Below are 113,109 nucleotides of genomic sequence, written 5' to 3'. Positions count from 1 at the left end.
TACTAGCAGTTTAACCATATTTAGAAATGAAGTGATGAACATCTTTAGAACATACTCCCGCCATACCCGAAATTCTTGACGGTTATGACATGATTATGGTAACCAAGAAGTAATTAATTAGGAGTTATCTTTCCATCTTTGTCCCTATTAAATAGCGGTACAAGTGCTAACTAAACAACAAACTTTCATAGTTGGATTGGTAAAACACTGTGCGCACGAGGCCTGCAGCCCACGGTTCAAGCTCCCATAGCCAGACTTTTTTTAAAGTGCAGGTCGCGTTCGTTGGCGCTCGCGTTTGGCGGATGAGATGATTGGTCGTTGTCGACGAAAGCTGGTCGGCAGTCTACCTTGGGGTATACCCACAGTAGTAGTTTATCGGTAGACGGTGCGCAAGCTACGAACTCGATGGTGACGCAAGACACGGACAAGGTTTTTATCCAGGTTCGGCCGCCGTGTGGGCGTAATACCATGCATTCTTCGAACAACCTGCTTCTTCGATGTCAATGTTGATCAACTGTCTTTTGAGTTGGTCAAAATACCGTTGCAACTGTTTGGGCGACTTTCCTACTTATTGAAGACGTCAAGCCTCACTGATCGAAGAAGCTCAAGACGCGTGTTACATCACAATACATGGTGCTCGGGGACTAGCTGTGGGGGTATAAACCCCTATACCCTCATGGGTCTATATGGGCCGCACCATCAGAGGTGGCTCGGCCCACAGGATGAAGACGTGCGGCGCACGACTGGTCGGCGTGCACCGCAAGGCTACAAGATATTGTACCAAATAGGATACTTTGCTTGTAACTCTGTCCCTTCAGGATATATAAGGAGGGGCAGGGGTCCCCTAGAGGACAAGTCATACAGACAATGATTTCAACACAATCCAATACAATCAGACGTAGAACGTAGGTATTACGCCCACACGGCGGCCGAACCTGGATAAAAACCTTGTCCGTGTCTTGCGTCACCATCGAGCTCGTAGCTTGCGCACCGTCTACCGATAAACTACTACCGTGGGTATACCCCAAGGTAGACTGCCGACCAGCTTTCGTCGACAGTCGTGTTTGGCCGCGCGGCCACCAATGCTGCGGGCGGCCAACAATGCTGCGGGTAGTAATTTCATTGGCGACTCAGACGGACGCAACATGCTCTTAGGAGGAGCATGCTAGGAATTTTCTCAAAGTCCCCAAGAACAAAGAATAGCTCTTCATCTTTAAAAACTAGGTGCTCAGCTCCTAAATAAACTGCAAATAATAAACTTCAACTATCACTACATTATGTGAATAGAAAATAAAAGGCACAAGGCCAATACTCAAACATATATGACAGTTTGTCAAGGGCGTTAAACCCCTGACTTGTCGGACCGCGGCTACGCAGTTCGTAGCCGTCGGCCGTCTTCTCCGGCGGGGTTATGCCCCCCAGCCGCAGGCTTAGTAGAACAGGGAGAGGAGAGTAGGATAATTTCTTGCTTGATTCATTCTCTGCTGATTACAGGAATATATATAGCTCTTGGCCCAACCGATCTAAGAAAACTCCCCCTAATCTAGGGATTGCCCAGACCCCTTAATTGTAGGAGTTGCTAAAACAGCCAACGAATCAATCCCTTGATTGTAGCTACTCTATCCCCTGATTCTAGCCACTGGAAGTTGCCGCTTTGGGCCCTGTCTCTATCTCTGCTCGCCCAGCACGCTCAGCTGCGCGGCGTATGTCGCGGGCGCGCCTGTGCGTGACATATGTGCGGCCGCACATGACATCTCTCCCGCCCTCGAAATCTAGCTCGTCCTCGAGCTGAAATGTAGGAAACCGAGCGCGGAAGTCGTCGAAGACCTTCCAAGTAGCAGCAGTGGTCGGCTCGCCCTGCCATTCGACGAGCACCTGGCGCACGCCTCTGGCCAGTCGAGCCTGGGTGACCCGAGCGGGTGCAGGCACAGCAGCCCCGTGCAGAAGTGGTGGTAGCTGTGGTGGGACGGCTGGTGGGGTGCCGATAAACTTCTTGAGGACGCCGACGTGGAACACATCGTGAAGACGGGCGCTGGGTGGAAGCTGGAGCCGCACAGCCACGGAGTTGATGAGCTCCAGCACTTGGTACGGCCCAACGTAGCGAGGCTTGAGCTTCCCTTTGGACGAGCGAGGCAGGGAGGCCGCGGGTCGCTGCCTGAGGCGCAGCAGTGCCCAGTCCCCGACCTGGAAGGTCACCGGGCGATGGTGTTGGTCGTAGACACGCTTCTGGACCGCCTGTGCCTGCTCCAGGCGATAGCAGACGTCCTCAAGGAAAGCAGCGCGTTCCTCCATCTCCTGAGCCACCGCAGCAACGCGAGTCTCGCCGGGCTCATACGTGCGGATGGTCGGGGGATCCCGGCCGTAGACCACCCGAAACGGGGTGTCGCGAAGCGAAGTCTGGAAGGCGGTGTTGTAGGTGTATTCCGCCCACGGTAGCCATCGGAGCCACTAGCGGGGGCGATCGCCGGTGAAGCAGCGCAGGTACATAATGATGACGCGGTTGGCGGCCTCGGTTTGGCCGTCCGTTTGCGGGTGAAAGGCCGACGACATGAAGAGCTTCGTCCCTGTCAGCTTCATGAGCTCCTGCCAGAACGCCGAGGTGAACACGGGGTCGCGGTCCGAGACAATGGACTGCGGTACGCCATGGAGGCGCACAATCTCGGCAGAGAAGGCCTGAGCGACGGACTCCACCGTGTAGGGGTGCGCCAAGGGGATAAAATGGCAGTACTTGCTGAAGCGGTCCACGAAGGAGAGGATGACCGTCTTGCCCTGCACCTTGGGCAGCGCCTCAACGAAATCGATGCCGATGTCGGCCCAAACCGCCGATGGAATCGGCAGGGGCTGCAGCAACCCGGCTGGCCGGAGGTGGTCCGACTTGTACTGCTGGCAGGTGATGCAGGCCTTCACGAACTCCTGGACCATGTGACGCATGTTGGGGAAGTGAAAGTCCCGCCGAAGTCGGTGCAGGGTGCGGTGGATGCCCTCATGGCCGTCATTGTGGACGGCGGCCAAGACCTCCTGGAGCAGTGGCAAGGTAGGCGGAATATATAGGCGGCCATCGAAGGTGACCATGTCGTCCACCAGCGCCCATGGCGCCGCGCGGGTGCCTGCACGGAGCTCCTCGTAGATGGCGACCAGGGCCGGGTCGGTGGCCTGGGCGTGGCGGAGGCGATCGACGAGGTCGAAGAGGGGCGCGGAGATGGCCAGGACCTCCCCCTCGTCAGTGTCGCGGCGGGAGAGGGCGTCGGCGACGACGTTCGTGGCGCCTGACCGATACTCCACAGAAAAGTCTGAAGAGTCGAGATGGCGGACTAGAGGGGGGGTGAATAGTCCTTTCTAAAACTTATTGCGTCGGCTAACCGAAACAAATGCGGAATTAAAACTATCGGTCTAGCCAAGACTACACCCCTCTATCTAAGTTCTCTAGCACCTTGAAAAGATCCTAAACAAGCAAGCAAGGTGCTACCTTAGCAAGAGCTCACCTAACCAATTCTAGGAGCAAGGTCACACAAACCTATGCAACTAGTACTTTGCAAACCGGGGGAGCTCCTACTCAAACTAGTGAGGCAAAGCGCACAAAGCCTAAGCTCACTAGCAAGCTCAATAACAAGGCAACTAATGCCAAATTAGAGAGCACAACTTACTTAGCTACACAAACTAAGCAATGTGACTAACAAGGTTACACAAACCAAATTAGTCACGCAAGGGAACTACTTCTAGCTACACAAGCAAGAAGGTAACTAGCAAGCTACACAAGCTAACAAATTACAAGATCAACTACACAAGCACAAATATAAGAAAGTAAGAACAAGCTTGTGTTAGGGACTTGCAAACCAACGGGAAGAACAATGTTGACACGATGATTTTCTCCCGAGGTTCACTTGGTTGCCACCAAGCTACGTCCCCGTTGAGACAAGCTCCAAGGTTGCCGCCGGTCCTCTTGCTAGTGGTGACCCGCAAGTCACACTCTCACACGTGGAGTGCTTACCACAAGCTCTAGCACTTGACCCGGCCGAACCACTTGTTGCTCTTCACGTCTCGCTCAACTAGAGTTGCTCTTCGCGATCCCCGCGGGGTGAGCACCGTACCCCTCACAATCTCTTCTCCGGAGCACCGCACAATCTCCTTGCGTGCGTCGATGGAGTCACAAGCCACCAAGCCGTCTAGGAGGTGGCAACCTCCAAGAGTAACAAGCACCACCGGCTTGCAACACGAACACCAAGTGCCACTCGATGCAATCTCTCAATGCAACGCACTAGAATCGCTCACTCACACAATCGGATGATCACTATCAAGCATATGTGAGTTAGAGGCTTTACTAGCACTCCCCAAGCATGGACACTAAGTCCCAAGGGTGCTCAGCACCAGCCAAGGCCGGCCACCACTTCTATTTATAGCCCCAAGGGCTAAACTAGCCGTTGCCCCTTCACTGGGCAAAACACGTGGGCACCGGACGCTCACAGGGAGCCACCGGACGCTCGACCCTCAGCATCCGGTGCTCAGGCGTCAGCCACGTGTCACTAGTCGTTTGAAGTCGACCGTTGCCTCCAACGGCTACCTCGCGCTCGCGCCTGACACAGCACCACCGGACGCTCAACTAGTCCACACCGGACGCGTCCGGTGCACACCGGACTCGTGCGCAGAGAGCTCTGCAAACTCGCAAGGTCACCGGACACAGCCTGAGCGTCCGATGCTCACCGGACTCATGCGCAGAGAGGGTCGCTAAACCGCCTGCACACCGGACGCTGAGCACCGGACTCTCTCCGGTGCGTCCGGTGCACACCTGCGCCACAGACACCACACCGGACGCTCTGGACCAGCGTCCGGTGCTGCCAGCACCAGCGTCCCGCAACTTCTCCAATTTTCCCACCGGCGCAATAGAAAATATGCACTTAATTTTCTCAAAAGCGCCGAATCCCGCCTCGCAAGCTCGGCGGGAGGGAGAGAGGAACCCACACCCCTCTCAACCCTAGGAACACCACCTCCTTTGTAAAGTGTGCCAACACCAACAAGTGTACACCACCAAAGTGCAAGTGTGTTAGCATTTTCACAAACATTTTACCAAAGGAGTTAGCCTCTCAACTTGCCACGCCACTCGATCCTAACACGTATGCAAAGTTAGATCGCTCAAGTGGCACTAGATGACCGATATGCAAACAAGTTTGCCCCTCTTGATAGTACGGCCATCTATCCTAAATCCGGTCATAAACTTCTCTACACACCTATGACCGGTGAAATAGAAAAGCCCTAGGTTATACCTTTGCCTTACGCTTTCCATTCCATCTCATCCAATGTTGATGCAACACATGCACCAACCAATCACCAAAATGATATGATCCACTTCATATCATCACGTGACCGTATTGGTTCATCGATCTTGACCTCACTTGCTCTTCACCATTGCCTCGGTCCATCGGCGCCAAGTCTTGCTCAAGCTTCACCGTCACACGCGGTCCCTCGCTTCAAAGCCTCCGACTTGCCCTTCACTCTTGCAACCGGTCCATCGAGCCAAGCCTCATCTTGATCTTCTCCACCTTGGTCACATGACTCCATATCATGTCTCATATGCAATGAGCTCCTCCATCATCACATAATCACCCGTGGACTAATCTCCTGTGTATCTCATATAAATACTATTAGTCCACCTAAGTTGTCACTCAATTACCAAAACCAAACAAGAACCTTTCAAAGTCGAAGCCCAGAAGCTTGCCGACCCAGTGGTGCTGCGGGATCGTGGCGAGGCGTTGATCGAGGAGGCACTTCAGGCTGTAGTGGTCGATCTTGACGACGAAGCGCCGTCCCCACAGGTACGGGCGCCAGTGCCGTACGGCCTGAACGAGGCCGATGAGCTCGCGCTCGTAGGCGGCCAGCGCGCGTTGGCGGGGCGCCACGGGCCGGCTGAAGAAGGCGATCAGATGGCCCTCCTGGATCAGGACGGTGCCGAAGCCGACGGTAGATGCGTCACACTCGACGGTGAACAGCTTGGAGAAGTCGGGCATGGCGAGGACGGGGGCGGCCGTGACGGCGGCCTTGATAGCGGCGAACGCGGCGGCCGCTGAGTCGTCCTAGGAGAAGCCGTCCTTCTTGAGCAGCGCCGTTAATGGTGCAGCAATGGCCCCGTAGCCGTGGACGAACTTGCGGTAGTACCCGGCGAGGCCGAGGACACCGCGCACCGCCCGGGCTGAACGCGGCGCCGGCCAGTCGTGGATCGCCTGCACCTTGGCTGGATCCATGGCCACGCCCGCCACGGAGATGATATGGCCAAGGTAGGCGACGGAGGACGCTCCAAAGGAACACTTGGAGCGCTTGATGAACAGCTGGTGCCGGCGCAGCTCGTCGAGGACGGCCCGGAGATGGCGAAGGTGGTCTGCCCATGACTTGCTGTAAATAAGAAAGTCATCAAAAAAAAATACCAGGACGAAGCGGTGCAGGAACGGGCGGAGCACGTCGTTCATCAGGGCCTGGAACGTCGTCGGAGCGTTGCACAGCCCGAACGCCATCACTAGGAACTCGTAGAGGCCGTCGTGGGTGCGGAACGCCGTCTTGTGCACGTCTTCCGGCCGCATCCGCACCTGGTGGTAACCAGACCGGAGGTCCAGCTTGGTGAAGAACTTGGCGCCATGGAGCTCGTCGAGAAGCTCATTGACCACCAGGATCGGGAAGGCATCCTTGACGGTGAGGGCGCTGAGTGCCCGGTAGTCGACGCAGAAACGCCACGAGCCATCGGCCTTCTTGACGAGGAGCACGGGCGACCAGAAGGGGGAGTCGCTGCGGCGGACGATCCCCTGCTCAATCATGGCAGCGCACTGGCGTTCCAGCTCGTCTTTGTGTGCCGTGGGGTACCGGTAGGGTCGGACGGCGACGGGTTGGGCGTCCGGCTTCAGGATGATGCGATGGTCGTGCGCACGTTTGGGGGGCAGACCGACGGGGTCTGCGAAGAGCCCCCCCGAACGCGTGCAGCAAGGCGTCCAGCAGGGGACCGGCCTCCGAAGTCGCGCGCAGCGCCGGGACGGCCGGAGAGGCCACGCCAGTGCAGGAGATCGTGCGCCCGTGCCGCTGGAAAGACATGCGCTGGCTGCCCAGATCCCAAACAATGGGGCCCAACGCGCCGAGCCACCGGGTACCGAGGACAACGTCGTACCCGGCCAGGGGCATGACGAAGAGGTCGGCCAGGAACGCCTCGCTGTCGATGAGTAGGGGCGCGTCGCGGATGACGCCTTCGCAGGTGACGTGTTCGCCGTTCGCGACCAGGGCGATGAGGCGTGGCCTGTGGCAGAGAGGGAGACCCGAACGCCGTGCCGCCTCTGCCAATATGAAGTTGTGCGTGCTGCCGGAGTCGAGGAGGGCGACGAGGGCAGCGTCGCCGAGGGCCACGCGGAGCTGCATGGTGCCCGCCATGGGCACACCAGCCACGGCCTGCAGGGAGAAGCAGGGCACCTCGGTGTCGGGCTCAGCAGCCCCTGCGTCGTCCCCGGCCTCGTCGATTTTGACGCCATCCAGAAAGAAAATGCGCCGGCAAAAGCGGTTATGGCCACTGGAATATTTTTCGTTACAGTTAAAACAAAGGCCGTGACGGCGCCGTTCCGCCATTTCATCTGGAGTGAGGCGCGCGAGGATTGCCGTCTCCACGGCCCTGCTGGACGGCCGCCGGTGGTGCAGGCAGCGCCAGCTGCTGCGGAGGTGGAGGCAGAGCGGCTCGGGGAGCAGGCGTGGGCAGAAGGCCCCGTGCGGGTGCCCTGGGAGGAGGCAGTGCCAGCCGGTCAGCCTCCATCAGTTCCACCTGCCGCGCAAGACTCATGGCGGCTGCCAGCGTCGCTGGGTTGTGGATGCGGACGGCGTGGCTGAGGGGAGGAAGAAGACCGCCGGTGAAGAGTTGGACCCGCTGCGCTTCGTCCAGGCGGCCGGCACGCGGTAGGAGGGCCTGGAACCGATTAGATTATTCCTCCACGGTGCCTGTCCGCCGACATTCAGCCAACTCGAACAGCGGAGCTGACCGGAGTGGGGGGCCAAATCGCTCGTTGAGGAGGTCCTTGAAGTGCCCCCACGTCGGTGTGCCCTCGTCCTCCTGGAGCTGGACGTACCAGAACTGCGCGACGTCTTCCAGATGGTACGAGGCCATCCACACCCGCTCCTCGGCCATGGTGCGCTGTTGACGGAAGTACGAGTCGCATTTGTTGAGGAAGAGCATCGGATCGGACTTGCCGTCATAGCGGGGAAAGTCCAGTTTCTGGAACTTTGGAGGGCGATCAAGGTCGCGCGTACCCTCCAGACGACCGCCGCTGTCCGACGAGGATGCAGACTTTTCCTTCAGGGCGGCCATGTCCGCCTTCATGGTGGTCATCTCGGCGGCGAGGGACTTCCGGGACGCCAGCACGTCGGCGATGGAGGGCTCAGTCATGGCTGGTGTTGGCGCGGCTGAGCTGTCGGCAGAACGGGGCGATGGTGGTGGGCTGGTGTTGTGGGCGGCGGCTTTGGAGGACTGAGCGGAGCGAGAAGGCGAGGATCAACGTGACCGTGATACTAGGTTGTCAAGGGCGTTAAACCCCTGACTTGCCGGACCGCGGCTACGCAGTTCGTAGCCGTCGGCCGTCTTCTCCGGCGGGGTTATGCCCCCCAGCCGCAGGCTTAGTAGAAGAGGGAGAGGAGAGTAGGATAATTTCTTGCTTGATTCATTCTCGGCTGATTACAGGAATATATATAGCTCTTGGCCCAACCGATCTAAGGAAACTCCCCCTAATTTAGGGATTGCCCAGACCCCTTAATTGTAGGAGTTGTTAAAACGGCCAACTAATCAATCCCTTGATTGTAGCTACTCTATCCCCTGATTCTAGCCACTGGAAGTTGCCGCTTTGGGCCCTGTCTCTATCTCTGCGCGCCCAGCACGCTCAGCTGCGCGGCGTATGTCGCGGGCGCGCCTGCGCCTGACATATGTGCGGCCGCACATGACACAGTTGAACCAATGTTTTAGAAATCAGGATAGGGACTTGTGGGATAAAAAGAAAATTGACTAGGACTGCATGAACATGATTCAAATTCTTGAGCAAGAGAATTGGTAATCTTGGCACAAAATCGATTCTAGGACCGCATGAAAGCAATAACCACATATGGTAGTTCTTGAAAAAAATGACACAAACACAGAAACATTGGCTTTAATTTTTAGAGACTCTAATAAGCAGCATCTTGTGAACTAGACCTTGCGATTGTGAGGCACACCGTGATACAAAGCAGATCCTAGGACTGCATGAAAACAATAATCACATATGGCAGTTCTTGAAAAAATGACACAAATAAAGAAACATTGGCTTTAATTTTTAGAGACTGTAATAAGCAGCATCTTGTGTACTAGACCTTGTGATTGTGAGGCACACTGTGATACAAAGCAGTTTCTAATATTGGAATATAAAGTCAATCACATAAAGAATGCAGGTCAATCAGAACAAATGTGGCCAAGCATCGCTAATTATGTTGTCTCACCTTTGGCAATTTTATCTTCTATTCTATTGCCTTCTTCAGAGATATGGCCTGCCTCCAGTCAAGTTGAACCTTCACGAAAGAAATCATATAGACATTGGAATATCAAGGCAACAATATCCATGATAATTTGGGACTTCTGAAACCTATGTCTAATGCTACTATACTACGCAGTCGATCGAAACAAAAAGTAGATAAAGCATCCAGTGTTTTTTCCTAAAAAATACTAAAAAAGCATATGAACTCACGCAGCATTGTGTGCAGGTAAGGAGAAGTAAGAAAGCATCAAAAGCTGCTTCATCTGTTTTGTTTCACAGACTGTCATAGTGCATAGTTGATTGATGAGATGGGTACACTGCAATTAGAGTGCATTGCATCTATGTTTTTCCGTGTATAGGCCCAAGAACACTGATATATGTGCATTGCTGTCAGTGGCAACTTCAGTATAGAGCAATGCAAGCGCAGGAGTGCAGCAATTAGCCTATTTTAATTAGGTGGATCTAACATACTGAATTGAGTTCAGGTTGCACAAAGTGTCACAGATCGTTAAATCCATCGTCGCGTTCAACATCCTGGATGATGTCTTCTTCTTTTTCCCGACCTTTGATCCTACAACTCTGAACAAGTTCATTCTTGCAGAAATTGAGAGTTTGACATTTTACTCTGTCCTAAACAGGTTCTATTATCCTAGTTATGTTGCGCACTAGAGTGAAATTCCAACTTTCGCACTCTGTCTACGCTCAAATGAGTAGCATATTAAATGGGTGATGACTTGCTCACTACATAAATAAATTTATGCAGTTAGCTCTAATCCTTTGACAACTAGTACTACTACTAGATTACAGATGACATCATGGAGACGGTTGGAAGAAGAAAAGTTGAAAACAAAATCAACATGCCACTACCATCGCAACTAGCAGCTTCATCTTGGAAGGACGAGGAGGAGAGAAGAAGGGCTCACCAGATCTTGCAACAACGTTGGTCAGTCACGAAGTACTGGTGGAGCCATCGCGGTCGGGTCAGCGGGCAGCGGATGAAGAGCTGTGCGAGCATCCGCGATTCACAAGCGGATGCACGGGGTGGAGTGTGGAGCAAGTGAGGATATGATCAGAAAATCCTAGATGCGGTACAAAGAGATGTAGGTGGAAGCGACCTCACCTAGGGAGTTAGGAGACGGACGTGCAGGTGCTGCATGGTGGCGGCGACGGAGGAGAAGTCAAGATGAGGGCGGAGGGGAGGCGTCATGAGCGAGTCGAGGAATCAAAGGAAGAAGAAAGCATGGGGAATCTCTCTCAATCGAAACGTCGTGGATGTGTTCCTAGCAGAAAACACTGAGAAGTGGGCTGCCATCCTTGACTTTATGGGCTGCAAAGGGGCCACAAATTTGGTCCGAGAGAGGCTAGCATAGGTCAGATTGGCCCATGAAAAAGGCCGGGATCCCCTCGGAAAACTGGGCTGCCAAGGGAGGTCTGAGGGTGTCACGGACGTGGCGCTCTCCTCTCCAATGGTCGTCTCAGGGTTGTTGATCTTGAAGAATTTTAATTAATAAACCAAGCCACAACAAAAAAAATAATATTTTATATAAATTTTTAAATAAGATGAGTGGTCAAACTTGGTATAAAAAAACAAACGTTTTATAATTTAGGATGGATTGAGTATTAAACTATCCACAGTTCTACAATCCAGCATCCAGTACCGAAGAAAAGAGAGAGAAATTAACTAAAGTACTTTGGAGAAAACTCATAGCCCCATTCTTTTTAAAAGAATTAAAATGGGCTAACCGGATGGATATAGAGTGCATGAAAATATTGATGTAGGTCCTGTTTAATATAGAACAAAAAACAATCACCTGGAATTTATGTGAGACCATATGACGAAGACGCTGGTAATAAACAGGTCCGATGAAAATCTCAGTCCATCTCAGTGCCAAAAACTCGCTCCACTGTAAAGGACCTCTTTTCCATGATAATTAAACCCATAAGATATTAAGATGCAAGCACGGGACTCAATTCGTCCACAATCGAATTAGCCTTGCGGGGATCCTTTGTCCTGTTTGAGTGAGTTTGCAAAAGGTGTTGCATCAATGAACATTCCAACATACTTTCAGCTTGTAAGGACAAAACAATTTATCCATGAGCATAGAACTTTTAGGAGGACAACTTGTCTAGAAAGCATGTCAAAGTCCTCCAAAGGTGAAAAAGGGCAATTTTCAAAGTGAATAAAGTGCAACCATCGACCACTAGAAAATAAACAGTATTGTCCTGCAAAAAAAATTTTGGTTGACATTTATTAAACACCAAATCATTTCTTGTGAGCCAAATAACCCAACAGAGGGCTGCTACACCTGACAATAACAAGAGATTGTATTTTTGTTGACCCAATTTAGAGCAATCTCCAAACATATGGGCTATATTCCTTGGTGGTCTCAAACCAAAAACACAGCGAACCATATCCATAGCCTTAGCGACAATACAACCAAAGAATAAATGTTTTATGGTTTCCAGGCTGCTGCAGAAGCTGCAAACCTTACTACCATTCTAATTTCTTTTGACCAGATTATCCTATGTGAGTATAACTTTTTTAGGAACCACAAGAAAATCTTAATTTTCGAAGGAAGTTTCATTCACCAAATCTCTTGCTTAACCTTAACCCCATTGTTGAGAAGGTGATTGTACATTGATTGAACTGAAAAGGATCCATTTTTATAGAGCCACCAGACAAATTTGTCTGATTCCTCACCTAGGTTGATTTCTAAAAGACGTCCAACTAACTCGTGCCATTGTGACAGCTTATTCCCCGTCAAAATCCTTATAAAGGAAACATTTAGGCGAGTAAACTGTAGAGTATCGGCAATTGTTGCATGTTTTTTACGTATAATACTATAAAGACCTGGGTATTGAGTTTTAAAAGCTTAGCTGCCTAACCAAATATCCTCCCAGAAATTGATTTGGGTACCGTTATTTAATTTAAAGCAGCCCAATGTAAGGAATTGATTCTTGACATCCATAAGACTACTCCAAAAATGTGAATCCCTAGCTTTTTTTCTCAATTGGCTCAACTGTTTACCTTTTATATACTTTTCTTATCAATTGTTGGCACATGCCATCGTCATAAAAGTTTAAAAAGCCATTTACTCAAGAGCCATTTATTCTGTAAGTCTAGATTAAGCACACCTATTCCACCCTATTTTTCGGCTGACATAAAATGGGCCACTTAATCATTCTCGATCTATAAAACTCTAATTTTTTAAGTACCTCCCTCGGTATTTCAAAAAAGACATCATAAATATAGGCAAACTAGAAAGAACTGAATTACCCTCCCGAGGAGAGTAATTTTCCTTTCCAACTACTTAGTTTTTTTCTCAAATCTCTCCTCAATATGCTTCCAATCTCTATTGAAAAGTTTTTTAATGCATTAGGATACCCAGATATTTAGGCCCCGTTTGATACGGCTCCACTTCACCAATGAAGCCATTTTTTAGACTTTAACTTCATGAACAGCTCAATCGGTGAAGCTTGAGCTATTTTAGTAAATCATTTAGTAAAACAACTCCACTTTGACAGCTCCAGTGAGTATTAATAAAAAAATTGTTGGGTCCTTGTTCCGTGCTCATGCACAATTATTGAGGAGAGGTATTCCCCAAACAAATTGTAAGTACTTTTGTTTTTTTTCTAGTTACGTATCTTTTTATTAAACATATCTACATATACATTGTGTTTAAATATACAATAAAAACAATGTATTAAATAGACAGTCAAAATGGCTCGAAATTTAGAACTGAGGTAGTGTTTATGTATTTATTTCATGTGTTTTTAGGTATCTTCGATGTTCTTTTTTCTTATTATCTTGCAGCTCTACTGGGGCAATGCTCCGTCCATTTTTTTCCCTTGCGCCGCTTGAACACTGTAGAGGGCCAAGTTCCACTTTGACTTGTATTTCTTGGGTTGGTTTATTTCTTTTTTAATAAAAAAATTATATTATTTGTTTATACGTTTCTTCCTTTTTCTTTGGATTATTTTCTATTTATCACCTACTCTAGATTACTTTATCTTATATAGTCAGATCTGTCACGTTTTCTTCACCTATGGCTTGATTTTCATATTACATATTCGCTAATCTGAAAAGTCATGTACTGTTTACTGATTTATCACGAGAGAAAAATACTGGCAGAAAAAATACAGCTGATAAGATAGGCGAACGGGCTAGTCTGATAACTTTGTTGGTGTTACCATGGTCTAGTTGCTCGTCATTCAACACCTGGCAGAAAAAATAAGAATCATTATTTTTTAGATGGATTGAGTACCTTTATGACTAAGGGTGTGTTTCGTTCATCGTGGAATGCAAAATATAAAATGATAAGTACTTTGAAATGATGAAATGCAAAATATCAAATTTTTCATGGACATGTTTAATCCTACCCAAAATACCAATTTTTTTTTTTGTGTTGGTGGGGGTGAGCACGGGCTCCCAGTCGGTTTGGGTTTTTTTTTCTTTTGAGGGCAAAATCCAAAATAGAGAATAACTATTTTTTTATCAAAAGTCTTGCATGATATTTAGTTCTATGTAAAATAATGGACTAAAATCTAGAATTTTTTAAGATGACAGGAAACTAAACACCTCTTAAGATGAAGGGCCAAATCAACGGTCAGGGACGGCTTTGTCCAAATAAAAATCGACCAGGGACGGCAAATCGGCATTCGGCAACCACATCAGTCAACGCGCACGAGCTCTTGCTATCCCATTTGTCCCTCCCCTCGAGCGCCCGAGCCGACCGAGCCAATCAGCCAAGTAGCCAAACTGCGAAAGCACCGGCGACAAGACGCGCTCCGCACGTCTGAAATCCGGGAACCATCACCAGCCATGAGCCCGCACCCAATGGCCGGCTCCACCAAGGTGCTGGCCGCCGTCCTGCTCGTCGACCTCGTCGCCTTCGGCCTCGCCATCGGCGCCGTGCAGAGCCACCCCTCGGTACATTCCCCCTGCCGCCGTCTTCCTTTCCTAGCTGCGTTTTCTGTCTTCCCTTTTTTCTGACGCGGGTGCCGGCGTCGCCACCGCTCATCTCCTTGTTTGCCGTCCCGGCTCCGCAGGCGAGGCTGGAGACGGACGCGCGGCAGGAGTGGACCTACTGCGTGTACCGCACCGACGCCGCCACGGCGCTGGGTGGCGCCGCGCTCGCGCTGCTGCTCGTGGGGCAGGCGGTGTCCGCCATCGCCAGCCGCTGCTTCTGCTGCGGGTCCGCCGCGCTGCGGCCCGGCGGCGCCCGGGCCTGCGCGCTCGTCCTCTTCCTCTCCTCCTGGTACCACCGATTCTTCCCCCGCCGATCCCAATCTTCTCCTGTCCTCCGACCTCCCCCAAACTCTTCCCCTTGCTCGGCTCGCCACCTTGACTTCCCGCGTGACGCTGACGCGCGGGCCCCCACCCGCTGGTGGCCTCTCGGCCCGTATTGCGTTCTCGGTTTTTTTAGCAGAGAGTCGTGAGATTTTAGCAATTGGAATGGAATCTTCGCTGTCCATGTTGGGCTACCGTAAAGTCAAGAGCTGTGCGTGTAGGAAAGCGTGTTGGATCAATCAACGCCTGCCCAATGTCGCTCAGCAGAACTATTGACTAGTTCTGAGGCTTGCCGGAAATCAAGGGTGGTAATGTGATTTGTTCGCGTGCTAGCAATTTCGTTGGCACTTGGTGGAAAACATAATTCTGATTGCACATAGGTTGATTTCACATATAGAAAATTTGATGAAAAATTGTCGAATGTGCTTGGCAGCAACTAGTTGTTTCCTTTAATATGTTATTAGAAGAACAACTGGTTTTGCTTTTTTTCTCTCTCGTGAAAGCTGCTAAGGTATTCAGCCATTTTTTTTTCAAGGGCACCATAGTTTACTGGATTTTGGAGGTGGTCCATGTGTTCTTTCATGGTTTCATCACATTTACTAGCGACCAAGGTTAACAAATGAATTCTGTAGACAAAAGATATGATGCTTTCTTGTTGAGAATTTTAGTTTGTATATAACTCTAGGTAAAATGTTTTATGGTAGCTGGCAGGAGATCTGCTCATTAACATTTGTATTTTACATGTTGCTTTGTGGATTTGCACATGGTTCTGGAGACATAATTATTGGAATGGTAGTGTGGTGTTGGCTCCAGTGGAATCCAAAGTGCGCTGCCTGCTCAATTATAAATTAAAATGCAGAAATTGTTTAAATGATCTCTGTCTGATTGTACAGAATTGGTCAGAACAGAGAAGAGGTCATAGATTATGTCATTGACAATAAAAAGGACCATCAAACTTGGTTGCCGTCTTTTAAGTTTGCTGGTGTTGAAAAAAAGATGACCTGGTCAATGTCATATTGGTTAAGGACATACTGGGTCAATGAAGGCTTGAGTACGTATTCGCTCAGAAGACTGCATGTTTTCATCTGTGGGGTCTAGGATATCTCTTAGGAGCATTCTAAGTCTGATCTAGTAATATAATCATTTTCCTTAATTTGTCTGATAAAGATATGGAAGAGTAAAAATTCACATAATTTATGCCTGCATGAACTCCAAATTCAGCCCGTGTTTAATTTGTCTGATAAAGATGCGGAGTAGTAAGAATTCGTGTCATTTATGGTTGCATGAACTCCAAACTCCGCCCAAGTTTATTTTTTATCAACATTTGTAAATTCTTCCAGAGTTGTTTGCTTTTTCGTCTTCCACAAAGTAAAACTATTAAGTATAACTAACTAGCCAGGCATGCGGGGTTGTACTAATTCATGGCGTTCAAGCATAAATATCCCAATGTAGATGTCCGTGTCCTCAATCTTGCTCGTGACTACGTGAGGTTGCTGACTTGCTGCCACTATGCTGGTATGAAATTTATTGTAGCTGTTCAGTATTATGTACTAGGATTGCATGTATCTCATGAACGATCAGGAATGAAGAACATCACTTGTGGAAGTTCCTAATGCTGACCTTCTGATATTGTTAAGAACCTCTGACTATTTATAATTTGCCATTTTTTTTAGCTGCCATTTGCAAATGTCACTTGCCTGGGGAAGTTCGTTTTTGAACTTCTGGAATCATTAGATTACCAAAGTTAATTCTCAAAAAAAAAAGATTACCAAAGTTGATTTGTTTTTCTTTGAACTGTCTGGTTTATTATCGAAAGAAAGGGGGGTTTTATCCAAGATTTCGTGTCCCTCTGGTGTTTGAAACAGGGCATGTTTGGTTACTTTTCTGACTTTGTCTTGTTTATAGATTTGCTGGTACTAGAACCATTCAAAACCCCAGTGAATACACGTACAAGCTATCCATGACACTAACCTATTTGCTTGTCCTACACAGGGTGACATTTGTCATCGCTGAGGCGTGCTTGCTGGCTGGTCTGTTGCAATCCGCCTACCACACTGGCTACCGGAAGGTCTTTTTCCAGAACCCGCCGGACTGCGAGACCGTGCGGAGGGGCACGTTCGGAGCCGGCGCCGCGTTTGCCCTTTTCACCGGCGTGCTCACCTCGGCCTACTACTACAGCTTCTCCAAGTCGCGGATCCACTACCACCGCCCGGAAGCCGCCATCGGCATGACCCCGCTGTAACAGATTTGCCGTCTCTCTGCAGTAACAGTTTTGATAGCAACTATATATACATGTATTAGCTTTTGCATATATTGTGCTCGGCTGGTACCTCGAGTTGAACTCATTACTCATGTACAAGGATGGCTGCTGGTGCTGGACCAGGGCCAGCCTGTCCTTACTGAATGGGAATTTCCGGTGCCTGCTGCTATGTCTCCTTTTCCTAGTCTTTTTACTAGACGTGTAGATTTGTATACGCACATGGAAAATATTGTTGAAATGTATCATCATAGACAAGAATATGGTAGCTTAGAGTGTTCACTGCTTTGGATTCAAGGACTACGTAATTGGTTGATAGATCATAGATTGACCCCCAATCGACATTTCGACAAAGCATACAGTAGCATATAAAAAGGGAGGGGTGCCGGAGCAAGTGCCTGAAAAAAAAAAGACCCAATAAAATAGTACTCCCCTGTACCAAAATAAACTATCTTAGTTTGATCAATCTTATAGGAAAGTTTGGTAATTTTATTATAGAGAAGTGTAATAAGTATATATAACATATATAACACTAAAAAAATACATTATGAAAATATAGGGAAGTGTAAGTATAACATATTTTACTTAGAACAACTCTAGAAGTTATTTAATCTAGGACGGAGGGAGTGAAAAATAAGGTTACAATTTTGTAAGGTTCAAAACTCAGATCCTTTTGAATGGATTTTTTTTTTCTCTATTCCTATGTATTTCATGTGAAATTAAACTGATTCTTGTAAAATCATTGCATGATTCATGTGAAATGCCTACATTCTTAACAAGCCCTGAGCAAACAAGGTGAAACCCACCTTGGCAATAGGATGATTATATTGGACCATGGTCCAGATAGCATAGTATTGTTGGCATGCACACACAATTTTAGCTAAGAACACATAATACAATACGAGCACAAAAAGTAGAGAAAACAAAGCTGATCGTGTACTAGTATACGTACGTTTTGCAATACACGCAGACATATAAGCGTATGTAAGTAGGCAAGAACATGTACTAATACAAGCTCTACTGGTAGTCTATAGTATAGCAGTACGCACTTAGCAAGCCCCATCAAAGCCGGGCATGCCATCTTGCTGCCATTCGCTCCAGTACTGCAAGGCGACGCAGTTGGCCTCCGCCTCGGCCGCCGTCGTCCCCGCTGCTCCAAGAGTGCTGACATCGCCGCCGGTCCCCTGCGGCGGCGGCGGCGGCGCCGTGGCCGCGGACATTTGCTGCCACGCGCCCAGGTCGATGGCGTAGCCACCCCCGCCCACGGCCGCGCCTGGCTGGAACTGCAACAGCTGCTGCCGCAGGAAGTCCGGGAACGTGTCGGCGCCGCCAACACCGAGGACGTTCGTCGCAGCCGCGGCCGCCGAGGCGGACGCCTTCGCACTGCCGCCCTTGGCGCCGCGCCTGTTCTTGCGGCCGCCGCCGACGGGCACGTCGCGGAGCGTGCCGCCCTCGGTCCAGTGGCGGCGGCACGCCTTGCAGAGGTACCGCGGCTGCTCGCGGCTGTAGTTGTTGTAGTAGCAGAACTTGGTGTTGGCGGACTGGCACCGCGGGCACTGCCGCGGCGGCGGGCGCGGCAGCGGCGGGTGGCCCGCGCCGCCCGCGTTCCTGCTGGCTGATCCCTGCCTCGGAGGCGGAGGCGCCGCCGCCGCGGCATTCAGGGCGTTCGTCGTCGCCACGACGCCACCTGTTGGTACAACACTGATACCACCGGTGGCACCACCGTATCCCTGTCCCTGGCAAGAACAAGAACACACGGCGATCGAGTCATCATCTCATGTGGTCATGTGCATGTCTGAGTGCAAGATATATATATGTATCAGCCTATCAGGGTATAGGCACGTACCATGGCAAGGGGAGGCGGCGGCCTAGCACTAGCAGGGATCAGGTAAGAGAGGTGCGACGAAGCGGAAGAGGAAGGAGAGGTCAGAAAGGAGGACGGCATGGCTGGCGGGGCGTCGCGGCGACGGCCAGGGCAGCTTGTTGGCGGCGGAGAGGGCGGCGTCGTCGAACGGTGCGCGCTGCTTGCTGCGGTGGGAGTGCCACGGTGACGCTCTGCGCATGTCGGTGCCGGACCGGTGATGCGCCCCCGCCCACGACTCCTCCAGGTCGAGCTCCTCTAGCTATATAGGCAGTACTGCCTCCAAAACACACAGCTCTGCATGCAAGATTAATTAACAGTTTCTCGAAGTAATGTAATGTAATCCTAGCTAGTTCTCGATCTCAGGAGCTGGCGCGACTGTGCTATGGAATTGGTGTAACTATACCCTGATGACGATCGAAGGAGAAGGTAGCTAGCTAGCTCTAGGAACGAAGCTGAAGTGAAACACGAAGGCCACGAGCCATGGAGGCGTTTCAGTGCTCGTGCTCGAGGTGGTTATATAGGCGATGATGGAGCGAGAGAGAGAGAGAGAGAGAGAGAGAGAGAGAGAGAGAGAGAGAGAGGCCGCCACGCTTTAGTTAGGAAGGCTCGTTGCACTTGTACATTATTGGGTGACAGAGCCATGAGAAACAAAAAGACATCTTTGCTTAAGCGTTAAGGCCATAGTGGGGAGAACGGACCGGAGATGAGAGCCAGCGCGACGGGAAATAAAGCGTGGACCAGCAGGTGTATGTACGTGGACTGGCTGAATGCGCGGTTCTGTGGGCACAGTGCCGGCACCGAACACGACGGTTCTGGCCAGGTGCGCGCCGGCGGCTCGGCGGTTTTGCTGGATTTAATTTGCTCATCAACGAGCGGGCTAATAGCTTATAGCTAGCGTGCGTGTCTGGGATCAAACACGTACACGAGAGCATCGATCGACTGGCTCATCGATCTTCGCCGCCGTTGCTTCGGCCGCCAGCGCGCGTTTCCCTCCCGTTCCCCATATACGCTCAGACGACGGGCGCGCGGCGGAAGTGGGTGGCGCCGGCTCGGCAGCGCACCGATGGATATGTATCGATAGCTTTTCCTTGCGAGCGAAGAAGACGAGTGACACACTGACACTGACACAGCACTGTGATTGCAAAAGCAAGCTCTAATCTACGTAGTGTGTACATGTAACCAGGCTGTATAATTTAGTCGGGTGTTGGGCGGGCCAGCGACGACGGCGACAGGAACCGGCCGGCGAGGAGGCGCTGGTCGTCAAGATGGGGGTGGTTGCTCCATGGAGCGACATTGGAACTATCCACTGACCCATACAAGGATGAAAGGGGCACCGATGGATTCTTTTGCTGAAATAGACTAGATTAGGAGCTCCATTGGATCGTATGGTTTAACTCATGCATCACGCGCGCTCACATGTTAAAGCATTTGAACCAATAACGCACCAACTGCTCTGCGCCGTTGCATGCGCTGCTTTAGCCTCACGCTAAGGCAGCATCTGCTGCTTCAATCAATTCTTCGATGCAAGTTTTTCCATTCGCCTTATAGGGCCTTGTTTAGTAATATTTTTTTTTTACAAAATGAATACTGTAGTATCTTCGTTTATATTTGACAAATATTATCCAATCATGAAATAATTAGGTTTAAAGATTCGTCTCGTAAATTATAGGTAAACTGTACAATTAATTATTTTTTATTTATATTAAACGCTTTATGAATTTGCTGTAAGATTTAATGTGACGAAAATCTTGAAAAGTTTTTGACTTCCGCTAGAAACTAATGCAGCCTTACTGTAACTACTGTCACTACTGGAAAACAGGACTTCGCCAAGTGCCTGGCGCACTTGGCGAAGGCCACTTTACACTTGGCGAAGGCTTCGCCGAGTGCCGCACTCGGCGAAGAGCACTTGGCGAAGCCGACGGCAAGGGATGGGGATGGATGCCGTCAGGCTTCGCCAAGTGCCTTTCTTCGCCGAGTGCTTGGCACTTGGCGAAGAGGCCATTTCGCCAAGTGCGTTTCTTCGCCGAGTGCTTGGCACTTGGCGAAGCCTTCTTCGCCAAGTGCTGGCTTCGCCAAGAGCCAGGCACTTGGCGAAGCCTTTTTCACCAAGTGCCCGATTTTTGGCACTCGGCGAACTCTGGGGCACTTGACGAAGCCTGGGTTTCCTGTAGTGTGTAGCTGAGTGCCACTGCTCTAGCTGCTAACAGCTCGAGTGCCACTGCTCAGCAGCTGTGCCTGCTCGCCATTAATTGCTGTGTCCAAAAGGCATTGTTTATTTCAGAAGAAATTTTAGTTTTACCTACTATAGGACTTGTTTACTTAAAATTTTTTTTGCAAAATATGAATAGTAGCATTTTCGTTTGTATTTGACAAATATTATCTAATTATGGACTAACTAGGCTCAAAAGATTCGTCTCGTCAATTTCGACCAAACTGTGCAATTAGTTTTTATTTTCATCTATGGCCTTGTTTAGTTCCAAAATATTTTACAAAATCGACACTGTAGCTTTTTCGTTTGTATTTGACAAATATTATCCAATTATGGACTAACTAGACTCAAAAGATTCGTCTCGTTAATTTCGACCAAACTGTGCAATTAGTTTTTATTTTTGTCTATATTTAATACTTCATGCATGTGTCTAAAGATTCGATGTGACGGAGAATCTGAAATTTTTTGCAAAATTTTTTAGGAACTAAACAAGGCCTATATTTAATACTTCATACATACGTCTAAAGATTCGATGTGACGGGGAATCTGAAAAATTTTGCAAAATTTTTAGGGAACTAAACAAGGCCATAGTATTTTCGTTTATATTTATCAATTATTATTCAATTATAAACTAACTAAATTTAAAAGATATATCTCACAAATTATAAATAAAATATGTATTTAGTTATTTATTTAATTTATATTTAATGTTTTATATATGTATCGTAAATTTGATATGATAAGAAATTTTTTAAAAAAAATAGAAACTAAACAAGGCCCTACTTATAGCCTCGCTCTAGTATGGTAGCTACCTACCTAGCTAGCCTAGCTAGCTAGCACAGAAGCAGCAGCTAGCGTGCGTCATGTTGTGTGTGGCCTGTCTTTTTTAGTTTAGTATTTTTTTAAATAGATACTTATATCACTTTTGTTTGTATTGATAAATATTATTTAATCATGGATTACCTAGGTTTAAAAGATCTATCTCGCAAATTACAGACAAATTATATAATTAGTTATTTTTTATCTATATTTGATATATATATCGTAATATTCGAGGTGACGAGAAATCTGAAACTAAAAAAGGCCAAAGAGAGAAGAATGGTCACGAATTATCAGGCCGAAGAGAGAAGAATGGCCAGGGGTTGTCAGGACCTGCAAGTGCGGCTCATGTGCCTTCGCAAGCTGCAACCTCATCGGACGGCCGCCGCGACATGGACAGGAGGTAGGAGCGGGTCGAACCGCATAATCCTAAGGTTTGAGAATATCTAATTCACAGATCCTAAGTATTTTTATGGGTTGGATATGGAGCCCAATAGGATGTTTTTTTGGAACGGTTTGCTGAACCTGTGGATCGAACCGCACCACCCCCATTTTGAGCTGGTCGGCGCGCAAAGTGCGCGCTTTCTAGCTCAGCCAGTCAGCCTCCTGCTCCACGAGTGAGTAGGACAGAAAACAACAGCCGGCGCGATCGAGTTGCATGGTTTAATTTGTCTTGGTCCTGAGCTGCCTCCTCGTCGTCGCAAGTCTTCCTCCCACTACGCCACTACTTCATTGGCACTACTAGTAATACTGCTGTAGTTCTTGCACTCAACTAGTTGATGCGCACCCTGAAGCTCAGGTCCGGAGTGGAGTTGCCGCGACATGGTCGACACGTTTCGCGCCCTCTGCCCTCTCGTGCCCGTACCGCCGTACGTGTTCGGCCCTTCGCTGCTCCCGGCCGTTTCCACCGCACCCGGCCTTGCTTGCATGCTACGCAGCCCGGGGCGCGGCCCAGGTGAGCCTCCCCGACGGCCGACGCCCAGCGCGTCCAGCCCAGCCCAGTCAGTGCCCGCAGGCCGCATCCTGGCGACTCTCGTGCCGCCGCGACACGGAACAAAACCGGAAGAAACTTCAAAATTGGGTAACCATACATAGTTATGAGCGGTTTTGAAAACAGTTTTATTTTTTATTTTTATTTATTTTGGCTGAATATTTATAAAATTATAGTAAACCACATAAAATTCACAAAATAGTAAATCTGATTTTATTGCACTCTAGATAAGTAGACATACACAGTGAACATATAATATAGTATGCTTTAGTACAAAGTTTTTGTTGTAGCTCTAAATCTGTGTTTTCTATAATTAATTAGAATAATTCATAGCTATAATTTGTATAGTCTAATTGTGGTGATTTTTTTATGTTGGGCTAATTATTATATGTGTTAAACTGTGGTAAAATTTTCATACTCATTAGATCATGTACAACTTAGTTATAGATTTATTAAGATTTAACAAGCATAAACCTAAATAAATCTATAACTAAGTAATACATGATCCAATGAGTATAATTTTTTTACTACAACTCAAGCATAAAATAATTAGCCCACCATATAAATTTTATCACAATTGGACTGTAGAAACTTTAGCTATAATTAGTCTAATTAATTACATAAAAGCATAGATCTAAAGCTGCATCAAAAAAATTTGTACTAAAACATACTATATTATATATTCAATGTGTAGATCTACTCATCTAAAGTCCAACGAAATTGACTTTTCTATTTTATGATTTTTATATGACTTACTGTGATTTTTCAAAAGTTTAGCCAAAATAAATAAAAATAAAAAGACAAAACCGCTTTTAAAACCAGGTCAGAGAGATGTAATGTGTATGGTTTTAAAAAATGAGGGATGTATTTTATGCAGTTTTAGAGTTTAGGAACAAAAATCAGACTTTCGTGAAAATTGAGGGACGTAAAGTGGATTTTTTGCAACAAAACCCGCCCATCCACCAACAACTCACACGCTCCAGAACCGTCAGGTACTCGCTGGACCCTGGTCGCGGCGACGGAAGAAGGCAACAGCGACCGACCCCGTCCGTCCGTGCCAGGAGAGAGGGAAAAAAATATCAAAGCCTGCCGATTACCGAAAAGTATCCTATCCATCCCCATCCCACGAGGGGGGACCGGCGACGACGGGGGGGAAATCCAAGCCACCAGGCTCCCATTGGCCGGACCGGTGCCAGGTCGGCGCCCCGTGGCGAACCCGACCCCCCACCCTATCGCGTTATCGGCACCACCGCCTCCGGCACCAATAAACTCCCCGCCGCGCGCTTCGCTTGAGGAAGAAAAACCCAGCCAAATCCTCAGTCCTCACTCAGGCTGCTCTCTCTCAGCTCGTGCTCTCTCGATTTCTCCGCTCGACATGGCGCTCCAGGCGGCGACGTCCTTCCTCCCCTCCGCCCTCTCCGCGCGCAAGGAGGTGAGCGAGAGCGGCAGTTGGTTCTCTGCGTTTTCCAGCGAGCATTCCTGCCTTTCTGGCTGCTGCTTTCTATTGGATGGATTCGCGCTCAGCTTCGGCGTCTAAGCGATTGTTGAGTGTTTTCGGTAGTAATTGTTGTGGTTGCAATGTTGGTGCTGTGTGTGCAGGGGTCGGTCAAGGACTCGGCGTTCTTGGGTGTTCGTCTCGCGGATGGCCTCAAGCTGGAGACCACTGCTCTCGGCCTACGCACCAAGGTATGGAACTATGGATTTTGGAACTAAGGCTACTGCTTGTTTACCTTTCATCGTCTTCTGTTGCTGCGTGCCCGGTTGGCAATTGCCACAACTCCAATTGTAATCTATCTCACCATTCCCATTGTTAGGCCTTAGGGAGCTTGCAGTTGCAGGTGTCAATTTTCAGGGTCGACTTAGGTGTAGTAGACCTGTGGCAGTAGAGTTTCAGTAATGGATAGTTAGGGGGTGTAGTCTTTATCTACTGAAGCGTTGGACAGTTGGACATCATTTGGCTGGCTAGAATTTGTCAGTCTTGAGTGTCTCCAAGTTCAATGTCTTACGGACTTCCTGTTTTCTGAGTACAAGGCTTTATTAAAGCAATGGAAAGTCTGACTGAATAGTTAAGATGGCATTTTCTTTCCACCAACATATGCATAACTCGTAATTGCTACTCCTAATACTAAGCAATGGAGTACTTTGCAGTAGATCTGTAGATGACTATGTTACTGCACCAGCTCTGTTGTCAACGGGACATTGTAACACCGTTATCTTCACACTTCAGCTAAAAGTTGAATTTCTTTTTGAAGGGAAAGCTAAAAAGTTGAATTTACCATAGGTTGTGCCATGGCCGATGACTACCAGTGTTATAGGCGATCGGGCGTTCTAGGATAGTCGCTTTTACTATTTCGGCTCAAAACCAGAATTCAGAAGTGTCGTTTAATTTTCACTGGGTTTTAAACGATGTCAGCCTGGCCAGATGTTGCTTCGGAACTGCAAATCTTGCCATCTTGCTAGCCATTCTAGTTTTCTACAATGCTTGTCACTGGCTCCCCGTAGGATGACTGTAACTGAAAATGCGCATCCAAAACCTGCAGAGGGTGAGCACGTCGGTGGCCATCCGCGCGCAGACGGCAGCGGTGTCCTCCCCATCAGTGACCCCCGCGTCGCCGTCAGGCAAGAAGACCCTCCGCAAGGGCACGGCGGTCATCACCGGCGCGTCGTCCGGTCTCGGCCTGGCCACGGCGAAGGCCCTGGCGGAGACAGGCAAGTGGCACGTCATCATGGCCTGCCGCGACTTCCTCAAGGCGTCGCGCGCGGCCAAGGCGGCCGGCATGGACAAGGACAGCTTCACCATCGTGCACCTGGACCTCGCCTCTCTCGACAGCGTCCGCCAGTTCGTCAAGAACGTGCGCCAGCTGGAGATGCCCATCGACGTCGTGGTCTGCAACGCCGCCGTGTACCAGCCCACCGCCAAGGACCCGTCCTACACCGCCGACGGCTTCGAGATGAGCGTCGGCGTCAACCACCTCGGCCACTTCCTCCTCGCCCGCGAGCTCCTCAGCGACCTCCAGTCCTCCGACTACCCCTCCAAGCGCCTCATCATCGTCGGCTCCATCACCGGTATGCCTGCCACCGTGTGCCATGCTCTCGCTGTATCCTTTTGGATGCCTGTAACAGTGTCACTGAACTGATCTGTGGCTGATCGAGCGAGCAGGGAACACGAACACGCTGGCGGGGAACGTGCCGCCGAAGGCGAACCTGGGTGACCTGCGCGGCCTCGCCGGCGGCCTCAACGGCATTGGCAGCTCGGTGATGATCGACGGCGGGGAGTTCGACGGCGCCAAGGCGTACAAGGACAGCAAGGTGTGCAACATGCTGACGATGCAGGAGTTCCACCGCCGGTACCACGAGGAGACGGGCGTCACCTTCGCGTCGCTCTACCCGGGCTGCATCGCCACCACGGGCCTGTTCCGCGAGCACATCCCGCTGTTCCGGCTGCTCTTCCCGCCGTTCCAGAAGTACATCACCAAGGGGTACGTCTCCGAGGAGGAGGCCGGGAAGCGGCTGGCGCAGGTGGTGAGCGACCCCAGCCTGACCAAGTCCGGCGTGTACTGGAGCTGGAACAAGAACTCGGCGTCCTTCGAGAACCAGCTCTCCGAGGAGGCCAGCGACTCCGACAAGGCCAAGAAGCTGTGGGAGATCAGCGAGAAGCTCGTCGGCTTGGCGTGACGGCCTGATCGATGCCCACCGTGGCCGGCGCCGGCAGCCGGTGACAGTTTTTTCCTAGGGCATGTTCGTAGTTGGTCTCAGCCGACGTGTGGTGCACCCGTGTCAGAGTGCCAAGACAGAAAGTGTACACGTGTAAAATATGTGCTACTGCGCCGTGATGGTTTTTGCAGTGGCCGAGGCTGTATGTAACTCTAGCCTTTTGCTTTGCTTTGGTAATTTTAATTTACTGGTAATAAGAGGACGACAAATGCCTTTCGAGCTTCTTTGTCAGCATTCAGCAAATTCAGATTTTTCTTGAGGACATGCTGGGACATGATACTTCTTTCTGTCCATATGAGTTCTCCAATGATTTTTGTATCCAGCTAGTCAAATGTTCCCAGGTCCCAGCACACACAGGCACACCTTCAATCCATTTTCATTGTACATGAAAGTAAATTAATTCATTGCATGCACAGGAGAAATAACTGTGTACAACAGCATTTTCCATTTTAAGTGTTTGGCAGAATTCAACTAGTTCCTCTTTTCAAATTATATATTTTTTAGAATTGCACGATACAACGCAGTTGTCCAAACGCTAACCCTATCTCAAATTTTTTTAGCACATTTTTTTTAGCAAAAGATTTCATATATTGGGTATTTTTCTATGCTTATTTTATGAATCTTTGCCTTTGAACACTTTGAATCAATATTGAATTATCAATCTTAGTTATATCTATTAGATCTTGTTTAGTTCTCAAAATATTTTGCAAAATTTCTCAGATTTCCCATCACATATAATCTTGCGGCACATGTATATATGAAGCACTAGATATAGATAAACTAATTACACAGTCTACCTGTAATTTGCGAGACGAATCTTTTAAGCCTAGTTAGTCCATGATCGGACAATATTTGTCAGATACAAACAGAAATGCTACTATTCCTATTTTGCAAAAAAAATTGGAACTAAACAAGGCCTTAGTGTACTGGATTGGATTGAGTGAGAAAAAAATTTTAGCATGTATTATTTAGCCCCCCTATTGGTCCATTTCTAGATCCGCCACTGTCTCTATGAGCATCTCTGAAGAACCCTATCTCTAAGCATCTTTGAAGGATTGAGCCGGAAGATCTTGAGATTCACGAAGTCACCATAAGTGTCTCGTTGTCGACGGGGACATCGCCTACCACTGAAAACATAGCGCGATAAATCCTGGATTAAATCCAAAAAAAATATGAGCACCCGTGCCAAGTAGAGGACTTAACCCGGGTAGACGAGTTCCACCACAAGTCAAAAAAAAGAACCGAACCAACTGATCTACGATCAGTTCGCTTTTGAAATTATACATTGTTGGATGAAAGTTTCAAGTCACACAAACATCGCAAGTCGAACACAAAAAGGAGATTGTATTCATATTCTGAGTTCTTACTGTACATGTCATTGGGGGTATTTATAGGGCCCCAACCTTCGCATGTCATACTTAAATGATCAATTTGTCCTCGACACAAATGATTACAATTATATTTACAAACAAGGGTAAAGTGGTCATTTTCTACATCTAAGTCTTTAACTCTTCAGCTTCGCTCATCAAATCTCGGAGTTGCTTTTCCAAACTTGACTTAGTCGAAATTCAATCAACTCACGAAGACTACTTTTGATCTTCAACTGGTCTTGCTTTATCTGCTAACTTTTAAGAGATGAAGATGAAATATTGAGCGAAGCTGAAGTGTTATTGGCGAAGTCAAACTTTTATCTTCGTCATGTTGTCTTTCTTGTTGGCAAACTTTATGATAGAAATTAGAAAGTTAGCTTTGAAGTTTCTATCTCCAAAGTTTGGGAATACTTTCTATAACTAAGTTTAATTTCCAACATACATAGTTATGACTTTTCGAACTTTTACTATGTATCTAAACATAATATATATATATATTTAAATGCATAAAAAAACTATGTGTGCAATGAAACAACAAAAAAGGGTCCCTGATTCCTGTGTACCTCATAGTACCTAAGAAGCAAAACCTCAAACCAACAAAAGGGTCAGGGCATGTACAATGAGTCTTCAGAAGTTAATATGGGCAATAATGTTAATGTTGTATTAATCATATATTGAATTAAATTACAACCTAGACAGAAATTTTTTTATCGTGGGCACTAAAATATGTTGTGGCAAATATCCTAACTTTAGTTTTTCAAATTATCATGTGTTGGTTAAGTTAGATATCAAATTTCAATGACTTATTTTGAGAATCCATAAAATATGTAACTTTAGTACTCCCTCCTTACCAATTTATAGTTCGTTCCGACAGGTTTAGCAAAGATTCAGGTAAGCTGCACATTGCCACTTTTACCCTTCTGCCAACGAATTAAAAGAGATGCAACTTGTTGTCACGTGGATGCCAGCAAAGCGAGAATGGTCAACTGCGTCCACCCTTGGCTTGCGGCATGCGCCCTTCTCTGCTCACGTTTGACGAGCAAGATGCCAGTGATTTTGGGGGAAGACTCGATCTGTATCTAGGCAGAGGGAGCTAGGCGCGGGCGAGGAGCGCACTGAATGGAGGGTAGTTTTGGAATAGACAGACACAAGCTGACTACTGATTGGGTACGACGACTTATAATTTGGAAAAAATAAACGAGCCCAGAACGAACTATAAATTGGTACGGAGAGAGTATCTTATTAAATTTGGTATGTGTTGGTCATCAACGTGTTTAAATTTTCACATGTTAGCACTCGTCGAGAGTTGCACTGATATATACAGATAATTGAAAGATTTACATTGATATATGCAGATAACTTGGAGAAAATTTATTCTAATTAGATTAAATGAAAATTTGCTTAATATTCTAGTTTATGATTTAATTGGTTACACCATTGACTGATTCATAATATAGTAATAATTTATAATTTAAATAAAACTAATAGTTCAGTAATAGAAATATTTATTTACTAAGGGTTAGAGTTTCAAACACAATACTCTATTTGTTTTTATCTTTATCATATATTAAAAAGTATAAGAAAAAGCATAATACTTTATTAGAAGTGAAAAAGCAAAATAAAATCATGGAAGAGGCAATCATGGACATCCCATGCATGAGTCCAGTCTGTGTTTTGTCTTTATTTGTTTAGAAAAGTCTAAATACCATGATTAGTATCTTCTTGAATTATATTATTATTTCTATTTTTTGTTTGAGTTAGTCACATACTTCCTCCATTTATTTATCTCCTTCATCTAATCAAAATATTCTTATTCAAAAATCTTCTTCATATTAGCTTAGGATTTACTTGTATTTATTGTCACTTTGTTGCTGAAAGGTCAATACAGCTAGAGGGGATGAATAGCCTATTAAAAGTTCTACAAAGCACTAAAGCAAAAGATTAGTATAACAAATGGTGTAATGCAATTTTGCTCTAGCTCTACAAGGGTTGCAAGCCACTTATCTAATTGCTAAAGCTCAAATGTGCTAACCACCAAGTGTATCACCTTATGCATGTGTGTTAGCATATTTTTCACAAAATACTTTCAAGGGTTAAGTTAGCAAGCTAGGTTCTAAATGCATGCACATGAATAATAACACCTAGTGGCACTCAGTAGACCTCTTTATAGTACGCCTATTTATCCTAAATGTGATCAACAAAACCAAAATCCTATTTATACCTTAGCCTTGATTTCTATAGGATTTTGTTTCTTTCTCCTTTTTTTCTTTCTAAATTGAGCACTTGATCGCCTTGTGGTCATCACCACCATCATCATGATCATCTCTTGCTCGACCACTTGGTATGTAACAACCTTATCTAACCTATACACATTTAGCATAGAAGTTAGTACTTTGGGTTTCATCAAGTATCAAACCCAAACTAGAGCTTTCAGCTGCTCATTGGCTACCACTTGCCTGGATTTATTCACTACTACAGAACAGGGCTGAAAGGTCCAAATGGCTAGAGGAGGGTGAATAGTCTATTTAAATTTTCTACAAACTCAACTAGATAAGTTGATTAATAAAACAAATAGCGAAGCTATTCTAGCACTAGCTCAACTAAACTTTGCAAACCACCTAAAGTCTAGTACAAGGCTAAACACTAAGTCACAGCAACAAAGCACAACTAACTAACTACACTCCTAAACAAGAAGTAAACTACACAAGAAGCAAGGTATGCAATTAAGTAAGGAGTGAAGAGTGATTGTTATACCAACGTTGTAGAGTAGATATATAACCAATCAATCAATCACAATCACAAGAGAATCCTCGGCAAGAGATGACACAAGATTTTTTACCGAGGTTCACTTGCTTCCCGGTAAGCTAGTCCTCGTTGTGGTGATACACCCACCTGATGAATCACGAGCTAATTGGCAATCCAAAGCCAAACCCTCAGCGGGTGCCGCACACACACTCACAAGATGGGGATCCTCCAAGCCACAAGCAATCCACTAGAGTAGCCAATTGCGATCTCCCGTGGGGAAGGCTCAAGAACCCCTCACAAATCACTTGGCGAGGCTCGAAACAATCTCCAATCACGAGCTAATCACCTCCACTACTCCAAGCCGTTTAGGGCATCGGGAAACACCCAAGAGTAACAAGAAATCCACAGCAAACTCAAGGATCAAGTGCCACGAGATGCAACTCTCAATGCAATGCACTTGAATCTCACTCAATCTTACTAGAATCAGCAATTAAGCAAGGAGATGAGTGGAGGGAGTGTTCTCTAGCTCAATGTATGTCTCAAGTAATCAAATGTGCAAGAGAGAGCCCCCCAAAGCTGGCCACCTCCTATTTATAAGCCTCCTCAACAAATAGAGCCGTTGGCTCTATTACTAGGCAAGACTCGGGGGCACCGGACTCGCTTCAGCGAACCACCGGACGTTGCAGTCCTGTGTCCGGTGCATGGATAGCTGCCACGCATCAACGATTTGAATCTCGCACGTTGAACTCCAACGGTCACCTGCGGACCACCAGACGCGATCAAGTGAGCATCGGACGCGTCCTGTGTTCACCGGTCACATATGTAGAGTGGTTTGCAAAACGCTCACACATCGGACGCTGAGTACCGGACCCACTCCGGTGCGTCTGGTGCCCTATTAGAAAACCTCGCAGACTAGCTCGCTGACCCCAACAAGCACCGGACGCTTGAACTGCAGACCCTCTACGTCCGGTGCGCTCTGCTCACTGAGCCAGACACCGACAGTATACCAGACGCTAAATGCCAGCGTCCGGTGCCTCCACGCACAGCGTCTGGTGAGTGTTTCTGAGTGAGGAACACTCCCGTGACTTCTTTAAATTTCTCGCCGACGCAATAGAAAACATATCCAAACCTCTCTCTACCCTAACCACCACGAAAATGCATGTGTGTTAGCTTTTCACAAACATTTTTATCAAAGGAGTTAGGTTAGCACTTTACTAGATCCTAATGCATATGCTCAAGATATGAACCTAGTAGCACTTGATTTGAGAGATGACCGTGATTTTCCCTCTTGATAGTCAGCTATCTATCCTAAATCAGGTCAAACACTTCTCTACTCAACTTAGACCGGCAAAAGCAAAACCCTATATTTATACTTTTGCCTTGTTCACTTTACTCCTTGTTTATCACCATGATCTCTACTTCATGCTTCATCTCTTTGTAATCATGTGGCCACCTTTCCATGCCACCTTGCACCTTTATCACATGTGTTGCTATGTCTAACTCAAATCACTTAAACACAAAGCATTAGCAACTTGGTGTCATTAATTACCAAAACCAAACTTGGACTTTTAAGGGCTTTGGACGATGCACGAAATCTACAATTGTATTGGCTTTCTTGCGCTCTGGGGTTAAAAAAACCTTTAGTTTCGGCCCATAACACGAGCTGAGACTAAAGGATCCTGCCCAACGGCTGCCTAATGGCTACCTGGCAGAGCTGTCGGGGTAGGGACCCTTTAGTCTCGGCTCGTGTTAGGGCCGGGACTAAAGTGGTCCCTTTAGTCCGGGGCAAGCCACCAGCCGGGACTAAAGATGTAGCCCCGGTTGGTGGCTTGCCCTAAGACTAAAAGGATGTAGCCCCTGTTCTTTCTTCAGCCCGGGACTAAAGATGTAGCCCCTGTTCTTTCTTCAGCCCGGGACTAAAAGCCCACGCTATAAATCACGATCACTTCTTTCTGGTCGATACTGAGCCCATTCAAATTTCAGTGAGCTGTTTTTGCTTGTTCTTGCTCTTGCCATTGCTAGTTTTTACTTGTTCTTCATCTCCGACGCCTATTGGTGATCATCTTCGACGTCGCCATCGTTTCCCTCGATCTAGGGGTAACTAACTTCATCCTCCCTTGTCATTGTCATGTTATTTTGGTCTTTGTGATATCACCGCCATTTTTATGAGCTCAAATTCAATGGTTATAGTTTGAATCGACGTCATCGATGCCTATTGGTGATCTTCTTCGACTTCACCATCGACTTTTTGTGTTTATAGGTAACTAGCTTCATCCTCCATCGTAAAAAAGTCTCAAATAATTAATTATCACATAATATCTTTACAACTCACTATCAAGTAGGCATAACAGTGAACCACTTTTTGACATGTCATTACAATCCTTTTAATAATCATCTCACATATCCTCAATTCTAACGACATTGGTATTGTTGATGTTGAGCAACAGGAACAGCTTACTGATGTTGCCATGCAGCGCCAGCAGGAGAAACAACAAGCTCCTTTGCAGCGTCACTGTGATGGCCTTGAGGTAGGCGACAGAGGAGACCTCGTGGGTGTGCTTGTTCATGATGTGCTCGTACAGACCCACGTTCATGCCGCGGTAGCTACAGCCATCGTCGATGCCTCTAATCTACGACTCATGTCTATGAATAGCTTTCACTGGATACTCATAGCCATCGATTTTGATGAAAATAAGGTTTTAATTTATGACTCAATGCGGAAACCGCAAGAAGATTATCAAGATATGATAGACATCATCCAAGGGTATATTCGATCCATTGCATAGTAGACTAAGAAGCTTGTATACTTAACGATATCCGACTCTTATTTCTTATCATTGGTTTAGGGTCTGGGAGGTCTTCATTGCCCGAGAACATATGACTAAATGTAGAGCACCACTAAAAGTAATACATCTACCAGTAAGTTTATTAACCTTTGTCAATATACCTATATATTTATTATATCGATCATATGCCATATATCCTAGCCGTCTTTTTAACGAGATGAATCTTTTCATCCTATAGTGGATTTTGAAACAAGAACCGGGCAACAACTTATGTGGATACTACGTTTGCGAGTATATAATAGTTCAATCAAATAGAATTTCTGAAGAATAACTCAGAGTATGTAACAACATATGTCTCTTTTCATTTTCTCTTGAATTACTATATTATTGATAATCTATATATAACTAATATCTTATTTTTTATTCAAATTGAAGACTGAATGGTTGAAGCAAAAACTCATGCAACATGAACAATTCCAAGCAATACAAGAGGCACTAGCAGGATTTCTTCGGAAACAAGTCATAAGTCCAAGCGGCGAGTTCCACTATAATCCTAACAATGATGATCATTTGTATGCCGTGTAGATCTTTGGATGATGGAGTTCAAAATGTAATAGGTTTAGAGTACTAACTTTGGAGTACAACTTGTGATAGATTTGGAGAACAACTTCTATATATATAGCTTGTAATTTTATGTGCATAAAATTATATATGTATATATGTAGGTTCTATAATTTAATTATATATGCATGAAATAAGCTTATTGTCATATGCTGCTAGTATATATAATATATATTATATATATTAGCAACAAAGAATACATATTGAAAAACCTATTGTATAAATAAACAAAACTAAAAAACAGAACTGAAAAAAAAAAGAAAAAAGAAAAAACCAGGAGCCTCTTTAGTCGCGGGCGGTATTACCAGCCGGGACTAAAGGGTGCTGTTACGTGGCACCACTGGTAGCACCCTTTAGTCCCGGTTGGTAATACCGCCCGAGACTAAAGGGGGGCTTTAGCCTGGTGCATGGAGCCGGGACTAAAGGAGGGCCTTTAGTCCCGAAGGCGTAGTCTCGGCTCAGATTCTGGGGCTAAAGCCCCTTTCTGGCCGGGACTAAAACCCCTTTGTGTAGCAGTGATTGCCTCATTGTTGTTTATTGGTTGTTTCTTGCCTGTAACTTCTCGTTTACACTCAATCCGCAATTATTAAATGCAAATTGAGTGTTCTTGCTCTGCTCATTGACCACTGTGTTGAAAGCTAAAATGATGAAGATAAATGAACGGAGGGAGTAGTTTTTTTTATTATAGTCCATTATGCAGAGGAGTCCAAGTTGGACTATGCAACCGAGGGGTTTAAAGAAACTATCATTTAAAAGTTGTGCCCCAGATTTAGGATAAGTAATGAAAAAGCTATATCATATTACATAACTTGATATTGCATGATGGCTACCAAGTGTGGGTAGCTCCCTAAGGCTAAGGTTTCAATCCTAGCCATTGTTGCTGATTTTTTTTGCTCGAGTTTTTGTCATCAAACTGGATTAGACCAAGTTGTTTATGATTTGGACTGATGGTCCAAAAAAATAACCAGGAGCTGTGGAATGGGAGAGTAAAGTGTAGAGTGAGCAAGTGTGAGACAATTAGGTCAAAAGAATGGGCGGAACTACTACTACTAACCCTAAACCCTAAACCCTACTACTATTTCTGTTTCTGTTTGAATATTTATTGCTTGAACATAGAAACAGAAAAAAAATCATGAGAAATCTAAACATGAGTTTGTAAAAAAAGAGAGAAACTGACTAGAGAGGAAACATTATAGGAAAGAGAGGATAAAGACATATAAATAATAAATAAGAGAGAACATGTGCTCTCTCCTTTAATTATATGGGACTAGGGACCTGTCAGTAAATAGTAAAAAAAGAACATGCTCCTGAAAGGAAAAGAAATTGAAATGTATATAAATAGATATCTGGAGTAGACTCTGTTACGTATACATTCATGCCTCGGGAGGGAAAAAGAAGATGACCGGACCAAAAATTAGGGGATGAGAAATTTTACCTTTTTATTATTAGATATAGATATAGATATAGATATAGATATAGGTTAATACCCGTACGTTGTTACGGGTTTTAAAATCCACATACTCTATGTTTCTTCATTTTTATTTTATTTTTTCTGTCTATATTTTTCCTTTTTTATTTCTTTTCAGTTTTCGTTTTTTGATTTTATTTTATTTCCTGTTCTTTCCTTATTCTTTTCTTTTCATGTTTTAATTTTACCTTTTATTTTCTTTTTCTTATGGTTTTAGTTTCATTGTTCTTCCTTGCTTCTATTTGTTTTTCTTTTTTTTTTAGGTTTTCTACATTTCTTCATTCTTATTTTATATTTAAATTCCTTTTAATCTTCTTTTTATCCTTATTTAAATTATTTATTTATTTTATTTGCTCTATGCACTTTTTATCATTTGTTAATCATGTTTGTTTTTATATTTTCTTCTTAGTAATTTTATTTTTATTTTCTATATATATGCGATGTTTATGTAGTATATATTTAGTGTTTTATGTTGTGTTATGTCATGTTTACGTAGTATACATGTGATGTTTTATGATGTTTCTTATGGTGTTAACTTAGTATACATGTAATCTATAATAGATGTAATGTTCTATAATATATTTAATGATGTTCTATGATGTATTTAGTGTTGTTAATGTTCTATAAATATATTTACGATATTTGAAAAGTAACCCTTTGACATTATTTGAAAATTTTCTCCATTTTGTATACTAAGTTGATGGGATAGCCTATCATGACATAGTAAAAAGAGGAGTTGTGGCTTCACTATAGATGTGGTAGATGAGTCCTCTCCATAATTTTTCGTTGTATAGATATAGATATAGATATAGATATAGATATAGATATAGATATAGATATAGATATAGATATAGATATAGATATAGATATAGATTAATTAACAAGATTTAAAATTCTACTATTTTTTTGGCGGACTATCCACCATCCGATGCTAGTGTGCCCGATGCCGGTGTGCATTGTCAGATTGCGAGATCCGACGGCTATGGGGCTGATTGGTAGCCCTCCTCAGGCCATCTTGAACCTCATCTCAGCACCACTCAGTACATTTGGTCGTGTTTGGATAGCTGTCTTGTATCATTTACCTGTTCCATCTCATTCATTTCTAACCCTCATGACTTCGTCTTTCCAATTTTGGCTTCCCATACGAGCCGGAACGACACAGTGCAGCCATAGTACAGAGGCCCATATGTCATACACTCAAAACTCATATCCATATATACAACAAAAAAGATCCTAACTTATACTAGACTAACAACAAAAACAACCAAACACGACTAGGTGTATAGTTTTAGCATACATCTCACCATCCTAAGGCCTTGTTTAGTTCCCAAAATTTTTCAAGATTCTCCGTCACATCGAATCTTGCGGCACATGCATGAAGCATTAAATATAGACGAAAACAAAAACTAATTACGCAGTTTACCTGTAAATCGCGAGACGAATCTTTTGATCATAGTTAGTCTATGATTGGATAATATTTGCCACAAACAAACGAAAGTGCTACAGTAGCAAAATCCAAAATTTTTCTCAAACTAAACAAGGCCTAAACTACCAATCACCCCCTATAGGTTAACCGCCTCCGCACTGCTTGCCGTTCTGACACCTGACTCGCGTGATTGTTCCCAACAAACCCGAGGGCCGAGGCTACGGCTGAATCGGACAAACCAAACCACACCCATCTCGCGGCCCCACTCGGCAGTGACACAGCCTGATCGAGCCGAAGCCGAGCTCCCCGCTCCCCCGAACCAAATCCCCCACCCCAAGCAGCTGCCCCTCCCAACTCATTTCCCAAATCCGCCGCATCAGCCGCAACGCGAAGCAAGCCAGCGGACCCAAACCCACACCCGAATTCCTCCCTCTCTCGCCGCGCATCGACGACGGCGCGGGCGCCATGATCCTGCGCACGTACGGGCGCAGATCCCGCTCCTTCTCCGACGGCGGGGGCGGGGTTTCGTCGTCGCAGGACGCGTTCGACTTCGACGCCGACGACGACGTGCTGGGGTCGTCGGCCTCGCAGCCGCTCCCGCTCCCGCCGTCGCAGGAGTCCTCCTCGATGTGGGACTTCGACGAGGACCCGCCTCCGTCCCCGCCGCGGTCCCAGCCGGAGGGGAGGCGGCGCGGGCGGGGCGGGGCAAGAAGAGGAGGAGGAGGAGGAGGGTGGGAGCTCGCGGAAGCCCCCGCGGTGGCGCCGACGGCGACGCTGATGGAGGCCGAGGAGTACGGGGAGATGATGGAGAGCGTGGACGAAGTCACGTTCGCGCTCGACGGGCTCCGCCCCGCCGCGCAGAAGCGGACGCGGCGGGCCAGCCTGCTCGCGCTGCTCGGGATCTGCGCCTCCGCCGAGCGCCGCCGCGTGCTCCGGGCCCAAGGGTGAGTGCATCAAAGACGCCTCCTTTTCTTGCGCTCAGCCAAGAACATCAATTCGGTTCTTGCTCATCTTTCCTGGCAATCTTGGCCGGAAAATGGAGAAGCGTGATGGTGTTCTTGTGCGATTAGGGCTCAAGTTTAGGGTTTCTTTGAGAAAGGAACTACCTTTCTGCGTTTCGACCATTTGCTTCCTTTGCTTGCTTGGTTTCGCAATAGACGGCTAATTCCTTGCGCAAAACACAAGTATTGGTGGTATGGTTCAATAATTTCCCGTTTGTTGCTTGACATGGACACTAACTGGTAGTTATGTAATATTGTAGAATTGATTCTGTTGATTCCAACAAACACAAGTGCCAGTTCATTGTGTTTATAACCTAAATTTATACATGTGTTTAAGAAGTATGCATATGCATTTGAGTTGCCTAGGAACATTTCTAGCATATTGGTATATTCTTTAGACTTTAGCTGAGTGATTGTATCCTGTATGGTTCCTGAAACAGTAGTAGCATGGTTAGTGATTAGTAGTGCCTAGAAATTGGTTTATCTTGTTTGAATTATATCTTAAAGTGAAGTACAACATCACTGTTTAACTGTGAGTGTAAGAGTAAACCAATGACACATTCAAGCTCAAGTGAAACTTTCAGTTTACAAGACAATAATCATTATTGTTCAATCCCAACTGGCAGTACAGCATCAGTGTTTCCAGTTGGGATTAAACAATAATGATTATTGTCTTGTAAACTGAAAGTTTCACTTGAGCTGAAATGTGTCATTGGTTTACTCTTACACTCACAGTTCTGCTAACACTGATGCTGTACTTCGCTTTAAGTTAAAAGACATAATACCTTGGTTAGAATAATTTGAAGACTTGAAGTTGTGGGATATCTGTTTTGCTGTATGAACTGGGCTTCAATTCTTGGGGCAAGGTCAAACGGCAATTCATTTCTCTAAGTCCACAAGAATAGCTAAATTTTGAGAACTTCTCCAGCTCTAAAGATGTTAACATTTAACAAACACAGTATTAGACTTGTCACCTTTTTCCATTATATTACTTATACAAATGCCTTCCTTGTAGATTGATACAGCAAATTATCGATGCTATTTTGGTTCTGGACATTGATGATCCTCCCTGCGCTATTGCTGCAGGAGCTCTTTTATTTGTTTTGGCAAGTGACGTGAGTACCTCTTGATCTCAGTCTAAATCCTGCATGCTGTTATGCACATTAAATACCTTTTATCTCGAAGTTGCCTTCACCTATTTGTTTTGGCAAGTGATGTGAGTTCCTTTGTTATTATTCAGGTCCAAGACAATAATTCACTGGATTCAGAAACTTGTGTCCGTTTCCTTCTTAAATTATTAAACCCTCCGGTGAATGTCGTTGATGCCAAAGCGCCATCGATAGGTTCCAAACTTCTTGGAATCAGTAAATTTCAGATGCTTAACGGTTCCAATAAGGATGCGGACTCTAGTTCAGAGGACATACTTTTAAAAGTTGAAGAAATCCTCTTAAGCTGCAAAGAGATCAAGCCACTAGGCAGGGATGGTAAGAGAACAACAAGGCCAGAACTATGTTCAAAGTGGCTTGCTTTGTTGACAATGGAAAAGGCGTGCTTGTCTGCTGTTGCATTAGAGGGTAAGTTTTCTAATCAAATTATCATGATTCCCCGTCAGGTCTGATTTTATTAGTCAAAGCAATAAAATCAAATAATAAGTTAAGTAATAGCTACAGCATTACATGGATGATTTTGTGTGGTTATTGTTTCACTTGCTATTGATTGTTGTCTTATTTAGAACTTGGTATTTTTCTTACCTTTAATTTAATAAACCTTATTTAGTATCAAGGTTTGCCATCATCACTCTGAAGTGCTATAACATTTTTACAGATACATCTGACATGGTGTTGAAACTTGGAGGAAATTTCAAAGAAACATTAAGGCAGTTGGGTGGCCTTGATAATATTTTTAATGTCATGGTGAATTGCCATTCAGAGCTAGAGGTAAGACCTTATTTATGTCTATGTATGTTCTCTAACAGGTTTATACATAACTATTAAATTGGCATTATTTGTTTTGCTATGGTAAAGGATGGTTATTATTTGTTTTCCTATGGTAAAGGATGATTAACTTTTGAGCCTTGTACAATTCATGCTCCATTATACTTGAAGCTGAAATCTGAAAGAATATTATTTTGAGCAACATGAAAAACATGTTAATTTGCTGCTGGACTTGCAAAGAAGTCTGCAACTGCAGACCAATCTTCAGTCAAGGCTGCAGCTTGGTGACTAGAAATGTGAAACTAAAGACCAGCTTTGAAAGGTTGAACAGCAGTCAAGCTGTAGTGGGAACACTTGACTAGGAGTATTGAGGACACAGATTTTTGGTAGGCCATTGTGTCCTTAGCTAATAAGTATTGCAGGCTTATCCTGCAGCTAGGATAGTAGACTTTGACTGCAGTACAGCAGCCCACCTTCAGTAGCTTCAGTACACAAACTGAACCTACCCCTTTGTGTATATAAGTGCAGCCCTAGTAATGTATTTTTCAGTTCAGTTGCCACAAACCAAAGAGCAGAGCTCTGGCCAGCGCTGGTGCTTGTGCTATGTGTGTGTGTGCTTGAGCTCAACCCCTTCTTCTACCTCTAGCCATAGTGAGTGAGTGTGTGGGTGTGCTGGTAAGCTTACTGCTTACCTGTGCAGGAATTCCAGGGACTAACAAGTGGTATCAGAGCCGTATAGCTGCGTCGCCAGACTAACCGCCGGCGATGGCACCTGGCTCAGAGACTGCTGACAGCAGCAGTGCTGCTGGGGCTGCCCAGCCACGACAGGAGGTCGTGGTGCGCACCGTGCGGGAGGTCAGCGGCACAAGTTGGCCGATGCTGACTCGCACCAACTATGGCGAGTGGGCGGTGACCATGAAGGTCAAGCTCAGAGCCCGACGGCTCTGGAATGTCATTGACAAGGGCACCGACAATGAAGAAGACGACATGTCAGCGATGGAGGCTATCCTCGCTGCTGTGCCGACGGAGTACAGGGAGCCGTTGGGGGCGAAGAAGACTGCTAAGGAGGCGTGGGAGGCCATTGCTGCGATGTGCGTCGGCTCTGATCGCGCAAAGAAGGCAACGGCCCAGCTGCTGAAGCAGGAGTACGCCAACCTCAAGTTCAAGGATGGAGAGTCGGTGGAGGAGTTCTCCCTCCGCCTGTCGTCGCTCATCAGCAAGCTGGGGAGCTACGGCGTCACCATCAACGAAGAAGAGGCAGTCTCCAAGTACCTCCACTCCGTGCCACCGAAGTACATCCAAATTGCTCTCTCCATAGAGACAATGTTGGACCTGTCCACCCTCACTATTGAGGATGTGACGGGCCGTCTACGAGCGGTGGACGAGCGCATGGAGCAGGCCACAGCAACGATGGACAGCGGCAAGCTGCTGCTGACAGAGGAGGAGTGGGCTGCCCGGATGAAGGAGAAGAAGTCCGGGGAAGCCTCCTCCAGCCGCGGTGGCGATGGCAAGCGCCGTGGCAAGGCTTCTTCGGAGAGGAAGAAGAAGAAGATCGACCCCAACGCTTGCAGGCGCTGCGGGAAGACAGGCCATTGGGCAAAGGAGTGCCCAAATCGCAAGCAGGAGAAGAAGGCCGAAGCTCATTTGGCGCAGGCTGATGATGATGATGAGGCTACTCTCATGATGGCGACGTTCTGTGCACTGCACGACGTTGAGGCCAAGGAGAAGGGAGAGGTGATGGCGGTACAGGAGCACGGGAAGGCTCTGAAGGTCGTCAACCTCGACGAGCCGCGTGCCCAAGTCCACCTCGGACGTGTGGGCAGCGAGCAGGAGCAGCAGTGGTACCTGGACTCCGGCGCCAGCAACCACATGACGGGTTCCAAGGAGGCCTTCTCCGAGCTCGACGGGAACGTGACCGGCACGGTGAAGTTTGGTGACGGCTCAAGGGTGGCGATCCAAGGGCGTGGCACCATCATCTTCAGGTGCCAGAACGGCGAGCACCGCGCACTGACGGATGTGTATTACATCCCGCAGCTGCGTTCAAGCATCATCAGCATTGGCCAGCTAGATGAGCGCGGCAGCGAGGTGCTGATCAAGGACGGCGTCCTCAAGATCAGGGACCGGGAGCAGCGACTTCTTGCCAAGGTGAAGAGGTCCCGGAACCGGCTGTACCTTCTCAACTTGAAGGTGGAGCAGCCCATCTGCCTTGCTGCACAGCGCATGGAGGAGCCATGGCTGTGGCACGCCCGCTATGGCCATCTCAGCTTCGACGCCCTTGGCAAGCTGGAGAAGATGGTCCGGGGGCTGCCTCACATTGAGCACGCAGGTGAGCTGTGTGACAGCTGCCTGGCCGGGAAGCAAAGGAGGCTGCCGTTCCCGAAGATGGCGAAGTATCGCGCGGCTGAGGCCCTGGAGCTGGTCCACGGTGACCTCTGTGGGCCAATCACGCCGGCGACACATGGAGGCCGCAAGTATTTCATCTTGCTGGTAGATGACTGCAGCCGGTTCATGTGGCTGCAGCTTTTGACCAGCAAGAGCGAAGCGGCGGAAGCAATCAAGAAGTTCAAGGCACGCGCGGAGGCGGAGAGCAGCAAGAAGTTGTGCGTGTTGCGGACTGATCGTGGAGGCGAATTCACTTCTATGGAGTTCGCTGCGTACTGTGCGGAGGAAGGTGTGGTGCGCCACCACACCGCACCGTACATACCATAGCAGAATGGCGTGGTGGAGAGGCGCAACCAGACCGTGGTCGGCATGGCGAGGTCGATGATGAAGGCCAAGAAGATGCCGGCGGAGTTCTGGGGCGAGGCGGTGACCACAGCGGTGTTCATCCTCAACCGTGCGCCCACCAAGGCCTTGAAAGGCAAGACGCCGTTCGAAGCTTGGCATGGACGCAAGCCTAATGTCTCCTTCCTCAGGACATTTGGTTACATTGGCCATGTCAAGAACACAAAGCCCCACCTCGGCAAGCTGGAAGACAGAAGCACGCCCATGGTGCTGTTGGGCTACGAGGAGGGCAGCAAGGCCTATCGGCTCTATGATCCCAAGAGAGGCAAGGTGGTGATCTCTAGGGATGTGGTGTTCGATGAGATGGCTGCTTGGGATTGGGTGCAGCAAGGCGCCGGCGAAGCTGGTGGCGTCAGCAGCACCTTCACCATCGAGCACTTGGTGATGCAAGGAGGAGGTGGCGCTGGAGCGCAGGCTGCTGCTGCTACTGTTGGAGAGCAGGCTGCTGCAGATGCTGGAGAGCAGGCTGCAGCTGCTACAGAGCAGGCTGCTGCAGATGCTGGAGAGCAGGCTGCAGCTGCTACAGAGCAGGCTGCTGCTGCAGAACAGACTGCTGCTGGAGAGCAGTCTCCACCAGCAGCAGCGCATTTACCTCCACCACAGTCCCCTGCGACAGCAGGACAGGGGACACCACCATTGGAATTCGCTTCTCCACCCACCAACATCGATGAGTACGTGGATGCTTTCCACGACGGCGAGGAGGTCCGGTTCAGACGCGTGGACAACATTGTCGGCGAAGGGCGAGCTCCTGGGTTGGCTAGTCGGCTTCTAGATGACCCAGAGCTACTCCTTGTTAGCGCAGAGGAGCCGCCAACGTTCACAGTGGCTGAACGGGACGCCAATTGGCGTCTGGCAATGTTGGAGGAGATGAGGGCGATCGAGGACAATGGGACATGGGAGCTGGTGGATCCACCGGCGGGCTGCAGGCCAATTGGGCTAAAGTGGGTCTACAAGGTGAAGCGGGATGAGCGCGGTGCCATTGTCAAGTACAAGGCTCGGCTTGTTGCCCGCGGTTTTGTGCAGCGTGAGGGCATCGACTTCGAGGAAGTCTTTGCTCCGGTAGCGCGCATGGAGTCCGTTCGCTTGCTGTTGGCTATGGCAGCAGCGAAGGATTGGCGTGTCCACCACCTCGACGTCAAGTCTGCGTTCCTCAACGGCGAGCTTGCGGAGACGGTCTTCGTCAAGCAAGCTCCAGGCTTCGCCGTCAAGGGTGCTGAGCACAAGGTGCTCAAGCTGCGCAAGGCGCTCTACGGGCTGCGGCAGGCCCCTCGAGCGTGGAACGCCAAGCTTGATGCTACCTTAGGCGAGCTTGGGTTCGCTCGCTGCGCCACAGAGCACGCGCTCTACACGCGGCGACGGGGGAAGGAGGAGCTCGTCGTCGGCGTGTATGTGGACGATTTGATCGTCACTGGAGCGCGAGCGGAGGACATTGATCGTTTCAAGCGCGAGATGGCAGCTCGATTTAAGATGAGCGATCTCGGCATGCTCTCCTACTACCTCGGCATTGAGGTGAGGCAGGGGAAGGAGCACATCTCCCTGGGCCAGCATGCCTATGCGGAGAAGCTGCTGGAGCGCGGCGGCATGGCAGATTGCAAGCCGTGCGCGACTCCAATGGAGGAGCGGCTGAAGCTAAGCAAGCACAGCACCGCTGCGAAGGTTGACGCGACACGCTACCGGAGCATCGTCGGTGGGCTGCGCTACCTCACTCATACCCGGCCGGACATTGCGTTCGCGGTTGGGTACGTCAGCCGTTTCATGGAGGACCCGCGAGAAGATCATTGGATGGCGGTCAAGAGGCTGCTGCGCTACGTCAAAGGGTCGCTTGATCAAGCGATCATCTTCCCCAAGCGTGGCGGCAAAGGTGGGCTAAGGCTCACGATCTACAGCGAGACACCCCCCAAGACTGAAGGTGAGCCGGAGCTCACTGTTTTCAGCGATGCAGACATGGCAGGCGACATTGATGGTCGACGGAGCACCTCTGGTGTGCTCGTCTTCCTTGGAGCAGCACCTATTGCTTGGCAGTCACTGAAGCAAAAAATCGTGGCGCTATCGACATGTGAGGCGGAGTATGTCGCAGCAGCCACGGCGGCATGCCAGGCTGTCTGGCTGCGCCGGCTGTTGGGCGAGCTGACTGGCAAGGAAGCTCACCCGCCAGCCCTGATGGTGGACAATCAACCCGCCATCGCCCTTGCAAAGAACCCAGTCCTCCACGACCGCAGCAAGCACATCGACACTCGTTTTCACTTCATCCATGATTGTGTCGATGGAGGACAGATTGTTCTGGAGTTTGTCGAAACCGGACGACAGCTTGCAGACATCCTCACCAAGCCACTCGGCCGTCTTCGGTTCATGGAGCTGAGGACCAAGATTGGAATGGTGGAAATCAAGCAAGAGCAGCAAGATTAGGGGAAGAATTGTTGAATAATTTGCTGCTGGACTTGCAAAGAAGTCTGCAACTGCAGACCAATCTTCAGTCAAGGCTGCAGCTTGGTGACTAGAAATGTGAAACTAAAGACCAGCTTTGAAAGGTTGAACAGCAGTCAAGCTGTAGTGGGAACACTTGACTAGGAGTAGTGAGGACACAGATTTTTGGTAGGCCATTGTGTCCTTAGCTAATAAGTATTGCAGGCTTATCCTGCAGCTAGGATAGTAGACTTTGACTGCAGTACAGCAGCCCACCTTCAGTAGCTTCAGTACACAAACTGAACCTACCCCTTTGTGTATATAAGTGCAGCTCTAGTAATGTATTTTTCAGTTCAGTTGCCACAAACCAAAGAGCAGAGCTCTGGCCAGCGCTGGTGCTTGTGCTATGTGTGTGTGTGCTTGAGCTCAACCCCTTCTTCTACCTCTAGCCATAGTGAGTGAGTGTGTGAGTGTGCTGGTAAGCTTACTGCTTACCTGTGCAGGAATCCCAGGGACTAACAAAACATGTAGCAAGACAAAGTTATGTTGCAATAATTGCTTTGATTGAAAAGTTCTATATTTCAAATGTACTCAAACTGTGATTACCAGTACGATTTGAACTTGTGGGACAAACCCTTTCTTCGAACTTGATGGATCACCCTATTCCAATACTCAAACCAAACAATAATTTGAGGGGTGAGATGACTTCGGACCACCTCTTTACTGAAACCAAATACAACATAGATGTTTTTTGTTCTGTTGAGTGCTACAATTCTGTTGATATTTGCCTTCTCTGGATATGCAAGTACTCTATAGTACTGACCTGCTTTAGGATTTTCATATTTTTATCCTTAGGGTGCCGATCTATATATCGTTTGTCCCCATCTTTACATGTCACCTGTTTGACACATATGTGCAATAGTAATATATGTTCGTGCTAAGTGACTGCAATAACAATCTGCCTCTGGTGGCAAACCTTGTGTATTAGAAACTTGTAAAGGATGCCTCAACTACGGCTGTGGAGGGAAAGGAAGGAGCTCCTCTGCAAAGTACCACGCTCCTCTTGAAATGTTTCAAAATTTTGGAGAATGCCACATTTCTAAGTGACAACAACAAGGTAATCATCAGTATCTTGTTTGCTCGATTTGCTTCTATCTCACTGCTCTCTACGATGTTTTTGTGCTTCTTCTGTGCTGTAATGGTGTTGCCATGTTTGCTGCTAAGTGTTATCTGTATTATTTTACAAGGTATTCTAAGTTATCTCATTTTGTTTCTTCCAGACCCATTTGCTCAGCATGACTCGAAAATTGGGCCCTAAATGCCCCTCACTTCCTTTTGTTGGTGTCATTCTCAATATTATTGAATTACTATCAGGTAATTGTGTACTAATTTAATATACTCAAGACTTAAATGTAAAGCTCGACACCCCCTTTTGGAATCTGATTGTTGTTCCTGTCACTGCAGCTCTCTCTCTCCTTCAGAAACCTTCCACTGTTTCAAGAAAAGCAGATCCAAAAAACACTGAAGTTTGCAATGGGGCCTGCTCTGGTAATAAAATGACTTTCATTTTATAGTTATTGCGAGCCTGAATATGATCACCCTTGTTTCTATTTCAAATTCAATCCATCTAAATAGGGTTGATGCCAAAACTTTCATTAGTTTCCGTTTTATGAATTTTCATTAAATTGTGCCATTATTCTCCCAACCAATTATATATTTCACGATCTCTGTACCATCTGGTGTTAGCAATACTATCTGGGCCACCACAAACTCTTCTGTTATCTTTCTGATCTAATGTGGAGGCCAATAATACTTGTTTATTTTAAGTTTAACATAGTTACATTTTGAACATTGCATCGTGCAGCAGACAGTAGAGATTTGAACTTACTGAATGATCATGGCAAGTGCAATAACTCAAAGAAGAAGAGCCTTTTACTGAATCCTAGGCGCCAGGATTGCTCATCCTCCAAATCGGAAGCATCTCATATTACTATCTCTTCTAGTAGTGTTATCTGTCAGTCACAAAGGACACTCAATAGTTCATCTTTTTCAAGCAATGGGGCATCAAGTGGTTCATTTGGAGTGAAACGTAGTAATGGTGCTAGTTTGAAGCTCAATGTAAGAAAGGATCGTTCTAAAGCTAATCCAATCAGAGGAAAAAGTGGTTGGATTTCTATAAAAGCAGACTCTTCTGATTGGAACTCCAGAGAAATGGCAAAAAAGCGGCGTCTATCTGAAAATGTGCACACTGATTTGAGTAATGGTGGTGATGATCCATTTGCATTTGATGCTATTGATCAAGAACCTTCAAATTGGGATCTATTTGGTCCAAAAAGGAAACCACCACAGAAGCGAGCGAAACGATCTAATGGAGAAGTGCTGGATGATTGTGGGACTGCAATAATGGGAAGTCCTGAATTATGTCAACCTGAAGATATTTATCATTCAGGTGCAACTTCTGATTCTAAGGCTGTAGACGAGTCCAATCTTTTGGAAGATTGCCTTTTGGCATCAGTTAAGGTAATGGATCCTGTTTCCTTTTGCTCTTTCTTGTCTTGGTTTACCTCTATAAGTCTTGTTGCCTGGCATCTTTTAGATCTTGATAAAAAACTGCGGAAGTTGTATATCCTTCAGATGGTCACCAATTGTCGTGATTTTCCTATACAAAATTTTGAGACATCGGTACTTCTATAGTTCTTTTCCATGTGCCAATTTGCATATTCACACCCACCATAAGAACATTCACATTTCCTGCTGGCTATCAACAATAGCAACGTTAACCATTTCTGACGGATGTTAGTTCTTTTTTTGCGACGTTATGCTTGAGCAGTGGGTGAGCTTTATGGAAAATAAAAAATTTACAAGCTTTAAGCTTAGTTGGTGTTAGAGTATGAGTGATGTAGGCCCATGTGGCTAGGCCCATGAGGCCCATGTATGGCACCTATTATGTCACCCTGGTTAGGGTTGGCCCAAGTAATGAGACCCTAATTCTAACAGTTGGTACTTCTACTTTGCTAGTCACTGTGAAAGTTTTGATCAGCTAGCTTTACCAAGCAAACATCTTTTGCAGCAGGCTAGTGGCATATTATTGCGGGACAACTTGTTTTTAGTACATTTGCAATGAGATGTATCTAACATCTTCCATTAATTTTGTGTCAGGTTCTTATGAACTTGGCAAATGACAACCCGTCTGGCTGCGAACAGATTGCGTCATGTGGCGGAATTAATACCATGGCCGCCTTGATCATTAAACATTTCCCCTCATTTGATTTCTCCATGGACAGTAACAATCAAATGAAAGAAAGAGTGTCCGCTGGTGATCTGTTGTCTTCCCAGAACAGCAAGTCACTCCAAATCAAAACTAAGCAATTGCGGGACTATGAACTTGATTTTCTGGTCGCCATATTGGGATTGCTTGTCAACCTTGTGGAGAAGGATAGCCTTAATAGGTAGGACTCCCTTCCTTGTCTCCATTTGCTCCATTCATGTAAATATTACTGGTATGCCAGTTTCTTACATCTGGAAAGCTGCTATACATCATCTAATCAATGCCTGTAATTCTAACTGTACCTGGCTATAGGGTACGACTTGCGAATGCCCGTGTTTCTGTCAATCTATCTCAAAATCCAGATAGCAAAGAGGTACAGAGGGATGTCATACCCCTGCTCTGTTCAATATTCTTAGCGAGTCAAGGTACTGGGGAAACTGCTGAAGCTATATCACCGGTAATTCTAATCCTCATGTTTTCATTTTTTTTAACGTATGTTTTCATATTTTACAACATAAGAATGGTCACCTTCCCACTTGCTTCAAAATAGAAATTTCCACACCTAGCAGACGGCAATTCTAACTGATGGGCATGGTGTAATGTTACCAATAACAGGCTTCCCTTGGCATATATATAATAGGGAAAATATGTAGTGGAAACCACATCTTAGGTGGAAACATGGAAACCTACTCAAAACTCATACTTGGAGCTTGGCACATCCATAGTGCAACCATAGATGTACTTTATCATAGAGGTTGGCATGTGAACTATTTTTTTATATATAAAAAAATCATCTGAAAATGAAAAAATTCAGGTGCATGTGCACTAGAATACAAAATCCAGCAGTGTCTCTGTCGTTCTATTTTGAACAGTACTGGGGCGTGTGATTCATCGTTTATTATGATAGGCAATGTTTTGTTTTGTCTCACTTTCCCTTGCTTTCTGTGCTCTCTCATATAAGTTGCAATTTCTTAATTAAACGACCATCATTTCTCCCAGCTATTCTGTATCCTGTTATAAACGTGCCAATATAATCAGAGTATCAGTTGGCAGCCACGTAGACAAAAGGAACACCAGGAATATAAATAAATATATATGTTTATTTATAGACACTAGAGATTGGCAAAGGGTTAGTTGGAACCTAGAATTAAGTTAGCACCTTTTATTTCTGGGTTGGCAATGCAATTATGACTTTTCTATATGTTGTATTTCTACATGCTACCTAGAAATGTATAACTGTGTTCTGCATATCAAAGACTCTTGTGAGCCATTTATTTGATGGCTATTTCTGATTTTTAGGATGATGAAGAATCTTTGTTGCAAGGAGAACGCGAAGCTGAAATGATGATTGTTGAGGCCTATGCAGCACTTGTGCTGGCCTTTCTTTCAACGGAAAGGTCCATACTGCCTTATTTCATAATGTTTTCTTAATTTGTTATAATTTTAATGTCAGCCCCACTGCTGTTAGCTTCTGAACTGTATGTTTGCTGCCACAGTATGAAGGTTCGAGGAGCCATTTCCAGTTGCCTTCCGGACAACAACTTAAAAGTTCTTGTACCAGTACTAGAGAAATTTGTGGTATGTCTAAATTTCTGAATGTACTGTCTCGAGCAATGTTCTAGAGATGCATGGACTGCCATTTTTGGGGAACATTAATTTGTCGTGTCCATAGATGCTATCCCTATTCTTTTGTGTAGCTTGTATCTATTTATTCTTTTTCTGGCATGTTTACTAGATAGTATGCGACTGCTCTAGCTTCAAAATTTTCTTGGTTGTTTTCCTAGTTTCCCTTTTCTGTGACAGCTTTGAGCTAGTTTTGCTCGTAATTTACCCAACCATCGTGTTCCCTTGCAGTCATTTCATCTGCAGCTCAACATGATGACAAGGGAAACACATTCAGCTGTCACTGAAGTCATTGAAAGATGCCGGCAATCATAGAAGTGGGAAGAGGCGCCCTGTACAGATTAACTGACCTCTTTTGCAGCCGAAGCACACACAGGTGTTGCTCATCACCTGGCCAGGGCGCGACAAATGGATGCCAGAGGCTGGCGTGCAGTTGGCTTGGGAGCTAACAGTGATTTTATTCTTTCTTTTGTCCCTCCTGGTGTTCTGATTCTGTAGTGTCTTCTCCTCGTCCCCTGAAATCATGTTGTTTCCGTACCCTGGGAATAGTGCATATTATGAATGATGTACAATAACAGCATAGGCCATAGGGCATGTAGTTGTGCTGTTTCAGTTCGTCGGCTCTGCCTTACAGGTTGTATTTTGGTGTTACAATTGAATCAGTGACCACACATGCCTAAATCTGACAAGTTAAGAGTGTATATGACATAATAGCCGTGCAATTCAGCTATGTAGCTCTAGGTATAATGGGCCCATAAGTTCGAAGCATCTACCTGTTGCAGAAAATGACAATGTTGTATGCAAACAGTGTAACTGAAGGTATACAAATATTTTAGGTTGTTACTTAGTGCTATACTACTGTCTGCACAGCCAGTCAATTACTAAGGTGGATGCGCTCGTTAATGCGTTCTGTGCAAACTGGTTTGAGGGAATTAGAACCCCCCGTCTTCTGTTTCCTTGAGGTTAAAAGCTTACTCCTCAAAATGGTAGTAGTAGTTGGCATGCACCCCTGTTATTATCATTATTAATTGTAACTGCATTTATATTTAGGATTAAGTCTACTTTTAGCCCCTCAACTATTGGCCGAGTTTAATTTTAACCCTCAACTATAAAACCGTATGTTTTTCATCCTCAACTATCAAAACCGGTCATTTTAGCACCTGGAGAGAGGACAGGGCGGTTTTGAGCCACTTTGAGCGGTTTTCTCTTTTTTCTTTTCTATGGTTAATCCTGTGAATTTCATAGTGAGATGTTTGAGCATGGTAAATTCATCAAATTTTTTGGGTAGCCTTGTCATGATGTTATCTATGCAGAAAAAAATGTGAAACTATGAAAATAAGTATTTTTTGGATGCTAAAAAATTAGCTCTTTTAATTAATAAATACATGTTCTATGATTTTTGTAGGATAATATATATATCCTATGATCATGAAACTTTTTGCATAACTGTTTTATACTAATATAGACCTTCATAAAAAGTTTGAGATTAATTTGATGATGTTTGCTTATATCCCTAATTTATATGCTTTATTAATTACATATAAATTAGGGACACAAGCAAATATCATTAAATTAACCTTAAACTTTTTTTGAAGGTCTATCTTAGTATAAAACAGTTATGCAAAAAGTTTCATGATCATAGGATGTATATATTATACTACAAAAATCATAGAACATGTATTTATTAATTAAAAGAGCTAATTTTTTAGCATCCAAAAGATATTTACTTTCATAGTTTCACATTTTTTCTGCATAGAGAACATCATGACAAGGCTACCCAAAAAATTTGATGAATTTATCATGCTCAAACAATTCACTATGAAATTCACAGATTTAACTATAGAACAGAAAAAAGAAAAACCGCTCAAAGTGGCTCAAAACCGCTCTGTCCTCTCTCCGGGTGCTAAAAGTGACCGGTTTTGATAGTTGAGGGTGAGAAACAGACGGTTTTGTAGTTGAGGGTTAAAATTAAACTCGGCTAATAGTTGAGGGGCTAAAAGTGGACTTAATCCTTATATTTAAACAACAGAACAAATTTGCAGCTTCAGAGTTTCAACTGAACATTTTCGAGCAATAGAACAAATCCGTTACATTTGTTTACTCCTGCAGCTTCAGAGTTTCAGCTGAACACATTTGCAATTACAAGAGGAAAACATGGACCTTCCAGGCAAGTTCTAAATCAACAAATTTGCAACTGCAGCTATATAACAACAAGTAAGGCCTTGTTTAGTTCACCAAAAAACCAAAAGTTTTCAAAATTTCATGTCACATCGAATCTTTCGGCACATACATGAAGCACTAAATATAGATGAAAATAAAAATTAATTGCACAGTTTAACTGTAAATCGCGAGACAAATCTTTTGATCCTAGTTAGTCTATGATTGGACAATATTTGCTACAAACAAACGAAAGTGCTACAATAGCGAAATTCAAAATCTTTTCGCACACATCTAAACGAGGCCTAAAACAAACATCGGCCTTCCCGGTAAGCTGCAAACCGCCCAAGAAACTTTGAAAACCTCGATGAAAAAACGCCAGAGGTTTTTAGCGCATTTGGACCCACGTGCCGTCGGCCGGCCGGCCGGTAGCCCCCCACCCGACCGGTCGCATCGCCTCGCCTCGCCGGCCGGCGCACGCACACATCAACCCGTTACCCGTACCCGTCCGCGCGCCAGCCGCGAGCACCCACGGCCACGGCCGGCCCACCGACCGTCCGACCCCCGCCCCACGATTTTATCCGTTCGTCGCTCGTCTGTCTCTCCAGCGAAGCCACCATCTCCCTCCCCGTCCCACGTTCGCCACGTGCGCGCCACCTCCCCCACCGCGTCCGCGTCGTCGGCCATACTCCTCCGTCGCGAACGAGATCACGGGCCCCAGTCCCCCAGCCTCATCTTCCCCCGTTGAGGGAGCGGATCGTGCGAGGCGGCGGGCGCGGGTTGGTTTCGCGGGCCGACCATGGGGACGCTCATCCGGCCGGGGCCCGCCGCGTCGCCTCTCCCCATCGCTTCCTCCTCCTCGTCCGGCCACGGTATCGCTGACCCGCCTCCTCTCTGCTGGCTCGCTGGGCCGTATCTCCCGGGGGAAGCCACGGGTGCCGATCTTATCTTATCTGTGATTTATGTATTGGTTGGTTCATAGTGGCGGCCGTTGGCGGCGGCGAAGGGGCGAGGAGCTTGCGGCATCGGGTGTCGGTGGCGGTGTTCCGGTCCCCGAGTACGCATGTTCTGGCGACGAGATGGCGCCGGCGGAGAGGTACGGTTGTGCGGTCGGATGCCATCGCCGGCGCCGCGGCAGCTGGGGATTCGACGCCGGCACTGTCAGGTTTTCCTTCTTGTAATTGCAAATTTGTTCAGCTGAAACTCCGAAGCTTGCTGAATATGTTAAAATGTTGTTTTAATTGTTTTTAAGATGGCCGTGAGATTGCAGTGGTTTGTATACGTTGGAGAAGATAGGGTCGGGTGACACATCACACATAGCTCGCGGAAATGGAAGGGGGTGAGTGGTAAATGATTTGTCAGTTTGTGGGAGTAGTGAATGTGAGAGGGGCTAAGCGCGATACCTCTCTTAATGGCACAAAAGTTAATGGCTCTAGTTAAGGAGGACGGATGTCTTTGCAAACCTGCAGTGACTAAATCGCTATCGCTAATGGTCCGTGATTTAGTTGATTTGAGGTAAATTCATAATGCAAAAACAAAGAGTCGTTGGGTTGTGATGGGTAAATAGAAAATACTATCAACTATGATTACAATCGGTACTCCCATCTAACTGAAAGGCAGTGTGTAGCCTTTTAGGCACATTAGCATGGTCTAGCAGTACTGCTACTGCACCATTGTGTTTCACTGTTTCAGGAATGTAGAAGAATCAATAGATGCAGGTACTAGCTGTGTCTCATGCTTATTAGAAAACATGTGCGCATGTACAACAAGGTGACAAATAGCTTGTATGAAATGGATAATATGCAGAGAAAAATGCAAGATATCAAATTATAGAATTGGATCTCCTTGTGCTAACTTGAAATTATTTTAACAGGCCTGCAATTGGCTCCCAGAGTCAGAGGGGTTTGCTTCTATTTGGTGACTGCAGTTGCAGCAATCTTTTTGTTTGTAGCTATGGTTGTGGTTCATCCACTCGTGCTACTATTTGACCGGTACCGTAGGAGAGTGCAGCACTACATCGCGAAGATTTGGGCTACGTTGACAATTTCCATGTTCTACAAGCTTGAGGTTGAGGGAATGGAAAATCTACCTCCAAATAATAGTCCTGGTGTCTATGTTGCTAACCATCAGAGCTTCTTGGATATTTATACCCTTCTTACTCTAGGGAGGTGCTTCAAATTTATAAGCAAGACCAGTATCTTTATGTTCCCTATTATAGGGTGGGCTATGTATCTCTTGGGTGTGATTCCTCTGCGGCGTATGGACAGCAGGAGCCAGCTGGTATGAGTAAACTCATCCCTATTTACATACATTATGGTGTGGATAAATTTGTGATGAAACTATACTTTTGGATCATTTATATTCATTAGAGGGACACATAAGAGAGTTTTGTTTTGTAACTGACCTGCCATGGTGGGTTTTTTTGTTTTTTTGGTTTACACAGCTCTGCCATGAGGTTTAGAACATATATAAGTAAACCAAATATTATGTAATTCTGTTGGCTAACTAGACACCATATTTCAATTTGCGCTCCATGTTCTGCATAACATTGGTTTTGGAAATTCAGGATTGTCTCAAACGGTGCGTGGACTTGGTGGGAAAAGGAGCTTCTGTATTTTTCTTTCCAGAGGGTACTCGAAGTAGAGATGGCAAGTTAGGTGTATTTAAGGTTAGGCTTTACCAAACTATATTATTTTCTCTGTTCATTATGCTTTTAACTTTTCTTCGAGCAGTGACATGTTGTTATAATTTTTCTCAGCGTGGTGCATTCAGTGTCGCCGCAAAGACCGGAGCTCCTGTGATACCTATTACTCTTATCGGAACTGGGAAATTGATGCCTTCTGGAATGGAAGGAATTCTCAATTCAGGTTCAGTAAAGGTGATTATTCACCGACCTATTCAAGGAAATGATGCAGAAACATTATGTTCCAAAGCAAGGAATGTGATAGCAGATACTCTTGTTCTACATGGTTATGGAGTGCATTAAATTAAGTGGGTGCTTTGGTCTATTTTTTTTCCTGAACGAGTGCTTTGGTCTATTCCCCAGAAGACTTTCAGAGCACAAGTACTTGAGAGTTGAGTCAAAGCTTGTTGCAGGTACTGATGCTAACTATCTATCTTGATTTTTCGGGAAGGTTGGCAATTTATGATATCTGGGTTGCTCTCGTTGAATAAGTTTGTTTATTTTATTCTCCAAAAAGGTTTGTTTATGTACTGTAATCCACCGGGACCTGATATTTGAGTCTGTTATCGACTGCGACAATAGAGTAGACCCTTCAAATAATGGAATGATTGATTAACACTGGAGGTGTGCCTGCTTTTTGTCCTTCCATCCCTTCTTTGATATAGGACTATGAATCATTCATGACTATGAAACATGATAGGAGGCAACTTTAGATATCAGAAGATGCAGTGCCTCAAGCAGGTGCACAGTATCTGGTCCATACTTACAATGCTCTCAGTTACATAGTTGGGATGTATTTTCATGCACTGGGGGCCTGTTTCTTGTACTCACACAGATACCACGAGTCAACTATATGTACGGTTCCTTGCATAGCAGTATTAGACTATTAGTGGATAAAAGACGACATGCATCACTTCACCTGTGCCTATTCATTGTGCAATCTGTCTTCTTTATTAATATATGATCGGGCAACTCTCCTGCTAAAAAAGTGTGCAATCTGTACCTTTTGGTGTTCCTTGTGGCCTATGGCAGGTTTTGAGTACTTTTGTCTTCTATATGTTGCAGATGTAATCATGTAAAGGCAAGAGGGAGAAAAATGGCTTGAATTGGCGGTTGTAACATGTGGTCTAATGTTGTACACCCCACTTCTTTTTTTGTTTGTTTGATAGTACAAAGCGTTGTATGTAAAAGGCAGAGGCCGTCTTCATTGGATGGAAAATGAAGCCCACGTGAACTTTTTGCCGTTTAGCAATGGGACTTGCTCCCCGGATTTTGACAGTTATTTATGGGGAAGTGGCATTACGTTTTGTATCTAGTGATTACTAGTGGTGGACCTTTAATCACCACCTATTAAAGGGGTGACGACGGCGAGCATTTGGGGTTGCATGGACGGCACTTGGCCCTGCACTCTTTCATTGTCTGATAGCAATTCTTTGGATTAGTTATATCCCCGCAACAAGCGCAATACTGCAGGCCATGACCAAAGTAATTGCACTCCGCAGCAACGCAAAATATTATGATGACCTTGCTATCATATAATGATGTCGATTTGTTGGAATTAGCGGTAGAATTTCCAATTTCATGTAGCTGAGGACGACCTGCGACAATATTTTAGTGTTTTCCCATCAGTATTCATAGAGTATATTTGCATACCACAGAACTTCAACTAATGACAAGAAGATTCGATAGAGAGGATGATAACAGATACTTACATAGTGCAGGCAATGCTTGGGATCCAAATAGCACAACAAAAATAGAAATGGTCATCACGTGCACTTGTCGGCCATTGGTATTATCCCTCATCTTCGATCTTTACAAGGAATTGTGTCGAGGAGCCCAGTTGGCCGTGACCCGTGAGCAGTGATCAGAAGCACCTTGACCTCAGAAGTCAGAACTGGCAACAACACGAGCACATCCCGCAGGTTAACTTGCAGGCTCTTTAAGAAAGCACCTCCTTTACATTTGTTTTAAGTCGTTTTCTTCGGAAAGTTATGGAACATTTATAACTAAAACTAAACTGTTGGAGGTGTTATTTAACAGGTAGCTTTCATTTTATTTAATATAATTAGTGTCCAGTCATAGACTAATTAGGTTCAAAAAATTTGTCTCGTAAATTATTCTCTAACTGTATTTTTAGTTTCGTAAATATTTTATATTTAATACTTCATGCATGTGTCTAAATATTCGATGTGATACATAGTAAAGTTTACCTGTATAAAGCAAACGGGGCCTTTGTTGTTGTTGTTTCTAACTACTGGTTTTAATGCGCTTTGCTACTGTTTCAAACTATAGTACTTTATTTCTTTAATGCACTTTGATACTGTTTCAATCTACTCAATCTATTTTAAATTATAAGACATTTGACTTTTTAACACTAAGTTTGACCACTTGTTTTTTTAAAAAAATTGTTTAAAATATCACCTTTTTTTATTGTGGCTTAGTTTATTAATAAAAGTTCTTTAAAAATAATTTAAATTTAACTATATATACACAACTTTTTTAAATAAGATAAGTAGTTAAATTTGAGCTCAAAAAGTTAATTGTTTTATAATTTGTGATTGAGGGAGTACTTGTACTAGTGTCGTGACTGCACGACTATAGTCAAGGAAAACGCGGTGCCTGGGCCATAGGCGGATACAGAGGGTATTCCTGGTATTCCCAGAAATACCCAACTTTTTTATGCACTAAGTATATATAGATATATTTATACATATGTATATTTGATATATTAGCATTTCTATATTAAGGAGCTAATAAAGTTTCTCATTTTTTATATATCCTTATATTCTTTTTTTCCACACAGGTTCTATATTACTTCGATTGTCAAAATTATTCTATTTTATTATTTTTGCAAATTAGAACCTAATTATTATTTCCAGAACACATACATATTGACTCATGCCGTCAAATATCGGTCAAATCATATCTTGCTTCTAAACTCTTTTCCAATATAAATCAGAATATACACATAGCAACATGTATAATAAAATATTCTTTCGTGTGAGTGAACAAGACATGAGTGAGAGGCAATTCTATAATCCCCATTTTTAAATCTCTAACTCTAGTCGGCATGACATGGTAGCGGCATTATTGTTGGCGTGCAGCGCGCTGCATCTACCCTACGCCTACATGGTGACTGGCGAGAGCGCATGTCGGTCATGAGATTAGAGACAACAATTGAGCGCGCGGCCCACCAGACACCCTTACGGGAATACCCAAGGTTTAAATTCTGACTCCACCACTGACATGGGGGCGGCCAGAGGTCTTCCACACCAGAGAGAGAGAAAAAAAAAATAGTTGGTGGTTCGATGGAGAGCAAGCAAAGGACGGAGTGAGCCACCCTCCGCGTACAGACCGGTCCGGATTTACGATCGCGACCGTCACACCGGATTAACCTGCAGTGAGCCGAGGATGCCGGATCCAGTCTCTACGATGCTCCGCGCCCCAGCCGAGCCAGCACCTCTGCCCCCAAGCTTGGGATGACGTGGGCCACCGCTACGTGGCCCGGCGAGGGGTAGCTGGCCGGGCACGTCGTTAAAGCTGGTCGCGTCCAGCGAAATGCTCCGGTCCAAACTGCGGCGCCCATGAATCTTGGAGTGGAGCACGTGTGCTTCGGGCGACCTACTGAACTGCGCGTACGGGCCAGGCCAAATTGGATGTGAGCGAATTGAGGGAGAAGAAGAAATAGGAGACAGATCTTCAGGCGGACGCATGCATGCATGCAGTCGAGGGGATCGCCCAGGTGGGCCGGGGGCGTGACTCATGATCAGTCGACACGATGCGGAGCCGGTGTCGTCAATCCTGTGGACATGGTGCGCTCCGCTGGCTCCGCCCGTCGACCCAAACGCAGCTAAGCAACGTACGTATTTGGCAGAATTGGCTCTTCCGGCAATTAAATCCAGCAGCAGTTTGCAGGAGCAAAACACGGAGATTAGTATTTGGTGGACTTGTTTCGGCAGCTACAAATCAAACACTGATTGACGGACATCGTAGGATAGCTAGCTTGGAGCAACAACTGACGGGCATCGCAAGGTGTCACCAGCTAGCTATATAGTACATAGACAAATTAAACCGAAATAGATATGAGATTATTACCATGGATTTGCAGACTGATTTCCATGTGAAGACGGATCCAGAGTCCACTATCCAACAATTGACTGGCTGGTTGTGTTGGATGGACGGAATAATTAGTGTGAGATCGGCTGGTGGCTAGGCCTGGGCGTTCAGTCTGACCGAATGGTTCTTGGGTCATTTCAAAAGTTCAGTCATCTAGAAATAAGTTTTTTCAAAAGGTCAGTTTCATAACTCAGGCCCAGCAAGTTCGGTCTCAGTTAGTTCGGTTTAGTCTCGATTATGACCGAACTAACTAGACTTAACAAAACAACTACTAAACATTGTAATTTGTAGCAAATTTTTGCAATGTTTTTTTTTCTATTTTAAGGCAAAAATAACAATACAACGTATAGTTTAACAAAGTGATAAAAGTGATGTTTGATAGAAACTCACTAGAATAAATATTATATCATTAACAATAGTCTCAAAGTACACATTACGTCAACAGATCTAAATGTTTAGTTAGTTCGATTGTCCAATACATATAGCCGAACTGACGGTAAGAAGTTTGGGTAGTATGGTCTCGACACCAAACTAGTGACCGAAAACGTCTAGGTCTTCGGTCAATATGCTCAGCGCCATTGGCTGTTGTGATGTTACCAGCGTATTGTGAAGCATAGATGATGGCATTAGGCATCCTATATGCTCTGTGTCCTTAGGATGATAGATCTACCTACATCGTTTGACCACATAATTATCACACGCACCCTGCTCTACAGTGTGGTGGCTACCACCTCATCAGAGGTCATGCCCCATAGGGTGTGATCGCCGGTTGAGCCATGCCTTGCTCCACATGCTAGCGAATGGGTCACGTTGTGGTTTACCGTGCTGAGTCGACACTGCTTTTGTTTTCATTGGAAATCAGAGTTGCATATTGCCATATCTGCTAATCCCTGAATATTGGGTTGTCGACTGTCTTAAAATTTTTGTTGTCGTTGCATGCCCTACAAGGTATCAATGACATTACTTATGGTCAAGCTCTATTTATGGTCGACACCTATTTAGACTGATACCACCCATATTGTCAGTCATCGTCGTCGCACTGGCTCGTAATTTGAGTCCATGCTTATTGCCACCACAACTAACGAAAGGCGTGCAAGCGAGTGCTTGTTGACACGTCTGAGTAGCATTGTCTAGTGCCGGTTCTTGTAGATACATTGGAATAATCATCTTTATAAGTACAATCATTATTAGGGAGCTGGTGATTATGTGTTATTGTGTGCCTCTATTGATGCTTTGAACTTGCACCTCCCTACATGGCTTTGACCACGTCAACCCTAGGTGACAAAATGAGCTATTTTTTACATGAGCTAGTTTTCAACTTATACTCCACTCGCGATATCTACAATGACATCGCTATGATGTGAAGGGGGGTTGCTACCTATTAGTCTTCGGCTTCAAAGTTCTTCTCTAATCTAGCCATTTGCGATGCTCCCGCTACAACTAGAGGGGAGAAGAGAAGGACGATAGAGCCACGAGGACAGATTTTTGAGGATTCAAATAGAGGAATAATGAAAATTTTGGAGGATTAAAATAGAGGAAAATAAAGAAATTTTAAATGATGGAGGAAAAATAAAGGAATTTTGGAGGATTCAATTCCTATATAGATTTTTGTTTTGAGAATCTATATAGAGTTTTTTTAAGGCAACAAAAGAGTGAATCCTCCGAATTCTTTTGAAATTCCTACAAATGAGTTTTTTTATCGAGGAAACCCGATAAAATGAGTTGTCCTATGGAACTTTCAGGCCTTGTATGGATCTGAAAAGTTTTTGGATTTTGACATTGTAGCATTTTTGTTTTATTTGACAAACATTGTCCAATCATTGAGTCTTAAAAGATTCGTCTCACAATTTACAGACAAACTATACAATTACTTTTTGTTTTTATCTATATTTAATGCTCTATGCATATGTCGGAAGATTAGATGTGACAGAAAATCTTAAAAAGTTTTTGGTGCATGTGCCGCAAGATTTGATGTGACGGAGAATCTTGAAAAGTTTTTGGTTTTTAGGCCTTGTTTAGTTCGCAAAAATTTTCAAGATTCCCCGTCACATCGAATCTTTGGTCATATGCATGGAGCATTAAATATAGACGAAAATAAAAACTAACTACACAGTTTACCTGTAATTTGTGAGATGAATCTTTTGAGCCTAGTTACTCCGTGATTGGACAATGTTTGTCAAAAAAAAAACGAAATGCTACAGTAGCCAAAAACAAAATTTTTTGCGAACTAAACAAGGCCTTAGCACCCTAAAAACCAAAAACTTTTCAAGATTTCCCGTCACATCGAATTTTGTGGCACATACATGGAGCATTAAATATAGTTAAAAATAAAAACTAATTGCACAGTTTGCCTATAAATTATGAGACGAATCTTTTAAGTCTAGTTACTCTATAATTGGACAATGTTTGCCAAATAAAAATGAAAATACAGTGTCAAAATCCAAAATCTTTTTGAATCTAAACAAGGCCCAATCTCATGTTTTTCTGCAGCCCAAATTCCCATACGGGCATACGGCCCAGGTGGACTTGAGCGACGCAGGACGGGTCCACCCCTTCCCCGCCTGACACGTCACATACCGAACCCGGCCGCGCCTCGTAGTAGCGACTAGCGACGCGATGACCAGCGCAGCAGCGGCACCCTTTTCTGCGATAAAAAAAAACCCGCGACTCTGGTCAGAGAGAGGGAGGGAGAGAGCGAGCTAGAACCGGCAGGAAGACAAGACAGAGGGAGCGGAGCCGCCGGTAACGTAGGCGGCGGGGGCCATGGCGGGCCGTGTGGCGGGGCGAGGCGGGAGGCCGCTGCTGGGCGGAAGCGGCGGGGGCGGGAAGCGCGGCGGGAGGCCGTCGATGGCGGTCGTGGCGGCGCTGCTGCTGGCGTGCGCGGCGCTGCTCCTGCTCCTGGCGCTCGGCGCGCTATCGCTGCCCGGGGCCTCCGACGGCTCCGGGGGCCGCGGCGTGGGGCTCGCGCGCCCGCGCCCGCGCTCGCACTTCCGCAGATCCACCTTCGACTCGTGCGTTTTTTTGCCCCCCTTCTCCACGATCTCTCTTGCTCGCGCGGTTTTCCCCTGAGATGCTTACTCCTCTGAGGTGCTTACGCGGGTTGGTTGCTCGTGCTTGCGTGCTGCAGGGGGCTAGAGATGCGTGGGGAGAAGGGGGAGCCGTGGACGGAGGTGCTGTCGTGGGAGCCCCGCGCGTTCGTGTACCACAACTTCCTCGTGAGTCCGTTGCCTCATTCGTTTCTGTTTGGGTGGGAAGGACAAGGACCGCATGTTCTACATGCGATTTGCTTCATGCTTTTCGTTCAGGAGATCTTGAGTTTTGTTTTGTTTCAGTTATGTTGAAATCTTGGGTGAGCAGTTGGCGCAGCACCAGGCCTGTTGATACCCTGATTATGGGATCGAAGTTGCTTAGCCCTTTTCGAGATTCCTTGCTCCTTTTTCAGTAACATTTACGGACGCTTTGAGCAAGCCTTTGCCCGAAGTGGTTGTACAAAATTAGTGGCATTTGGTTATGCTGCGAATGAGATGCCGAATTGTGTGGCTCTGTTAACTCTTCCAGATCTGGGCAGGCAGTACTACAGTCAGTGTACTTGAATTGGCTAGTATCCATATGGGATATGGCTGTCATTGAGCTTCACCAAGAGCCCAAGAATTGAAACTGAGCCAGGGGTACTAATCCCCATTTACTGTCAGTGTCAGGCATATTTTGAATTGCCGTTGCCGAAGTGGTGGATCTGGAGTTCATACTCGGGTTTTCAACCATATGGGCTGGATATTTGCTTCGTGTTATGATTATCAATTCACCTGAAATGTTATAGTTATTCTCACTTGCCAAAGGCCCAAATCATTTGAATGATTATTAAGTCATATTTGCTGTTGTAGAGATTGGGTAATAGTATCAGTGTCATGATCAAATTTTCATAATCAACTGCCATCTATTTCCAATCCATTTTAGTTGGCTTCACCAAGCAATCAGATTATGACTGAATTTTATGTTATTCTCAGTCCAAGGAAGAATGTGACCATTTGATTTCACTGGCAAAGCCTCATATGAAGAAGTCAACAGTAGTTGATTCAGCAACTGGAGCGAGCAAGGATAGCAGGTTTGAACATTTAACGAAATTCCAAATTCAGGGATGTTACGTCATCTGCTATGCTCATTTTGCTTCATGGACATATATGCAGAGTGCGGACAAGTTCAGGAATGTTTCTTAGAAGAGGGCAGGATAAAATTATTCAGACAATTGAGAAAAGGATAGCAGATTTCACCTTCATACCTGTAGGTACGTAGTATTCTCTCGATGGGCTTAATGTCGAAGTGTTTGTCTACTATTTTGTGAAGGAAAAAAAAGTATGCTCAACAGACATTTCAACTAGGTTTAATGTTTGGTTGGTGCTGTTTAACACAGGCACACAGCTAGCTTGTACACTTAGTTATCTGCTTCATAGAATGACTTGAAGTCCTTACTAGTGCTCTAATATTCAAATGGTGCCTAACTTTAAACCGCACTTTAGGTCCTGCATTCATCATACAGATAGAATAGCCTGCATTGTGGGACTTGGAAGTCCTGACTATTGCTATAAATGTCGCAGTGAATCACCAAATTGTACTTTTCTAAAGATGTTAACACAATCACAATCTCTGGAAATGCACTAAACTTTGCGCTTCAGTAGATTTAATAGACCCTTGATTGTCAATGTACTTCAGTATGACCTTGGAGGTTTCAATGCTGTACATGTCACTACGTCAGTTCTCACAAAAAACTGCATGATGTGAGGGGAAAACAATGTATGTGCTGATTGTTGCACTAACAAGTACTTCCCCAAATTTAGATTTTTAGAACAGTACAGCTTATGCAGTTTTGCTGACGTGGATGGTTTGACATCTAGGTGTTCATTTTTTTAAAAAAATTATGTAGAGGTATGTACCCAACAATATGATGAGGTACAAAAAGGGGCCTCAAGTAGTAAGTGTCAAGTGTCTATTTCAGCAAATAGAAAATAACAGATACAGCATAATCTGATGGGCACGCCTAAATGTGAATAACAATCAAGTCTTTGAACATTGGTGCCTCTGTGTCTGATTATTTTGTACTGCTGTTTTACTTCAAATGGCATAAGCACCTCTCTTTATTGTTTCCCTGACTTCCGCAGAGCATGGTGAGGGTCTTCAAGTCCTCCACTATGAAGTTGGGCAGAAGTACGAGCCTCACTTTGATTACTTCCATGATGATTACAACACCAAGAATGGAGGCCAGCGTATAGCCACTCTTCTTATGTATCTGTATGTATTACACTGTTGGTATTCTATGATATGTGCCGTTGGTGACCCAGTTGCCCAATTGACATTTTCTATGGCAATTTTTATTTACTAGTTCGGATGTTGAAGATGGTGGCGAGACTGTGTTCCCTTCATCGACAACAAACAGCAGCTCTTCACCATTTTATAATGAGCTGTCTGAATGTGCAAAGGGCGGTCTATCTGTTAAACCAAAGATGGGAGATGCGCTTCTGTTCTGGAGCATGAAGCCTGATGGATCCATGGATTCCACAAGCCTGCATGGTGACATTACTTGATCTTCTGATGCCATGTCATGTTTTCCAACAGGCAGGTGTTATGCCACAGTACACTGATACTTCTATTTTACTTCAAATTTCCTTTAGGTGGGTGCCCAGTGATAAAAGGCAACAAATGGTCATCGACAAAGTGGATGCGCGTTCATGAGTACAAAGCTTAGATACAAGAAGACACAGACCTGAGGTACTAAATTTTGCTCAGAAACCAAAATGGTCCTTATACTCCATTTTTAGTTTGCCAATTGCAAAAGTAGTGCTGGGCCTCTCTCTACCTTGCACCAACAATAATATCCCCAGTATATATTGAAATGCCTGCGGTCAGCTATGAAGATACATTTCAAATTCATTGAAATTTTGTCTGACTCTTTGCAGGTCATGCACCGGTTCAAATTCGTGGACATTTTGGCACATGTCGAGGGTTTCGATTTTCCATAGAGGATTAATTTACACTTCTTCTTTTCTAGCTGTTACGGCAATGTCTTAGGCTCCGTGTTGTACATTAACATGTTATTAGGCTGATGAACATAAACCTGATGATTCAGAGATGGACGTCTTCGGTGTATACTGCCATTGCCCCCTGTTCAAATCAAGATAGGATGTCTTATTGATGTTGATGAAAAGATTTCTTTGTGTGTATGTGGCTATGCTACGCTTTATTTTGGTGTAGTACGTTATACGCGGCAAAACTGAAGAAGCATATACAATATCTTCAAAGTTTTTTTTAGCCTAAACCGAAACAGGATCACTTCGAAAACATTGTTGTTAAGCTTGGATTCTGAGCCTTGTTTAGTTCGCAAAAAAATTTCAAGATTTTTCATCACATCGAATCTTGCGGCACATGCATGGGGTATTAAATTTAGACGAAAACAAAAACTAATTACACAGTTTGCCTGTAAATCACGAGATGAATCTTTTGATTCTAATTAGTTTATAATTGAACAATATTTACCACAAACGAAAGTGCTACGGTATCTAAAATTTTGCCAACTAAACAAGGCCTGAGTGGCTGGAGCCCGTTACTAGTCCTGCGGCGAAGTCCGTTGTTTGGCAGGATAGCAGCGGGCCTCGACAGGAAATCAGCGGCGCCTTACACGCGTTGCTCGGTGCGCGCGACAGACGTGCAGCCATCGCCGGGACGTCCAGCGAACTCGAAAACATTTTATAATATAACCCGAGCACGCGGCAGACATGGGAAACGGCGGTGGGACTGGCGAGAAGACGAAGACGAAGGCGACAGGAGGCCTCACCGGTCGCGAACCCTCCTCCTCCAGCCACGCCTCGAAACGGCGTCGGGGCCTGCGCGGCGAGTCCATGGCTGACCGCTTCTTCCCCAACGACTTTCCCGACTTCGTCGCCGAGGCTGAGGCCTCCGACGGCGACGGCGAGGGGCACCGCCCCGCGGGACTTCGGGGCCTGCTCGAGCTTCCGTACACCAGGCTCTGCGATCGCTTACTCCGCGCCGCGCGCCGCCTCAAGGACAAGGTCCGCCTCGCTAGGCCGCCACTCGCTCTCTCTCTCTCTCTCTCTCGTTTGCTTTGTCGCCGCCCGCCCGCCAGGTGCTCGACTGATTGCTCTTGGCTACCCTCCCTGCAGGTGGTGGAGGAGACGTGGCTGAAAGCCGGGCGGAAGGTGACGGACTACACGCTATACACGGGCTCTCTCGGGACAGCGCTGCTGCTGTTCAAGTCCTTCCAGGTCACTGGAGACCGCGGGGACCTCGCCCTCGCTGCTGACATCGTCCGCGCGTGCGACGAAGCGTCCCGGGGCCTGCCGTAAGATCACCGACCAAGCCCCGGTTTCTTGTTCATGCTTGGTTGCTTTGGTTGGATCTTCTTGTTACTTGTTCATAATTATATGGAGGTGTGTGGCCTGGGTGTGTAAGGCGCAGGTTCTTGACGTTCATATGCGGGAGGGCCGGTGTCTGCGCTCTTGGAGCGGTGATTGCCAAGCATTGCGATGATCAGCTGAGGGTCACTCAATATCTGAGCTCCTTTGATGAGGTGCGGCTTTTGATAAGCATGGTTCTGGGTTTAGGAATCAATTTGTTAACTTTGTATGTGTGATGCCAATGCACTATTACCACTTACCACGTGACTGTAGAACAACAGATGGCACAACTGGTAACTCCTAATCTTTAGACTTCAGCTGTCCTTTGTGATGTTGTAGATAACAGTCACTGAGAAAGTTCCAAATGAACTGCTGTATGGAAGGGTGGGCTATTTGTGGGCTTGTTTGTTCTTGAATAAGCATCTCAGCGAGAAGACGATCCCGGTCGAGCACATTGTATGTTAATGCTGTACTTCTGTTATATAAATTCTCACATGCATTTCGTTTTTAGTTATACTCATGTAAAAGGCACTGAAAATCTTATTGTATCAAACCACTTCAACTGTAGAATTCTGTGGCAAAGGACATCATTATCGAGGGAAGAAATCTTGCAAGCAAGGGGAGTAGCCCGCTGATGTACGAATGGCATGGGAAGAAATACTGGGGTGCTGCCCATGGTCTTGCTGGAATCATGCATGTGCTCATGCACACTGAACTGAAACCAGATGAGCAGGACGATGTAAAGAACACCCTGCGGTATATGATCGAGAACAGGTTTCCTAGTGGCAACTATCCCTCAAGTGAAGGCAATGAATCAGATCGCTTGGTGCATTGGTGTCATGGTGCCCCAGGTGTTGCTCTTACGCTTGCTAAAGCATATGAGGTAATTGCTGCATCTGTTCACACTTGCTCTATTGCATCTCTTATTTGTGTCTGCATGTTTATTCAGTAGACGTTCCTAAGATCTGGCTAGATGTTTAACTAATGAGTGGATCTGTGAATAACTAGTTGGTCTATTGATCTTTAGAGTTCGGATGTGGTCACCATGAGTAACGATATCTGTATTTCAGGTCTTCCATGATGATTATTTCAAGCAAGCAGCTGCAGAGGCTGCTGAGGTTGTCTGGAACCGAGGGCTTCTGAAGAGAGTCGGAATATGTCACGGTGTAAGCGGGAATGCCTATGTGTTTCTCTCACTCTACAGACTAAGCGGCAATGTTGAGTACCTCTACCGAGCAAAGGCTTTTGCCTGCTTTCTTCTGGAGAAAGCTGATCAGCTGATAGCCGAAGGGGCCATGCATGGTGGTGATCGCTCGTTTTCACTGTTTGAAGGGAAGGCGGGGATGGCATACCTCCTCTTGGACATGGTTGATCCATCAGAATCAAGGTTCCCGGCCTATGAACTTTGAGAAACCCAATCTGTACAATTACCCTGTGGTTTGTGAGGCTGTGTGATGATCCAGCACTCTGGAAAACGCTGTGTTTGTGTTCTCTCGTCTACTCTGTAAATGTGTGCTTGGACCTCGGTGACGCCTGCTGTGTTTGTAGATTTGGTGTTCCTGATGTTGCAAACTTGGATCTTCTGTCAAGTATACATGACCATCACATTCTGACTAAAGACGCCATGACCCTAACCACTCACCCGTTTGGGAGGGATTCGGGTGGCTCCGGCTCCCACCTGCATAAATGTTGTTGTGCACTATTCGCTAAAGCTAAAGTTCTCTCTCTTCCCTCTTCCTCTCACAGACGAAGAAGTAGGAGCAGGAGAAGCTAAATTTTTTGGCTTCAGCAGCTCCATTTGTGTCAGTGAGTGAAGAGAAACCAAAGACACCCTCAACCTTCAGCTGACATTATTCCAACTTGGCTTCCTGCTCTCGCCTTGCCATCAGCTTCACCAGCACTCCGTCGGCATTACTACGATCCTGCTGCTCAGGATCGACCCGTAGAGAGTACTACCCAGCCACCATAGTCTCGATCTGTGGAAGAAAAATCAAGACATTGTAAATTTGCGACCATTCTCAATTTCTGAAAGAAAAAAAACTCCAGACATTGCAAATTTGCAATCATTTGGGCCAGCAACCTCGGTTGAGCGATTGTATATATATAAACCAATCAGGCGAACCAGTTCCTACAAAAGAATCGAACAAAACCAGCACAATCAAACAATCCCCAACTCCCAAACAAACCTAGCTGACAAAAGAACATGCAAGATTCGGACTTATGTAGCTTTGGTGTTCATTTGAATTTATCTACCGAATTTGGCAACTATTTAGCAGTATTTTTCTCTCATATTAAATCGGTAAACAGTATTTTTAATTATAGCTTTTCAGCCAAGTGAACAAGTCCGGGATCGCTCAATTGGTGGTGGGTGGGCTTTCGCTCCAAAAGCGATGGGTGGGATATCAATATCAGAACTCAAACGAGAAAATATTAGAATGAAGATATTGTTAGATTAATCATATAATATAATATATTTGTATAGTAAATTTATTTACTGTTTATTTATAAATCTAGTTTAATTTAAAACTGATTGACTTTTCCAAAAGAAAAACGAGATGTGCATCTTGTTCAAGTACAGCTGCCTTCGCGGAGGTTTTCATTCCTGCTCGGTGGAAAAGGATTTGCACGCCACTGGTGTAGTGATACTGATCGATGGATTCTATGGTTGCTGCCTGTCCTGTGTTTGTCCTCTTCTCGTCGGGCCCAAACGACAAGTCCAAGGCAGACAGACACGTGGCGGGCAGACTGACTGTCCATTTCCTCTCCCTATAAAGCTGACGAAACATCTCGGTCGCTGGCCGGCCGGCCTCGAACTCGAAGGGCAAGCAGCAGCAATGGCGCTGGAGATCGAGCACACCCACCTCCCCATCCGCGGCCTCAACCTCCACGTCGCACACGTAGGCAAAGGTGACTCTCTCTGGCTGTATGGCATCATCATCGTTGCTTGAGTTGAGCTGATGGGATCCCCGCAGAGCAAGCAGTCAAGCAGAGTAGCAATCACGAATTCATGATTCATGTGTGGCTGTGTGCTGTTGGTTGGTTTGTGCGTTGCAGGTGACCTGGGCACGGTGGTGTTCCTGCACGGCTTCCCGGAGATCTGGTACTCGTGGCGCCACCAGATGCGGGCCGTGGCCGCCGCGGGGTACCTCGCCATCGCGCCGGACTGCCGCGGGTACGGCCTGTCCGACCAGCCGCCGGAGGACGAGGAGGCCTCCCTTGACGACCTCGTCGCCGACGTGCTCGGCATCCTCGACGCCCTCAGCGTCCCAAAGGTACGCAACAAAGGTCACCAAACGGATGAAAAGGAGCATCCGATTCCAAGAACTGATTGAGTCGTTGCTGCCGCGCGTGCGCGTGCAGGCGTTCCTGGTGGGCAAAGACTTCGGCGCCATGCCGGCGTACGAGTTCGCGCTGCAGCACCCGGACCGCACCCGCGGCGTGGTGTGCCTGGGCATCCCCTTCAGCCCGGTGCCCATGTCCTTGGACGCCATGCCCGAAGGCTTGTACATCCGGCGCTGGCGCGTGCGTAGCACTGACCGCATCGATCACCTCTGAGCTCTCAACTATAGTCTTCTTCTTCTTTATCGAAATCGGCACGACACTGCTGCAGCTGGTGTTCCTTTTTGCTTCTCTTCTGCAGGAGCCGGGGGGCAGGGCGGAGGCCGACTTCGGCCGGTTCGACGTGAGGCGCGTGGTGCGCACCGTCTACGTGCTCTTCTCCGGCGCCGACATCCCGATCGCCAAGGAAGGGCAGGAGGTCATGGACCTGGCCGACCTGTCGACGCCGCTCCCGGCGTGGTTCACCGAGGAGGACCTGGACGCCTACGCCAAGCTCTACGAGAAGTCCGGCTTCGGCTACCCGCTCAAGATGCCGTACAGGTTAGCCGCCGCCGCACTAGCTTCACTCGCCGGCGGAGACTGGAGACTGAAAAGACTCTGATGTTCGTTGCTTTTTTTTTTGGCTTGCTTCCATGGAAAACTGATTGGGCATGCAGAGCTATACACAAGATCCCGAACCGGCTGGACGCCAAGTTCCAGGTGCCGGTGTTCATGGTGATGGGGGAGAAGGACTACTGCTTCAAGTTCCCGGGGTTCGAGACCGCCATGCGCAGCGGCGTCATGAACAACTTCATGCCGGACCTCAAGATCACCTACATCCCGGAGGGGAGCCACTTCGTGCAGGAGCAGCTCCCGGAGCAGGTCAACGACCTGCTCCTCGGCTTCCTCAGTGACCATCCCTCCGCCGCATAAGGAGAAGGGGTGTGAGACTGTGAGAATCGGATGAGAGCAAGTATAATAACGATTTTTAGCCGGCTGGGAGAACTCCACATCGACACGGAAAAAGGCCACGTCGGAGAGAGATTACGGAGCGAGCGTTTCCCATCTCGCCCGCCTGCAGCTCATGGTCCGAGAAAAAATTTATTTCTTGCAGTCGTCTCCCAGCTCGCTATCGGCGAGAAGCCGACGCTTCGCTCTCCCGTCTCTCCCCTTCCTGATCCCGTGCTCCACACCATCTCTCTCGGCGCGAAATCGATGTGCTCTCCCGCCAAATTGCTTCATCGCGCGCCAGATTGGTTTCTCTAGTTGCTTCATCGCGCGCCAAATTGTGATATGGTTCTTGAGCAATTGGTTTCTCTAGTTGCCGTTGCCTGGATCCATGACCGTGTTAATTAGCACATACTCCAACAGGATGTACGTTTTTTTTTGGCAATAAAGATGGTCTTTAATTACAAAAGACATGCAATACATGTTGAAGGTAACTTTACAAAAAAGAGAGAGGCATATTTGGTGTCTATCGAAGTTTCTTTTGCAAGTTTCAATTCTATAAATCTTTTTTTTATTTGATATTTCAATGAGTGTGCACGTGGTCCATGCCAATTGAAATCAACACTAATATTTAGATTTGTTTAGTAAGGAATTTGTAAATTTAGAAATACTATATATACTGCTATAAAATTCTAAAATTTAGAGGTTCAATTTTTTTTTACCAACAAAAAAAATCATCTATAGATTTTTATACTAGCTCCACGTTTCTTACAAAATATATGAATGCATGATAATTATAAGCAACAAAGGTTATAGAGTTGTGGCTATTATTAGTTGTACACCTTTATATAAAAGAACAAGGAACAGGTCAAGTCCAAAAATCTTCTTTTAACTATCCTATTTACATCTCCAAGAGTTTGCTATTCCACTTGGTATACTACAAAATTTGGCAAAAGTTGCAAAAAACGTTCTCCAACAATTTGCTATTCGCACTTGCCAAAATCCTTCACTTGCCAAAACCTTCCTCCGCGCGTGCAGTTCTCCGTGCGGCGAATTCCTTCGCCAAATCACGCGCGGCCTCGCGCGGTGATTCTGTTTTCCTTTGCGCGTCCCTGGGAAGCCTTCGTCCGCATACGCCAGCTTCGGCAGCGCCTTCAGCGCCTTCTTCTTCAGCCAGCTTCGGCAGCGCCTTCTGCGCCCCTGTTGCGGCGGCGGGACCGGGCGCAGCGGGCGACGGCGGCGAGCCCCACAACGCAGATGAGCGCGCAGAGCAGGGCGGCGAGGATCACCACGACATCGGAGTTGCGTCCTCTCGCTGCTGCTCTGGAGGAGGCGCCGCGAGTACGACGGCCGGAGCATCGCCAGCGGCGGGAATCGCGCGCCCGGTGGGTGAGGGGCGTTTCCGTCAAAAGGGAGCAGCGTGATCGATCTCGTCGTCGGCGATCGATGCATGGCGCATAGCAAGCGCGAGATAAAGCCCGGGAGGGCGCACACCAAGGTGGCCGGCGACGACGAGATGCTGCGGACGGGCTTCTACGACGGCACCCCGCTAGAGGGTGGCAAGATCGCCGACTCCAAGCCCGTCGACCTCTTCGCCGCCGCCCGCCGCGTCGCCGAGGCCGACCCGGACTCACAGCAGCAGCAGAAGGAACAACAAGAACAAGCAGACGAGGGGGGGACGACCAACAAGAACAAGAACGTCATCGCGGACAACCCTGCTGCGTCCGGGTGAAGCTTTCGGGTACTGCTGGGCCCATCTTTTGTGGTTTGGTAAGTCTAAATTGGCAAACTCTTGGAGATGCTCTAATATTTCACTTGCCATTTATTTTACAAAGTTGCCAAATATCACAATTTGGCAAGCTAGAAATAGCAAACTCCTGGAGATGATTTGGAAATTTAGCAATCAGAGATAATGGAAAATCTGAATATACAACAACAAAAAAAAGTGTCTCTAATAATTATTGTGAACCAGGCCCGTTTGGTTCCTTTTGTTAAACTTTAACTCTTATCGTATCGAATGTTTTGGATATATATAAACTATTTATAAAACTAAAAACATAAGTAGAGAATAATTTACGAGACGAATCTTTTAAATCTAATTATTTTGTAATTAAATACTAATTATCAAATAAAACAAAAATATTACTATACTTGTTGAACTTACCAAACTTTGGCCTTGTTTAGGCCTTGTTTAGTTCCTGAAAAATTTTGCAAAATTTTTCAGATTCCCCGTCACATCGAATCTTTAGACGCATGCATGGAGTATTAAATATAGATAAAAATAAAAATTAATTACACAGTTTGGTCGGAATTGACGAGATGAATCTTTTAAGCCTAGTTAGTCCATGATTGAACAATATTTGTCAAATACAAACGAAAGTGCTACAGTGTCCATTTCCCAAAAAATTTTGGAACTAAACAAGGCCTTAGTTTCCACCAAAATCCAAAAAGTTTTCAAGATTTCCCGTCACATCGAATCTTGCGGCACATGCATAGAGCACTAAATATAGACGAAAATAAAAACTAATTACATAGTTTGTCTGTAAATCGTGAGACGAATCTTTTGACCCTAGTTAGTTTATGATTGAATAATATTTGACCAAAAAAACCGGTAGCGAAATCTAAAAAAAAACCAAAAATTTCAAGAACGAGTCCGATGGCAAATCTCTCTCCTGCAGTCGTGTTTCCCTCGTCCCGCACCCGCCGAACGCACATCCAAAGGCCAGAGCCACGAGCCCGCCCGCGCCTGCGCCGCCTCCCCTCTCCTTCCTTCTCTCTCCCATTCAAATTTGCATAGCGTTGATTCCACGCCCCGAGACTCCATATCTACCGACGCATCTCCCCATCTCAGAACGCTCAATCCAAACGCGAGCCGCAACCCTAACCCTAGCAACCGAGGCTGATGGCGCGCCCGAGGGGTAAGAAGCGCACAGCGACCCAGGCTGCCGCCACTGGTTCGGTCGAGCCGGAGGCCGCCGCCGGTGCTCCGAGCAAGCCGGAGGCGTCGGCGGCGACGGAGCCGGCAACTCGGGGGCGGGGGAAACGCGTCAAGGCGCCGCCCAGGCCCAAGCCCGAGCCGGAGTACTTCCCCGAGAAAAGAAACCTGGTGAGTTTGTTTTCTAATATGGCATGGCCCGGGTTTGGTTTTTGGTATCCCCGAGTAGTCGTTTGGTCCTGATCTGATTAGCTCGCGGGCGGCTTCGCTTTCGATTGTTGCTCTAGCGGCAAGATTCGCAGCGCTTTGACTGGTCGGGAAAACCGGTGATGATGGCTCCATTCTGCCGCCGGTAATGCTCAATTGTGGCATTCCACGGTTATGTAGGATTATTTATACTTGGGTTTTACTATTGGATTCTCCTCATCTGAGTAGGAAATCGCAATGCAGTACCGTGGTGTTAGGTATTCGTTATTGATGAAAATTTTCAAATCTGTGTGCTTTCCAATGCAAGTGTGCAGTTTGATAGGTCAACCATTTTCTTCTGTCCATTGTTTGCGGCTGATATATGAGGCTTGAGAACCATGTATGATTATACCACTAAAATGGTGTTTAAGGTTAGAAGCATTTTCTTGCATGCTGGCTCGACCAGGTTTATTTTTGGAAAGTACCATAACGATTTAGATTGTGCTTGGCTGCCTTGAATGATGACTTTGCTATTTATGTTACATGCATTTTGACTAATGACTTTTTTGGTTTTGCTATGTTCAGGAGGATCTATGGTTATCTGCTTTCCCTGTTGGCACTGAGGTTTGCTCTCATCCCTGCCTTCTTTAATTTCTAGTAGTGTGTATGTTAGTGATCCACATTTGGACATAGCTCTCATCTTTCCTTAACAACTTATATAAGTTGCCATATCATCTGCAGTGGGAACACATCGATAAGGTAAAAGAGTTCAACTGGAGCTTCGAAAATTTAGAGGTATGGTGGTCAAAGTTAGTCTTTCAATCCATTTTGTTTTTTGAGTGTTCAATTCCACCTTCACGGTGATATGTGGTTGTTGTTGGTGAACAGAAAGCCTTAGAAGAAGCGGGAGAGCTTCATGGAAAGACAGTTTATATGTTTGGAAGCACCGAGCGTATGTGCTAATTAATTTGCTATCATTAATCCTTGATGCATGTTTGTTAATCTTTGTAATGTATTTCACACCAGTGCTATCTGTGCTAATTAATCTCAATTTTATCTTTAAGAGCTATTTGTTTAATAAATTCGACAATTCTATATGTGCAACACTATTTATGTGCTTGATTCATAAAGTGGATTTTAGTATAGGCCATCTGTTTTATTTGTTTACTAGTTTTACAAGGCTGTTGATTATTGATTTATTGTTCCATACAAGACTAATTGGCTCCTGTTGTCATGCAGCCCAGCTATTGGATGTCAATGGCGAATCAAAGATGGTGTTTATCCCAGTTGTAGTTGCTGTAAGTTCTTGTCTACCCTTTGGGCTGGACAGTTACCCTGTGTGTATATTTACTCCACGATTTTGAGTTCCAAAACATGTTATTAGAAACATGCGCTATTGAAAATAGGCCCTGTAGTTCCACATCATCTTATGATAAACATCTCTCTCTCTCTCTCTCTCTCTCTCTCTCTCTCTCTCGGGATTACTCTGCTTTTATTGAAAGCAAATAAGGCTCACCATACACTTGCCAGCTAACTGCTAGCCATATAAGCAAACCACACAACCGCTGGACATGAAAATCTGTTCATCTAGGTCATGGCCATGCCATCTAAACAATTAAACATTTCTGTCTTTGCATTAGTAAACAATGCATACCATCTCTGGTGCAATGTTTTCTGGTCGGCTGGTCGATCCTGGTCGACCTGGGACCGACCAGGTGATTAATCGCGATTAATCAGCGACCAGGTCGATTAATCGACCCTGGTCGTCCCTGGTCGTCCAGGCATATCAGCTGGTCGACCTATATATATACCTCTATATACACACTTTATTATACACAATAAAGGAAGCATCAAGACTGCATTAGTGTAAACCAACATTCCTCTTCATCTTTAACTTGTGCTGGCACCTCTAGAACAGTCCTTGAACTATTTTTGATGTAAACCAACATCTTCTTCTTAACTATTTCTGGAGAACTGGGACAACCAACAACATCTCCATACCCCCCACATATCTGCCCAGTCAAAAAAGCCCAAAAACAGAGTACACAACCTGGTCGTCCATGTCCTAATCGAACGATTAATCGCGATAAGTGGATGACTAATCGGACGACCAGATTTTTGGTCGACCTGGTCGGGTCGGACCTCCTAATCGAGCACTCCTGACCGACCAGGACGATTAATCGCGATTAATCGGACGACCTGAAAACACTGCTCTGGTGTGTGTGTGTTGCTTGCAGTTTTTATTTGGTACTATCAATTGCACAGCATTGAAAACATGCCAGTCTTTAAGATTAAAAATTTTGACAAACATTTTGAAAGTAAAAAAGGGAAAGAGGCTTAATCTAGCTTGTCCATTGATATTACCTAGGTAACTATATTTTGGTAGGCAAATTTAATACCTTATATTATTTTGTTCTTTATTATATAATAATTTTGAGGTTTTTGGTTGGTGATCTTTTCCTTTTCATTGGTGTTTTGACTCTAATATGCAGTGACAAGTGTTGCTTTTTATATTTGTAGTTTATGGTGGCTCGATCAAACAATTTGTTTATGGATCAAATATTTTGCTAGCTATCTCTGAGTGGTGGGACTCATTTAACACTTGAACTCGATTTGCAGGTAGACTGTCCTTTACCTCCTTCAGATAAAATTGGGATAAACTCTGTCCAAAGGGAAAATGAGGAAATAGTGCCAATGAAGGCTATGAAGATGGCATGGGTGCCTTATGTTCCCCTTGAGGACCGGTACTTTTGTATTATCATGTTGAACGATATTTGCTGCTTGTTGTTTTCATTATATATATGTGTACCTTTTCTCCTAAGTCATTGCAACTTATTTTTCTAACTTTGGCTTTGCTTTGTTTGTAGGCTTAGCAGGATTGACAGTTTGAAAACAAAAATATTCACTCTCACATGCACGCAGCGAAGGTTAATAATATGGATTTATGATTCTGGAATTTCATGCTTTAGAATTTATGTTTTTATTTCTGTTGTTTATTTGTTAACATGTCATATTGGTGCTCATCTGTTGTTGTGTTATATATATTTTTTTTCAAGCACTCCTGTGACCGCTGGTTCAAGTTACAAAATCTCTGGTTTATGCCTTTTATAGGTCTGCACTGAAGCATCTCAAAATTGAGAGAGTCAAGAAGTTTGACTACTGCATGCCTTGTAAGCTCAGTCGACTTTGTGCATAATGTTCTATGATGCTGCAACTATATCTTAGTTAAATGGCCGCAATGCAACTCTATGTCGTTAATTCATTGGAATGGCAGTTGAAAATGTGTCCATGAGTCTTCTGAACTCTCTAGTCTCTACTTAGTTGGCTGATTGTTGTGCTGTTTATGTCTTGAAATTAACTTTTGTAACATGAGTGTTGTACTCGTTTTGTAGTCATGTTTTGTAGTGTCCACGTATGTTTTTTGTTATAAAAATCCCTAGGCAAGCGCTGAAGTGGCACATAGGGCGCGATGTCCACCTAAACCTAGGCATAAATCATAAGCTAGGTGGGACGGTGGTGCTTAGGAACTGTCTAGGTGGCTGAGGTCAACACCTTCTAAAACATCACGGGCAATCATTTGAAATAACCTAACATTCCCACTGAACCCTTATACAGCCGTACCTGTGCTCTGGTATATTCACAGCACTGTTATCAAATCATCTAATTGATTCTAGTCGCCATGGCACTGATCAGCCTGACTAATCGTAGTGCATAACTGATTGCCATGGCACCGATCAGCTTGACTAATCGTGATTAGTCGGATGACTTGATAACATTGATTCAGACATCCTCGAACTAGTATGTCAGTTTAAATATTTATGGCATTATCTGGTTTTATGTTTTCTTCGTGAGTAGTCTTGTCATTTGTGTATGAACCTTGTCTATCATCTCTGCAGATTATATGCCACTGCAACCTCTTGAAGACGAAAATGACACAGTTATCAATTTCGTATATCCTCTAGAACCCCCGGTAAGATTCCTTACTTATTTCAGTGAAGAGTGTTACCTAATCGTTTCAAATCGATATGTAAGGTTTGGGCTGTTTGAAAATTTTCCTTTATTGTGTGCAGTGACAATAAATTTGCTCACCGCCTCATTGTGGTTTCCACTTAACAATTTTATTAGTTGGTCCTTCCAACATTGTGCCTCCTAATTTATGCATGAGTTTTGGTTTCTTATAGTTGTAGATTGTTGTCATGAATCACTGTGTTTACTTTGTGCTGCTTGCAGATAGTAGATGAGTTTGACTGGGAAATGGATGATTACAAGGTTTGTGTTGAAATGTGTTATGTTCCACTCAATATACTAGAGTTGCTACCCATGAAAGTGCATTCTTGTTGAATGGCTTCAATTTTTGTCTTGCAATGCAGGGTTTTGCAGATCAGAAAGTTGAAGAAGGTTGGCTGCCAGAGGGTGAGAAAGAAAAATTCAAGGTTCTGCATTTCTTTTTGCTTAATCTGTGGCTAGGCCAAATCTTCAGGGATTGGTTACATTTGTCTATTAAACTTACATTTTGCTGCCACATTTATTTGATAGGAGTTCCTGAAGGAGAAGGTTAGAGAAAGGAAGAGAGAACTGAAACAGGTTCACAATCATGGGAATTATTTATTTTATTCACAAGAGACTTGTTGCATTAGTATTCAATGTTTCCACAAACTTATGTAGGCTAAAGAAGCCAGGAAGAAAGCTATTGATGACATGGATCCTAAGATGAAAGAGGCATTCGAGAATATCAAATTTTACAAATTTTATCCTGTGAAAACCCCAGACACGCCTGATGTAAACAAGGAAAAGGTATGCAGTGCTGCTGTTAAGCATTCCTCAGTTAAAGCATAACTGAGTTCATTTAATTTTGTACCTATTGTTTTCTGCAGGCTAGGTACATCAACAGATACTACATGCATGCCCATTATGTGATGTGATGACTTTCCTGATCTCACATGCTCAGATATCATGGAATGTGGGAGGTAAGGTTCTTTCTGTTGCTGCATTGATGTCAGTTTTTAAATTTTATTTTTTCCATGCCCTAAGTTAAGCTTTTGAAGTGTTGATCGTTATGGAAAAAAATAAGGCGCGCCAAAATGGCTAGTTCTGTTGTGAAAGTTCAGTAATGATTCTGTTTTAGAAGGTTATGCATGCAATGCCCTGCTGATTGTTCTGTGAATCTATTCGAGATATGTATAAGTTTATTAGAGATATGTTGGGCTTATACATCTCTAATAAACTTATACATATCTCTAATAGAATCTCTAGTCCCATGCTATTAAGTACTGTTAACTGGGTGGGTATACAACTAATCATAGATTTGTTTGGAATTTATTTCTGTTACAACCATTGGTCATTCATTGCTTTGTTACCTTCCTAGTAGTTCTTAAATATAATCATTCTTCATGAAAACATATTAGTTGCGTTAATGTGATTTGCAAACTTATCTGCTGTTTAAATTGCAGACCGTATACTTGTATGCTATCCTATCTGCTGACATATGTATAGACAGACTCGAGGTCATTCATGCATTGGGCTGGCCTCCATGTGCATTTTGATTCTTTTCAAGTATTATCTGTAATTCTTAAAAGTTGAACCTATGCTATGATTTTTTATTTTATTATTATTTCAAAAGTATAGTGATCTATTAGCAGTTTGATTTCATGTGATGCATCTTTCTAATGTTCTTGATAGTGATTTTCTCAATGAAATAATTGGTTACATGATGTTTTTGGTCATATCCAGGTAGCTGCTAATGGAGATTGACAGCCTCAGAGAAGGATTTGATTGAGTTGCTGAAAAACGTTTGTTATCTTCTGCTAAAGCTCTGGAAGCTGTTGATCAAATAGTGAATGAAGTTGAGCAGGCTATTGTGAAGCTGCAGTTGATGAATACAAATTCTACTGGAAATGTTGACCACCCATCCAACCTTGCAGAACTGAAAGCTAAGCTGAATAAAGGAGCTCAATGCTGCCCTGAGCAAAATATTTCAAGCTCCTTGAGAAGTCTTCCAATCCAGATATATCTAAGGCATACAGAAATGTGGATTGTGAGGTTCATACAGTAAACAATATCATAGCGAATCATTTCTACCGCCAAGGCCTCTTTGATCTTGGTGACATGTTCGTCCATGAATGTGGGGAATTAGGTGGAGCTTCCTTGAAGCTACCATTTCAGGAGATGTACTATCCTTGAAGCCATGAAAGCGTAAAACCTTGAGCCTGCCCTTTTTTGGGCTGCCAAAAACCATGACCAGCTGTTGCAGAATGTGTCTATGCTGGAGTTCAAGCTTTATCAGCTTCAGTTTGTTGAGATACTGTCCAAAGGAAGTAGGGGTGAGGCCAAAGATGAGGCTCTTTTATATTCTAGGATAGGACTCACTTTGGTCCCCTTGGCAGCCGTGCACAAGGAAGAATTCCAGAAGCTAATGGCTTGCCTTCTATGGGTTGGCCGGCTGGATCAATCCCCATATTCTGAGTGTCATCCACGCATGCGGAGAAGCTAGCTGAGTAGCAGCTCACCTATCTGTTCGCTTGGGCTTGGGCTTATCAGCCAAATCTGTTAGCCATTCAGTAGTGTTTTTCTCTCACAATAAATCAGCCAACAGTACTATCTGTAGCCTTCTGGGCCAGTCTAGGGAGAGCCCAGTGAGTGTTGCAGTATCAGCTGGTTTTCAAGGACTACCAACTCTGCTGAAGTCATGGCTGCGAAGAAGCAGGAGTGGCAAGTTATGAAGCAGCTCCCTGTCCCCATAGACATCGAGACAGAATTCCAGTATCAGTCTTCGTGTGCCCGGTGCTCAGGGGGCAAGTCCAGTGACGAGAACCCCAAATGTGGATACCTTGTGGACATGTCTCCAAGCAGTCCATCATGAAGCTGTCGAAAAGCAGCTCGAGGCTCTTCAAGTGCCCCTACTGCCCCTCGGAGGCTGTGGCGTCGCATTGCAAGCAGCTGCATTTCTAGATGTTGGTACATGCTTGACCTCCTGTTCCTTGTTGCACGAGTCCAATAGCTTATGTGTGTCTGTAATATAAACATGGTTTCGTCTGTATTACTAATCTGTACAGTGTTGCTCAAGTCTCTTCTGGAGATTCAAGGAATTTGAAAGTGTTTGTGCATGAGTGGACTGTTTGGGACTATCTCATCTCCTGGTGCTACAACCATGTAGGCTGTTGACTACAGTACCATGTTATGCTGATTGATTGAAACTGTATTCTTTATTTGGTGGTGGCATACAATACGACACCAGTAGGATCATCGCAAGAGTGAGATGTGGTATATAAATAAACACGACGCCTTCACATCTGCCGTTGTTGCTATTTGCAACACTACAGATGTGGCTTTATTGAAGAAACGCAGATGAATTAAACCAGCACGGGGTGATTCTGTAAACATTTTGCTAGTGGAGAGGTTGAAACTAAATGTTATGTTTTATCATGTCTCAGTTTCATCCGCATCCTATTTTGAAAAAAAAAGTGCGAAAGAGTTTCATCTTTATAAAACTTTTTTTTTGTTTCTATGAAATTCTTATCATCTCTCTTCATTAATACGGTGTCATATCAGCATACTTAATGCTCATGAAACTCTGATAAAATTCTATTAAGACTGGCCTAAGAGTGTCACATAAGAGCAACTTATAGTCAAGTTAATGCTGATGTGGAGGAGAGAAGATAGCATAGAGATGATAGTTTGGCTCTTAATGCAAGCACCAAGCTGGACACGGATGCATAGATAGCGGTGGGCCCAAATAGTAAGTGTTATGAAGAGCAATAGAAAAGAGAAGGTGTCTTAAAGGTAAGACAAGTTACTGTATAACTTGACTCTAATCACTTGGCTTATAGTCAAGCACTTAGTTCTATTATTAATCTTGCTCTAAGCAAGAAGTTTAGTAGCTGAAATAGCTCCATTTCCAAAGACAGGTATTCTAAGGGTCCACCTCCACAAATTGATCAATAAAGACAGATATTTTAAAAAGTTAAACTCCTAGAAATAGTTGTCTAAAAAAGTAATCCATAACTTTCTCGTATAAGGTTGGATTAACAAGGTGGTCATCCTACCATTGATATAAAATCTTTGCTCTAGTAGTGTGGTATTTTATGGCTGTTTTGTATTTGGTTCGGATCTCCCGACTCCCATCTTCTGTCGCTTGCTATTTGATTGGACTCATAGAGTCGCTTGTGAGATAAGATGACGAAAGGAGTTCTCTAGGGAGGATGCGGCCGAAGTACTTGACCAAACTGTAGCAATAGACCTCAGAGATGAGACGTACAAAATTCAACGTACATTTATCGAGTTTCTTCGTATCACACATCTCAATTCGAAACTGTTTTGAAATATATGTTTGCACAATCTTCAAAGCGAATCCAATGAATGAAAGAGTGAGGCCATGTGCCCTTTTTTGGGAAAAAAAAACGCCTTCTTAAAAGTCTTTTCATTTGTAGGGTTGCATGCTCTCATGCTCAGCAGCAGAGCAGCTAAAGGTTTCTTGATCTGCCTCTGCCGATAGATCCGTTGGATAAGATGAGAACATGTGATTCTGAAACAAAATGGTCACTACGTGATTCTTCCCACGTGATTCTGAAACAAAATGGTCGGCAAACGAGGGATCGGAAGAGATTTTCTTCATGAAAAAAATAGCCTTCCCATGTGGAGAGTGGAGTCGAGAATCAGGTGACTGACAGAAATTTCTTAACCATCATGTGATTCTTCTGAAACAAAATACATTAATCAGCACGAGGGACTGGCAGCCAAATACTTAATCATGCATTCTTTAAAAAAATAGTTAATCATGCATCTGTTTCAGGACAAGCAGACAGAGGGAGACGCGTCGGAGAGGCGCAGAGCAGCAAGTGACCACTCACCACTCACCAGCCGTTGATGCGCGCAGCCCTAGTATAAAGCTGAAGCACCTCGCCCTCTGTCCGGCATCGAAGAGCAAGCAGGCGAAGCAGCAATGGCGCATCAGGAGATCGAGCACACCCAGCTCCCCGTCCGCGGGATCAACCTCCACGTCGCTCAGGTCGGCAAAGGTGAGAGCGAGTCCGAAGTCCTCTCTCCTCTGTCCTTCTGCTGCGTGATCGCTGGCTGCAAATCCGGCCGTGTTCCATTACTCTCATGCTCGCGGCGTCGCCATTCTTGGCTCGTTTAATTCGTGGCAGCAGGTGACCTGGGCACGGTGGTGTTCCTGCACGGCTTCCCGGAGATATGGTACTCTTGGCGCCACCAGATGCTGGCCGTGGCCGCCGCGGGGTACCGCGCCGTCGCGCCGGACTGCCGCGGGTACGGCCTGTCCGACCAGCCGCCGGTGAACGAGGAGGACTCCTGGGTCTGGGACGACCTCGTCGCCGACGTGCTCTCCATCCTCGACGCGCTCTCCGTCCCAAAGGTAAGAGTAAGAAACGGATCGGATGAGAGAATTTCGCAGTGACCGTGTAGTACTGATCGATTCGATGCGTCGTCCACTCGAACGTTCGTGCCCGCAGGCGTTCTTGGTGGGCAAGGACTTCGGCGCCGTGCCGGCGTACGAGTTCGCGCTGCAGCACCCGGACCGCACCTGCGGCGTGGTGTGCCTCGGCATCCCCTTCAGCCCCGTTCCCTTCTCCTTCGACGACGCCATGCCCGAGGGCTTCTACGTCCTGCGCTGGGGTGTACGTGCCTGCCACCTCTGAATATAATCTCCGATGTTTGGAGTAGCTGCTCTGCTGGGTTCTCCGATTTCTGGTCGCCATCATCAGTTCGTTCCTTTTTTTTTTCTGCAGGTGCCTGGCAGAGCGGAGGCTGACTTCGGCCGGTTCGACGTGAGGCGCGTGGTGCGCACCGTCTACGTGCTCTTCTCCGGCGCCGACATCCCGATCGCCAAGGAAGGGCAGGAGATCATGGACCTGGCCGACCTGTCCACGCCCCTCCCGGAGTGGTTCACCGAGGAGGACCTGGACGTCTACGCCAAGCTCTACGAGAAGTCCGGCTTCCGCTACCCACTCCAGATGCCATACAGGTGAGAGCAGTGGCCCATCGTCTCATCACGCTACTCCATGCCGGTTGCCAAGCTGTACAGCACAGGACAGAACTGCAGCAGATTTACCGCTTGCTGATTGGGCAGGTCTTTACACAAGATGCCGAACCGGCTGGACGCCAAGTTCCAGGTGCCGGTGTTCATGGTGATGGGGGAGAAGGACTACTGCTTCAAGTTCCCGGGGTTCGAGACCGCCATGCGCAGCGGAATCATGAACAACTTCATGCCGGACCTCAAGATCACCTACATCCCGGAGGGGAGCCACTTCGTGCAGGAGCAGCTCCCGGAGCAGGTCAACGAGCTCCTCCTCGACTTCCTCAAGGCCAAGGGCCACCCCGTCGCATCGTGAGAATTGATTGGCATCTGTTGCCATCGGATGATGCTTGGCCCTGGTCTGAATTTTCTTTATGCGTCTTGTTGAATTGATTGATTTGGGGATGCTGTACTATCTCAACTCGCGATTATGTTGGAGCAATTTGCTTGACGGACATTATTGGTGCTTCGCCTGTGCAGTGAACTGATGGAAAGAATGAAAATGAAGTGTGAAGCATCTCGGTTCTAAATTTCTGCTTGGCCTCCCATCATATCGGACAAGCGATGCCTCTTTTTTTTTTCTGACCCGTTTTCCTGTTATCCAAAAAAATAATTCTGCGGGAAATCAGCTTTCGCTCATCTGGTTGGGGAAATATGTTCATGAATCCCTGTCACTCAGATTCCAGTCCTCTTCAACTTAATTTTAGGTGCATATTTTCTTCTTAACGAAAATCACGCGTTCCCTGGATGTTGGGTTTCATTTTGCGTTTACTAGTGACCTAGGAGTATGCAACAAACGTTCACAGAAAGCACATATGTTTTCTTGCTACAGTCAATAAAATTTGAGGATGTTACATAGGCTTTGCTGGTCATCAAACCAATCACTCCCTTACGTGTTCAATATATAACAGGTTCAATTCTAAGAGCATCAATGTATTGTATTATATAGAGACGAGATGTTCCATCAAAATAGACCCCACAATTGATAAAATTTCAGTTGATATTTCAGACTCACCATTAGTCTGAAAGGTTTTTTTTATTGTTAATAAGGTAGGTTTAGATATATAGATAAAAATAGTACAACATAAAAAGATAGTAAGTAGCTAAATGATAAGATAAAGGAGAGAGGAGAGGAGAAGCGAGATGTAAGCTTACAACCGATTTAGGCACAATAACCAAGAAACTTTGTGAGAGAGATGATTGGACGGTGTATTAATAGTGAAGAGTTAACTATTGTATGGAAAGGCTGCAGAAAAACTTAGAGTCAACCGACTATAATTATTAGCCTTGCTCTTACTCTCAATCTATTTGTTCCAATCCCGCCTCCTTTTTCTCCAATCGCTCCCTCTCTTCCTCATGCTCAGTCTACTTTGCGTCCACCTGCGTCACCACTTTGTCTCAATCCCTTTTCCTCTCTTGAAGGTCATCTACTTTGCCTGTTCTATTAGAGGTGCCAACATGGGAGGGTCCGCATCTCTCATCGCTGCTCGGAGCCATGAAACTGCCACACATTGGGATGACCTTGAGACGTTGTTGTTGATAGAAGGAGGATGAGGGCAAATTCTATGAATATGAGTGGCTCCTTTATAGATTCGAGTTTACTATGAACCTAAATATTATACTCATATTTAATATGATAAAATCAAGATAGAAACATCTATCACATATACCATAACTTTGGGATTGCTTGGGTGTCTCTCTTGTTAGCCTTTCCTTTCCTCGCTAGGCAAGGCATACCAAAGGAGGTGAGCCGAATTGGCTCAATAATTGAGGAAAATTAGTGCATAAAACTGTGTGTTTCTCTATGGCTTTCTTAGCGTGTGATATATTCGTAGCTGGTAGCCAGGCTACATACATGCTACTACTTTATGTTTAGTTATCCATTGTACTTTAACATATCTAGCTAAAGATTTTGCTTGGTTACATAGATCAAAGCTATGTGCCAACGTTGATTTGGCTTGCACGAATATGTATGGTGCATGGATGTAGTTAAACTCGTAAGAAAACAGCTGCGTATTTCATGAGCCAAGCTTGTTAACCCTTTTTATATCAGCTGAACCTACTAGTCTAGACAACTAATCATGCATATTTTGAATCCCGCAAAGTCTGCCAAGCCTCGTATAGACAACCAATCACGCCCTTATTATTTAACAAACTTGAGCAAAATAGCCTGACGAACTGGTCTTATTGGACAGGACCTGGATAGAGGTTTCACTAGCTAGAATTTTTTTCTAACTAGAATCCGACCTAAAATATTTATTTATTTATTTTTATACTAAAAAATGTTGGTAGCATGCTTGATCCAAGTTCAGGTTGTAATATGAGGTTTAAACCTGCCCACTAAGCAAGTCTAGACATAGTCGATCTATTTTATAAATGTGGCCCGATTTTTATTTAAGTTTTTTTTAAACTAAGTGTTTAGGTCTACTATCTCTAAACCAAGCACACTTTCCATAGAAAAGGTTGCGCCAACCAAATACGTCGGAGTATCTCTAAAAGCTTTCAAAATCCACTTCAAATCTTTGATCTTTTTGGCAATTGAAAAACTGCTCTCTAACCACTTCTTATCTCAACACCTAATGTTTTTACGCACTTAGAAAAAAATAGATCTAATCATCCGGATTTATACGTGCGCGGCCAATCTGAAAGTAGAAGAACGCAATGAAAAATAAAAAGTAGGATATGGTTGTTGATGTAAATGTATAAGAGAGAAAGAAAATATAAAAGTGGTTGCAATAATTTAGAAATAGTTCGGTACATGTAATGCAAAAAAAATTCTATCTTTTCAGAGAGAGATTTTTTTTTAAAAAGTTGGATAAAACCAACACATATGCTGCTAACATTTTTGAGTCACTTGAACATTTTATTAATGTTACTACATGATTTTTTAGAAAGAAGAAACTGTATGCTAATCCCAGGTCGACTGCGCAAGCGTCGTCCAAGTGCCAAAACGGCAAAACCCACGGTCATCGTCCAAATGGCAAAAACCACCACCGTCGGCCCCGTCTTCGCCCCCCCTCCTCCTCTCGTCCGCGCGTCCCCTTTCCACGGCCGCATCCACCATTCCACCCACTTGATAGCGACGCCGCCGCACAGGAACTCAGGAACCCCTCTCGCATCTCCCCGCTTCCCCGCGACAGCGACGGCCGGTCGCTTCAAGTGACCTAAGCACCTGCGCCCCCCCTCGCTTCTCCTTTTCTTCCCCTCCGGCCCCCGTCCCTCTCCGTCCCTATGACCTCTTCCGCCCCTCCGAACCCTAGCCCCGTCCCCGTCCCCGTCCCCGTCCCCACTCCGATCCCCACCGCGAACGGGACCGCCTCACCACCCAAGGAACAGCCGCCGCCGCCGCCGCAGCAGCAGCAGCAGCAGGGCGGCGGCCAGGAGGAGGCAGCGGCGGCGGATGGGGGAGGCGCCGAGGCTGCGGAGGCGGGAGTAGCAGCCGGTGTTGCGCCCGAGGCTATGGAAGTGGATGGGGGCTCTGGCGCGGGGGATGCGGAGGTGGGCGGCTCGGTGGGAGGAGGAGGAGGAGGAGGCGCTGGGGCGGGTGGAGGAGCGCAGCAGGCCTCGCCGGCTACCGTGTTCCGGATTCGGCTCAAGCAGTCGCCCGCGAGCCTCCGGCACAAGATGCGCGTGCCCGAGCTGTGCAGAAACTTCAGGTGCGCGTGGCTGAGCATCCCTGCGCTTCCGTCTCCATTTCCTTTGTTTATGCCAAAATCGAGTGTTTGTTTTGAACTCAGCTCCTTTTGGGATCAGTGCTGGATGTGAATTATGTTAAGATTTTGGCGATGGGTGCATGGAATAGTGGAATCACCGACTTCTGAGTCATTATGAAGAGAGTGTATGGCTGCGATTGCATTATTTGTCCTTGATCTAGAACGTTGTAAAACTTTTTTTTGGAGGGCTCCTGTGGCCGGATGTTATTATCTAATAACTTCAGTGTGTTCATTTTGTGAAACTGTACTCACTTCCATAGCTTACAATTTGGAGACTGTTTGGGTAGGGGGAGAATTGTGGTGGTAGCGGGGATGGGTGGATCCAAATCCTTTTGATTTTCTGGTTTTCTGTTTCTATAACTGCATTTGTCTGGTAGGCTACCAGTTATTTTTATCCTAATCTTATTTGCAAACTAGTCGGTAACTTTTTGCTTTGATGGGGCTCTTCACTGCAGTGCAGTTGCTTGGTGTGGGAAACTGAATGCAATTGCTTGCGCATCAGAGACTTGTGCACGTATTCCAAGGTTGGAGTCCCTTCAACTTCTTTCTCAGATATGTTTTGTGCCTTGATTGCCTTGCATATGTATATCATTTAAAATGTTTAAACTATGGGGTCTGTCTTATGTAGTGGAGGTTGTGGTAGAAAAATGATGTTTCTTAAGTTGAGCAGAAACATTAGGACATAGTCCTACTGGTAAAATTATAACTCATGTATAGGTAGAGTAAACTATACAAGTAATTTATAAGGGGTGTCTGAGGACTCTGGGAGCAGGTGCTACAATACTCGTACAACAGATGACAAAAGATAGGAAAGTATAGATTGGTAACATAGAAAAAAAATTTAAACATTAAGACTGGAAGTAGTAAAATGGAGATTCTCCTGATGTCAATGCCTAGCAAAGAATGCTCGAGTATTCGCCCTCTTAGTGGCATTTTCTTTTATTCACAGTTTTTTGTATGAAATATTCTTTGGCATAAAATAATTTTAAATTATTTCTCCAGCTCCAATTCAAGTCCTCCATTTTGGATTCCTATACATATCCTGAATCCAGAGAGACCAACAGAATGCTCTGTATTCAATGTGAAAGCAGGTACATGTCTTTTTATCTGCTACACAAAATATTCTTAACTATGGTTTACTTGCATGTTATTCTTTGCTAGACACACATGCCTCAAATTTTGATCCCAGTTGTATTTTAGTGGTGAAATTGTACTCAGCTTTTGACTGTGTACAAGCAGATGCAGATCAAGTTCGATACTCTGTTGTCTGCTCATCTGAAATAAATATATCTATTCATTTTTATAAAAATGATGTGCTCTCAGCATATTTCACTGTAATGGTATTGTCAATTGAACAGATTCTCCACGTGACTTTGTTCAGTTCATTGAATGGTCTCCTCGGTCCTGCCCTCGTGCATTGCTAGTGGCAAATTTTCATGGGCGGATCACTATATGGACACAGCCAACAAAGGTAAGCTATTCCCTTGAGATGGATGCATCATTTCTTTTTAGAGTTAACTTTGCAGTTCAATACGAACACGAGTTTCTCTGATAGTTGCTGAAACAAAGTTTTATATTTGATGTTACCAAATATTTTCATACTAATCACTTTATTCTGTGGTGAAGGGTCCTGTAAATCTTGTACGGGATGCAAGCTCGTGGCAGTGTGAACATGAATGGCGTCAAGATCTTTCTGTGGTGACCAAGTGGTTGTCAGGAATTTCTCCGGTACGTTGGTAGCACACATAATACTCCATGCTGTTTACCTTAACTATTTAACATGCCCCATTATGGTTAATTCAACAATGCTGCTGAATGACCCTGTTTTCAGTTTTCACAGATCAGATTTCTTGAGCACCATAGCAGTGCTCAGAATCATTTTATATTTGTCAAACGCAATAAAAGGGGCAGACCCAGTGCCAGAGGCTCCCACATGAGCCCCCCCCCCCCCCCCCCCCGCAAAATCTGCGGAGAGGCTGCTTCGAACCCACGACCTGGCAATATTCAAATTAATTGTAGTGTTTTGTTAAGATCCATATTGCTGTTCTTACACCCTAGTCTATGTATAGGTAAATACTTTTCAAGGGCATTTCGGCCATCAGCCATATACACATGCCTTGGTTATAGACTTATAGTTGACAAGTTTTATTTTTTTCATAGGATAGTTGACAAATACTTTGTGCAAAGGGACAGGGTTGCACATACTAAGTTGTGTGTGTGGGGGTGGGGGGTGCATCAGGAAGATAGAATATATCTCATAAAATCTTTATTAACATCAATTAAAAAGGTATTCAGGCTTGAAGCATCAAATACGAAACTAAAGGAAAAATAGGAGTACAGTATCAGGTCTGTGTGAGGTCTTATTGGCCTGAAAAGAATTGGATTTTAGATACAAGAATAAGAGATACCAAGCTATAAGCCTTTAACTGCTGCTAAATTTGTTCTTATTGGTCCTGCAGTATAGATGGCTTCCTACAAACTCCACTAGTTCAAATCTGAAGACCTTTGAGGAAAAATTCCTCACCCAACAGCCTCAGAGTTCAGGTTGGTGAACCATGGAATAGATTTTCTTGGCAGGTTTTGCACATACCTGAAAATCTGACCTAAGCTTCTTGTTGCAGTGGGATGGCCAAGTATTCTATGTGTTTGTTCAGTTTTTTCATCAGGTTCTGTTCAGCTTCATTGGTCACAGTGGCCTTCTCAAAACTCAGCACATCCTAGATGGTTTTCTACTAGCAAAGGGCTTCTTGGAGCAGGACCCAGTGGCATAATGGCTGCTGATGCTATTGTAACAGAATCTGGAGCTTTACATGTTGCTGGGGTACCCCTTGTTAATCCATCCACTGTAGTTGTTTGGGAAGTGATGCCAGGTCATGGAAATGGTATTCAGGCAACTGCGAAGATAAATGCAACAAGTTCTGTTCCTCCGTCTCTGAATCCCCCTTCATGGCCTGGTTTTGCTCCTCTAGCGGCCTACCTATTTTCTTTGCAAGATTATCTTGTTTCTGAGGGTGCACAAACAAAAAAGCTGACAGACAATGAGACTACTGAGGCTGCATCAATCCATTGTTGTCCAGTTTCTAATTTTTCAGCTTATGTCAGTCCAGAAGCAGCTGCACAGTCAGCTACTACCACCACCTGGGGGTCTGGGGTCACTTCAGTTGCTTTTGATCCTACTCGTGGAGGATCAGTCATTACAGTTGTAATAGTTGAAGGTGAGAATACAACTCCATTCAGGAGATGACCTAGTTCTGGTGCGATATATTTTTGTATCTCAAGTCACAGTAATAATCCATTTTTTTTTCTGAAACATGACATGAATGTAATATTATTAGTGTTCTCCTACACTTCATGGTCACATACTCTGTACCTCCAAAGGTCCACCTTTCTTCTCCCCGCCAAAAAGAAAAAAAAGAACACACACTTGTGTGCATGAAAACAACTCTTACTAAATTTAACCGTATATGTCTTGAATTGGAATTAGATGAGAGATGGATCTCAGTACACATGTGCTCAGCTTTTATTCTAACTGCCATGTTTCTTACAATCTGTGCCATATTCTGGAACATGAGTTCTCAATCAGCAACTGTTCAATTTACATTCTTTGTAGTAACTTTTTGTGCATCAGTTGTGATAGCTGCTGTTTGTTTACATTTTGGTGATCTTTATATTACTTCTTGCAGGGCAGTACATGTCTCCTTATGATCCTGATGAAGGACCTTCTATCACTGGATGGAGGGTGCAATGCTGGGAATCTTCGCGTCAACCTGTTGTTCTTCATCCAATATTTGGAAGCCCTACTAGCTTAGGTGGGCAGCCTCCCATGCAAACTGTGTGGTCTACTAGAGTTAATAAAAGCATTCCACCAACAGAGGACCTTAAAAATCCTCAAACATATGTTCCGATGCCGACAACATCGGATGAACGGAGCTCCTCTGAGTGCAGTGTTGACAGAGCGAACAGACTCAGCTTTGACCCTTATGATCTTCCAAATGATGTTAGACAACTGGCTCAAATAGTTTATTCTGCTCATGGTGGTGAAGTCGCCGTTGCTTTCCTCCGTGGAGGAGTGCATATTTTCTCAGGTCCAAATTTTGATCAGGTTGACAGCTACCATGTCAACGTTGGCTCTGCTATTGCTCCACCAGCCTTTTCATCCAGCAGTTGCTGCTTGGCATCAGTTTGGCATGACACGCTCAAAGATCGAACTATACTAAAGATAATACGTGTTCTTCCTCCTGCAATTCTTAGCACGCAAACAAAGATCAGCTCAGCAGCATGGGAGCGTGCAATAGCAGATAGGTATGTTACCAAATTTATAGACACTGATTTCTAATTAGTACACCAAATGATTACGTTGTCCTAAACCTCATATCTTCGTGATAATTAGATAATTTTGTATCTCTTGTTGGGGGTTCATGTCTACTGTAACCCAACTTGATTGAGGCCAAAGGCTTTGTTGTTCCTGTATTTCATTGATAATGTATATTTCTGGCAGATTTTGGTGGAGTCTATTGGCTGGAGTTGATTGGTGGGATGCTGTCGGTTGTACGCAGAGTGCTGCCGAAGATGGTATAGGTAAGGGAATTGCTGACGATGATATGCTTTAGTGTGTAGTCTATGCTATCCAATTGGTTTTAATTTTCCTGTGTTTTGCGTGTTGGAGGCTGAGCTATAGCAATAAAGTTGATTCTCATGTGCAACAGTTCATCTTCTACAAGCACATTTTGGGGTTTATACTATATGGAGATTAAAAACTGACCTAGTATTTGTCAGTTCTAATGAAGACATCATTTCTTAGTGGAATAAATATTTGGTTGTGCATATTTTTTTGTCCTGTATTGTTTCCAAGAGATAACATTGAAGTATTGAACTGGTAAATTCTGTATTTGCATATATTGAATTTCCCTTTATATTCCTTCACTTGTTCACCACTGGTTCCTAAAGCTTTGTGTGGTTGTTTTGGTAGTAGTAGTTTTTCCATTTTGACTGTGGCACATGTATAATTCTTTCTCATAAACGTGTGTGTGTGTGTTGGGGGTGTTTGCTAGTGGATTTTGGTCTCTCCCTTGTACTAGGATTAGGTGCATGCCTCTCCTATGCAGTTTTTCTCTCTTCTTAATGAAAAGATGACACAGAGCTGTCCTGCGTCGTTCAAGAAAAATTATTCCTACAAACTGTGTATTCCTTCATACTTTGTTAGTTTATTTCCTTTTGTGATGCTATGTTCTGAGCAAATAGAATGTGTTTTTAATCTGTATAATTGTCTATGGAAAACTAATGTACTTGTTTCTTCCAGTTTCACTTAACAGCGTGATAGCTTTTCTGGATGCGGACTTCCATTCTCTTCCGACTATGCAACAGAGGCAGCAGCACTGTCCTGTAAGTGTTGCTTTTGGTGAACTACACTAGACCACTAGTTTAAAGTGGTCTCTGATATATTATTTTTATTTTTTTACATTTTTACACTTGAATAGCTATGTTACATGTACACTGGTCTTAACTACAGTCAGCTCATCATTTACCACAGTGGTTGTACTATAAGTCACACATTTGAGTTTGAATAAATTTATGTAGATTTAGATATACATACTGTTTCCTTGGCTTCTTCCTTTCATGCACATGGACCACTTTCTCTTTTGCTTGTTTCCATATCAACTAGCCATATAACACATTAGACTGTATTGTTGCATGCTCTGCTATTTCTTTTTTCCCCTATTTCCTACTCTGAGATAGTGGCATAAATCTCATTATAATATTTATATTTAGCAACTATTAAAAGATTTGTACCCACTCTGAGTCTTTTCATAGCAAAAAATATATGATTATATTTTTTATGCATCACTATTAATTATCTGTAACTAATAAGCTTGCAAAAACCATATCTTGGTCCTACTGGTACTAGACTATCAGTGTAGATGTTTTCCCCCCTTTTTCATGTGGGTGTTTATACTCTTTCAGTGAATATGGTTCATTTTGATATTGCTATAAACAAATATATATTCATGTCTATCCACTGGCATAACTTTGGATTTTAAAGTGAATTATAGCATAACACAGATCAATATACTGTTCTCTTCAAATATAGACTCCTGTTAATGTTGTTCTGCTGCCGCAGGGATATGTAAATTGCAAAATTTAATGGGCATCTACAACAGTGCCATAGTTTCTTTTTAAAATTTTAACTTCAAAATGCTGCTAGAAACTTTTCCAGTGGCAGCTTGCCATTGGGTTGAAAATCATTGACATCTCAGTAGTTGTCTCTAAATTAATTGACTGGCTGGACAGCTGATTCATATGATATTTTGGGTTTAATTTGTGAACTAATATCAAGTTGGAATTTTGGGTGATATTTTATACCTTTTGGCTTCATTGTTTGAGGACTTATTGAGCTACCTTTCTTCCTCTAATGATTAATTGATGTACATGCAGAACCTTGATAGGATAAAGTGTAGGTTGTTGGAAGGAACAAATGCCCAAGATGTACGTGCACTTGTGTTGGACATGCAAGCAAGATTACTTCTGGATATGCTAGGCAAAGGAATCGAGTCTGCCCTTACAAATCCTTCAACTCTGCTACCTGAGCCCTGGCAAGCTTCTAGTGATATGTTATCCAGCATTGAACCTGATAAAATGACTGTTGAGCCAGCTCTACTTCCAAGCATCCAGGTCGAGCAGTCTCCTTTATGCAAAGTTGTTTCTATTTCATGGCCATGGAACTTAAATTCAGCTATCTAATGTCCATTTCTTTTTTTACTGACTTTATTCTTTGAAGACTTGCTACTGAGCCGTTTTTTTTTATAAAGTAGTGAGCAGTATATTGGTATGCTAGATCACTTACATGTAAACATTGCTTTAGTTATGTTGGTGACCTCATGTTCAATGCCTGTAATGCTTTGCCAAAACTGGTGTATTATACAAATTTCAGCACAGGTTATCTGCATAGGGATTCTCCATGTTACTAGAAACTAACTTATTTTATTTGCATTCAAATGCAGGGTTACGTTGATGCTGTTCTTGATTTAGCATCACATTTCATAACACGCTTGCGGCGTTATGCGAGTTTCTGTCGAACTCTGGCTAGCCATGTGGGACCATCTTCTACCACAGGCGCTTCTAGAAACATGGTTACAAGTCCAACAAACAGTTCTCCTTCGCCATCAAATAATCAAGGTTAGCTATGCCTGCTATCTTGCTAAATCTTACGTTTTTCTCTTGTTTGTGCACAAAAAGGTACATCCCAATCTTATGTTTTCTCCATTGCATACTTGAGGCGTAAGTGTTGTTTAGTTAGTGCTGCTAGCATCTTGATGCTCCTTCAAATTTCAGGTAATCAAGGGGGATCAACAACATCTGCAACAGGAAACTCACAAATGCAGGAGTGGGTCCAAGGTGCAATTGCTAAGATTAGTAACAATTCTGATGGTGCTGTCACTGCAACACAAAATCAAATGAGCACGAGGTCATCATTTATGCCCATCAGCATTAACACGGGCACTTTCCCTGGAACACCTGCTGTTAGACTTATTGGGGATTGCCATTTTCTTCATAGATTATGTCAGTTACTGCTATTTTGTCTTCTTTTCCGAAGAAGGCAATCACCAAGGTTACTTGCAAATTTGCAAAAAAATCAAGATTCTGCTATCCAGAAAATACAGCACATGATGAATGCTAAGACAGAGGACAACAGTACGACAGTAAGATCTGGTCTAGGGGCTGCCAAAGTAGAAGATGGCCAGTCTACGCGTGGTGGGCAATTTGTTCTTGGTACAAAGGGTCCTGAAGAAAATCCGATTGGCAAATCTGTTAGAATAGGTTCTGGAAATGCTGGGCAAGGTTATACTTCAGATGAGGTGATTATCAAATTCTTGGTGAAATACAGTATTTTTTTGTCGCAACCTTGGGTTTGTTCAATTGAAATAAGCAACATCGTATATATATATATCAGTTAAATAGCTGCACAAATCCCCTTTTTTTACACTGTTTAATATTGAGTGATACTAAAAGAAACTTTGGGAGTTATTGCGATCGAACTGGGATCGATTGTTAGCATTTGAACTTTTCTTTAGTGAAGAAGCTGACGAAATGCGCTGGAAAACTTTTGTGACCTCAACATAGTGACTAGCTTGGAAACAACTATGTTTTGGCTCCTGCATTTCTTTGGAAATATCTAGCCTTGGTTGCTATGGGAGAAAACATGTCGATATAGCCACCATATAGTGCAATTGCATCTGTAGGTTATTTTGGACCCTTGATTTAAGCAGTTTAAAATTTCATCCAGCCTAGCATGGACAGTGGTTTGATTGCATTTTTTTTGTGATCTCTTATTAGTGATTTGCCAGATGCTTAAAATTTGTCTTTCTATTCTTAGGAAGACTTCTTTTTGTCTAGATTATCTAATTATCTGTGTAATTTTATTTCATTGTTGTAGGTCAAGGTCCTTTTTCTTATATTGGTTGACTTGTGTCGAAGGACATCTACCTTGCCGCATCCATTGCCTGCCTCTCAGGTTGGTTCCAGCAGCATTATCATAAGGTTGCACTACATTGACGGCAATTACACTGTGCTCCCTGAGGTAGTGGAAGCATCTCTTGGTCCCCATATGCAGGTACTAGTCAAATTTTCATGGAAGTTTTTAGTAGTTGATTTTTGTACTATTTGTGGGCATTTTTGAGCTACCAGCATCTATCAATTATTCGGGTATAAGTTAGTTTTCAAGTGCACCACAGAGATATTGCAAGTCTTTCTGTTTTGGACTGAATTCAGGACGGACACCTTTAAATGTTGATTAGGGTTCTCTTAGCAGAAGTTATCTATTTTGTATTAGCCATCTTTTTATGGAAACATGCACTACTGTCAGGGCCTTAGGCACATCATTTTGAGTGATCCCTTGATGCCTAGGTCCCCATATATTTTCAATATTCATTATTTCCTATATCTATTACTGTAGAATATGCCTCGTCCACGAGGAGCTGATGCTGCTGGTCTTCTACTTCGAGAATTAGAACTGCAACCTCCTGCGGAAGAATGGCATAGACGCAACATGTTTGGTGGACCCTGGTCAGAACCAGATGATTTTGGTCCATTGGACAATATGCCTCGTCTAAAAATTAGTGGTTCCATCAACTCTCATTTGTCTGACATGGAGGAGGATGCTGGCAGTTCCGTTGGGATTCATAGTCTTTGGCCAAGAAAGCGCAGGTTATCTGAAAGAGATGCGGCATTTGGTCTGAAAACATCTGTAGGTCTTGGAGGTTATCTAGGTGTCATGGGATCTCGAAGGGATGTTGTCACGGCTGTGTGGAGAACAGGTCTTGATGGTGAATGGTATAAGGTGAGTATGGTTATGGTTGCTTTACCTTTTGCTCTCAAGTTTGGGTTCGTACTTCATAGTTCCTTGACGAGTTTCTTTTTTATCGTGGGTACACTCCTGATATACTTGGATGCCTAAATTTGCTTTTTCTTCTTTCTAGTGCATACGATGTTTACGGCAAACTTGTGCATTTGCGCATCCTGGTGCCCCAAATCAGACAAATGAACGTGAGGCTTGGTGGATCAGTCGTTGGAGCCATGCCTGCCCAATGTGCGGGGGTTCATGGGTGAAAGTTGTTTGAGTGCTGTATTTGGCAACAATTTCGCCGCTGATTGCTTTATTTGCAAATATGTATGAAGTTCCATAGTTTTGCATCTAACGCTAGACTACTAGGTTCAGGTTAAGGCCAGAGGACCATGCTTGGTCTACAGGCTCATGCACTTGGCGTGGCCACCGTGGAATCCTCTGGTAGAATTAGGAGCAATTCTGTGGGTCTGAACCATGTAACTAACATTTGTGTAATGCTGTCTTAATGTATATAGTGTATTATTAACCAGTGACATTCCTTACTAAAAGAAGAGTGGCATCGTTAAATGGTCAGCGTGTGCTTGTGTTTGCAAGGGTTGTACACCATTTTCTTTTTAATACAATGATACACCATCTCTCTAGCGTGTTTGAGAAGAGATCAAGTCTTGCTCCTTGGGAGTTGGGACTCTGCTTACGTTCCATGAAATGAAATGTCGGTGCTAACTTTTGTCTGTCCATCAGTTGTGAAATGGACGTGCTAATGGAGATGTGCTTCCTCTGTCGATCCAAGGAATAGAAAGCCACGTTAAGCAGACTTACGTTAGGAAAGGAACCCCTGCTGGACTTGTCTTGCTGGGAGAGGCTAGCCTTACTCCACCAGACAAGGTGATTTTCCCGTCGTGTGTTTGGTATATGTCGTTGTTGTTTGTTTTAGGCCTTGTTTAGTTCCCAATTTTTTTAAAGATTTTTCATTACATCGAATATTGAACGCATGCACGGAACATTAAATATAGATAAAAAAATAACTAATTGCATAGTTTGTCTATAATTTGTGAGACGAATCTTTAAGCCTAGTTAGTCCGTAGTTGGACAATAATTACCAAATACAAACGAAAATACTACAGTGTCAAAATCTAATTTTTTTTTTGCCAACTAAACAAGGCCATGCATATATCATTGTTCTTTGTTTTAGATCATGCGTGCTCCACCAGTCTACCAGGCAAAGTGATTTTCCTGTCGTGTTTTTGCTGTATTATTGTTGGTATTTCTTGAGTAATATATGTTTTTGTTGTCGCTGCGTTCTACAAAAGAACATGCTGCCGGAATTACTTGTTTTGCTATAATATAATACTAGTTCCATGAGTAGGGTATTACAATTGCGACTGTCAAGCAAATGTCCAGAAATGGTAGTCACGGCTAGATTTCTTCAATTTTTCGGTGCGCCATTTTTTTGAGGGTCAACAGAGAGAGGGGGGGGGGGGGGGGGGGGGGGGAGGCGTTCCCCACCTGATAAAATTTTTCGGTGCGCCATTTTTGCAAGAAAGGATAGTGCAGAAGCTAAGAGTTTTGATTATATTGCTGAGGGCCCTGGTGATGTTTCATAATCGCTGGGTTGCTTGGCTGGTAAAACTTATGAAACGATGAGACTCCTAATCCTTCATGCTATGGTCTAGATTGGCTTGAAACCTGATAAGTTATCTTATAATATACTGATTAATGACTACAGTAAAATTGGGGGTGCGGGATGCATTCTCTCTGTTCAGTCAAATGTTGAGTCAGGGAAGCCTGACTCTATCTCACATCGCATGACATGGCAAGTAATTTTCAGACATTGGCCACTGCTGCTGTCCTTCTTCGAAGGAAGTCTATCTCAAAGCGACACACAGGTGGAAATTTTGCAATATAATATAACTATAACAGGGCTTTTCGAAGGTAATTGTGCTGATGATGGAACTATGCATGAATCATTTAAACTTTCTCATTATCACCCAAGAACTTTAGAGGCTTTTATAAAAAAAAACCTATATATGATCGAAGATTTATTTGTGCGTTGTATTTTTTTATCGGGTCTTTTACCCGTTTTTCATTAAGAGGAGAGGCCAAAAGAAAGGCCGAAACACAGATACAAAGGACTCCCAAATAATCCTATGATTACCGGCGGACTCCCAAAACCACAAACGAAAAGCAAAATACAACCGACTATGCCTGCCAAAGAAGATACAACCACGCGATGGTCGCCAATGAAGGGAGGACAAGCCGTGGTGGCAAAGCATCCACCACTAGAAAAGAGCATCCATCCACAAGCGATCAGGTAGCCACCGCAGAGAACTCAGTAACCACATTCATCCACAAGCGAGCAGGGTAGCCGTTGTGGAGACCTTAGTAACGGCATCCATCCGCAAGTGACCAAATAGCTGCTGCGGAGAGCTCAATAACAGCATCCATCCACAAATGACTAGGTAGCTGCTGCGGAGAGCTCAACATTCATCCACAAGCGACTAGGCCGGTAGTCGCTGCAAGAGAAAGGCGCCAATGTCCACCAACACCCAGGTAGTCGCTGCGAAGGAGATGACTGCGGCAACACCACCCGAGCTAGGCAGACCAAAAGCAAGGAGAAAGATGAAGCATAGACAGGTGTTGACGATGGTTATCACACTTTTCTTCCATCAATACTTGAGCTAAAAACTTAAAAGGTGGTTACCAAAACTAAGACATAGGACTATATTGACTAACGTTACCACAAGTTTCGGTACAAAGCATGTTTTGCAGGGACAAGTTTGAAAAACACAGAAGTACGTTTTTTTGAGAGGCATTGAAGCAAAACAATTGCAAATCGTCATGTTTGGACCAAAATGCAAGCGGTGGAGGGCTCCTTGCTCAGCAACAAGCCCAACACGCGAAGGCAAGCGGGGAAGGTGCTCTGCGGGGTGCAGGCGCACCCACCATACTGCCTCTCGGGCCCACTTTGTAGGAGGCCGTGCCATCAATACTCCCATGGCGGTTGCATGCTAGGCTTACCAAAAATACCACGCCAAACCGACCTCCTCTACACTATATAAGAAGACCCCTCTCACATTTCATAACATCATCATACACATCTTTGGAGAAGAAGAAGAGGGTTCCACTCTATTAGCTTCTAGGTAGCTCAAGTAGAGAGTGAGAGAGGGAAAGAGTGAAAGAGAAGAGTGGAGTAGCGGTAGCTCTACCTTGGGTGCTCGGCAAGCCTAGTAACGCAAGTGGACGAAGTGCCGGACTTGTCTGCTTCCTCTATACTTGTACCTCTACGAGCATCTTGCTACTTGGAGTAAGAAGTTCGTGTTCATCTTCTAGTGCCCGAAGTAAGTCGGTAACATCAAAATTATTTTCGCTTAAGGTTTATGCCCTTAGACGTTGTGTAAAATTTTGTTCCGTATCTTCACTAAAATCTATATATAGTGTTTTGTCATGTCACTATTGAATGAATTTGTTATTGCATGTTGAATCATCCTTTTTCTTTAAAAGCCTAAAGTGTTTATTGAGCAGTTATCATTAATTTCTAAGAATGCAAAAGCATAAAAAGGTTATTGATACTTATTAATTTGTAGCTTTTTTATATATGTGATGTGGCTGGGACTAAACTACCATGCGAGATTGTCCGAGCAGCCGTCCGCCGTCCTTCTCACCCATTTCCTCCTCATTCTCAACTGTTTCCACCACCACCTCCTCCTTCTCCTCAACTATTTCTTCTTCAAAAACTCTGTGTGCACCAGGATGTGTCAACGTGGCTTTGCCCCTAGGTGGGGTGAGGGGCTCAAGCCCCCTACCTCTACCAGATCCTTGGAGCCCCTCAAAATTCATAGCAAGATCTCCAACATTAAATTTGTATTAGAAGTTCGACTGGAAATTACCAAGTTTAAAAGTTAGACTAGTGGTTGCGGCGTGTGTGGTCTGGTACCACCCAGGCACATCGAGATGCCATCCTACGCTACGTAGGCAACTGTGACCTGTGGAAGATGCATAGTAGAAAAAGATTGAATCTTACCCAAACCAATCCAAGACGGTGTGGAGTGACTATCGAGTCGATGAGGTTCTGTGCTAGTATTTTACACATTGGCCGCATGTCTGTCTCCTCTTGTGCGGCCGTGCGATCAGTTGATCTCTCGCGACGAGATGAAAACCACTTGATCAGTCAATTAGGGCATCATGATGGTCAGCTGTAACACTCTCGTGTTAAGTGAACTAAAACATGACATGTCATCATGAGCATTGCATAGTTTATTGTTAAGTAAACCCTGATGCATTAACTTAAAATAAGTTTAATTTGGATGAATGTGTTTAGGAATTTAAAGTGTGTTTAATTTATGTTTGGATGCTTGTTTTGGAGTTTAAAAACCTTGGGTGGAAGTTTTCCGAGAAGCTTAGGGGGGAAACCCTAGTTTAAAAACCCTAGATTTGCCCCTTTTTGTGCAATTCAAAAACCAAGCACAATTTGAAGTTGAGTCCAAAAGCAAAGTTGTAGATCTGGTCAAGATGTACAACTTTGATGTTTTGAGTTTTCAAAGTTTCACTACCAAATTCAAAGTAATTTTGAAAATACAGATTTCCGGAAAGTGTCCCCTTTTCTAAATTGAATCTCCAATTCAAAATTTATTTGGAATTTTGAAAAGTGGTCAACATGAAAGTTGTAGAGCTTGAAAGTTGAACAACTTTCATGTTGGGAGTTTTTCAAGTTGTTATGAAAAATCAAAAGTAATTTTGGAATTTCTGATTTGCCCCAATTCAAAAATTTAGAATTTCTTTGAATTGAGTTTGAATTTCAAAACTGTTTGGCCAAATTGGCTAGTTTCCACTCAGAATCAGCTTGGGACACCTAAATATGTTTTGTAGCTCACAAAATTTTGCACAAGTTTCTTTTTGGTGAAAATTTGACTTCAGTTCAACTTTTGGTCGATTTTTGCAAAAAGACAGAAAGGGGTAAATGGGGAAGGGGGGGATAAGTTCTAGCCCTGTTCATGGCGGTGGACAGCCGAGCGTTGATCGGCGTTTGCCAGCGCGTGAACCACCGTTTCACCTCGTCCAAGCACGTGCTCGCGTCCGTGGCAAGGTGAAGCAGCTGCTGGTGAAGTGGAGCGCGACGTGTCCTTTCCTTTCGCGCTCACCGACGTCGATTGCCACCGGAGCACCGACGGACAGCTTTCCACTCCAATCCAAAATTCACCGCCACGGTTGATCCATATCTAAATTCACCGTGGGCATATCTTCGTTACTTCCTTGCGCATCTCCAGAACCCACCCTTCTTTCCTCATTCACACCAGAGCACCGGAATTCACCATTCTCCTTTCCGCCGGCGACAGAGCGCCACCGTGGTCAAGCTCGTCGTGGTCAGCCCATCCGGGCAACTTTCTGCTCTCTCTTTCTCTCGTCTTTGCTTCGTCATGACCTTGTGATGCTCATCGGCTCGCTCTTTTCTCCTTTGCTTCGCAGCTGTCACCGGGACATCTTCTTCTTCGTCGGAGCTCGCCGCCGGAGTCACTGGTCGCGTGGGCGAGTATCACCCGGTTGTTCTCCGCTCCTTCTATCTGCGTCAGCACACCCAGGGTGAGACGCCGATGCTTCCTGACCTCTTATTCCTATCTCTACCGGTCTAGAGCCATCGGGTGGGCACCGCCGCGGCCATGTCTGCCGCCGCTCGTGGCCAGAGTTCGCTAGAACAGTAGAGTTAGGGTTTTCTGGCTCTTTCGGTTGCGGGTTGCTTGCTGGTGCTTGTGCTCGCCTCCGTTTGGTTCGGGGTGGCCGGAGTTGGCCGGCGTAAGCCGCGCCGCCGCGCGGTGTCGCGTTCTGGACGGCCGTGTAACAGAACCGACCAAATTATAAGAGATTAAGCCTGATAGTGACCATTTGCGTAGTCGAACTATCACGCTTAAGCCCATATAATCCCGGTAGTCCGTGAAATCTCGAAGGATTTCAAACCACACTTCACATAACAGCCAAGATCGTAATAAGTTTAGCGGTCGCCATCCACAAGTACATCCAGATTACAACATTCATAAAATACATCGGAGTGCTTAAAGTTATTACAAACCAAGTTCTTCAAGTAGCGGAAGCTTCATAATTCGAAAATACAACACACACGATAAGTCTGGTACAGTGCCATAGTTCGGTCATTCCCACAAAAGCAAAGGAAGAGACGGAGTGACCATCGCCCTTGGTCTAGTCATCACCCATAGCTGGGTACAGACAGAGGATGCAATAACCATAATACATTTGACCATCTGCAAAACAACATGGGAATAGAACCCTGAGTACAAGAAGGTACTCAGCTAGACTTACCCGTCATAACTTAAAATAAAGACTCATCAAGGATCATGAAGGCTATATAGTGGGGTAGCTGACGACATCTTTGCAAAACCGCAGTATTTCACTAACGTAACTTACCTAAGTCTTTCTTCTTTTAATTAGCTCAAGTTGACAGTATGATTACCTATTATCTAGGTTTGCTCTTGTGCTATTACAAACAAGTGTGAGACTATGATAGAACCTCATCATAGCACTTCTTAAACCATTCATCATTATAACCCAAGTGTTCCATAGTCCTTACTACGAGGACAGGGCTCATGTCAAGTGCTCACTATCCAGGAGCGATGGCGATTCGAATCGATTTCTGACCAGCTGGCGAGTTTATTCCCCACACAAACCACACTCACTGATCAAGTGAGCTACAGGTCACCATGTTGCACTATCCAGGACCAATTCGCGGGTTCGACAGGCACCGCCCGTACCCGAGGACCGTTCCGGCGACCGAGGTATCCAAGGTATACCAAGGTTGCGCGCCGCGCCCTCGTCGTTCTCCTCAACCATCACCAATACAGCGCGTACATCGGGCCGATTCCCGGCCCGGATAGTGCTCAGGCTTCGCGGTCGGAACGACTTATCCTTCCAGCTAAATGTGGGGCATGCGTTCAACATGACAAGAGGGCCGTCAACGATCGGTCCTTAATCGACACAGGCAGGGGCACTATGGGCAACCCACCATAAGACCCTGCCCAGTCTCCAATTACATTCCACACTCGGTTATTTCCTTCCCCAAGCAACTATTGCTTAAGCAAACAGGTATCCACCTATATCTCGCAGGTGACAGGGAATCACCCGACTTCTACCGGACTAAGCAGGCTAAGCATAGACTCCGCGCCTATCTACATAGGACAAGGTGGATAAACGAGTAGGGATAACAAGGAATACATATGCAACAACGGTATCAAGCAACTCCTATTACTTATATGCAATATAGTAGAACAAGTGTAATATACTTAGTAGGTTAGCGAGACTAGGGAGACTTAGAATGCTCCGGGGCTTGCCTTTCTCAAACGTGCTGGGTCGGTGATCCGGGCACTCTTGCAGTTCCTCTCCGGGCTCTTGTACTTCCGGAGGTTCCTGCTCCTGAAGCTCCTCGGGTTCCTCGGGTCTCACTTCGTTCTCCTGCGAGCCTGTATGATGCATATATGCTCATGAGTGGAGTGCGAGATGCCCGAGTGGATGCTTATATGAGAGAGTACCAAAAGAGTCATGTTATGATGCATAGGTAATGCACTTGATCATGCTCATTACAAGGTAGTCAACATCATCCAAGAATAAACAATTGAATCAAACATCTATTATATTCTCTTCTATAATTATTTTTCAAATGACATCAGCAACCTACATGATGCTTCAAAGATACACCAAACCTAACTCATTCCATTCCACCTATATCTACAACCATTTATAGTTTTCTTTATTCATTCCTAAGCCCATTAAAAATCACATGCAACTCTGTTCATCAATAAATTCCAGAAAAATTACAGGAGACTACTAGCTAATCATAAAGTCTACTGTAAATTTTTCATAATTTTTGGTTACTTATTTTGAGTCACAAAAATCACAAGATTAATGGATAAGGCAAGTAAAATCACCCTACTGTGATATAAGTGTCAAACAACAGATTTCATATTTTTACAATTTACCTAATATCATAAGAAACATCCACAAAATTTTCCAGATTTATTGCATGACTCCATTAATTATTAAAAATCATAAAGCACTGCCATGCAAGCATTTAAATTGCCATAAATTCATTTATACACCAAATAATATGTAACAATATTTTCTCAGTGAGTAAACACACATGCAGAACCAGCAAAACAAGTTCCACATTTTTCTGAGCCATATTTCATTTACTATGCATTTTCCAAGTTTAACAAAAACATGAATTAATTATACTTACACAGAAAAGTTACTCAAACATGACATGCAATCATACTAGGATGTAGATCTGGAAATAAGGAACACACCAAAATTTATTTCACCATTTTTGGAGCTATATTCATCAAGATATGGATTTTTAAACATTTAAATCATTTCCTGGAAATTATTTTTCTGAAAACAAAACAAAATCCATCCCGAGACCTGCTAGGTGCACCCGGTGCAGTGCACCCGCGGCCGCTGACGAGCGGACCCGCCTACCAGCCGGGCCCGCTGGTCAGAGCGCAGAGGGGAGGAGCTCCGGCGAGCCGGAGCTCACCGTCGGCGACCCCTTTCGGCGAATCAAGCGGCTCTACACGTTCTACGGCTCACGGCGGACCTAGGGCACCCATTTGCGCGGCCTAAAACGGACCGGAGCAGGCTCGCCACCGGCCATGGCGGAGCGGCGGCGCTGCTCGTCGTCGGTGCGGGACGCCGGCTCGGTAGAGCGTGGCTGGAAGGGCTTGCGAGCATCGCGGTGCCAAGGCGGACACGATGCGCCAACTACGCAGCACCGGAAGGCATGGAAATGCGCGGACCACGCGTGCGGCGGCGGAGCTCTCGCCGGAGAAGAAAGCGAGGGCGAGCGGGGCTCACCGTGCCTTACCGAGCGCTCAGATGCGCGTTCTGCAACGGCGGAGCGAGGGCGAAGCTCGGGGAAGAACTAATCGAAGAATGGCGCACGCACGGGGGAGGAACAGCCGAGGCGGAGCTCGGGCTCCAATGGCGACGGTGGCGCTCTGCGCGTGCGGGGCGAGGGCGAGAGAGCGAGAGAGAGGGAGAGCTGAGGGGCGCAAATGGGAGAGGGGACGGAGGCGAGCGCGACCGGGGGCACCTGGTGGCCGACCAGGGCGTCTCCACGCCGACGCATGCCCGCCACGCGGCGGCCGAGCCCTGCCGGCGTGCCACGGCGCCGCGGCGAGCGCTGTCCGCGCGCGGACGCGAGCGCGGGCGCGGGGAAGGGGGAGGGGAGAGCGCGGGCGGGCCGAGCCGGCTTCGGCCAGTGGGCCAGAAGCGAGGCCGCGGCCTGCTAGCGCCCCCTTTTCCCCTTTTTTTTTTTTTTTAAAAAAAAATTCTTTTCTCAAATCCTCTTCCAACAGCATTTTGACTATTTTCAAATCATTTTCACCATTTTCACCCAAAAGCAAAGTTGCTCCAAAATAAAAACTCTACAACTTTGTTTTAACAAGCAAGACCAAATTCCAAACAGAATTTGAATCACAAGTTAAAACTCAGTTCTAGGTTTTAAATAAATACCTTTTGGAGATTTTTGTATAAATTCCATTTCTCAAATTCCATAGCTCCAAAAATTGCACAAAAAATATTCTAAATTCTTCTTACACATAAAGCAACCTAATTTGAATTTTTCACAATTTTAGAAGCAAGCATCATATTTTTAACATATTTTAAACTTATGAAATGAAGCACATAAAATCATAATTTGGCAAGAGTGTCATACTCATGATGCTTATGCTTGATGAAATGCTTATGCATGTCTTTGGTAAGGCTAAGTGCATGCTTAACACCTAGGGTGTTACAGCCCTTCCCCCCTTAGGGAAATCTCGTCCCGAGATTTTGGGTTACTAACCATTTCTTATGAAATTTTGGATAAACTGTTTTTAAGTAATCCTCTGTTTCCCAGGTGGCATCCCTATCGTCATGATGACTCCACACCACCTTATATGTTCTGACAACTTTGTTTCGGGTTACTCGCTCCTTGGTATCCACAATTCTCACTGGCTGCTCCTTATATTCCAAGTCCGCTTTTATCTTGATTCCTCGAGGTTCGATTCTTTGCTCTGGCACCTTCAAACATTTCCGTAGCTGCGACACATGAAAGACCGGAAAGATCGAGCTCATCTCCTCAGGTAACTGAATCTTATAGGCCACTGGGCCTTTCCTCTCTAGCACTTGGTATGGTCCCACATATCTGGGTGCAAGCTTGCTTCGAATTCGGAAACGCTGAACTTTCTTCATTGGCGTAACCTTGAGGTACACATAGTCACCTATGTTGAATTCAAGTGGCCTTCTTCTCTTATCAGCATAACTCTTCTGTCGGGATTGCGCTGCTTGCATATGTTGCTGTATGATCTGCACCTTTTTCTCTGCTTCATTCACGAAGTCGATACCATAGTATCTTCTTTCACCAGGTTCAACCCAGTTTAAAGGAGTTCGACATCTCCGCCCATACAAAGCTTCGAACGGGGCCATCTTGATGCTCTCTTGATAACTATTATTGTAGGAGAATTCAGCCAAAGGTAACCACGATTCCCATGATCCCTTGGATGATAGCACACAGGCTCTCAGCATATCTTCTAACACTTGATTTAACCTCTCGGTTTGTCCTGAAGTCTGGGGATGATACGCCGTGCTTCTTATCAGACTGGTCCCCAAGCTCTTATGCATGCGCTCCCAGAAGTGAGCAGTGAACTGCGGTCCTCTATCTGATATGATTGTCTTGGGAATACCATGCAACTTGACAATCTCAGCCATATATATATCAGCATACTCGGGAGGTCTGTAACGAGTCTTCACAGGGATGAAATGGGCCGATTTGGTCAATCGATCTATGATTACCCAAATCGAGTCATTCCCCTTCCTTGTGGTTGGTAAACCCGTGATAAAGTCCATACTGACCTCTTCCCATTTCCACTTCGGAACCGATAACGGTTGCAACAGACCTGCAGGTTTCATATGGATAGCCTTAACTCTGCAACACGTGTCACAACGGGCCACATAAGCTGCTATTTCTTTCTTCATCTTGGTCCACCAAAAGTGGGGCCTTAGATCTTGATACATTTTGCTGCTGCCCGGATGAATAGAAAGCTTAGAAAGATGGGCTTCATCCATGATGCGATTCTTCAACTCCCGATTTTTCGGGACCACTAACCGCTGTTGAAACCACAGTACCCCTTTCTCATCAACCCGAAACTGAGTCTTTGGGTCATCCTTGATCTTCTCTTTGATGTGGAAAATACCCTTGTCTGTTTTCTGACCTTCAATGACTTGACTCTCGAGTGAACAACTGAGTTGTATATGGCATAAGACCTCAGGATGCATAAGATTGAACCCATCTTCAAACAACGGTTGAACCATTTGATAGTGCGGTTTGCGACTCAAAGCATCTGCGACCACATTAGCTTTGCCTGGATGATAGTGAACTTCCAGGTCATAGTCCTTGATTAGCTCTAACCACCGCCGTTGCCTCATGTTCAGCTCGGACTGAGTGAAGATGTACTTCAAACTCTTGTGATCGGTGTAAATGTGACACTTATTTCCCAGCAGATAATGTCTCCAGATCTTCAAAGCATGCACCACAGCTGCTAACTCAAGATCGTGCGTTGGATAGTTGACTTCATGCTTTCTTAGCTGTCGGGAAGCATAAGCTATCACCCTGCCATCTTGCATTAACACACACCCCAGGCCACTCTTCGATGCGTCACAAAACACATCAAAAGGCTTCTCGATATTAGGTTGTGCCAGAACGGGAGCAGTGGTTAGCAACTTTCGCAGGGTGCGGAAGGCTAACTCACACCCTTCCGTCCAGACGAACTTATGATCCTTTTGTAGCAAACTTGTCATGGGCTTAGCAATCTTGGAGAAGTCAGGTATGAAACGACGATAATACCCGGCCAGACCAAGAAAACTTCTAACTTCCGAGACAGAAGTTGGTGCCTTCCAATCCATGACTTCCTGCACTTTTGATGGATCCACGGCAATTCCTTCTTCAGACAAAATGTGCCCTAGGAACGGAACTTTCTTCAACCAGAACTCACACTTGCTGAATTTGGCATATAACTGATGCTCTCGTAATCGGGTCAGCACGATTCTCAGATGTTCGGCGTGATCTTGCTCATTCTCTGAATACACCAAGATATCATCGATAAACACCACAACAAACTTATCCAATTCTGGCATAAAGACTGAATTCATCAGATACATAAAGTATGCAGGAGCATTTGTCAACCCAAAGGACATGACAAGATACTCGTACAACCCATATCTGGTGGAAAAAGCAGTCTTCGGGATATCTTGCGGACGAATCTTGATTTGGTGATACCCGGATCTCAAATCTATCTTGGAAAACACTCTGGCCTTGGATAACTGATCAAACAGGATATCAATCCTTGGCAAGGGATACTTATTCTTGATTGTCACTGCATTGAGTGGACGGTAGTCCACACACATACGCAACGACTGATCCTTCTTTTTCACAAACAACGCCGGACAACCCCATTCCGACGAGCTTGGCCGGATGAACCCTTTTTCTAATAACTCCTTCAGTTGCTTCTTCAGCTCTGCGAGTTCGTTTGGTGGCATCCGGTACGGCCTTCTAGATATTGGTGCTGTACCTGGTATCAACTCGATCGCAAACTCTACCTCCCTATCTGGGGGAAGTCCTGGTAACTCCTCGGGAAACACATCAGAGAACTCACATACCACGGGTATGTGTTCTAGGGGAACTGCCTGTACTGCACACGAAAGACTGGCGAAGTCCAACCGCCGGGGTAACTTGATCTGAAACACACCCTTCCCTTGCGGCTCTCTGAGGGAAAGAGTTCTGTTTCCAACATCTATAACCGTGCCCCAGTCAGTCATCTTGTTCATACCAATGATGACGTCCAAAACCAGTCCTGGCATGACCACAAGGTTTACACGAAGCCTCCGGCCACTGATATCCAAAGTAACCCCTGTTACCGTCTTATTAGTCAACACATCGGCCCCGGCTGAGCTGATGCGATAGCCATAACCTAACTCAGTAACTGGCTGATCATGCTTTTGTGCAAATGCTTGACTCATGAAAGAATGCGACGATCCAGAATCAAACAAAACAACTGCAAGATGTTGGTTGACAGAAAACATACCAGCTGTTACCGGTTCTCCTTCCGGAATTTCCTCAATCGAGGTATGATGCACACGAGCTGGATAGGTCGGTTGCTGCCTCTTGGGGTAGGGACATTCCTTAGCAAAGTGCCCCATCTTGTGACAGTTATAGCATGGACCCTTGGGCGCATTGTTGATGGTAGGTGCTGCAGCTTGATTTGCCTTTGGCTTGGCAGGAGCTATCGCCACCTTGTACGGCTTCTGCTGTGTTGGATGCCCGATGTTCCTTCGCTGCGGCGGTCGGAACCTAGCACCCGGGGCAGGAGGACGATACTGCTGTCGCCCTGCCACTGGTGCCCTAGACTGGGACGATCCTGCTTCAAAAGCCCTTTTGCGTGACTTGGACGCACTGTAGTTGTTGTTATTGTTCTCTTGGGTCAGACAGTCACTGATATAGGCATTGAAAGTAGCCCTGGCCCCTGTACCCATGGTCTTCAGCATCTTTGGATTTAAGCCTCTCTGGAAACTAGCAATCTTCTTGGCCTCTGTGTTTACAAACTCAGGGGCATATCGAGCAAGATTATTGAAGGCATGTAGATACTCTTTCACAGATTTCGTCCCTTGGGACAGCCTCATGAACTCCCCAACCTTCATTTCAACCATACCAGGAGGAATGTAATTTCCCCGGAAAGCGGTGGTGAAGCGGTTCCAGGTGATTGGTGTCCCCTCTGGGTAGGTGGTACGGTGATGGGACCACCAAATCCCAGCGGGTCCTTGCAACTGATGTGCCGCATACTCAGCCTTGAGTTCTTCTGTCATTCGGAGAAGACGAAACTTCTGCTCCATGGTGTTGATCCACTCATCCGCTTCGAGCGGTTCCAAGGCCTCCTTAAAGATTGGTGGCTTGGTGTCCAGGAAGTCCTTGAACGAGCTGTACTGGTTGACCTCTCGACCGCCCTGATTATCTCCACGACGGGTGTTGTCAGCTATGTTGCGCAAAGCTTCTTCCATATTGCGCTGCATCTGTTCCATGTTGCGTTGGCTTCCCAGAAACTGCGCGAAAAACACATCCGCAGTGTACGGGGGAGGTGGTGGTGGTGTTGGTGCTTGATCCTCATTCCGTTGAGCCCCATTTCCAGATGCACTTGCTCCAAGACCTGGATGGCCGTTACCCCCGCCACGTGTTTGTACCATCTGCATATGCCAATGATAAGCAATCGTTAGGAGTTGCCATCAACCGGTAGGAAATGTGTAAAATCGTGCCATACTGAATTTACTGAGGGAATAAATTCACACAATAAACAAAGGCACAACAACTCATTATCCACGCACAACATCACTAACAGATTACTTATCATTCACGCAACAAGGTTCGCGTACATCCAACTTGCCAGCATACATACACTGGACTTTCCGTACCAACTCATAAAGTCTTACACAGCCCAGATCCAAAAGTACATGACATGCCACGCAACATACATCACAAAAGAGAGAGGACTAGCTCTAGAGCCCTAGCATCTACTCGCTATGGTCACTGTCCATGCCAGAGCCATCCTCATCCTCGTCACCACTAGCATCTGCTCCTATCTCGGGATCCGCGTCCATCTCGTCCTCAGAGTCTAGCTCCGCTGCCCCAGGAAGGTGGTGAGGGTGGAGCTGGTTATGCAGCTGGTGGATCTCCTCATGCAAGTTCTCATTGTACTCCTCGGCATTAGCTAGCTGCTGCTCTAGCTCTAGCTGTCGGGCCCTCAAAGTGTCCTCCTCGTGCCAGGCTTCATTCCTCTGTCCAAGCACATGGACTAGCATGCGCTCGCAGTTCCTGTGAGCAGTAGTCACCCTGTCCTTCTGCTCCCGTACTGCGAGCAGGTCCTGACTCAGCTCACTGCTCTGCTGGACGGCCTGGTCTCTCTCTCTGGTCACACGAGCCAACTCTGCCTGTAGCCTCTCAACCTCAGAGTCAAACTCACGCTGCAACTGACGCTTCTCATCCTGGACGGTGAGAAGAGACCCGGACAAGCGACCCAAACAACGCTCTAGGCCTCCATAGGTCTTCATCAACGCGTACATGGCACTCATAGCTGCACTGTCACTGTGCTGGTCCTCATCCGCACTCCTCTCTAGAGCATTCACCTCGGACTGATCCCACACCGAAGTGTAAGGGTCACCCCGGGGAAACACCCCAGCGAAGGCGTGGGCCAGCTCCTGTGGAAACCTCTCCATGAGGTCCCTCAGAACTGCAAAAGCTGCCCTGCTGGCACCGTGGAAAGGCGTGACACCTCGGGACTCGTACACCCAGCCGCCCCAAGCAGGGTCTCCTCCACTGGTAGGGACAACTGCCTCGATCCCCACCAGGGTCTCGTCACCAAGCGGCTCCTTGTCCCAGTAGTAGCGAGGCTCCCTTCCTTCGGGATACCCCATCGAACTGAGCACCCTCCAAAGCAAAGTGGGCATCCCAAACTCCTCTAGGAACTTGCTCTTATGCCGCGAGCTCCTAGCTGCCAACGGACGGCGAGGGGCCCGCCCACCAGTGGACTTGCGAGCCGTGAGCCTAGTGCGTGCCATCTGCTGCAAATGGAATACCGTGGGTAAGAGCGAGGATTACCTTTAGTTATTTTGTTTAGAATTGGGACAGATTAAATTAAGGGGGAAAGTAAGCAATGATATGAAATGCACATGATGCATGTACGAACTTACGATCTCACAAACTTAGAAAACAAAGGTTAACACTAAGCGGTATATGCGGTGGCACACAACGTTCTCTCATAACGTAACTAGCGTTCTAAGCGAGAACGTGGTTAGAGTACCTGCAGAAAACTCATTTCAGCCCACCCACAATGTGATCGTGCAGAACAAAATTTAAAACTATGCACTTCACATACACAGACACCCGTCCATGCATGTGACGTGTCACTATCCACATCATCGCCCTAATGACGGCATCGTCTCTCAGGACGGAATTCCCAGCATGCGGTACTGTTCCCAAGACACACCAACATGTGTGCATGACACAGCACCTGACAACACTTCCCTAGACCGGCAGTGTATCCGATCATGCTCTCACAACTCCCACTTACCATGGCGTAGAGGAAGAATTGATCCATACATTACCACTCAAATG

At 45.3% G+C, this 113,109-nt stretch overlaps 11 protein-coding genes, 1 long non-coding RNA gene and 1 pseudogene across 19 annotated transcripts; 12 read left to right on the top strand and 1 right to left on the bottom strand.

Moving 5' to 3' along the window:
- On the top strand, nucleotides 14,138–17,336 carry LOC8067095. Its single transcript, XM_002466966.2, has 3 exons — nucleotides 14,138–14,439; nucleotides 14,559–14,767; nucleotides 16,792–17,336. The coding sequence occupies exons 1-3, from the start codon at nucleotides 14,332–14,334 to the stop codon at nucleotides 17,039–17,041; spliced, it is 567 nt and encodes a 188-aa protein (XP_002467011.1). The 5' UTR covers nucleotides 14,138–14,331; the 3' UTR covers nucleotides 17,042–17,336.
- On the bottom strand, nucleotides 17,840–19,487 carry LOC8065811 (dof zinc finger protein DOF2.4). Of its 2 annotated transcripts, XM_021451787.1 has the most exons (3): nucleotides 19,324–19,487; nucleotides 18,903–19,214; nucleotides 17,840–18,792 (listed from the first exon to the last, which is right to left on the bottom strand). In XM_021451787.1, exons 2-3 carry the CDS (start codon nucleotides 18,999–19,001, stop codon nucleotides 18,106–18,108), a joined length of 786 nt encoding a protein of 261 aa, XP_021307462.1. In that variant the 5' UTR covers nucleotides 19,002–19,214; nucleotides 19,324–19,487; the 3' UTR covers nucleotides 17,840–18,105. The 2 variants fall into 2 exon arrangements, with proteins under 2 accessions (XP_021307462.1, XP_002464429.1); XM_002464384.2 differs by having other exon boundaries at nucleotides 18,903–19,484.
- Nucleotides 24,212–26,915, top strand: LOC8065810 (protochlorophyllide reductase B, chloroplastic). Its single transcript, XM_002466965.2, has 4 exons — nucleotides 24,212–24,371; nucleotides 24,539–24,625; nucleotides 25,480–26,005; nucleotides 26,100–26,915. Exons 1-4 carry the CDS (start codon nucleotides 24,315–24,317, stop codon nucleotides 26,612–26,614), a joined length of 1,185 nt encoding a protein of 394 aa, XP_002467010.1. The 5' UTR covers nucleotides 24,212–24,314; the 3' UTR covers nucleotides 26,615–26,915.
- LOC110431971 lies at nucleotides 32,287–34,262 on the top strand. 2 transcript variants are annotated; one of them, XR_002449430.1, is made up of 6 exons: nucleotides 32,287–32,865; nucleotides 32,959–33,028; nucleotides 33,216–33,532; nucleotides 33,615–33,687; nucleotides 33,793–33,891; nucleotides 33,990–34,262. It is a non-coding gene; the product is annotated as an uncharacterized LOC110431971 (long non-coding RNA). The 2 variants fall into 2 exon arrangements; XR_002449429.1 differs by having other exon boundaries at nucleotides 33,216–33,687.
- On the top strand, nucleotides 37,418–50,935 carry LOC8065809. Of its 2 annotated transcripts, none has more exons than XM_021457707.1 (13): nucleotides 37,418–38,013; nucleotides 39,086–39,185; nucleotides 39,311–39,644; nucleotides 39,895–40,007; nucleotides 46,180–46,308; nucleotides 46,472–46,565; nucleotides 46,656–46,739; nucleotides 47,059–47,711; nucleotides 48,351–48,640; nucleotides 48,772–48,916; nucleotides 49,759–49,856; nucleotides 49,956–50,037; nucleotides 50,314–50,929. In XM_021457707.1, the coding sequence occupies exons 1-13, from the start codon at nucleotides 37,535–37,537 to the stop codon at nucleotides 50,395–50,397; spliced, it is 2,685 nt and encodes an 894-aa protein (XP_021313382.1). In that variant the 5' UTR covers nucleotides 37,418–37,534; the 3' UTR covers nucleotides 50,398–50,929. The 2 variants fall into 2 exon arrangements, with proteins under 2 accessions (XP_021313382.1, XP_021313380.1); XM_021457705.1 differs by having other exon boundaries at nucleotides 37,419–38,013; nucleotides 47,056–47,711; nucleotides 50,314–50,935.
- LOC110431696 (1-acyl-sn-glycerol-3-phosphate acyltransferase 1, chloroplastic) lies at nucleotides 52,787–56,329 on the top strand. 2 transcript variants are annotated; one of them, XR_002449129.1, is made up of 6 exons: nucleotides 52,788–53,111; nucleotides 53,222–53,404; nucleotides 54,113–54,519; nucleotides 54,806–54,907; nucleotides 54,998–55,335; nucleotides 55,988–56,329. XR_002449129.1 is itself a non-coding variant. In XM_021451056.1 (5 exons), exons 1-5 carry the CDS (start codon nucleotides 53,039–53,041, stop codon nucleotides 55,223–55,225), a joined length of 993 nt encoding a protein of 330 aa, XP_021306731.1. In that variant the 5' UTR covers nucleotides 52,787–53,038; the 3' UTR covers nucleotides 55,226–55,558. The 2 variants fall into 2 exon arrangements, 1 of the variants encoding a protein (XP_021306731.1); XM_021451056.1 differs by lacking the exon at nucleotides 55,988–56,329 and having other exon boundaries at nucleotides 52,787–53,111; nucleotides 54,998–55,558.
- On the top strand, nucleotides 61,671–65,250 carry LOC8065808 (probable prolyl 4-hydroxylase 3). The gene is made up of 8 exons (XM_002466963.2): nucleotides 61,671–62,049; nucleotides 62,166–62,253; nucleotides 63,043–63,140; nucleotides 63,223–63,320; nucleotides 64,192–64,321; nucleotides 64,413–64,600; nucleotides 64,702–64,798; nucleotides 64,987–65,250. Exons 1-7 carry the CDS (start codon nucleotides 61,802–61,804, stop codon nucleotides 64,773–64,775), a joined length of 924 nt encoding a protein of 307 aa, XP_002467008.1. The 5' UTR covers nucleotides 61,671–61,801; the 3' UTR covers nucleotides 64,776–64,798; nucleotides 64,987–65,250.
- Nucleotides 65,680–68,059, top strand: LOC8065807 (lanC-like protein GCL2). Of its 3 annotated transcripts, none has more exons than XM_021451121.1 (6): nucleotides 65,691–66,096; nucleotides 66,208–66,386; nucleotides 66,497–66,614; nucleotides 66,781–66,897; nucleotides 67,010–67,324; nucleotides 67,512–68,059. In XM_021451121.1, exons 1-6 carry the CDS (start codon nucleotides 65,803–65,805, stop codon nucleotides 67,848–67,850), a joined length of 1,362 nt encoding a protein of 453 aa, XP_021306796.1. In that variant the 5' UTR covers nucleotides 65,691–65,802; the 3' UTR covers nucleotides 67,851–68,059. The 3 variants fall into 3 exon arrangements, with proteins under 3 accessions (XP_021306795.1, XP_021306796.1, XP_002467007.2); XM_002466962.2 differs by having other exon boundaries at nucleotides 65,695–66,096; nucleotides 66,503–66,614; XM_021451120.1 differs by having other exon boundaries at nucleotides 65,680–66,386; nucleotides 66,503–66,614.
- LOC8065806 (AB hydrolase superfamily protein YfhM) lies at nucleotides 69,075–71,180 on the top strand. Its single transcript, XM_002466961.2, has 5 exons — nucleotides 69,075–69,348; nucleotides 69,496–69,713; nucleotides 69,802–69,963; nucleotides 70,082–70,320; nucleotides 70,437–71,180. The coding sequence occupies exons 1-5, from the start codon at nucleotides 69,276–69,278 to the stop codon at nucleotides 70,690–70,692; spliced, it is 948 nt and encodes a 315-aa protein (XP_002467006.1). The 5' UTR covers nucleotides 69,075–69,275; the 3' UTR covers nucleotides 70,693–71,180.
- Nucleotides 73,430–80,920, top strand: LOC8065804. Its single transcript, XM_002466959.2, has 15 exons — nucleotides 73,430–73,813; nucleotides 74,414–74,452; nucleotides 74,570–74,623; nucleotides 74,717–74,780; nucleotides 75,068–75,126; nucleotides 76,448–76,572; nucleotides 76,696–76,755; nucleotides 76,940–76,998; nucleotides 77,725–77,798; nucleotides 78,059–78,097; nucleotides 78,199–78,261; nucleotides 78,365–78,412; nucleotides 78,494–78,622; nucleotides 78,703–78,795; nucleotides 79,559–80,920. The coding sequence occupies exons 1-14, from the start codon at nucleotides 73,610–73,612 to the stop codon at nucleotides 78,748–78,750; spliced, it is 1,065 nt and encodes a 354-aa protein (XP_002467004.1). The 5' UTR covers nucleotides 73,430–73,609; the 3' UTR covers nucleotides 78,751–78,795; nucleotides 79,559–80,920.
- On the top strand, nucleotides 79,569–80,955 carry LOC110430155 (annotated as a pseudogene).
- LOC8065801 (epoxide hydrolase B) lies at nucleotides 82,680–84,390 on the top strand. Of its 2 annotated transcripts, none has more exons than XM_021447238.1 (5): nucleotides 82,680–82,842; nucleotides 82,972–83,198; nucleotides 83,296–83,460; nucleotides 83,572–83,807; nucleotides 83,913–84,390. In XM_021447238.1, exons 1-5 carry the CDS (start codon nucleotides 82,767–82,769, stop codon nucleotides 84,172–84,174), a joined length of 966 nt encoding a protein of 321 aa, XP_021302913.1. In that variant the 5' UTR covers nucleotides 82,680–82,766; the 3' UTR covers nucleotides 84,175–84,390. The 2 variants fall into 2 exon arrangements, with proteins under 2 accessions (XP_021302913.1, XP_021302918.1); XM_021447243.1 differs by having other exon boundaries at nucleotides 82,684–82,842; nucleotides 82,975–83,198.
- LOC8065800 (mediator of RNA polymerase II transcription subunit 16) lies at nucleotides 86,853–97,548 on the top strand. The gene is made up of 16 exons (XM_002466955.2): nucleotides 86,853–87,514; nucleotides 88,027–88,095; nucleotides 88,574–88,662; nucleotides 88,930–89,042; nucleotides 89,198–89,299; nucleotides 90,031–90,115; nucleotides 90,193–90,786; nucleotides 91,255–91,873; nucleotides 92,070–92,149; nucleotides 92,871–92,953; nucleotides 94,004–94,240; nucleotides 94,570–94,744; nucleotides 94,901–95,424; nucleotides 96,003–96,179; nucleotides 96,522–96,905; nucleotides 97,045–97,548. Exons 1-16 carry the CDS (start codon nucleotides 87,090–87,092, stop codon nucleotides 97,183–97,185), a joined length of 3,897 nt encoding a protein of 1,298 aa, XP_002467000.1. The 5' UTR covers nucleotides 86,853–87,089; the 3' UTR covers nucleotides 97,186–97,548.

Source organism: Sorghum bicolor, chromosome 1, assembly GCF_000003195.3.
Source record: "Sorghum bicolor cultivar BTx623 chromosome 1, Sorghum_bicolor_NCBIv3, whole genome shotgun sequence".
Taxonomy (NCBI): Eukaryota; Viridiplantae; Streptophyta; class Magnoliopsida; order Poales; family Poaceae; genus Sorghum; species Sorghum bicolor.
Note: the sequence above shows the minus strand (reverse complement) of the source record. Positions and strands in the feature narration are given on the sequence as shown.

Bases quoted from the DNA above. Each gene is read 5' to 3' on its own strand.
- LOC8067095 (XM_002466966.2), top strand. From the start codon at position 14,332: ATGAGCCCGCACCCAATGGCCGGCTCCACCAAGGTGCTGGCCGCCGTC. The intron at 14,440-14,558 runs GTACATTCCCCC...CCGGCTCCGCAG, and splicing joins CCGTGCAGAGCCACCCCTCG to GCGAGGCTGGAGACGGACGC. The intron at 14,768-16,791 runs GTACCACCGATT...TGTCCTACACAG, and splicing joins GTCCTCTTCCTCTCCTCCTG to GGTGACATTTGTCATCGCTG.
- LOC8065800 (XM_002466955.2), top strand. From the start codon at position 87,090: ATGACCTCTTCCGCCCCTCCGAACCCTAGCCCCGTCCCCGTCCCCGTC. The intron at 88,096-88,573 runs GTTGGAGTCCCT...TTATTTCTCCAG, and splicing joins ACTTGTGCACGTATTCCAAG to CTCCAATTCAAGTCCTCCAT. The intron at 94,241-94,569 runs GTCGAGCAGTCT...ATTCAAATGCAG, and splicing joins CTCTACTTCCAAGCATCCAG to GGTTACGTTGATGCTGTTCT.
- LOC8065810 (XM_002466965.2), top strand. From the start codon at position 24,315: ATGGCGCTCCAGGCGGCGACGTCCTTCCTCCCCTCCGCCCTCTCCGCG. The intron at 24,626-25,479 runs GTATGGAACTAT...CAAAACCTGCAG, and splicing joins CTCTCGGCCTACGCACCAAG to AGGGTGAGCACGTCGGTGGC. The intron at 26,006-26,099 runs GTATGCCTGCCA...TCGAGCGAGCAG, and splicing joins CATCGTCGGCTCCATCACCG to GGAACACGAACACGCTGGCG.
- LOC8065807 (XM_021451120.1), top strand. From the start codon at position 65,803: ATGGGAAACGGCGGTGGGACTGGCGAGAAGACGAAGACGAAGGCGACA. The intron at 66,387-66,502 runs GTAAGATCACCG...TGTAAGGCGCAG, and splicing joins GAAGCGTCCCGGGGCCTGCC to GTTCTTGACGTTCATATGCG. The intron at 67,325-67,511 runs GTAATTGCTGCA...TCTGTATTTCAG, and splicing joins CGCTTGCTAAAGCATATGAG to GTCTTCCATGATGATTATTT.
- LOC8065811 (XM_021451787.1), bottom strand. From the start codon at position 19,001: ATGCCGTCCTCCTTTCTGACCTCTCCTTCCTCTTCCGCTTCGTCGCAC. The intron at 18,793-18,902 runs GTACGTGCCTAT...TGTTCTTGCCAG, and splicing joins CGCCGCCTCCCCTTGCCATG to GGACAGGGATACGGTGGTGC.
- LOC8065806 (XM_002466961.2), top strand. From the start codon at position 69,276: ATGGCGCTGGAGATCGAGCACACCCACCTCCCCATCCGCGGCCTCAAC. The intron at 69,349-69,495 runs GTGACTCTCTCT...TGTGCGTTGCAG, and splicing joins CGTCGCACACGTAGGCAAAG to GTGACCTGGGCACGGTGGTG. The intron at 69,714-69,801 runs GTACGCAACAAA...GTGCGCGTGCAG, and splicing joins ACGCCCTCAGCGTCCCAAAG to GCGTTCCTGGTGGGCAAAGA.
- LOC110431696 (XM_021451056.1), top strand. From the start codon at position 53,039: ATGGGGACGCTCATCCGGCCGGGGCCCGCCGCGTCGCCTCTCCCCATC. The intron at 53,405-54,112 runs GTTTTCCTTCTT...TTATTTTAACAG, and splicing joins TTCGACGCCGGCACTGTCAG to GCCTGCAATTGGCTCCCAGA. The intron at 54,520-54,805 runs GTATGAGTAAAC...TTGGAAATTCAG, and splicing joins TGGACAGCAGGAGCCAGCTG to GATTGTCTCAAACGGTGCGT.
- LOC8065801 (XM_021447238.1), top strand. From the start codon at position 82,767: ATGGCGCATCAGGAGATCGAGCACACCCAGCTCCCCGTCCGCGGGATC. The intron at 82,843-82,971 runs GTGAGAGCGAGT...AATTCGTGGCAG, and splicing joins CGTCGCTCAGGTCGGCAAAG to CAGGTGACCTGGGCACGGTG. The intron at 83,808-83,912 runs GTGAGAGCAGTG...CTGATTGGGCAG, and splicing joins CCACTCCAGATGCCATACAG to GTCTTTACACAAGATGCCGA.
- LOC8065808 (XM_002466963.2), top strand. From the start codon at position 61,802: ATGGCGGGCCGTGTGGCGGGGCGAGGCGGGAGGCCGCTGCTGGGCGGA. The intron at 62,254-63,042 runs GTGAGTCCGTTG...TGTTATTCTCAG, and splicing joins TCGTGTACCACAACTTCCTC to TCCAAGGAAGAATGTGACCA. The intron at 64,322-64,412 runs GTATGTATTACA...TTTATTTACTAG, and splicing joins GCCACTCTTCTTATGTATCT to TTCGGATGTTGAAGATGGTG.
- LOC8065804 (XM_002466959.2), top strand. From the start codon at position 73,610: ATGGCGCGCCCGAGGGGTAAGAAGCGCACAGCGACCCAGGCTGCCGCC. The intron at 74,624-74,716 runs GTATGGTGGTCA...GTTGGTGAACAG, and splicing joins GGAGCTTCGAAAATTTAGAG to AAAGCCTTAGAAGAAGCGGG. The intron at 78,098-78,198 runs GTTTGTGTTGAA...CTTGCAATGCAG, and splicing joins GGGAAATGGATGATTACAAG to GGTTTTGCAGATCAGAAAGT.
- LOC8065809 (XM_021457705.1), top strand. From the start codon at position 37,535: ATGATCCTGCGCACGTACGGGCGCAGATCCCGCTCCTTCTCCGACGGC. The intron at 38,014-39,085 runs GTGAGTGCATCA...CCTTCCTTGTAG, and splicing joins CGCGTGCTCCGGGCCCAAGG to ATTGATACAGCAAATTATCG. The intron at 48,641-48,771 runs GTAGGACTCCCT...ACCTGGCTATAG, and splicing joins GAGAAGGATAGCCTTAATAG to GGTACGACTTGCGAATGCCC.